General features: G+C 39.8%; 7 protein-coding genes and 1 long non-coding RNA gene across 13 annotated transcripts; 3 read left to right on the top strand and 5 right to left on the bottom strand.

Annotated features, from left to right (window-relative positions):
- Positions 1–8,963: 8,963 nt before the first annotated feature.
- bri3bp (bri3 binding protein) lies at positions 8,964–14,071 on the top strand. The gene is made up of 3 exons (XM_034090470.1): positions 8,964–9,288; positions 10,408–10,510; positions 10,609–14,071. Exons 1-3 carry the CDS (start codon positions 9,112–9,114, stop codon positions 11,028–11,030), a joined length of 702 nt encoding a protein of 233 aa, XP_033946361.1. The 5' UTR covers positions 8,964–9,111; the 3' UTR covers positions 11,031–14,071.
- Positions 14,072–14,476: 405 nt separating this feature from the next.
- On the bottom strand, positions 14,477–24,353 carry wdr31 (WD repeat domain 31). 5 transcript variants are annotated; one of them, XM_034090473.1, is made up of 11 exons: positions 24,266–24,353; positions 20,692–20,763; positions 19,213–19,279; positions 18,642–18,774; positions 18,146–18,220; positions 17,908–18,052; positions 17,464–17,564; positions 17,199–17,266; positions 16,548–16,689; positions 15,986–16,148; positions 14,477–15,899 (listed from the first exon to the last, which is right to left on the bottom strand). In XM_034090473.1, exons 3-11 carry the CDS (start codon positions 19,257–19,259, stop codon positions 15,697–15,699), a joined length of 1,077 nt encoding a protein of 358 aa, XP_033946364.1. In that variant the 5' UTR covers positions 19,260–19,279; positions 20,692–20,763; positions 24,266–24,353; the 3' UTR covers positions 14,477–15,696. The 5 variants fall into 5 exon arrangements, with proteins under 5 accessions (XP_033946364.1, XP_033946367.1, XP_033946363.1 ...); XM_034090476.2 differs by lacking the exon at positions 24,266–24,353 and adding an exon at positions 22,409–22,576; XM_034090472.2 differs by lacking the exons at positions 20,692–20,763; positions 24,266–24,353 and adding an exon at positions 19,903–20,223.
- On the top strand, positions 22,382–51,281 carry LOC117452051 (guanine nucleotide-binding protein G(q) subunit alpha). Its single transcript, XM_034090478.2, has 7 exons — positions 22,382–23,460; positions 37,009–37,193; positions 39,010–39,164; positions 39,493–39,621; positions 40,353–40,482; positions 41,278–41,431; positions 47,238–51,281. Exons 1-7 carry the CDS (start codon positions 23,325–23,327, stop codon positions 47,426–47,428), a joined length of 1,080 nt encoding a protein of 359 aa, XP_033946369.1. The 5' UTR covers positions 22,382–23,324; the 3' UTR covers positions 47,429–51,281.
- LOC139434423 (uncharacterized) lies at positions 25,885–31,232 on the bottom strand. Of its 2 annotated transcripts, none has more exons than XR_011643773.1 (3): positions 27,707–29,178; positions 27,261–27,352; positions 25,885–26,879 (listed from the first exon to the last, which is right to left on the bottom strand). It is a non-coding gene; the product is annotated as an uncharacterized lncRNA (long non-coding RNA). The 2 variants fall into 2 exon arrangements; XR_011643774.1 differs by lacking the exon at positions 27,707–29,178 and adding an exon at positions 30,187–31,232 and having other exon boundaries at positions 25,886–26,879.
- A 10,464-nt stretch (positions 51,282–61,745) lies between the features above and the next one.
- gna14a (guanine nucleotide binding protein (G protein), alpha 14a) lies at positions 61,746–72,112 on the top strand. The gene is made up of 7 exons (XM_034090777.1): positions 61,746–62,134; positions 68,060–68,244; positions 68,513–68,667; positions 69,598–69,726; positions 69,830–69,959; positions 70,062–70,215; positions 71,346–72,112. Exons 1-7 carry the CDS (start codon positions 62,014–62,016, stop codon positions 71,534–71,536), a joined length of 1,065 nt encoding a protein of 354 aa, XP_033946668.1. The 5' UTR covers positions 61,746–62,013; the 3' UTR covers positions 71,537–72,112.
- A 65-nt stretch (positions 72,113–72,177) lies between these two features.
- vps13a (vacuolar protein sorting 13 homolog A) lies at positions 72,178–115,846 on the bottom strand. The gene is made up of 75 exons (XM_034090776.2): positions 115,687–115,846; positions 114,943–114,986; positions 114,814–114,856; positions 114,635–114,730; positions 114,135–114,236; positions 113,815–113,924; positions 113,624–113,683; positions 113,424–113,483; positions 113,151–113,231; positions 112,668–112,725; positions 112,107–112,234; positions 111,783–111,889; positions 111,489–111,660; positions 110,561–110,623; positions 109,825–109,957; positions 109,559–109,653; positions 109,275–109,417; positions 108,646–108,847; positions 108,431–108,545; positions 107,294–107,430; positions 107,006–107,138; positions 106,656–106,773; positions 106,406–106,544; positions 105,690–105,801; positions 105,389–105,555; positions 105,086–105,242; positions 104,873–104,952; positions 104,673–104,732; positions 104,257–104,449; positions 104,021–104,137; positions 103,721–103,824; positions 102,848–103,015; positions 102,240–102,547; positions 101,933–102,080; positions 101,273–101,447; positions 100,486–100,610; positions 100,173–100,342; positions 99,286–99,542; positions 98,896–99,080; positions 98,660–98,803; positions 97,875–98,084; positions 95,406–95,549; positions 95,195–95,293; positions 94,956–95,105; positions 94,561–94,819; positions 93,523–93,683; positions 93,196–93,299; positions 92,782–93,094; positions 91,450–91,586; positions 90,847–91,141; positions 90,421–90,525; positions 90,148–90,294; positions 87,423–87,554; positions 87,125–87,258; positions 84,932–85,064; positions 84,208–84,265; positions 83,623–83,794; positions 83,254–83,407; positions 82,884–83,030; positions 82,639–82,720; positions 82,472–82,541; positions 82,148–82,262; positions 81,908–82,021; positions 81,538–81,683; positions 81,346–81,427; positions 81,070–81,183; positions 80,800–80,875; positions 80,119–80,282; positions 79,941–79,986; positions 79,622–79,745; positions 78,792–78,906; positions 74,351–74,436; positions 73,999–74,122; positions 73,788–73,862; positions 72,178–73,350 (listed from the first exon to the last, which is right to left on the bottom strand). The coding sequence occupies exons 1-75, from the start codon at positions 115,784–115,786 to the stop codon at positions 73,300–73,302; spliced, it is 9,747 nt and encodes a 3,248-aa protein (XP_033946667.1). The 5' UTR covers positions 115,787–115,846; the 3' UTR covers positions 72,178–73,299.
- A 1,242-nt stretch (positions 115,847–117,088) lies between these two features.
- On the bottom strand, positions 117,089–120,253 carry LOC117452931 (C2 calcium-dependent domain-containing protein 4C). The gene is made up of 2 exons (XM_034091751.2): positions 120,173–120,253; positions 117,089–120,052 (listed from the first exon to the last, which is right to left on the bottom strand). Exon 2 carries the CDS (start codon positions 119,994–119,996, stop codon positions 118,872–118,874), a length of 1,125 nt encoding a protein of 374 aa, XP_033947642.1. The 5' UTR covers positions 119,997–120,052; positions 120,173–120,253; the 3' UTR covers positions 117,089–118,871.
- Positions 120,254–130,040: 9,787 nt separating this feature from the next.
- On the bottom strand, positions 130,041–131,000 carry foxb2 (forkhead box B2). The gene has a single exon (XM_034092081.1). It carries the CDS (start codon positions 130,998–131,000, stop codon positions 130,041–130,043), a length of 960 nt encoding a protein of 319 aa, XP_033947972.1.
- Between the last annotated feature and the right edge of the window lie 7,963 nt (positions 131,001–138,963).

The following is a 138,963-nucleotide window of genomic DNA, read 5'->3' on the forward strand; positions in this document are numbered from 1 at the left end:
AGAATATGGGTTTTAAATAGGGGGTAGAAAATATTTTAAGCTTGCAAAATGATGAATTTGAAAAAAACTATAAAACATTGAATATGTTATTGAATGTGTAGAGTAGGTTTTAAAGTAGATAGTACCAAATCCAGAGTTATTCAGTTCACAATGCAATGTTATCTTTGTTCTTCTTTTCTTTTTTTCCCTTGTGGGACAAATACTGCTTCCCAGTTTATAAAATAACATCATCATCCATTATAATGTTGACACGGAATTCACACATTTGTTTAAGGAGACAGTGATCATCATATTTACACAGTAATCTCACGCATTGCACTGGTACAACTCCACCTGTTTGGCTTTTGATTGCAAGCGTACACGGGATAATGGTTTGTTAAAGTGATGTGCTCACCCGTTGCCCTTGCCATGTCACAATGCCTATTTAATGGTGAAATCCAACACACAGACTCATACTCAATGGGACACCAGCAGCCCCAGTCTGCTGATCTCTAGGAAGTAAAGGTGTTTGTCCTGTGTGACCCACTGTGGGTAATGATCCATATGGTCAGTGTATGTGTGAGTGGGAGTACATGTGAGTTGAGGTGTCAGGTCCTAATGATGATGGGTGTGAGGTGCAGCCATCACAGGGGGAACAAATGCAGCATGATGCACAAAAACAAGCATTCACAGAAGGCAAAGGGGTTAAAAGTCAGGATAATTCATAGTAAGTCAGAACAATTGGCAGACCAAATGCAAAAAAAAGGCATGTATAATGAAGCTTTAACCTATAAGAGAGGAGAGGCAGTAGTGCAAAATGTTCAAGGAAATAATGGACAAGAAGAGAGAAAGGCGTAGGTACAAGTCCTTGACAGACGGGATACGTTCACCTCTCTCCACAGAACAGCCAACATTTCAGACTTTGCATCACGCACTCCACCCCACTGACCCGAGAAATAAGGCATCACAAAGCGTAACCCTGCCAGCACACTCAAGTTCATATGCAGGTGAGTAACTCCCCTCCACTCAACCTGCTCCAAGTATCCACGTATTTTTGTATACATCTGTGGTTGCTGGTCTGACTAAATGTTATGCTCTACTGCCCTCTATGGGTGAATAGATAAACTGATGTGTTATTCTCAGACAGGAAAGGAGGGGTTGAATAATTTCCTCTTTTATCGACTCTACTTGAATAAATCCAAAGTACTTACCTTGAATCAGTTCTCTCTGTAAATCATTCTGCTTTATCATGACTCATTCTCCATCTGCAGTTTTTCAAATCTAAAGTATTTATCAAAGTGCAGTGAAGAAAGAGGACAAGCTATTTAACTGCCAAAGTAAATATTATGTCATCTCAAGCATTTATAATGCACCTGATACATGTCAAAACAACAGGTTTAATTGCCACTTGCGGTCATAGTGGCCACCACTCAACAAGTTACATTTCAAAAGGACTATCCCCTAAAGGGACAGATCTTGATATTGATCCCATTCCCCTAAAGCTCTTATCTGTTACACTTTTCATTTGTCTATCTTTAGCATGTATACAGTAGCACCACATGGACACAAACACCAGCCAACACAAACACATAGTGTACTCGCCTTCGTTTCCTCTAGCTTGGGCAACAGCTCATGGTAGCGAGGGATGTAATGCTCTGCTTTGACTTTCTTCTCCTTTTGAAGATTCACATTCTCATTGCAGGTTGATGTTTCTGAGACAGACACAGTAAATAATAATGTCTTTGAGTATAGAAGAGAGAGAGAGAGAGAGAGAGAGAGAGAGAGAGAGAGAGAGAGAGAGAGAGAGAGAGAGAGAGAGAGAGAGAGAGAGAGAGAGAGAGAGAGAGAGAGAGGTGTTGGATACAATCATAGAAAGAAAGAAATATGTCAGAGAAACGGTGGTGTACTGAGGTACTATATATTAAATATAAGGTGAAAAGAGCAGTGTGATGGGAAAGTAAATAGGAAGAGACAAACAACGCAAAGACAGACAGAGGGGGGATGGGTGAGTAGAGAAGTAGTAGAGGGGAAAGCATTTGTAGTCGTTTTACATTGATTGAAAATGTACATGGGTGGGTGAGCGTGTAAATGTCTGCCTACTACCGTATGTACAGTATCATTGCTCACAAGTACACTTTACCTGCTATTACTTATTGAATTCCTTTATGCATAGCTGAGTTTGGTGTGTGCCCACCAATGCATGAGAGCTGAATAAGGTCTCTGCTAGAAAGGCTATGAGAGAATGAAAAACATCATGCCCTGGCTGTAGGATCAGAGCACATTTCACTAAAATCGAGAGGCTTCTCTGTTCAGCAGAAATTTCTATAAATCTCAAGAGCATCTAACTAATCCTTGTTCAATATTTAATTTAGCACTCTTTATTTCTATTTTAAAAACGTGCATTGATGGTTATCCATCACACAATATCTTAGAATCACAGCCAATAATACATGCCAGTAAGACATGTAACACTTACTTCTCAGGGTAATTCTGTCCTGGTCCCTCGTTCACTCTTAACTTACCTCTCTTCCCTGTCATGTTGCTAAAGCGGACTCCTTTTTACTTATGTGCAGAAATCTTCACCGACCACCGACAAAGACAGAATAAAAGAGAGAAGAGAAGTGAGGGTGAAAGAATGAGAAAAAGAAGATGGCAGGAGGAGAGAGAGAGCAAGATGAAAAGAGGATAAATGGATGAACAAAGAAGAATGATCAGGATTGACTCATCCACATTTATCTGGTGTCTCTTCAAGCCAGAGCTCATGAAGCTGGGGTTGAATGAACTGTGAAGTTCAGACAAATGCCAGAGTATGTCAGAGATCTAGGAGAGACCCTCCGTCCTTTCTTATCTCTTTGAGTTTTACAGCCAGCTCTGCTCTGCCTCCGGCCTTTCAGATAGGTCCAGTCCATTCTGCAGCTTAACTACTGACAGAGGCTATGTCTGGAAATGAGCTGCTCATGGGTCACCAAATACACTTTATATACTATTTGTGAGATTTTCTCGAGTATATTTTGAAACGGTTGAAATATTTCTGCGAGTTATTCAATACCAGGACTTCAAAACATGTTCTCTTTAAATTACTGACACTGAAAGAAGTCTGCTGCCTTTCTCTCAAAAAGGAACCCACCTATACTTAAATGAAACAGATGTGGAAAAAAAAGCTTTGCTCACTGAATAAAAACATCAAAGTCTCCAACAAATGCTTCCCTTTCGTTTTTGACCCTTCTTGACCCAACTGTCTGTGTCTATTCTTTGAAGCCCGTTATGGGAGGATTGTCAAAATGTTTTGAACTCCATGTAGTGCCTGTCTCCCTATCTCAACTTCAACAGTTTTGAAGAAGGGAAATATAAAACACGGATGTTCAAAAGCCTGAAGTTAAAAGCAAAACATATCTGTTCTGCATGGCACGCTGGCATTGCAGCTTGCACGCATTGCCAATTACTTTCAAGGACAGCTTTTAAAAGCAAAACAAAAACAGAAATAGGGGATATAAACATGTATCCAGCTTTCATAAAATGGAATAGGAGGCTATTTTATATTCAAATGAGAACACGTTTTTGTCAGTATGGTCATGTGTGGGGCAGACACAGTAAAGTAAACACAAAAACCAAATGGGTGTGACTTTTATTGTGGTTCTATTGAGAGGACACCATTGCTAATGTGTCCGTTTATATCTCATATCCACATGCCATTTACTGATTCTGTGTAGAGAGACTAACCAATACTTACATTTTCAAAATTAACAATACACGAGTGAATATATTTTATAATAATTATGTTTATCCCTCCATTACAACTCAGAGACAAGCTGAATGTTTGCACAGAAGTATGAAGCTGTTCTGGTTGCTTATGGTGTCCCAACATCTGAATAAAATACGTTATATTCCTTTATTCTCTTATCCACCTGTACTCTAGATAATCAAATTGAAAGTCAACATAATACATTTTCCAGCGTGCATTTTAGTATTTACATATCATATTTGTATAGCTTTAAAATGTTAACTTTCTCTCCTTATTGATGCAAACCCCAGCCTCACAAAACTGTGATACTGTATAAAGGATTTAAAGTGGGCCGGCATGTTGTCTTCATATCAACTGAGAGCCCTCAACAAGTTAAGAACAGCAGAAACCTTGTGGTAGCTAAATTGATTTTATACAACAGATTCTGTGTTGGAACCATTGCTATGTTGTTTTTTTATTGGCCAAAAAGAAAGCGCTTCAATGATTATTCTTCAAAATGTCAATTTCTAAAACGTATTGGCCGCTCTGTCTCTTTTATACTAACACAGTCTGTGCTCCATGTTAACATCTGGCCAGCTGTGTTATGATAATCTAAGAAATCTTAAAATATGCAGTCTAAACTAAGAAATATTTCATGGTGATACTGTTTCTAAATCAGCCCAAGCGTTTTTGAGTGCATTGTCATGTCCGTCTTTAGCTATCATGAGCCTGTAAAAGCCAATAACTACACGCCATTTCAACATTTAAGTTTATTCTTCGTTCCAAGTCCTAAATAGATGGAGCAGAGTAATTGCACAGTCAATACAGACGTGAACCACAAGGTTAAGGTCAACCCATTAAGATCTTTTTGTTTTTCCTCAATAACAATCAAGACTCTCTTTTGATTTCTCTCGAATGTCTTATCATTCAGAGGTTGCCCTGGCTATACTTTGAAGTTGTATACTCAGACAACTACTTAATTCTGTCTCCCCACACTTTTGAACTCAGTCGGAGCATGGGGTGGGGGAAGTGTTTTGGTTTAAAGAAATGAGTGTGTCAGATGGAGAGACGGAGGGAAGAACACAGGCAGAGTGGGGCTGAACTTTCAAAGGGAGAGCAGCAGAAGAAAAAAAGAGCCGAGGATGGATGCACCGTTGATAGCCCTAAATCACAGTGTGCCTCTGTGCCTGCGCTGGTGTGTTGACACAACCTCTGCCAACACTCAAGGACACTGTTGACTTATTCTGGTCATTAACAGATGAAAAATTACTTAATTGAGAGCCAGACTAGCAGGCGTGTGCATTATTTTAAGTGAATATTGTATTATAGCTTAAAGAATAATTACTAATGGCTCTCTTTGTTGGCATGTAAAATTGATGAGAATTGGTGCACTGTTGCTTTTTTAAAGTAGAGCTGCATTCATTAGCTATGGAAATGGGTTTTGGGCCAATTGAATGGGTGGGTTGGGGGTTCAGCGGTGCATTAGATCTGACTAGCACTAATGGACCATACCTCATGGGCAGAGTAAGTACACTCAGAGACACACATTCGTACAGTCTAATGAAAGCACACAAATGAACACTTCATGTTCTCTGATGGATTTACAGTACATTCAAACTTCAACATGAGCCTGCATGTGTGGGAGTGTGTGTGTGAATGTGTATCTGTCCTTACCAGCAGTGGATTGTAGTAGGCGGGCCCTGGGGTTGTGTCCCTGGAAGGAGGCGGCTGCTTGAGGAGTGGACCCAGGGCGTCCTTCTCATAGCCATAGGCCTGGCCCGGGGAAAGAATGGATGAGATATCTGACTGATGGAGACTTTTAGCCCGCATCCACTGCACACACAGAAAAGGCAAGAAAAAAGACAGAGAGAGTGGGGAGAGAATTCAGGGTTTGTGATGGAAAGGATGCCCAGGCTTACAAAGTAGCTTAGCACTGCCTGGGGCTAATAAAGTGTGAGACTCAGGGCGGGACAGAGAGAGAGAAGGAGCTAAAGTGGGCAGAATATAAAGGAACAAAAGAGGGAAAAGTGAAGGGAGGAAAAAAGAAAGCGAGACAGAAGTGCAGGTGCAGGAACATTATGCTGAGGGACTGACGATGAAGGCCATCTCAGTCAAAATGCCTGAAAACTATTCAAACTTTCTACATAAAATAGTGAGCAAAGTTTAAGGGGCTTAAAAATAACAGCGGTTAAATGGACAAACTACTGTCTTTAGTATGACTTTAGTCTGATTGTCTCACAGAATGAAGTTGGAATTTCCCACTGTTATTGCTAATAAAGATAATAGACAAAAAGTCCTAATAAATCGAAAATACGTCTTTGATTCACTGTTAAGGTTGCACAAAACATACACGTCTGATCATCCTTTTTTTTACATTTCTATGTTCAACACAGTTAAAATCAAGTTACAGTTGTAGTCCTTATATTTTCCATCATGTTCCTAAACTTCCCATATTCCCTTATATGTATGCATATGCATACTGTATAAAAGCCAACCTACTGTAGATGAAACACCTATTAAGCTGGAGGGAGAAAATCTATATTAAATAATTTCATGCAAACTGACATCTTATGACTTTGCCCTCATTTACTTTGCCCACATGCTTATCATATTCCTGCCAAGCTTCTCAGACTGTCCTGCTTTAGCCGTCACAGCCCTGAGCACGCTTCCTGGAACGGGAAAGACAATGTCGGGCCTGGAACCTTCGATACTACCTCCTCAAAATGCTTGGAGCAGTTCTGAAGACTGCGGCCACCATGGATGTTTAGCTAAAGAGATATTGAATCAACCAAGAGACAAGCACTTATTCACTCAAAGTGAATAAGGAAGCAATCAGGAAAGATTTCATTAACAGTCCTCAACACATTCTCCCTCTTGCTTACATCCAGTAGTATAAGCTCAATCTCTTGCCTGACTTGAATGATAATTATTCCATATTTAGTAAATACATTCAGTCTCACCTGACTCATCAGATGCACTCAGGTCTGGCTTAATTCTATGAAAATGCATGTCTTCCACCTTGAATACCCTAACAGGTGAAAGGGCATACTATCCTGGTCCTGGTGTCCTCTCACTGGACCTACTGAATATTGACTTTCTCTTGGTCAAGGTCAGGAATGGAGCAAAGCCATCTGGAATAAAGACATGTGCAACTTGTTGATTGATGCACTCACTATATAAGATTATACATTGTATTATACGTTTGTATTTGTTTTGTATTGGTTATTATTGCTGACTTTTTAACTAACCACAGACACTCATTAATGGAGTACTGGCAGTGCACAGCAGCATTTCAATTGTATGTACAGCTATAGTTTAGCCAGCTAACATTACATTTATTTTAATTATGTGTATTTTGGGCTTTATTTTATTCAGAAGAACAAAAAAAAAAGAAGAAGAAGGTCGTATTTTTAAATTGAACCAATAAACCAACATGCCCAAAACGTATTTGCAGTATCACCTTGATGTTATTGTTATAATGCCGGTATAACCCCTGAACATTTAACTATGAATGGTATTGCCTTTATTAATATTATTGGTTATGCTTGCATGTTATCCATAAATAAACCAAGAATTTCACCAACAGCGATGCTTTACAGGCTGTTTTATTTAGCTCCATGAATATTTTAATGGTTAGTTCTGGGAAGGTGCCACATAAGACCGTTGAAAAATATACTTCATTTTGAATGGTCCATAACCATGATTCTCGTATGTGTGTATTCTCTCATCATTTGTGCATACTGACTCCACTGTTAATAAAATGTTTTTAAAAAATATTAATGTATTACAAGCAACACTGCTTGCTTGCAAAAACAAAGGGTTGCTGCACTTCTGTAATGCTTGTCCCCACTTCTTTAACCGCTGTTCTTTTTAAGCCCCTTACACTTTGCTCACTATTTTATGTAGAAAGTTTGAATAGTTTTCAGGCATTTTGACTGAGATGGCCTTCATTGCCAGTCCCTCAGCATATGTTGTTCCTGCACCTGCACTTCTGTCTCGCTTTCTTTTTTCCTCCCTTCACTTTTCCCTCTTTTCATTATGTGCAGCCTTGACCTACTTCATCCTGCACCATTACTGCCTTGCAATGTAGTTATGATATGGATAATGAGAACTCAGGGGAAAGCTTTCCAAGTAACGAGTCCATCTCTGGAACAGCAGTGAACTGCATCTTAAATTCAATTTCCTGTCACGTCTCATGAGCTGGAGGATCACTCTGCATACTGGCCTATGATTTGACAAATGTTGTTAATATAGAGGGACAGTTAGTTGAAACAATAATAATATCATCAACACAAATATTCCTCTAATGATTGGAGTAACTGTAACAAAAAAAAACATCTCACATGTGCAAAACATTACAATGATTGGTATCACGATTAATCAGGCATTTATATGCTGAAAGTGATATCAGACTTTCCTGATAACATAATTATTATCTTCTAACTTACTATAAGTCTTCACTCACATCAATACCAAGTCTGTAAGAAAAACTGCACAACTGAATGTTTTACAACAGAATCAAATATTGGCCATATCTGTCCCTAAAGATCTAAGTGCACACCAAGTTAAACCAAGCAATGCAATGTTACTTGTCCCAATACAACACGCTGAAAAACAACAATTCAATTAGTTCATTTTAAAATTATATCATGGGCTGTACCATGAATACTTGCTCTCCTTTGGAACTATTCATATATTGATATTGAAAGTGGATAGCCTTGCTTAGGCCTACAATCTGACAAAATAAGGTATTTTTGTAGAGAGCAGAGAATGTTTTCGTTTTTAACTCATCCGTTAACTATCGAAAGATGGCAATTAAGACTCATAGCCTAGTTAATTAAACTGTTGGTAAGTATTGTAATTGTTTAGCTGTAGACAAAGATATAAGGAGACTGAAAAATACAAAAACGCCCAAGCAGGATGGAGTTGAAATGACGTAAAAGAAAACCTTGGTGTGGCAGAAACAATGCGTTAGACTCATCCACCGCTGGAGGGCAGCAACACGCTGCACATTAATCTATTATGTCTCAAAATCGCATGAGTAGAACGATGCCTTTAATGTTAATCGGAACAATTGAAATCAGGGAAACTTGACACTTAAATGTGTGTAAGTCACTCTAAACAGTGTTGATTCGCATTAATCGTTAACACCGCTGTCCTATTTGTATACATACACACCATGTATTTTGTAAGTAACCAATTCAATTTCTCACGTGAAAAGCCCATGAACGCAGGCCGGAGGAGGAATAAACGAGGCATCATTGAACGCAACACGGGTTGTAACCACCATCACAGTCAGTGGCTCATCATCCCCCACCAAGGTGTTTAGGCAGTTACACCCATTCTCACCTTGCGTTTATTTTAACCTTTTTGATACATATTTCTGCTTGACATCTCGGGGGTTCGGCAGCATGAAGGGAATCCGGGTTTTCGCGCTTATCTTGGTGCTTTCCGTGTCTCTGCTTTGCACAGCCGAAGCGGCCAGGAGCAGGACCAGCAACCAGAACAGCTTCCGACGGGCAGCGAACGTCATCTACCAGACCCTCAGCAGTGTGTTCGGAGAAGACAACATCAGAGGGTTATACAAGGTCAGTGTGGGACAGTCATGGTCTGGAAAATTGTGTCTTGAAGAAGCTAGCAGACAGGCGGGTTTTGTGGTCTGGCAAACAGGAAACAAGCGCGCCTGGGCCTGAACTACTATTGCACGGATGCCATTTTGAAAAATGTGCCATTATTCCATGTTTTATCCACTATGGAAGGTGTCCCTTGATGTAGTGCTGCCGTGTACAACGGGCTTTAGTTGTGTTTAAATGCAGCTACAGTTCAATACTATAGTTTGTTGTTTTGCCAATATTCTCATTCATTGTTCTGAGCTCATCTGCAAGTGCATAATGTCACCAAACAGATGGCATGTAGTAGCCTCGTTGGTTCAGGTCGTAGCTGTTTCTTTATATCGACTTCATCTTCAAACTATACCATAGCAGCTCTTGCTAAGGAAACAGATTAGCTTCTGTGCTCTCATTGGCTTAGCTGCACTTCCTGTATTTTGAAATATAGTGTTATTTCCTTATACATCCATGGTTATTTCCCGTATGTAGGTGCCAAACCAAAAGTGACATAAGTGAGACTAAATACTTAGTTATTCACTGTTCAAATCATATTGAGCATAAGTCCACATTTAGATCATGTGACTATATGAACTTGTACATTTCAATGAAAGCCATGTTTCTCAGTTTGTCTGCTTTACAGGTAGCAGCATGCAAACTAAGAAGGACTGATTACATTAGAAACAGTGGGGATCATTTGCATACACCACACCAGACTTATGATGTTTTAACTGATGATGTTGATTGGTAATCAGTTTTTTTATATATAGCCACAAAAGCAATTTATAGTCAGATACTGATGCTAAATGGCGTGATGTTCTACATATGTTGTGTTAAAAATACTTTAATTTAAATGTAAAGTTAGCCCTGTGTCGTCAATGCTAAGAACTTTTGTCTGACGTGCTACTGCAATGTTACATTATTACCCTGCAGTTCTCTTGTTGTATATTTTGACAACCCTCCTTTTCTTTTGCAGAACTGTAGGACTTTTCCATTTCAACGTTTTTACTTCTCTGTATAAACAGTGGATCTTAAACTAAGAATGCAATGCTACATTCCAACAGTCTTACCCTTTTTTCTGCATTTCTTTTGTATCTGTAGTTTTTCTCAAAAACCACGGAGAGGTTTGTCCATGGAGTGGACTCTTTTCTTGACACCATCTGGAAGATCTGGTCAGATTTGCTGGATGTGATGGGCATTGACTGTAAGTTTTAAATGTATTATTACATTTCTAACATAGAAAGATGGGTGCAGAGTGAGGTACACTTTTGTAACATATACTTCTCTTTCTCCCCTATGTAGCCTCTAACCTGAGCCACTACTTCAGCCCCACATCCCTCACCAACACTCCGGCCCGCGCCCTGCTCCTGGTGGCAGCTGTTCTTGTGGCCTACTGGGTCCTCTCCATATTCCTGGGGGTTTTCTTTTACCTTCTACACGGTGTGTTCGGCCGCTTCTTCTGGTTGGCACGTGTCTTGCTCTTCGCCCTGTCCTGCCTGTACATCCTGCAGAAGTTTGAGGGTGACCCTGAGCGTGCGGTGCTGCCTCTTTGCTTCATCATGGCTATGTACTTCATGACGGGGCCTGTGGGAGCGTACTGGCGCCGGGGAGGAGGGGCAGGTTCACTGGAAGAGAAAATCGACCACCTGGACACTCAGATCAGGCTGCTGAACATCAGGCTGAGCCGCGTCATAGACGGCCTGGAACGCACCGTGGATCAGTAGGTAGCAGCGAGCAGGAAGGGGAGGGAGGGGATATTTTACAAGCTGCTGCAGTTGACGTCCGTGTGTTTCCTGTACACATCTGCAGCTACGCAACTACTGGGTATTTATAACTCTATTGTAAGATGGGGGACTAAACTAGATAACAGTATTTTATCTGCTTTAGTTGATTTTAGTCACAGAATACCTTCAAATCCTCAGAGGTTTGGACAGTTGACTTGGAGCTTACGCAAATCAACCAAACAACTATTTTTGCTTTTATGATTGTCTCAATGATTGAAAGGTTTTTGCTTAATTCAAGAGGAAGATATATGACAATATAAAATGTTTTCTATATGCTGGTCTAATACACCTCAGCTACTTTAAGAAACGCCCACTATCGGGTTTGGATTTTTGGTATTTGGATAAGCGTTGTCAATGCTTTTCCTAGATCAGGAATCATATCTTATGTATATTTATTTGTTTGTTTCTATCCTTGTGAATAACCTGGGGTTTAAGATTCTTACACAGGTGTCCACAAGCATTTCCCCCTTTTTAAAACTATCGAAGCAGCGAAGGGTTTGGCGGTATGATGCGAGGGACCGATACAAACATTGTATTTCTAAAATGTTAAAAATCTCAAGACTTTAGATAGTTGTTTATAGTAAGATTTATTTAATTCTCCATCCGATAAAAACATGTAGATCTAGTTGGAAGTCACCATCCCATAGTGGCAATAGTTTGAAGTCAGGACCTCTTTTCCATTGTGCATTTGTAAATGTGAAAAGGAGCATGAGCAAACACATCTGGGTGACCTACTTGAATGTGTGTGCAAATGCATTTGTGTATGTGTTTGTACAATATGTGTGTGTGTTTCAAGCTTGTGAAATGGAAAAGCACTGTCACCAGCAGAAAACAGACAGGCAGCAATATCTCAGGGACTCAACCAACACATATAGAATTGGAAAAGAGATATCAAGTGTATTAAAATCACGTCTTGGTCTATTTGAGTCAATGCTTTTTAAGATATGATTTAAAATCTGTTTCAGTAAGTTACAAAACATATTGATAAATCTGGTGTGCAGTCTGTGTTCTTGCTTAATGTTGAAATTGCAAAGATTGGTTCATGTATGATGTCAAGACCAAACCCAGCTTTTTTTATACTATCATGGACTTGTGGCAGGGATTTTAAGTGCAGCTAGTGGTAAATCGCCTGTTTCAAATGTGGGGAAACATTGGTAAGATTAAAGTTTGAATCAAATTATCAAGACAAAATCATTTGGAAAAAAATCTACTTTTGAGTCAAATTTCTTTTAGTGTGAAATTCTCAACCTGGTTAAAAAATACATTAGTTTTGATCCTGTGGCAAACATGCATTGTACAACTCAATTTGACTCTGCATTAGAAATGATACATATGAAGCTGTACATTATTTAAATTGTTTCACGTTAGTATGTAATGAATGATCTTACCGGTAACTTAATGAAAGATTTACGACCAGCTGACTGATGCTTACAGTACATCATTGTACTAAAACTGCTCTCTACACAGGTGTTTAGTACTGTAGCTTACTCTAGCTCGTTAGGCTTGTATGTCTTTCTTACTTCTGCCAATATATTTTTAAGTATTTCTCATCATGTGCCGTCCTAAAAGACTGGGATGCTATGCTTCTCTTTGTTTTATATCTTCATCTTTTCATCTACCCTTGGCAGAGCCTTTTGATATTTCAATTCTTAGAATCTGAACTTTGTAAATGCATGTTTTATACAAAAGTAACCCTAATACTGTGCACATTTTGGGGACTTTCTTTTCGCTTTTCAGGTTGTTTTTTTTAAGGAAGATTGACTAGCAAAGGACACATGTCATACACAGACACCTAGCGCTGTGGTTATGTCTCAGCACATTCAGATAATTACCAATGTGTAGACCTATTGCCTATCATCCTGTCTTGAAATGAAGTCTGCAAAATGCAACAAAAAAGTGTGTATCAAATTATTGAAAATCTCACCTCGAGCAACCAGTTCCATCATTGCAGTAACTCCCCCCAACCCCCGCTAGCCCATATAGCCAGAGTAATCTAGGATTTCTTGCATGCTGATTTAGTACTTGTTACATTGTTGTTGACTGCTTAGGTAGAGGACCATTCCAAAATGTGATTTGTGATGAGTTTAATAGAAGTTAATTATATTAGGGATATGTATTTATGAGTCTTATTTGTTCAACTTTTGCACTGATGCTGTACTGTATAGACCAAATTATCAAACATATGTGGTCTGTATTTTATAAGACCTAACTGGACAGCAATCCACTGAATTAATCGCCAACATGTTGGGAAATCTTAAAAAGGATTAATTTGCAGAGGCACAGCTTATGTTACAGCCTGGTAGGTTTTACTGATGACAACACGTGTTATTTATAAAGGTGGCTAGTAATAATCATGTATGATATTAAAGGATGGTATTCACCTAGTTTTTAAAACGATCATGGCCCTAAAGTTAGGATGTTGAGTGGTTCGTATTGGGTGTTGTCTTTTAGACACTGAAAACTGAAGGATGTTGACTCAAATGAGTTGTCTGGCAACAAAAACATGTTAGTTTGTGAGACAAAAACCAGCTTAAACACAGAAAAATACATTGCAACTACTGTAGCTGCACGCCTGCTCATGTACCACTTTACATTTTCACGTGGCGTTGAAAGATGCCAGTGGATCTTTCTGTTGACATCTCTCAATTATGTATTAAATACTGCGTCCAGATGATATGTATTCTCTGATGAAACTGCCTGATGAATGGCTAGTAATTATGTTATGTTATTGTACTGTATCCTACTTTTAGCTATGATTCCATGTGGCCTGTTTTAAATTGCTGTGCCAATTATGTATATTTTTGTTGATTTCAATGCAATTTATGTATGTTTTTTTTTTATTTCATCAATATGTTTGAATCTGGCAAGCACCGAACTGTTCTGCTTGCTGTTGTCTGTGCGACTGTCTTGGCTAAATGGTTCTTTTTTTGTCCGTGAAAATGAGGTCCAGATTTGAATAAATTACACCACAGTATGACAAAGTCGGCTTTATGATTCATTAATACTTTCATCCAGATGTGAACATTTGTGTTCATGATAATCAATCTTTTTTAAAAGGTTCAAATGTATCACCATTCACTCTAGTATAGCGAAGTCATAGAAATATTTTCAAACAACAAAAGTGTGCTTTGAGATGAACAGCCCATTCGATTTCAGACAGTATTCATCAATAATTAACCCATTAGATCTTTTCTCACAGTAGGCCAAAGTACATACTATTGATTTCATTGGGATGCATCTCTCTCAGGGTGGAGTAATGTACATGTTACTCTGAGCGAGACGGATCAACCAATCATAATGACAAGTTCGTAAGAGGCATATTTAATATAAGTCTTTGTTAAAGTTAAAGTTCTCAGTTGATGCAAGGAGTGACAACCAAGATGTACTCATCAGACATACAATTATTTATTAAATTGCTTCATGATAGTGTATCAAACACAGACAGATCAAATTAACTGGTGTTGAGAGTGACAGACACCTAAACAGAACATGCTCACAAAAGGAATGACCTTTGGTTTCTCACTGCTTGTAATGATCACTGTTTTTTAGAAAAATTATTAGCCTGGATCTCCACAAACAAAAAAGGAAAATTATAAGTATCTATATTACATTTGCACTTCAAATGCAAGTGTTTAAACTTGTACTCATCTTCTGACAATAATCAGTAAAGGTAGGAATGTAATGTCCAAATTACTTAAGGCTGCTAATATTAACATTAGCATTTGCTGGCTGAACAATAGCAAGTCTGGATTGCTCATTATTACAAAGTAGTTCAACATCTGTCATTAATGTCACAGTTGAGACACTATATTAAAAGCAGAATGACTGGTACCATGTTTAATGTTAACAGGTTGCAGAGAAGCTTGCTTTTGTATTTGCAATATATTTGATTCCCATTTATTCATTAAAACAATACTTAGCTATAAAGCGGATTACTAAAAAATATAACAATCTGTAAACAAACCTAATTTCTTAACAGTCTTGTGTTGTAGGGAGACATTTGGTCTATTAGGTTAATGCTATGGTATAACTAAATAGTTATCAACATACATATGTCCCACATTATTCTGTTATGGAGATAATTATAACTTTTAACACAGTGATTGACTAACAAGACTGCTAGTCTGATTGCACATACTAAAGAAGTAATACCTGACCAAATAGTTGTTTTTTTGGCTCTTTTTCTTTATGGATTGCTTCCACTTTTTCACACCATTACTTCTGCATCAAGATATCCTCCAGACATATTCAGCACCACCAATAAAATCCGTATAACCTGTCCATGAAGCATCTTGTCAGATCCACCTTGCTAAAGAAGGGTATAAACTGAGAGTAATCCCCCATCTTTCAGATTGCGTAGAAGAAGGCAGCAATCCCAGCATGGCCTCCAGGGGGCTTTGCTGGACAAAAGGTGCATATACGACATCATCATCATCATCATCATCATGTACTCCTCTACTCAATGGCCTCCTCTGTCAATCTTCACTCAGTCTTGTAAAGCAAAACATGCCTACAGAAAAATATGTCAAATTGTAAAAAAAAGAGAACGGCCATATTGTCCATATCCAGTGATACCGCTCACTTTGCACAGGTTAGGGTTGAGCTTTCAGAAGCGCGCCACAACTTTCACGTCCAGTTCACCGGCTCCCCCTGAACTTGCCCCAGAATCCTGATCCATGCTTAATCCGTTGCCCAGCTGGATGTGATGGAGGCCGTTGTTGAAGCTGGCACACAGCAGATTGGAAGAGTCGGTGGGAGCGAGACAAACCAGTGGACCAGCGCCATCCAGATGCAACGTCCCTAAACACACTGAGCAGAGAACGGAGGCACAGTGTCAGAGCCCATGTGTGCTTGTTTGTATATCAATGTCGTGTCCATGCATAAGTAGATGTTACCTGCTGTGTTTTGATCCCAGACCTTGACAGAGCTGTCATGTGAGGATGTTGCTACCTGAGGTGAGCCCCCAGGAGGTGTAGGCAGGAACATACAGCAGGCGGTGGTCTGGAGGTGACCCCTGTACTCCACCACCTTACAGCCGGGCTGGCGCAGGTCCCAGAGCTAATAACACAGACACAACTCCACTGAGAACAAAGGACTGTCAGCAGTTTTAAAAAACGATCTAAATAAGACAGTAGATTCATTGGAGATTGTCAACTTTCAACTTAGAATTGTATTGGGGTGAAGAATTATTTGAAATAGGTTATTTTTTCTATTGCTAACACACCAAAAAAAGCAATAATACACAATTATTGAAACAGCTACTGGAGAGAGCCAAGACGTTATCCCAAAAGAAATGCAGTGGAATGACCTGAAGAGGAGGAAAAATGGTCCAAAATTAATCATACCTGAAAATTGTGCAGGTATGATCTGGTGCTACCGAAGCGCTTGAATGCGGTTATTATACTGCAGAAGGAGGTTTTACCAGTTATTAAATCCAAAGGTTCACACTGGTCTCACCGTGGCTTCACAGCCCTGCCCTCCGAAGCCGTTGCTGCTGGACACCAAGTAGTGTCCATTTGGAGACACGTCACAGTGGGTCTGGATGTATTGCTTGGCAGGAAAAGTGTTGGTCACCTGCCATGCACGGCTATCCCACACTCTGTGCACACACAAAAACAAACACAATATTTGTTTGCATCATAACTTATTGAATTAATACAGAGACAAAATTCAATCAAATAATGCCAATTGCAAGGTGATGAAGTGGACCTCATGTCAAGTATATACTGCTTAAATACATTGCAGGCTCTATCCAACTCATTGAATGAGAAAGAGAATGTGTGTCTATTGTGGCACGATCTGATGATAACTGTATTTATAAAAAGAGAAAACACGTCTTCTATTTACATCTGTATAATTATGACATCTTAGTATTACAGTTTACAATGCCTAGCGTCTCCTCACAAACAGTGGTCTTCATGAGGTGATGTCAGGGGTTTAAGGAGGTTAAGTGTAAGACAGTTATACAAGTAGATATTGTGACCTTTTAGTGAATAATTGTAGTGTATTACATCACCATTTGCAAACAAAGTGGATTTCTAATGAATGATCTTCCCATGCAGCAGATGGCATATTTTCTTCTACAGTAATATAGTTGTCTTTCTGTACCTTATGATCTTATCCTCAGAGGTCTGGACTACAGAGGAGCTGCCTGGTACCCAGCAAACATGAGTCACCTGGCCAGAGGAGAGAGGACAATGGAAAAGTGTAAAGCCTGCAGGGCATGAAGTCAGGAGGAACAGTCAGATTGAATAGCTTTTTGATTTGATTCTTCTTCTGTCATGTTCAGGTACACACCTCAGGGGATCCAGCGTGCTTGAAACAATTCATAGTACATGGTTATGTACACAAAAGCACATACTGTTTTTCTCACCAGGTTTCTAGAAACGTTCTGTCTCTGTTCACATTTTGCAGATTCTATATCCCACAGGCACATCCAGTTGTCACGAGAACCAGTACACAGCTTTCTCCCTTCTACAAACCAATAAAAAACACAAATCAATTTGATCAGTGCAGATCAGGAAAGGAAGACGAGAGTTACTAAGTTACAATCTACATCAACATCGGACCAAAATATCATCACTTCCATCATTTTATTCAATTATACATTTCTGTAAAAGTTACATAATAAGCATATGCTCTTTTGAGTTATGGTGAAAGTGTTTTATGAGCTCACAGGCACTTAAACTTTGACCATCAGTTACTCCTTAAGACCAAATTTGAAGAAATGTCTTTGAAACTTTACTCAGATATCGCATTTACGAGTATAAGGCAGACCAAGGGACAGACGAAAGCACGTGCGTGTGTGTGTTCGTACCAGGACTGATAGCTAGTCCATTGACCACCAACTCATGCCCACAAAATTCCTGGATAGGTTCGTCCCCCTGGTTTAGGTCCCACATCAGGACAGTCTTGTCCCGTGAGGCACTAAAGATCCATGTGCTGCCTGGATAACACACCACCTGGCAGATAGAGGGAGGCAGAGTCAAGATGTGTCACAGTTCTGAACAGCGTCACACCTTTATCAGCTTGTGCACACATAGTATTGACGTTACCTTGGTAACCTCTCGGTTGTGACCCTGAAAGGTCTGACACATCCGGCCTTGCTTCCAGTCATACACCACCACAGCCTACAGGAGCAGACACACAGACATATTGGCACACAAGAATCACATGATTTTCCACATCATGTTAAATGGCTACATTTAAGAGAGTTTCTATCCAAAGTACGTCACAAGTTTCACAATGTCATATACGACTTTGAGCCACACCAAATACAAAAGCTTGCTGGCCTGACCATCAGGAGCCATTTGTGCTTCAACATGGAGTAGGACGGGATAACACTGACAACCTTGTGATCCATGACACTGATTACCATCTTAATACAAATGTGAACGGTGCATTTCCTGTTGTTTTAGGAATCAGTCATTATAATTATCATTAAACTGGTACACTGGTTTATTTATTACCCTGAAGTCTGAATAAAGACATCACCAACTTTGTATTATTTGGGTACATTGTTTGTATTATCTAGTACATAGAATAATGTACCTGGTCACTTCCACCGGAAACACAGAGCTCTGGGCTCAGATTGGTGACGGTGTTGGTGGACCCTTTATGGGCAGGTTCATACTGCACCACCTTGCTGTCAAAGGTAGTTTCTGACTTCTCCACCTGAGTTGTCCTGCACATAAAACACCAATAGAATAAGGGAATCACAAATGTTTTATAATTATATATATATATTCAGCCACAATTCTTAGCTTGTGGTATCTCTATCATAATCATTAGGTTCCTTTACAACCTGCACTGCTAAAACCCATCTGCTTAAGAAGAATTATTGAGATGATTGCAATGACCACATTTGTTAATGACATGTCCCACGTAAACACATACGTATAATGTAATACACTTTGTGCACTAGTATCCTCTTGATATAGCACATTATAAAACGTAGCTTCTTGGTAATCATACCCACTACCAAAAAGATGAGTAAACTTTACAGACAGCAACATATTTCCAAAGAATGTATGTAGGTATGTACAGAAACTCTGGTTCTAATTAGTATGTAGTATACAGTACAATTACACATAACCTTTTTATAATAGTTCACATGTCTCACCTGTAGATCTCCGACCTCTTGCGAAACTTGCTCTGTAGTTTGCCCATGTCTGCTAGGAACCTACACACTGATCCACAGAAAGAAATACTATCAAAGTAGAACAAACATCATGATTTAACCTTAGCTGGACTAAAGAAAGTGGTGATGATTTGGGGCAATGGATCAAACCACACAGAAACATCAAGATCAAACTTCAAGTGTACCATTGCTATGGCTAAAATCATATAGTATTTAAGTTCGAAACTTCAATGCTTAGACAAGGGCATTGCTTGCTTCACATGCACTGTAGGCCAATCAATTATGTTAAACGACTTAAGACTCAAGCACATAAATCACACACCCAAATGTAGAAAGAAACAGCCTCTTTCTGAGAATTGTATTGCATAAAAGTGAGACGAACCAAACAACTTTCTTTCACAGAAAGACACGCACAGCTAAGCTAAGCTCCTTCTTCGTTATCCTGGCATACTCCTCAAACAATCGACAGGAAGGAGAGGGCTCAAATCCTATTAGAGCCGCATCATTACTGTCACAAGGAATTAGTCGCTCGAAAACACCTGCTGTAAACTGTGCTGGCAAACATTACGTCACAACTACGATTTTCACCGTAATTACTTATGGTGAAATTGTTAATGGCTCGTCATTGTAACGTCCCAAAATCCTGCAGATGAGTTACTTAAGATTTCTTACCTGGCAGGTGTGGTCGCTGTGTGTTGCTGAGGCTGTGTGGCTAGCTCGCTAGCATGCTAACTAATCTTTATCATGTCATGCCAAGACAGATTAAAGTACTAGCAGCAACCGAACGTGTCTATGCAAACGTTAGCATGGTTTAAAGTGGTTGTCGCAACAACCCAGAAGCATGTACCATAGACTGCCATGACAGTAAGTTGACCTAACACCGTGGGAAAGTACAGTCTTTTAACTACAACAGACCCATCCCTCTCTCCGTAGCGACCGTGGAGCAGCGACGCTTTGCTCGTATCTAGGCAAGGGCTTGATCACGTGACACGGGGCAGGAAGTCACCGAAAACGGTCCCTTACAAAATAAAAGTCTGATTTACCTTGCAATACATGTGCACATTTTTGCTGGCCATGTTTCCCAGGTGAAATAACTCATGTGCACACCACACTATTTATAATTACTCTTTGTACATCCGTTGGTACTTTCACATAGCATTGTCTCCAATAATATAAATTAAACACATTCACAAATGAGAACCAGTGAGTACAAAATACAATTTGTTTTCAAAAACAGTATGACCCATTTCAAAGTTCATGCAATCATCAGTTGCAACAACTAGGGAGGGACACATGAGGCTCAACCAACAAAATGTGACATTTAAAATGTGCAGGGTTTTATGGTTGATGACAAATAAACTGGGATGATACCATTTTCAGCTAACATAATACATTAGTTTAACTGGAATCTTTACTTTTACCAAGATTATGACAGTACACGACAGATTAAATGTTACTGACCTGTGGCTGGTTTTCCCTCTACAGAGCTTGTTGGTTGACTTTCATTACCGGCAGGTCGAATGACTCCCCAAACTAGAAATATGGGACAAATTAGGCAGGTCCCAGGACAGCTAACATTAATTGCGCACAAATTGTTTTCTTCATGTAACATTTTCATGTACTTCATTCTGGCTCAGATCTATCTATCTAATAAAAGCTATTGAAGACAATTGCTTGCAATTCACTATTAAGGGTCTCTGGCTTGATGATGCTTTACCTTATCCTTACCCATATACTGTCACCCTGACTTATCGTATGACATTGTACATTTCCTCTGTGGGACAAATAAAGGTATTCTGATTCTGCTCTGACTTGCAAAGATGTATGTCACACACTAATGAAAGCACTGAGAGTATGCAGTAGTAATGTTTATCGTTGTGGTGCAGTTCCGAACAATCTTGAACTTTGCCCTGCAAATGGCCATCTGTATATTAGACTTAGCAAAGCAGTGCTTAAATGATTTGAAATTGATGCAGCATTACATAAGGAACACAGCATGTGACAGATCTGTCACAAAACAAAGCTGGCAAAACAAAGCTGGCACGTTTTCAGGCAGGCCTCAAAAATAAAAAGCTTTTAAACCAAAACTGGCCTGAAAAGAAGGTCAACACTCACTAGCCGTGGTTCTGGACATTAATATGACCGGGATCCAAAGTACAAATTAAGTATGTTACTTGGGACCCAGACTTATTACTGTTTTGATTAGTTTGGCACTGAGAAGTCCCCTCAAAGCCCAGGAGCCACTTAAAGCTCCCAAACTAAACAACTCACATAATAGTGTTGTGTCTTATAACATGATTGACTGACAATGAGTGGATAATGATATCCAATTATTGAGTTGTGGAAAAGGCAGAAGTAAAAAGGACACTGATTTACTGATAACACCAATGGCTCAGGCTGGCAACAGAGGAGATGATCATAATGGAACAACTGTGGATATGTGATATGGCCTCCAACATCCATCTATCCATTCATCCACTTATAATTTCATCAATTATGTGTGGGCCTTTTGTTAGAATAATGTGACTAACAACTGTAACAACTGTAACTGTGTTATTATCCAGTTGGTTAAAGGCATAATGCACAGAGGATATAATTATCTTATTTTATTGTTTTATGACTATAGGCCTACTTACATATGTATTTATAAGGTACATTAGGTATCTCTCCTGCACAATGTTCAAGCGTTTCTTTTCCGTCTGTCTTTATGTTCATGAAATTGTAAGATATAAAGGTTGGAAAGGATGTAATGAGCATTAAAGCAACTGCTCTGCAATAAAAAGCCAATTTACTAAATGTAGCCATAAACTGATTTTATTGAGATAAATACTTTTTATTTTGAGGCTATCTTCATAAAGTCAATCCAAAACAATAATAACACACAAATAGATTAAGGAATATTTACAGGCTTGCATACAGGTGTATTTGTAATTGTCACCACGATGCTATTTTAACTCCACTAAGTGTTAACCTCGCAATGGGAAACAGTTGAATTTGTTGTACAAATTAATCGTCCTATTTAAGAACATCTACAGTCCATATGGGGACTGTGACGACTCCACTAAGTCAGCACAACAACTGAGTTGTGTCCACTATTACACCCACGCCCATAGAGAAAAGGGTTCAGCTTCTCCACTCATACACATGTTCTCTTCCACGGATTGGGGTGTATAAATACTTGTGTGGCGTTTGTTTGACGTGACACTCCCCCCTTGTCGATATGAGGCCGACGTCACCCTGCCAGCAGAGGAGTGGATGGCCTCTGTAATAAAAACACATGAAGAGAATTGAGGAAAAGGGGAAGATTGGCCGGGGGAAAGGCAACAACACGGCGGTTTTCGCTTTCTTCACCATTCTGATGAGCCATGGACGTGAACGCCTCTTAAAACAGACGGGGATATATGCTGGTCGCGGCATCGACAGTTCCGGCTGAAATGCCATGTTATGTGTGGCTTTCATGGTTTTTTTGAGCAGACAGCGAGAGATAACTGTACTGTATCCCAGCCTAGCGGATTGGAGTGAAAGTCCGCCATATTCTGCTTTACCACGCCCGGGAGTCGAGCCGTTGGGAAATTAAACGGACAGCTTTATTCATGTATTTTCCCCGTTGCTTTCACCCACGGACGATTACTTGAACACATTGGTTTTGTTGATTAAAAATAACAACATTGAAGACGGCAGGGCACGGATGGCAATGCTTAACGAGATCACACCGAGCAGTATTGAGGATGTGTCTTAAAATGATCTGTTGATCATATTGAGAAGGAAAAGCCGATTACACCAATTAAGATTGAACAGATATTCAACCCAAACTGCTTTGGACACTATTTTGAAGCTCACGGGAAGCCCAGAAAGCGAACCGAAACGGGGTGTCAATAATTTTTAAACTATAACAATTTCCTTTCCACCACAATCTGTGCGCTTTTCGGGCTCATTATAAGGGCGTCCACGCGTTATTCACCACACGCAGGCCTGTATAAGGACGTTATTTGGGGATCACAGGCCTCTGCTTTTTACATTTTTTACCCCGACGCATTTGAAATCTGAATGAACCAGTAAGAGGGAAAAGTGCGTGTTTGAAAAAAGGAGAGAGAATGACACTGGAATCCATCATGGCGTGTTGCCTCAGCGAGGAGGGGAAGGAAGCCAGGCGGATCAACGACGAGATCGAGAGGCAGCTCCGCCGGGACAAGAGGGACGCACGCCGGGAGCTGAAACTGTTGCTTCTCGGTAAGCTCGGAGGGGATAAACAAGGGGAGGGAGAGGAGTGGGGAGAGAGATGCAAAGCCCAAATTCCTCTCACCAAAATACCTCTGTCTGGTAGGGGGTGGGCCGTGGGGGTCTAATAATGGGTCTTCCCACCTGAGTGAAGTTGGGTGTTGAAATACCTCGGTGTTGTGAGTCGAGTGCACAGATTGGCAGTTCAGCAGAGGGAGGAGATGCTGCCCAGCCAGGCCTGTAGGGTTCTCAGCGTAAAACCAGCTGATTTGAATAACTGTGGCCGGATAGGAAACAAATGTGTCTACCATGGGCCTCACACTCTTACCTCTCAATGCATTCACTTGCCTGACAGCCACCTGTGTAGCCAGGCCTCCAGGGCCCCTCCAGGTGGTGTGCCTGCAAGTGTGTCAAACATGGCAGGGCCAAAGTCTAGCATTTTATTGGGAGTAATCAAGGCAGTGTTGCAGCTTAACACCTAACCCTGGCAGTGATTGTATCACAGGTGCAAGTGTACGGAGCAAGGTCGACATCTTATAAATATAACAAGAGGCTTGTGTGATGGTATGCTCATGCACCCACCTTCTTATACATGATGCATTTGAATGAATCTCAAATTAATTGAATCACCATTCAAAATCATGCAACTGTAGCAGAGACACACAAGTTTGAAAAGTCTTGGTGTGCCATAAACGTCTTATCTTATGTTAACCATGCATTTCTACAGTGTAGACTTGTGATATGGGGCGGCTGTTAATCATGCCGAGAAGTATTAGTGATATTGGAGACAGTTGAGGAAAACAAGTCATCTACTCACCATCCAGTTTTAAATTAGATTTGCAACGAAAAGCCCATTAGTTGTGATGACTGTGGTTGTTGAGAGCGGTGCGAGAAACCTCTCTTCCTGTTCCTCCTATTCCCTCTGAAAATGCATGGAGGAGAAGTGGAACAGGCTAGCATTTAACCTCACATTACCCAGGCTACTTTCTGAAGAAGACGTGCAAGGCTTTTGCCTCGTTAGGCATGTTTTAGCATCGGTTTGCCCTCCTGTTAGTATGCAACAATAAAATGAATCCCTCTTAACAGGGTTTGAAGGAGCTGCTGACTGCCAACTCCCTATATAGACAAATAATTGAGTTGTTGTTTTCACCTAATCTCCTTAAATTCCCAGTAATTCGTCTATTACGCAAACAGCCAATGACCTCAACCAAAAAGTATGAAAGTTTGAGGATGAAACTATAGTTCTCATAAGACATATGTTTTGTATTCAATGACAAATCATTATTCTCCTGATACAAAACATTTGATGGCTCAGACCAAATTAATAAGGATTCTTAATCAGTATGTATTTTTTATATATTTTTTGGATGTTAAAGTTGCTTATATTTCAGCTTATTCCAATACATTTTGAATATTGAGCAGAGTAAATGGTTTCCAGTAATGATGAACCGTATGCGTGATGTCACACCAACGCTCATGTCTGAGCTCTTAAAACAATTATGACCACTGTAGTGGCAATTTCTTATGTTACCTTATATGCTAAAACCAAATGCTTATAAAAGCATTGTCTAACACTACTGTACCATTTCTTCATATGTGCTGTTTTCTCTGCATACTCTAATGAGGGTTATTATTTTCAAGCGCTTCAAGGCCACAGAGCTGATTTGGCAGACTATGTTGAAACTACTCCTCTTCACACTAAGTTTGAACTTCCATATTCTGATAACCGTTATTAGGGATGAACGATATTGGTTTTTTGAAACCGATACCGATACCGATAACTTCCTGCTTCTCAAGACCGATAACGATAACCGATAATAAAAATAAAAATTACGCCACTAATTATTTTAACGCGATTAACGCATGTGTATTTTTTTTCCTCGGCCGCCCCGTAGCTTCAGAGCGCATCAAGTTTAAAATACCATCTACAAGCTGATGCTGACAGCCCCGCTCCTGCCGCCCGCTTGTGGCAGACCACACTTCCACGCTCACCGGCAGGCACCGACTGGCCATCTGGAGGACCGGGAGGGTGTGTGTACGTGTGGTCCGAGCGAGCAAGAGAGAGGAGAGGTGTCTGCCTGCAGACCTCCACTCTCAGGACAGTTTCGGTGCAGACCTCCACTCTCAGGACACCTCCACCATAGATATATATAAACACTAGATGACTCACCCGCGCTGCTGGCCAATGGAGACCGACATTGCCACTTGGCCGCCATCTTGCTACAGGCAGTGCTCTCATTCATAACATTATGGTTTACTATTTAAATAACCATAGCTTGTTCAATTTTCAAACGGTTTGGTTTTTTATAAACATCAAAGATGTAGTTATGATACTGCATACTTATAATCATGGACTTTCATATGAAAATAACATTAATCAGATAAAGCAATAGCTACACACACACAAGGTATTTATATTAAATATTTGCCGGTGTATATATTTCCATTTATTTTATTATATTGTTAATATTTTAAATAAATTATAAAATTAAAATACATTTATATTTTATATATAAAAATCGTTCTCATGTTACCACTCTGTAAGCCAAGAGTTGTTAATTTAGCAATGCCTTAGCTTTAAGAACAGGGACACAACTAATGGCAATAGCATATGTTGGTATATTATTTAGATATTCACACCTTTATCAGAAGAACCAAACCAACATAAAATGTGCTCAGACAAACCAGTTCTGTCTAATTTATCACAATTATTTTTGACATGAGATCTTCATATCATCCTAGTTTTGTATTTAGTTTCTAGATTTGTAAACAAATCCAGAACCTTTGAAATATGTTATTGAAAAAAGACCAAGAATAATATAAACTGTACCATGTGTCCTTTTGTGTCCTTCTGTAGTCCATTTGTGGTTTGTCTTGTCTCACCCCGGCTGATATATCACAAAATCCACTGTTTAAATTGTTCCCTATATTGCCCCTATGCAATATAGGGAACAATTTAAACATAAACTATCCTATGTGTTATGAAAGGCGGCCCCCCAAAATAAATGTATTATTATTATTAAGAAGAACAACTTGGTGTGGTGTGGAGGGGATGTAGGAAGCAGGAGCAGGTGGGGAGAGATGGGACTTCAAGGTTATTTGTTTTAAATGTGTCTTGGAGATAAGGACCAGATGCACACAATAAAATACAGTATAACACAAAACCAAAAAGACACACGGTGACACATGGCACACCAACAATCAATCATCGTCCAGCCTCAGCTTTGGTATTCTTTCACAACCATGTTATGGGTTTATTAGACTGAGCAAACATAAACATATGTGGGGAACATAGTGCTGCGTCTCCTGTCCGGTCAAATTCCTCACTCCTGAAGTGCTCACTGCATAGCAGTGTCCTGTCACAGGAAACAAAACCGTCCCTTCTTAGGGCGAGTTCCCACTGCCTCCTCCTCTCTTTGGTTTTGGGAAACCTTAAAAACATGAGAAAGGTAGCTAGATATATAAATTATTGTCAATATGTTCCTCCCTTCTTTCCTTTAACATTAAGGGTAGGACAAAAATACACACCGAAATTATCATATTTTTGGTATGTATTCATTTATGTATAGCCTACTTTAAGAATAAGACAACCACACTAAGAGTAATAAAAAAGGTGTCCAATAGAAACATTAAATAATTGTGTAAAGAAATGTTAGCAACATATTCTAAAGAGGCTGGGTCAACAACAATCTTGCAATACTATTATCTCACATAGCCCCACTGATCCTGTGTAGCAAGACTTGTAATGTACATACATCCACTAAGTAATTAACGATTATCCTAATTTTAGTCATAATATTGTCATATCTTACACGTGAAAGGTGATCCCACGGGTTCTTGTTTCTAGACTGCGGTGATTAGAGCATCCGTAGGCTGCACAAAAGTCCGGCATAGTCAGGTACTTCTGTAAACACAAAGCCAGCAAATTCCTGTATCATAATGCAAGATGTTTTTAACAAGCCAAACCACTTGGAAGAAATCATGTGTAACTTAAGTTGTGTTGAAAAGAAAGAGCAGTTCTGCCTCTCCCACTGGTGTAAAGTTGCTGGGTCAACTTTGTAATACTAGGTCTCACTGACAGCCTCTTGTTATTAGCACGCTAATAAATACAACCACATACACAAAGAAAAGCTGCAATTTCAACATTTCCAAGCATCCTGTATCATAGCCATGCTAATCATGTTTATAATAAACCAAACCGTTTGTAAATCAGTCAAGATTTCAGTGAGTTAAGAGTATTTTTGTGCAGATCACTCACCTTACAACAGCTACCATAACGCGAATCAGAGTAACTGTTGACTGTAGCAAGATGGCGGCCGGTCAGCTACGCTGGAAAATCTCCCATGAGCCATCTAGTGTTTATATATATCTATGACCTCCACTGTCAGTACAGGAAGTGCACGCTAAGAATTCCAAAATAAAATCACCACTATCAGTACAGTGCCAGTTTCCAAACAGGAATGCACGCAAATACAAAATAAAATTGGATCGTGACGGATCGTGACACTTATTATATACATATGTATATATATATATATATATACACGGACACCTTGTAGTTACTATCAGTACAGCCGCAGCGCCACTTTCCGAACAGGAAATGCACGCAAATACAAAATAAAATCGTTCTGACACTTATTATATACATAAAGTATATATAGATATATATAAAAATAGGGACACCTTGTATTGTTTACTCTCAGTACAGCACCACTTTCCGAACAGGAAATGCACGCTAATACAACATAAAATAGCACTGACACTTATTATCTCTATATATATATATATATATCAGGGTTTCCGTTAGCCGGTAATTACCGGTTTTTAGCTGGTAAAATTTATAAAAAACCGGTAAATTCAAAACCTGACGGTCAAAATGTCTGGTAATAATTAGGGAGGCTCCGATCGATCGGCCGCCGGTCATTATCGGCCGATATTCACTCTTAATAGTTTGATCGGTGCTCTCTATAAAGGCCGATCAGGAGAGCTGGATCTGATCCATATGGACATGAACGAGAGTGAAGTATAACCGGACGCGAGAGAGAGATCAGATCAGCTGCTGAGTCTGACCGAGACACGCAGCTCTGCAGGATCACCTGAAGCCCCGCCCTCTGTTTAGCGAGCTGCATGAGAAACTGACGGGCTGTCAGGAGAGAGAGAGGGAGGGAGAGGATCCGTTTCTCCCGTGTTATTATTCAAAGTTGATGTAAACTTCTGAATAATGTACGTTATCTACTACAAGTAGTTTGTTTGAATGTAATAATTATGTTGTTTGTTGTTTGTGGAATAATTTATTGAAAAATGAATCTGAATTTTTCGATCTGTTACGATTATAAACTGAAGCAATATAAAAATGAGCCCGTGAACTGAGTTTTAAACTGAAGCATATCTGCTCATAGTCCGGTAATTACCTGCTAACGGAAACTCTGCTACACAACTATTATTATTATTGAAATATGACCGGTAAGTTTCTAATTAGTCCGGTAAAATCAATTCTGCCCGGACATTTGACCGGCGAGAAAAAATCCTAGCGGAAACCCTGATATATATATATATACGGACACCTTGTAGTTACTATCAGTACAGCCGCAGCGCCACTTTCCGAACAGGAAATGCACGCAAATACAAAATAAAATCGTTCTGACACTTATTATATACATAAAGTATATATAGATATATATAAAAATAGGGACACCTTGTATTGTTTACTCTCAGTACAGCACCACTTTCCGAACAGGAAATGCACGCTAATACAACATAAAATAGCACTGACACTTATTATCTCTCTCTATATATATATATATATAGATATATTTATTTATATATATAAATATATATATATATATATAGATATATTTATTTATATATATAAATACGACATCTTGTATTTTAGTTACACCCGCTAGACAACAGTGGAAGGTTCGAGAAACAACCGTGTTTGCCGGGTGCACCGCGGCGGAGCTGGGGAGGTTCCAGCTGGGAACCTCCACCCCGCTGCGTGACCCGTGGGAGGCCTGGACGGTGCGTCTTGGTCACGATTCATATCGGCTGGCGCGGAGGCTCTCCGACAGTGGGTCGCGTTTGCCATTCGATCAGTGAGAGCAGAGGAGAAAAATGCAACACAAATGGTCAAAATCCGTTAATATATGGATGAGTGTGGGGAGGGGCTGGACACAGGCCGTGGGGGGACACCCGAGACCGGGCAATGTCCCCGGTAGTGCACGGTGGTCGGACTCATTACCTCCGTAATGAGTCTCCATTGTGATTTAAAAACTTCCATCAAACGAGTCCTTCGGTGGGCGGGGAAAAAACGCGTCAGAATCGTCACTTCCTGTACTGACAGTGGAGGTGTCCTGAGAGTGGAGGTCTGCACCGGAACTGTCTGCAGGCAGGCTCCCATGAGAGAGAGACCTTACGTGCATTGTTGTTGTTAGCATCTGGTGCTAGCTAGCTGCGCTAACGGATATAAGGAGCTGTTTAAATGAAAACAGAGGAGCGCTCTATCCACACAACTGCGCCGAGCACTTGACTTTATGCAGGAAGCAGACTGCGGGACATTGTACGAAAAGTCAGCACACTCAGCAACATGATTGCAGCGTCCAGGCAGCTCCGGTTCGAGCATATGCCTTGAGTTGCACATAGCTCCAACGCGCGCGCGCGCGCGCGCACACACACACACACACACACACACACACACACACAGTATTGTATTATTGTCTTAGTACGCTTTTAACACACCATCGTAGCGATGGCGATGTTTCAGGTGACTGATCAGGTTCGAAGTATTAGGGAGCGCTGGATTTGTGAAGAACTCCCCTCTTCCTAAACCACTAACACCACAGTACTGGCAAAACGGGAGGAGCCGAGTGAAAAACAAGCGCCCCTCATCCCAATCCTACGGAGCCCTGGAGGGTTCACAGAGAGAAAAATAAATAAAGCGTGCGCACGAGTTACTAAAGCGTGGCCTCGTTTTGTGTGTGTGTGGGCATTTGTTTATGATAGTATCGTTCGTTCCGGTGCACTCCGGCAGGACTATAGCACATCGAGATTAAGATTAAACGAATTTCTTTCACTTACACATATAACTATGGAGAACCAGATTTGTGTAAATTACTGTTCGTGGTAATTTGAAAACAAATGCCGGGGGTGTCGGACACACACAAACACACCGAACACGCACACACACACACACACACACACACACACACACACACACACACACACACACAGCATGCGCCCCGGTGACAGGACATATCCTTCATAAAACGAGGGGGAATACTCTTGTAGTTCGGTGTGTGTGGTTAAACGTAGCAGCCTCGATCTCTATCCAGCGGTTCTAATGAAGGGCAACGCAGTGAAGTAAACAGTAAAAGGCACCGCTCTTTGCAGCTGGTGCTGCTCTTCTCAGATTCTGCTAAATTACACATTACTGCCTTCGGTGCCCTGTACGACGAAGCCAGTTCAACAGACCCTGGATATGTTTGATTTACCCGGCTTAACTAACCCTAACAAACGCGATGTCGCTAAGCGGTCCTACGAAGCTGGTTATTAACTCAGCAAATCAACCAGGGTTTCTCTGTCCGGTTGAGAGTGCGTTCACGTGAAAGGGACGGGGTTACCAACATTTGACCAATCACAAACATGGAGACGCATGCTGACAGCGCAGCGTCATACTTCATGAATGAATAGTGTAAATAGCAAATCCTGCTTCGTAGTACAGGCCACTGGTGCCACAGAGATTTCATAAAGTGAAGGATGTTTTCCTTCTATAAAACAGCTGTGGGCAGCAGCATATTCTGTGAGTCACGGACAGGAATCCCTCAATTTAAATAAAACGAGGCCATGCTTTATTAACTCGTGCGCACGCTTTAGTAACTCGTGCGCACAAGTTACTAAAGCGTGCGCACGAGTTACTAAAGCGTGGCCACGTTTTATTTATTTTTCTCTCAATGAACCCTCCAGGGCTCCGTACAATCCACCCACACCGCAGTAGTTTTTCTTTTTTTTTACCCAAAAAATATATTGTATATTATCGGGGCTATTAATACTGTTATCGGTTTATCGGGATGACGTCATAATTCCTAATATCGGACCGATAATTATCGTGCATCCCTAACCGTTATACTTTCTATAGCTCAAGGACACAGGTGTCTAATAGCGATATGAGACATCCGTGTGAAAGCTGATTTCTGAGGCGTTCCACCATGCTACACAAAACTTTGTCTGCCCGCCCTATCTTGTATATAAGCTCTGCTATTCTGTGACTATTGCGCACACTCCTGCAGACTATCCTATACTCTGTGAGACCTGTACCTTTTTGAAGCTTCAAATAAATAACCAACAAGACAACGCTGCTTGCTTTCACCAGTTTATTATTGATTACTCTCATTGTACATCTTTACAGTATTGACGAGTTTAAAATATCCACGACACCACCCCTCCCAGTAGTTAACCAGAATAAATTATGCTTGCTCTTTATGGCTCCATTAACCCATATGCTGTATTGTGGGTTTTCAAACTCACTAATTGCTTAAAGCCTCCTGGGATCCAGCACAAATCTCTCCGGTCAATTTCAGAAGTTTTCAATTTCTTAACTTTTTAAACATTACAAGCCTGTTATCCAGCCTCCCTGTGCACCAATATCTATTGAGGCATTGTATAATAGTAATGGAGTTGTATTGAAACTGTCACTTGTCACTCAGTTAAGTTGTCAAAACTAGTGACTGAGTGGAAGAGTTGCTGAAGCAAGAAAAGAGAGTGTTTAATAGTGTAGAGCTTTCCAAGAGAAACACCTGTTCATGAGTCAGAGCAAGTGTTTTTTCCACCTGTTAATGCTCAAGGCTTCATGTAAATCAACAAGGCTAACAACTTTTCCACACAATGCACACTTAAAAAGTGAGAAAAATAACGTAACTCAGTGGTACCAAAACTGCCGAACAAAACCAAAATCGTTGTCTGGAATGAGTTGAACCGACCTTTTTCACAGCGGACATCATTACTTAAGGCCAGCAAGAATAAAGTTATCCAGAATTATCCAGTAAATGCTGAATAAAAAAGAAGCTTTCAAAAGCATGCATGACAACAAAAGTTATTGAACCACTGCCACAGAACATTTGAGTAAACCAAACGCACTTCCAGCAAAACTGTTCCTGAACAGCAGCCAGAGCAGTAACCGAAATATGGGCACACCTCCAAACAAAGTTTCAATTTGTCAGATTAAAGTGCTGCATATAACATCAAGAGCCAGATAAGACCTTTAATACATTTGTGTCAGAGAAATGAGACTGCTGTTGGGACAGATCCTCCCACATTTAGAATTTTCTTTAGGACAAATGTCTGCACAAGTGAACTCACTTATTTTCCAATTGAGGCTACACTGGAGGCGGAGCGGACAATGCTTAGAGGGCACTTGACTAGTTGTTGAGATAAAGAAGAGCACTTCTTCTTTACTTTACAAACCATCGGAAATGTACCGGCGATATGGACATTCAGCTTGACCTTGTTTGTTATGGTGAAAATGATAAATACCACTAGACTTAGACTGTTGTATTGTCTTGACACTTTTAGTAAAGTTACTCTTTTAAATGACATTTAAATGTAAACTGACGGGGAAGAAGGTAGAAAGGCTCCATTGCAGTAGCTGAGATTCCAAACCTTTGCAGTAATGGGAAGTTCAAGATGAATGGGGAAGAGAGTAAAGCAGCAGCATGAGAATGGTTACATAGTGTCTGGAGACTTTAAAGTCATAGGGCCATGTTTTTTATCTTTTTACACATAGCTGCTCACTGCAAGCATTTGGATGCTGACCATCCTCCATATGCTTTAAACTAGAGGGATATACTGTTTTCCAGGCTGCTATCTTTATTTAGTTGGTTTTGTATAAAAGGCATTTCTGTGGATGGCTACCAATCGAATCAGTGAATATTCTGGCATGTTTGTTGATGGATATTGAGTTAATAGCTGTTACAACTATAGTAATTGGAACTCCTTTCAGTGAGCTTATAGTGCGCAACACAATTTAAAGGATGCTCTGTCATCTAGAAAAAAGTCCAATGATCAACTGACCAATACCCTTGATCTCTCGACGTCCATGTCTGTGTAAGGGCTGTGTGTTTCATGAATACAATGTGTGTCATTAGAAAGGCTTTTCCTCACTTCAGCATGTTTACTGAACATACAACACACTGAACTGAAACTACTGAAAGAGAACATGCAGGGTGTAGAGTTTCCTAGGATGGCAGTGTAATTATTGGAGTTTTATCTGTCTAAGTGGATTGAGATATTGTTTCACGCTGCATTCCAACATGTATTGCAAACATGTGACTTCTATTTATTGAGCATTGAGGACTGAAACATCCGTTGAAAGTCAAAAGGGTTAAACATGAGACGTTTTTAGGCTTTTCTCCATCTGCTTAATTGATTTACCATGCTCAATTACAAAAGTGGCACAGCCCAGCTCCAATCCTCAAGAGACCATTGGATCTAGTTTATGATGCCTGTCCCCCTTAACACACTTACACAGAGAAAATCAAAGACAAGTAGGACGGCAGGGTTTGAAGTAAATCAGATTTGAATCATCAGAACAGTTTTTTTAATTAGGCTACCTCTTTATTCACAGAAAATGTAACTGTGTTCAACTTTCACAGCTGGATATCATTAAAAAAATCATTGCAGCATCACAAAATGTTTAATCTGCACTTTTAACTCTCACATTTTGCAAATCATCGGTCAAAAACTTTTGCGAAAGTGCAGATCTACCCAATCAATATCAGCTGCACTTATCGGCCCAATAAAAGCTGTGGGAACTTTATCAAGGCTTGGATTGAACAAAGTCCACCGCAACTTTTAACAAGCCTTTAACAAACACATGGTTGTAATTACGATAGGAAGCACTAAAGATGTCATATGATTCCTGAATGAATACAGCCAAGTTAACAGTGGAACGATACAAATTGCAATTAAAGAAAGCCAATTTTATGATATATTACGATTAAGTTTCACTATAGCGAAAAATATGTAATTGCAGTGGAGTTAGATACTTGCATAGTACCTGCATTCTCTCAGATTGTATTCATTATTCAATCAATTTGAATTGTATTACTGTGTTGATTTACATGAAATTGTCCTTCACTGAAAGAGCTCACATTATCATGAGAAGGCAACAACAAAATGTTTCTAGTAAGGCTCATGGTACACTCTACAGTATTTCTAATTCATGTCTGCCTTTTATTTTGCTGGTACTGGCTTAAGGCTGCCTGCCATTAACACTGAATTTATTTGACAACCACAGGAGTGAGTTTCTTTATGAAATTAAGCACCAGAATCACAAAGCAGAGTTGTTACATTTCACTTAATGAATGTTCCAAAAACCCCAAATTATGTTTATCTAACTGAGAGGGAAAAGGGCAAAATGGCTCACACCTATATCTACAAATGTGATGCCATGACTCAAATGTTACCATACAATAAGCTTATTAGTTCATAATAAGAACCAAGCAGTGTGTGACCCTTGTAAAATGCTATTAGAAGCAGGGTCCACAGTCCACTGATACATTCAAGGTGCTGTGGAAACTACAGCGTCAGGCTGCGAATGAACAGCAGCTCTAATGGAGAAAGCAAATTAATATGTTTGTTTACCAGTTTAAATTTGTGACAGTCAAGGTTGTGAAAATGTGGCGGCTCACATTCAAGTTTCAAATGTCCAGAATAACATAAATGCACCGCACACAGACACGGCTTTTTTATACTTGTACAGTATGTCTCCTTTCTCGGAATCTGAACATGTTCATGAGTCGTGGTATCAGACATCCTCCGTCAGATGCTAAGCCTTTATACGAAACTCAAACACGGGGGCACTGCATTTGTTTGAAAGGTGACTCAGCAGCCTCTAATGGCCAGCACACACTCAAACCCTGCATACTTGCTGTCTCTCAGGCTTCTTAGTGTCTCTCATTGGTGTAATAGAGAATAGCCATTAAAACCCAGAGGTGGAAATGTTTTAGAGAAATTGTTGTCCTCAATATTCTAAGGCTTTTAAATGATGTTTCTTATTCTAAATGCTGCACTGTTCTGCTTTGCCTGTTTAAAAAATAGAATGTGGCTATTTTTTATGGCTGACTCATTAACTGTTGTGATTCACACCATTTATGGTGGGGCAACAACTACTACTTGTCAGGAGGTTAATGTAATAGTTAGTTATAGTTGGAAATAGCGGGGGTGGAAAGCAGGCGGTGAAAGTGCACCAAATGATAACGCAACAGCATTAACATGTAGCAATTGAAAACCCAATTCAACATCAAAAAGTGGGAGCATGTATGAACTTTGCACAGGCTATACTTTGATATTTAAAAGCCCTATGCAACCAACTACACACAAAAAAGTTGTATGAGAATAAATATTCAGCTACATGCGTTTGTAATTAAGATTGTAGGGGTTTAGCGCTTGGCCCGGCCTCAGCATAAACACTAATGTCAGGCCTCTATAAAAGAGACAAAAAGAACACTGTTCTTCTGTAGGTTATTGTATTTTATCAAAAGTTTAGTCTTGAGTGTGGTTTGGTTAAGTGCTTGAGAGACTTATTTGGCAAAAAAATACTTTTATGTTATACAATTCAAGGCCTTACAATAGGGAGTTAAGGTAACGCTGGAATGCAGCACGCATCTGTTGGGCATTGACATGTCGAAACACACACTCAAAGGTGAGTGGTGAGATAGAAGTTGGACCTTTCAGCTGCTCTGCCAAGATTCTCAATGAACCAAAGAGAAATCACACCTCAGTTTTTCACACCCAAACAGTCCCTGTCACCACTGAGCAGGGAGAAGTTGTTCTTGGTCTCTCAGCAGACCAGGCCAACAGGCTGAGAGGAAAGGAACCAGCACATAATATTATGTGTGTCTGAGTGCATGGGTGACTGAGTATATACTGTATGTCTGTGTGCATGGGCTGTACATCTGTGTGTAATGTATACATGTGTGTGTATACATGTGTGTGTTTTCCCAGATAGGATGTTGTGTACAAAAGGGCATTATTTAACTTTTTACCTTAATAAAAACTCCATACATTCATATTGTATTTTTTAAATGTTTTTAGAAGATTGTATGACCTCAATTTAGCCAAATCTACATTTTGACTATGCTAGCACTACATTCAAACACTGCAGTAATGCATTTTGCAGTAGCTTGCTGTTAGTTCAACTACATTCATATGTGCATAGTCGTTCAAGTAGTTAATAACTTATTTTTGTGTTTTCATATACTCAAACTACCATTTTGGCCCAGGCTTATTTTAGTTTTTGGTTTATCTATGACCTGAAAATAAGTGTTCGCTTTTTGAAATTAACTCAATTGAGTTCAGTTCAAATATTTTGGTTGCACTTTGGTGGCAATCTTTTTGGATAAGATTGGTTTCATTTTGCATAACATGTAGTTTCAATTAATATTTCTAAGTACTTATATTTAAACACACAATTTTTCTCCCTTGATTAACTTTGCTGTCATACTTTTTCGAATGCTTTCAAAGTAGATTGACCAACACTTATAATAATTCTACTTTTTCTCTCAGGCACTGGGGAAAGTGGGAAGAGCACATTCATCAAACAGATGAGGATTATCCACGGCACCGGGTATTCTGATGAAGACAAAAGGAGTTTTACTAAACTGGTCTATCAGAACATATTCACATCCATGCAGTCCATGATCCGAGCCTCGGAGACGCTCAAGGTGCCCTACAAATACGAGCTCAACAAGGTAAATGAGATCCTCTCGCTCAGGCCATTTCAAATTCCTCAACTGAAATAACGATTGTTGTGACTACTGTAAATAATCGTTTGGGATAAAATACGCTACAAAGTGGCCCCAATGCCCTTGTATATTTTTAGAGTGCAGTCTATCTTATTTGGAACAGCCATGCATTATCGTTTCCTGTCCCTTTTGACACTTCCTGTGTCCTTACAGCACTCCAGCCCTTCATTGCACCCTTTGTGTATTTGTGTTGTACGTTTCAGTGCACTCAAATATATGAGGGCAGATATACACTCAAATACACATATGCAAATACACATTTGAGACCTTCCTTACACTACTCACCCAAAATTGATCTCACTTTTCCTTAAATATTCTGTCTGCAGGTCCTTTTATTTCCTACTTTTCACCTTTTTAATCATAGTTTTGGGAGCGGTTACAGTAACCAGTACTCACAGTTTAGTCCCTGTGAGAGTGACAGGAGAAAGTTGAGCATAGTCGTCATCAACTCTGCAACCTTCTTCATTTATTTATTTTATAAATCAGATCATTTGAGGTGACAGCTGACCACACTACTTCAGCTTCTCCCCGCCTGGCCACAGTCACAGTCACATCGCTCGTTGAAAGGTTTTGTAGGGATTTGATTACGAGGGGCTGATAAATAATTGAGTATATTTTAATGTGATATCCTGAAGTCAGATTATAATCTTAGGATGTTGGGAACAGGACACAGTCAAATTCTTTATTGATATTCACAGAAAAAGGGGGATAGAAATGTACTTTTCAAGGTGATACCAATATTGAATATATACTAATATTTGAAATTGCTGATATTATAACTGTGTGGGAATATTTTGGTGTGTTAGGGTTGATTTGCTCACACCTTCAGCACTGGGGCTTTTAAATGGCGCCGCATCTTGGATTCAACTCGAGTAGTCACTTTTTGCGTCTCTGGTGTAGCGGGGTCATTGTCCATGTGAGCTTTCGCTTCCCAACCGACATGCTTATGAAGAATGAAACTGAATGTGTGGTTTCAGCAAAAGTGTCTCACACATTTGTCTCAATATAAACCAAGCACATCCCTCAAATAATCAAATACATAAATAAAGTTTAGTACAGTTCAGTACTCAAAAAAAGTAAAAACATATGACAATGCCTGTAATACTTTATACCCAACATCCCTCTGCCTTCATAAACATGGGGCTAAAATGGGAAGTTTGATACCTCTGACAAAGGAATAGACTGACAATACTAAGGAAGTGAAAATGAAACCTGTTGATCGTGTTTACACTGGCTGTGTCCGTGTCCGTGTTACTGTCATGATTGTAGGCTTATCAAGCCCACCCATGAACGAAATATCTGTATATCCTGTTTTATATGAGATCTTAATGTTCACTTTATGATGATCTTTTATATTTATATTTGTTTATTGTTTGAATTAGTGCAGTATGCGAAATAGAAAGAATTTCAGGATTCATGCACATGTTGATCTACCGTCATGGGACACAGGAGAATTAAATGGGAATCTGGGGCGGAAACACGTTTCACTTAATTGCCCCGGTGGGATTTGGGCCTCAGATTTGAGATCTAGGCTGAGCCTGGGGGTGTAGAGTTATTCCAGGTTATGTGAGTGAGTGAGAAAATAAACCAGGGATAATTAGGACTACAAAACTTGATTGTTTTTGATAGGCACTGTTTTTAGACTATCAGAAAAGATTTAAGTTTTGGTAAATAAAGAATGACCTTTAGTTTGGTGTTGTTAAGTAAAGATGTGTGTCTCAGAAAGTCATGTCAGTTTTTGTCTTTGTTCTTTTTCCTCCAGGGCCATGCCAACCTTGTGAAAGAGGTGGATGTAGAAAAGATCAGCATGTTCGAGAATCCCTACATAGATGCAATCAAAAGCTTATGGAATGACCCAGGCATCCAGGAGTGCTACGATCGAAGGAGGGAATACCAACTCTCAGACTCCAGTAAATAGTGAGTATAGACCGAACAAACTGAGGCTAATAAAATATCTCACAGCAGACTTTTTGAAATAAGATAAATCTGAAATACAAAACTTCCCAGCAACCACTACAGTTATCAGGATCAATATCTAATTAGGTTTCACGTGCAAGAAATGTGCCTTGTTGGTGCATACATAAACAAATTAAGATAATTTAAAATTGAAAGATACAATTTAATATTGAAAAATATATACAGTATATTAAAAAATAAGTTACAAAAATGTGTACAAGAAACATATATTCTGGAGGGTTTCCGTGATGATAAATAAATGATTAATTTCCTTACTCTGTGACCATAGTTACCTGAACGCGTTGGACCGGATTGCGCTGCCGTCCTACCTCCCCACCCAGCAGGATGTGTTGAGGGTTCGAGTCCCAACCACGGGAATCATTGAATACCCGTTTGACCTGCAGAGTGTCATATTCAGGTCAGTCAGGAGATGTATTCAGAATCAGAAATAATATATGGCCCTTGTGTACAAAGCTTAACAACAACAACAACAACAACAACAACATATGTTTATCAGTACAACTGTTCAAGTTAGATTAATGCTTTCACTAATCCAAAAAATATAACATTCCCAAACTTTTACATTTAAAAGGAAAATAGCATTCTTTTTACCCAACTAAATATACCTGATTTAATTGTATTGACATAAACAAATTGATATATAAGCACAATAACGCTGTTTTATCTCTATTTTGAGATGTTTACATTTTATAATTGTTTACTTCTACCCTTTTAATTTCTCTTATGTGCAATGCCTTGTCTTTTATGCTGCTGCAACGCAAACATTTCCCAAATTGCGATCAATAAAGTACATCTTATCTTAATCTTATAAGCTCGTAAAATATCAATTACACCAATACAGCCAACTTAAAGCTTTGTAATAGCACCGGGCTGAGCTTTTGATTCTTCAGTATATATTACAGCAAATTCCCCACTTATGTAATATCAGAAGTAGTACTCGTACTCACAATGCTGATATTCTGCTTTGACTCACACCCTAGGATCAATAGTCATCACATTTGAATCACTTTTGTTTTGTTTGTTAGGCAAATATCTTTCCTTAAAATTGTGTTGGGAAGAGAATCAAACAGATTAGCAAGCATTTTGCTCATAGTGTTTTCTCTGTCCTGGGCGTTGCTGCCATGGCAGGATGGTGGATGTGGGAGGTCAGAGGTCGGAGAGGAGGAAGTGGATCCACTGCTTTGAGAACGTCACCTCCATCATGTTCCTGGTGGCACTCAGCGAGTACGACCAGGTGTTGGTGGAATCAGACAATGAGGTGAATAATGAAAACACACACACACACACATTTCACAATTTAAAATGTAAAACTCTGAGCTAAAATGTTTTGTTTTGGGGATCTTAATTTCACCTTTTCAAAAACATCTATTAAATCACTTTAGTATTGCATGTGATGTGGAAGTTGAGTTCCTCTGGTGATGAAAAGCTACTCCTTATTTAAAACAAGGGAAATCAGATTCTCCTCCGGCCTGGCTGCCCTCCACCTTTTTTCCCTTGGAAAGCATTTGTAAATGATCAGCCAGCTGTTTTGAATACCGCCTCGGGCCAAATCACCTTCTTAAGAGGATATAGCATGTGTGTCAGTTTGTGTATTAATGAGCAGCTGTGCGTTCATTATGTGAGTGTCTCTGTTTTTGCGCCCATGTGTTTTTCTCCCTTTGTTACTGCAAGCCCTGTAAAGTGATGAAAAAGAAGACATCAGCTGCATGTCCTCCTGCGTGTCTTAACATTAGTTTGTATAATATACTGGAGATATTCTTAATACTCGAATGTACCGGCAATTTGATATCCAAGGCTTGCTTTCAGAATGGTTGTTTAGTTCAATTAGACACAGAATTAAAGTGCAAGAGCGAAATTAAACTCTTAAAGGCACCTCAGCGTTCCTGCTCTCCCTCTGGTGCGGTGAACGATTATTAAAATCTGTCCTTAATGAGTATGAAAGACTGTTGTTTTAATTAAATAATTATCTCTCGCTCTCTCTCTCTCTATCTCTTTGTATTTTCTCCTCCCCTCTTTCTCTCTCCTTACACACACATCCACTCTCTCTCTGTAGAACCGGATGGAGGAGAGTAAAGCTCTGTTCAGGACAATAGTCACGTACCCCTGGTTCCAAAACTCCTCAGTCATTCTCTTCCTCAACAAGAAGGACCTTTTGGAGGAGAAGATCATGTACTCCCATCTGGTCGACTACTTCCCAGAGTATGACGGTGAGTGACAGCAGCATGGTGTCCACTCAGTCCAGCCCAAACCTATCAAACCTCTAAAACAAGCAGGAAGCTCCTCTTAGCTGCTAGTTTGCGCACTTGAACTAGAAAGATCTTGCTAATTAAAAATTCATATGATTCATAAAAACTAAATAGATAAATAAAAGTTGATTTCAGAAATGCACTGCTATTAAAACACCAATATTCACATTTACTGACATGTGTTACTCCATAGGGAGAATAAAAGCAATAATGCATGTGCAAAATATATACTAGTTATTAAGTTGTCCAATTGTGTCGATTCAGCGTGTGTAAAATACAATTTTTAAGAATCATATTTGACCATGCTGATGGTGTTTTTTCAAGTCTTGTCTTGTCAATGATTTTGTTTGTATACATTAGTATCGCCTAGTCAGTAATACTGCATTATGCTGGCAGAAATAACACCTAAAGACCACTATTAAGAGTGTTAGATTTTGAGGCTGCATGATGTATCGGTCAGCTTATCAGTATCTGTCAAGAATTGCTTGAAATGTCTCCTGACAGAATTCTTCCTGATATATTATGCAGTGTTTGATATATTAATGATATATTTGTTAATTAACAAGGTGCCCAAGTTTAATAATTCCTTCCTTACAGATAGACATTACATTTAATTTTGTACAGTATCACCCTATTTACAAAGGATCAAATTAAGTTAAACGTTATTTTTCTCTCAAAGGAACAATCAACTTCTAATCCCCATCAACATGGATGCACCAGGGTTCATTTTTTGTTAACAAAAAAGCAGTTTTTTTTAAATACATGTAAATACAAATGTAAATATCTACATCTCCAGAGTAGAAATGAGATGTTTGGATTGCAATGAAAAAAATTAAACTACTGGCTAAAAGTAAATTTTCAAACAATGTGTTACTATGTAGTTCCAACGCTTGCTTCACTTTAGATTGAAATGCACCAGCCTGCAAAATAATCATATTACATTACATTTCATTTAGCTGACGCTTTTATCCAAAGCGACTTACAATAAGTGCATTCGACCAAGAAGACTTGAAGAAAACAGAATCATATAAGTACATTAGGTTTCGTAGAGCCAAACCATTCTAAGTGCTACTCAACTGGCTTTAGATAAGCCAGTCCTTTGTTAGTATATAAGTGCTTTTTATTTAGTTTTTTGTTTTGTTTTTTCATTTTATTGCTCAAAGTGGAGTCGAAAGAGATGAGTTTTCAGTCTGTGCCGGAAGATGTGTAAGCTTTCTGCTGTCCTGATGTCAATGGGGAGCTCATTCCACCATTTTGGAGCCAGGATAGTAAACCAACGTGTTTTTGCTGATGGGAACTTGGGTCCCCTTCGCAGCGAGGGTGCAGCAAGCCGTTTGGCCGATGCAGAGCGGAGTGCACGTGCTGGGGTGTATGGTTTAACCATGTCCTGGATGTAGGAAAGGCCAGAACCATTCACAGCATGGTACGCAAGTACCAGTGTCTTGAAGTGGATTCTAGCAGTTACTGGAAGCCAGTGAAGTGAGCAGAGGAGCGGTGTGGTGTGGGAGAATTTAGGAAGGTTGAAGACCAGACGAGCCGCTGCATTCTGGATGAGCTGCAGAGGTCGGATGGCACATGCAGGTAGACCAGCCAGGAGGGAGTTGCAGTAGTCTAGGCATGAGATGACGAGAACCTGGACCAGAAGCTGCGTCGTTTTCTGGGTCAGGAGGGGACGTATCCTCCTGATGTTGTAAAGAGTGTATCTGCAGTAGGGGTGCATACCGTTTCCCGGTATTACCGAAATAACTAAAAGTGAGGCGTAATATCCTTAAACTCGTGCCCAAACCGTCAGAATTACGATGTAAATTTCGCAGTGAAACTCCGCAAACGAATCACTTTAGAAAATCTAAAGTGTGGCTGCATATGACTGCCAGTCTGAATGGTGGGGTCTGTAACCACTGCAAGAAGTTTATTTCTGGGAGAGGTGGCAACACATCCAACCTCCAACCAATGCTGTCTCGTATGGCAACCAAGTACCTTTGTGTTCAGGGAAGCAGCGTGCCAAACGAGAGAGTGTTCAGTTCAGCAGGTGATATCCTACGCTGTGAAAGGGCCCGTTTGCATCCAGAGAGCAGATATGCTCATCTTCTTGAAGATGAATGCACAAAACTGAACTGTGGTGGGATTTGTTTTCTTTCATCAGGCAAATGTTGATTTGAATGATGCTATTTGTTTTATGTGCAATGCCGAGATCTCATGATCCTTTATGTGTTCTCTGGTCAGTCGAATCTCAGGTTGAATATTGATTATACTGGTGCTATTTTCTTTTTCCATTGACAAGATGTACTATGGTTGCCTGATGGTTGATATAAATGATATTGCAGAATCTGTTTTCTTCATAGATAACGTGTTTTTCATTGTTTGTTCAGTACTAAAAGGTCCAAGTTCCACAATTTAATTTAATATTCATTTGACATGTTAACTATAGGCGCATTCACACCGCAGTACTTTTCCCACAAAGGTCCATGAGAACTTAGTTAATCAGAACTCTTTAGTTCTCATGAACTAAGTACAGATCGCGTTCACACCGGAATAAGTTCCTGGGGAAGGATTAGGCAAATGAAGCCGCTGACGTCACTTCTTCTTCTTCTGCTTTGGGTTTACTGGCGGCCTGCAGTTGTTTGCGGCCTGCAAAACAACTTCACAGAATATACTGCCACCCGAAGTCCCCGGAGTTGGGGACTGGCTTCAGTAGAAGCTGCTGGGACTCCCAGCAGCTTCCACTGAAGCCTTCCGAGTAAATCGACAGAACGCCGACACCTCCTCATCTCCACCGCTCCCATGTTTTCTTTTGTGTTGCCATAACTTAGTCTCTCTGCGTTTGTGCGCTGGGCTAATGCTAATAATGCTAATGCGAGGATAATAAAATGGCGGCTTCACAACACTTTTTGTTTTACGGGGCGTGGTTTGCATTCCGCCCAGCCAATCAGACATAGGAACCTTTTTCTCCCACGAAAGTACCTGCTCTCTAGCAGGGACGGAAAAGGGGGTACAAAAGGTTCTGATAATTTTAGTTCCGGCTCTTTTTGGTGTGAACGCGACATTTCGGAACTATATCGGAACTAAAGTGGGAAAAGTACTGCGGTGTGAACGCGGCTATTATCATAAAGTGCTTCATGGGAGTAATTGCAGGATGATTACATTGTTCCCCTATGCAACATGAAAGTATCACGATATGTATCGGTTGAGTATCGGTTGAGTATCGGTATCGGTATCGTAAAAAAGTCAACAATATGCAACCCTAATCTGCAGCAGCGGGTTGTTGCAGCAATATTGGCAGTGAAGGACAGGTTGTTATCTAGGGTCACACCCAGATTCCTTGCAGTCTGAGTCGGGGAAACAACAGAGGGGCCGATGTTGATTGTTAGGTCAAGAGTGGGACACTCTTTTTCCGGAAGAAAAAGCAGTTCAGTCTTGTCAAGGTTGAGCTTGAGGTGGTGAGCAGACATCCACTGAGAGATGTCTGCTAGACAAGCAGAGATGCGTGCGACAACCTGGGTTTCAGAACGGGGAAAAGACTAAATTAATTGAGTGTCGTCAGTGTAGCAATGGTATGAAAAACCATGCGGGCTAATGACAGATCCGAGCGAGTTTGTGTACAGAGAGAAGCGGAGGGGACCGAGGAAAGAGCCCTGAGGGACCCCTGTAGATAATTGACAAGGGTCGGACTCGGACCCTCTCCAAGTTATCCTGTAGGTGTGGTCTTTGAGGTAGGAGGTGAGGAGGGAAAGTGCAGAGCCTGAAACTCCAAGTTCTTGGAGAGTGTGAAGGAGGATCTGATGGTTCGCCGTGTTGAATGCAGCAGACAGGTCCAGAAGGATGATGACAGAGGAGAGGGAGGCTGCTTTAGCAGTGTGCAGTTCCTCAGAGACAGCAAGGAGAGCAGTTCAAGTGTTTTAGACAGGAATGGGAGGAGAGAGACAGGCCTGTCGTTTTTAACATCGGACGGGTTGAGAGGGGGTCTCTTTAGGAGAGGGTTTACTCTTGCCTTCTTGAGACTGTTTGGAAAGTGACCAGAAGTTAGAGAAGTATTGATGAGATGGGTGAGAAACGGTAGAATATCAGGAGCGATAGTCTGAAGGAGGTTTGAGGGGATAGGGTCCAGAGGACAGGTGGTAGGGCGGGCAGAGGTAATAATAATAATAATAATAATAATATATAATATTTTTATAGCGCCTTTCAGGAAACCCAAGGTCGCTTTACAAGTCGGGTATGGGGGGGGAAGTAGTGGAAAAATAAACCTATTAAACTAACTAGTGGGGAAAGCCTTATTAAAAAGGTGCGTTTTGAGGGCTTTTTTGAAAATGTCCAGGGTTGGGGCGCTGCGGATTTCGGGGGGGAGAGAGTTCCAGAGGGTAAGAACCTCACTTGGAGAGAGCGGGGAAAAGGAGGTCAGTGTGTGGGTGAAAGGAGGGTCTGGTGACCCAGCGGTGAGTAAAGGTGAGTCGGAAAATGAAGAGCGAATATCATCAACCTTTTTTTCAAAGTAGTTAACAAAGTCGCTTGGAAGAAGGGAGGAGGGGGAAGGGGCTCTGGGGGGGTCAAGGAGGGTGGAGAAGATAGAGAAAGTGCTTTTTGCCTGAGAGATTGAAGAAGAGAAAGAGGAGAGGAGAGCCTGATAGGTTAGGAGGTCATCATGGTGTTTGGATTTCCACCGTTTCCGCTCTGCTGCCCGAAGGACGGTTCTATTAGCACGCAGTGCGTCATTTAGCCAGGGAGCAGGAGGGGACTGACGAGCCTGCCGAGATGTGAGAGGACAGAGAGAGTCCAGAGAGGATGAGAGAGTAGAGAGGAGAGTTTCTGCAGCAGAGTTTGGAGGCAGAAGTTGGAAAGAGTCAGATGAAGGGAGGGCTGAGAGCACCTGAGGTAAGAGTAGAGGGGGAGAGGGAACAAAGCTTACGGCGGACAGGTGCAGAATTAGAAGAGATTAGTTTGTTATGTTTGGAAAAGGGTAGAGAGAATGTTATGAAAAAGCGATCAGAGGTGTGAAGCGGGTTTACAGATTTACAGAGAGGTTAGAAGTAGTGCAGTTCCTTGAGAATATGAGATCAAGGACATTGCTAGCTTTATGAGTTGGTGGGGATGGAGACAGTGAGAAAGCAAAGGCGGTTAAAATAAATATTAATTCAGATATCTTCTCTGTCTGGAGGTTGAAGTCTCTGAGAAGTACAGCGGGAGGGCCAGTTTCAGGGATGTGTGAGAGGAGATTATCTAATTCCTCCAAGAAGTCCCCCAAGGCGCCTGGTGGACGGTAGAGAACAACAATGGTTACTTGTATAGGATGGGTTACTGTGACGGCATGGAATTCAAAGGAGGAAGGAGTGAAGTTAGGTAGCTCGAAGAGGGAAAAGCTCCATGTGGGAGAGAGCAGGAGACCAGTGCCACCTCCTCTGCCAGTGGGTCTGGGTGTATGGGAGAAGGAATATGCTGTGGAGAGAGCTGCTGGGGTGGATGTGTTGGATGGAGTAATCCAGGTCTCAGTGAGAGCAAGGAAATCCAGAGACTGCAGGGAAGCGTAGCCAGAAATGAAGTCAACCTTAGGAACAGCTGACTGGCAGTTCCACAGGCCACCTGTAACTAGATGTTGGATGTCAGTGGAGCATGTGGGATAGACGAGAGCAGGCTGGTTACAACGATTAGGAGATGCACGAACAGGAATGGAGAATATACACATGTCTTAGCATCCTAAGACATATCCTATCAGAACAATTTTTACCTTACCTTCTGTAGTGAAATGCATTCATGGAGCATGTCTTCACCTCTGCAGGTCCCGCGAGGGATGCCCAAGCAGGACGGGAGTTTATCCTCAAGATGTTTGTGGACCTGAATCCAGACGGCGATAAAATCATCTACTCACACTTCACCTGTGCCACGGACACAGAGAACATCCGCTTCGTCTTTGCCGCCGTCAAAGACACCATCCTGCAGCTCAACCTGAAGGAGTACAACCTGGTGTAGAGGGGAGGGGGCTGTCAGCGGGAGAACCCCCCACACACTGACTGAGGCAATCTGTGAAAACATAGATCATATACACACACAAAAGAAAATCTGAGAAATCGAATGGTTGCATAATAATAATAATTTATTTGCCATTTGTTGATCTCTTGGTCCTCAAGAGTTAGGAAAGTAAATGTTATTTTGCTATTTAAGGAGTTGATTAAATATATGGAGCAGGAGGAGGGCAATGCATTTAAAGTATAATGGTTTGCGGGGATATGCTGTTGAATGTTAACAGCAAGGATCCTCATTTCTAGGCTTTGCGCATTGTGAATTTTTGTTTTTCGATTTTTGGCCTAAAGAAAGAAACTACTTTGTGCATTCAAGGTTTGGCAATTTTTTTTTCTGTCAGTTTGATACATCAGAGCTGGAGCAAATGCAATGCGCTCCCTGCCTCCTGCCTTTTTATAGCCAAGAAGAAGAAAAAAGGTTTTTCATTCCTTTCCTTTCCAATGTAACTTTCCCATTGGTTCATTCAGAAGCTTCGTTCCGGCCGTTTACCTTAGATCTATAATTGACAGCTTTTATTTTCCTGCATAGGACTGATTGGCAAGTCTCTCAAGAAATTGGCATAAACTGTGATTTAAAAAAAATGCTATATTGATTTGGTATTGATAGACTCATATCGTTATTGTTTCTAATACATTGCATTGACTTTGGTACCATCCAATGAGTACATTAAAAGGGGAAATAGCCCAAGTCTTGACAGTGACAGGCTTTTAAAAAAAACTTCTGAGCACGCCTGTTCTACACAGATGGACGTGATTATTTATGTGACTACGTTGTTAAATGATTATGTTAAACTGTGCCACATTAACGCTTTTTATTACGGTGATCTGCATATTTATTGCCAATGCCAAAACTATTCAAGAACTAGACTCCACTTTGTGATGTTTACTACTCAGATGAAATGATTAGTGTTGAGGACGGGAACAGGAAGTGTTAATGAACGCAGACTTGTCCCTTATTGATCGATCGACTGATTCCTCCAATTAATATTCAACACAGTCAATAGTACAGCCCCCCCCTCACCCCTGCTCGAGCTGTCCAATCACAACCCACTGCAAACCCCTTCTCCTAGCATATATACCATCCTGTCACGCTTTAGCTTTGTCTTTATTACACTTATCACAACCCGGCTGTCCTGACTGTTGTAAGTCAATAGCAGTGAAGAATACATTTAGCTAATTTCTATGTAAAAGGGCACAGTGTTGATGATCAGTTTGTACCAAAGTAAGCCCTTCTTCTTTCTGATTTGCAATTATTTCATTCCCAAGCTACTTAAAGTATTTTTTGTAACAATTCCCTAGAAAGTAAGCCTGTAATTTACATGTATTGAGGCATAGTGCAATTATGAACGCTATAATCATTGTACATACATCTCTCTATATATATATATATATATATATATCGCAGCATCTTTGTTGGCTTTGTAATCATTACCTTTTTGGCAGATTGAATGTGCAGTATTGCAAATATGTATCTATGTAATTGTATTGTATGTCTAATGGCTAATTCATTTTTGGAAGAAAAAAATATGTTATTTACATGTTTGTTTTTGTTTCCTTTTTTTAAGAGGAGAATGTAAATGTTATGTTTTGCCAGTTTTTCAGCAAAGAAACATTGCTCAGCTTCATAACGGCATAAAGAGGAGTATTATTATCCAACAATACATTGATTGGTATGCCAGCACTTAAAGCAGCTGGTTATTTAATTTACTTTTATATGAAAAACTGCAGACTGAATCCAATCCACAGGGCTAATTTCAATAGTTTTTAACTGGCTTCAGGAACATAGCACTTGTCATATAGGTGTAATCACATCACCCATTGATTCTTCTTTATATTTAACTGTATGACACAGTGTCACCACAAGTATTTGTCAACTTTGAGATCTCTTAGTGTTTCGCACATCTTGTGATCCTTAACACTCCACCACCAACCACCTTTAGTGTGTTTTATTTAACAAGTAGTGCTAGAACAAGGTAGTCAGGTTAAATGTTGCTTTGTCTCAGATTTGGTATAAAATCTTAAAGATGTGATGTTATAATCTGATATGCCATCACCTTTAAACACATGGACCTACACCCTGATAGAAACGTAGTATGTCAGTCCCATTCACAGGTGCTTTTATATTTCTTCTTGATTACTACCATTTAATTAAAATGTACAGTATTATTTTAGACATTATTTATAAGATGACAACATAGGAGAAGATACAGATCATGTGTACATATTGCCTTATTAAATAAGCTGTGCCTCTGAAGTCCCATACAAAGTCTGTGTTTTTATGAGACGTGAAGCTAGTGTAGCTGATAAAGTCCTGTTGTGCAGCTGCAGGATTGTTTGGTTTTGGCTCGGTGGTCCCTCTTTGTTATTCTGTGCTGTAAGAAGCCCTGGGAACGGCTTTAAAAACGTAACTAATATGACATCATTACAGGAAACTAAAAGAACATCATGAGTGAATTGTGATCCGAACACACTTTCTATTGATTTCACAATGTTGTCAAATCAGATTCATATCTTGAAATCCATGTGCGTTGTAATGCCTTGTATACATGTGACTAGGATTAAACAACATTACATTGTGCCACAATTTCGAGTGTTTTCGGCCATATTTGGCTTTGGATTGGCATCTAACAGCCACTTTGGCAGGAAATGTGACCTCCCACATAGATCCCGTTTTCAGATATTTAAGCTTGCTGGTGAAATTTCATACCAGGATGATTGATTGTGGGTGGGCAACAACCACTTCAACAAGCTAATTTAATCTCCAATTCCCACTCAGTCGGCTTAAGGTAAATCTTACAGTAACTACTAACCAACAGCGTGGCCTAACAGGATAATGTAAGGGGGCGGACTCATCACATATTTCACTAAAAGCTTAAACTGTTAATGTGGTTCTGCTAATCGAAGGAAAGGTTTTGAAGCTTGACTGTTTCAACCTATCAGTGTCGATGATCACTTGTTGTAGAGTTGCAGTAATCAGTAACTTGTGTGCCTGGCTGCTGTTGTAAAGTGCTTATTTACACTGTCCCTGCTACTTCAAAGGAAAATCCTTGTTTAAACAATTCACACACTTTATTCAACCCGCTGAGCAGAAACCACCCGGACACATTTCTAGTGTTACATAAAGCAAAGGTGAAAATACCATCTTTTTACATCATAAGAAATAATATTGTACTAGCAAAAATGAAATTGATAATTGGATTTGTTTAATTATTTGAAGCACAAAGGGCTGTTTCGACGTGTCGAGAGTGACTTGTCAATGTTCACATCATTACTCTGAGGGAGCACATGTGAGTTGTATTTAAACAGGATTTTCCTTTTAAGAGAGTGCAGACTCCAGCTGGTGTTGACTTGCTGACACACATTGTTTTAAACCTTCGCTGCTGTTCACATTTCCTGCAGTATGTTTAAGAGCAGCGTACATATTGAGGACAGGGTTATGTAGAACTGCAGGGCTGAGTTTGGGAAAAATAACTTTCCATAAACTGCTCTTTTTCCCTCTGCTTTCATCCTGAAGATTTGAAATTCAATCACATGATTTTGAAGTATTGCTATAATTTTGATTTCCAATCATAAATGTGTAACATGTTTCCTGTATCCATAAACTGGCACTCTTTCAATATGTTTTATTTTAAGTGTTTTAGTGATACAGCTATCATATCTAAAATGCCTTTAAAACGATATCATTACTTCACTCCATAATGCCAGATGTCCTAAGTTAAGTTGTATTTGAACTTTAATTTGTATTACAAACCTCTGTCAAGCACTGAAAATGTAATTAAAGGGAAAACAGTTGTGGTACTTAATTTGCAGAATCATATCATCTATAAAGTTTAATACAATGTTTGCCCCTTAGAGTTAAATTGTCTTTCTTCCACTGGTTTTCGGAGGTAATTTGCACATTTGGAAATAGTCAAAAGCAGATAAGAATAACAACAAAATACTTAGAAAGATAGGTGAAGTTGCCTTGCAGGAACCTGTGTTTACTTCCTGGTTTGAAATACTTAACACCACCATAAGTAATGTTAGAAACTTTTGACTGTACATTTTTCAACAACTCCAAGAAGATTGATCACAATTCGTAAAATCTACTGCTTTTTAAATCCTCAAATATTTGATGTTTATATACTAAATGTTTCTCTCACAAAACACATTTTCATTAGTCAGATTCACTGAAAATTGGAAGTTCAAGTATCGGTTTGACAAGCGCATTGAAGGAAATACAGCAGCCCATAGACCCTTCCTAATGGACTCAATAGAAAAGTGAAATCTTTGTACTTTACTGTTCCCGCTGATATTAACATGTTCAGTCTTTCTGTTTTTGTAAATGTTCTTGTTGCAAAGCAATCATGATGATACAGAGTGGACTGGACTTCTCTAAAATATATGTATTGAGAACGTTGTTGCAAAAGAGGACACAAGTGTGGATAAACAGAGAGTACATTGCACAAAAAGGCCTAAAGACAGCTTGTAGTTATTTGGTATAACCTTATATTTGGTATTATAAGGTTATCTGCTCCAATACTCAACACCACAATTCATTTAAATAGTTTGAATTGTGAAACACACACACACACATTATATTCCTACATGATCAAACATTCACTTAACAAGTACATGTTAACCTGTATCTTATTTGTATTTTCATGAATTCATTTGAGTTTTGTTACATACTGTACGCATACTGTACATTACTGCTCTTGCTTTGACCCAAAACTGTGAATACTTCACTGTCGTCTCCCACAAGATTACATGTGTTGAAAATGCAAAGTTGCTCATACACAACTTGGGCTGGAGTCTTTCCTATCAAGGGCCATTTCAATTTTTGCAACATCCTTCGAGGGCAATACTAATGATTGAACTCATAACCTCTGTAATCCTTTTTCTCATGGTTAAATCGACTGATCTCGCACAAAATAGCATAATAACAGATTGACACATTCATTTAAAAAAACTTTTTTTGAATTCCTTAAAGACACCTACAGTACATTCACTTTCATTAAGCTTTCTGGATGATTCAAATATATTTATGTTATTATTAATTCATTCAGAAATGTTAACATTCAGTAAAAAATAAATTAAAAAAAGTTTATTTGGTTTTGTTAAAAATAAACAACATTGAAATCTGTCATTTATGTGCTAGCTTCTGTTTCCATAGGAACTACATCCGTTTGGTTAAATTCTTTAGGCATAAACAAAAGAGTTTTGATTGAATCATTTATCCTATGCGTTGTGTGGAGTGAAATAAGATGCTTTTGCTGATGGAAGGATTGAAGTATCCTGAGGTACACAGTTTAAAGAAAAACAGCCCCTTCGTGCAAAGACAAAAAGCAGATTTTGTGACAGTGTTTATTTAATTTTTAAATGAATCATGGCTCGGATACAGAAGAGAAGAAGCCTTTACACTTATTCTGCAAAGTAAACATGACGGAAACCAAAAGTGATATGATCAAGCTGAGGATTTGGAAGTGAATAACCTTTATTTTAAGTTTACATTGAAAAAAACAGAGTTATGATTGCAACATTACATTACGTTTCATTTAGCTGATGCTTTTTTTTTTAACTCGCAACCTTCCGATCTTCACCCCACCTCACTATCCATTAGACCACCACTATCCCCAACATCTTTATTTTAACGTAAAAAATAAGTAAAACATGTTCTTTGTTCTCATGGTGATGTCATCATTATGATGCCATCATGATTTTGTCATTCAATTACATTTAGAATGCTGTTTGCTCTCATCTTTTGAACAGAATGATGTAATCGTGATGTCACATTCCATTTTCAAAAATCTTGCAAATGTGATTAACATTCAGAAGATTTAGGAATCCACTTTGACTCAACTCAGAGAGCATTTGCAACATTTTACAGCAAAAATGAGTCAACAAATCCAGGTGAAAAAGGATGACATACTGTCCAGCGGTTCTGCAAACTACCTAATTTTGGATTTTATTGGAGAAGGTAGTTTTGGCAAAGTTGCAAAATGTCGCAACATAAAATCATCCAAGACTATAGCCATTAAGATTCACAAAGACATAAAACATTATGTTACTGAAGTTAGAATGTTAGAAAAGGTCAGGAAACTTGACCCAGAGAAGAACAACTTGGTAAGATTTATTGAACAATTCATATTCACAGACTCTCCTTGCCTTGCATTTGAAAAGCTGGACAAGAACATTTTCAACTTTATTGTACAGAGAGACAAGCCATTATCGCTTAATGAGATCCGCCCCATCTCACAGCAGCTACTTGTTGCATTTGAGGCCCTGAAGAGCATTGGCATCATTCATTCAGACCTTAAATTAGACAACATCATGCTTGTGGACCAACGGATTCAGCCTTTAAGGATTAAATTGATCGACTTTGGCTTGTCCATCCCAGCTTCCGAAGCAAAAGTAGGAACTAGAATGCAAGCTGGTCCGTACCGATCACCAGAGGTTTACTTGGGCCTCCCCATTTCTGAGGCCATCGACATGTGGTCACTGGGATGTGTTTTAGGAGAAATGTATCTTGGTAACAGGCTCTTCTGTGGAATAACGTCATACCAAGTGATGAAAGCCATTTGCCGTCTGATCGGTCAGCCAGGAGACCACCTGCTAAATGCTGGGAAGAAGAGCTCAGAGTGTTTCAAAATGGTAAACAAATTCAACCATACAAGATGGAGACTGAAGACGCCACGGGAGTACAAGAAGTCAAGCGATGTCTCGAGCACAATTATAAAGAGACCTTTTGACAAGCTCAAAAGTTTGGATGCAGCAGTAGAAAAGCACTCAAAGAAAAATGACAAAGTTGAGTATGAGGACAGGATGGCATTTTTACAACTGCTTAAACAGTTACTTGACTTGGATGGTAACTCGCGAATCACGCCCGAGCAAGCCCTGACTCACAGCTTTGTAACAATGGGTCACCTGAAAGAGGACCTGGGCTGCAGCTCTTATTTACCAGAAACTGTTTCAATGATGAACATCTGCACCCAGAACCATTCTGATGCATCAGATGTTCCTGTCAATAATTTCATGAAGTCAACTGACGCGATTGAAGAAGTCTCAGAAACTGAAAGCTCCAGTAATGCAGACACACAGCCGAATGTTTTCTGTCAAGATCCTCTAATCACACCCAAGACTTTGATTGCCGACAATTCAAATCTAGAGAAGTCAGAGGACCTGGGCTGCAGCTCTTTTTTAAAAGAAGCTAGTAGGTTGATGAATATTTGCACCCTGGATCATTCAGAGGCATCAGATGTTCCTCTCAATAAAACTGACATGAAGTCAACTGATGCGAGTGGCGTAGTCTCCAAAACTGGAAATGCCAGTAATGCAGACGCACGGCCAATTTCAACTAATTCCAACGATGGTGCTGCAGCTGCAATCATACCTACTAATCAGGGCGATGACGACACAACGTGGGCATGTTTACCAAAGAAGCTCAAATGTTTTCAGCGAGTGAAAAGGGGAGTCGTATAACCCTTATCAGACGTTTTTAAGAAAGAAGCTCCTCTTTGACTTGCTCTATCAAAATAAGTCGTAGAAATGTGTCCACAGACATTCATTTTCTCCCTGCCCCGACGTATGGGTTTCCTCCAGATGTTCTGGTTTCCCCACATCAAATAAATAATTATTAAAATAAATGCAAAAAGATATACAGGTTATGTAGAGCCACCCAACTACAGAACGCGTACAGTCCAGCTCAACTTCTCATGGGGAGAAGGCTTCGCATGATGGTGCCAACATCACCGACCTGGCTGGATCCTGCTCTCAGATAGGAACAGACCTTCCAGCTATAGATGCAGAATAATCCTCTAAGGTCTGTTGAATCAATGGCAGTCTACCCATTGATTCTAAAAAGGGGAGATGTGGTGTTGAGTAAAGGAATAATGTGCAGCACGGCGGTCATTATGGGGGAAAAAACCACAGACAGGGTGAACACGGAGCCCGATATATATATATATATATATATATATATAATAAGGTTCAGATAGGAACAGACCTTCCAGCTATAGAGGCAGAATAATCCTCTAAGGTTTGTTGAATCAATGGCAGTCCACCCATTGATTCTAAAAAGGGGAGATGTGGTGTCACGTAAATGATAATGTGCACAACTTGACTCCCAATATTAATTGAAATTATTTTAATGACTTAAAAACGATCGTATTTCTTCCGCTAAGAAAAAAAGGAACTCTGTTCCACGGCGCACCAACGGCTGGAACTGCGACAACAACAACTTAAGGCAGCACTGTCCAAGTCTGTTCACAGTTTCTGATCCACTAACAAGTCCTTAAACACTCCAGAGCCCATACCGTGTTCCTGTTAGTGTTGACTTCCTGTCAGCCTTCTTCAGTTAATTTAACTGACGTCCAGCGCTCCGTCTTGTAACCTATTTTCCTTTCTCTCCCTTGATCCTCCTTAGCAACAGTCCTTACAGTCCTTGATAGCGGTCTCTACTACTGTATTAACATCCTCTCACATGTTCTGAATTGACCAATCAGAATCGAGTCAACACCTAAGCCGTGTAATAACTGATATATATATATAATAAGGTGCAGATAGGAACAGACCTTCCAGCTATAGATGCAGAATAATCCTCTAAGGTCTGTTGAATCAATGGCAGTCTACCCATTGATTCTAAAAAGGGGAGATGTGGTGTTATGTCAGGGATAAATGAAAAAAAAATGTATACAGGTTATGGAGAGTCACCCAACTACAGAACGGGTACAGTCCAGCTCAAGTTCTCATGGGGAGAAGGCTTTGCACGATGGTGCCAACATTACCGACCTTGCTGGATCCTGCTCTTCCCAACAGTGAAGCTGTACTGTAGCTCTGCATCATAGAGGGACCAATGAGAAATCAGACCAACTCACCGTCATCTCACCCCCATGGACTCCTCATCAGAAGATGGGCTCAAGAGCAGAGTGCTGCAGGAAATACTAGGTTGTCTTATACAATTGACGTTACAATTTAGATTGTTTATTAGGAGAGAAAAGTGTTGTTCATCAGAAGGAAAATCGTTTACAGTTCCATGTGAGCCATTAGCATGGTGTATTGACACAGACATATCCTAAGGTTACATAATGGCTCATAAAGGTCAAATGTTATTTGATTATCTCAGGTTCAGATAGGAACAGACCTTCCAGCTATAGAGGCAGAATAATCCTCTAAGGTCGGATGAATCAATGGCAGTCTACCCATTGATTCTAAATAGGGGAGATGAGTAAGGGATAATGTGCACGCCTTGACCCTTGATCCTCCTTAGCAACGGCCATTACAGTCCTTGACAGCAGTCTGTTAACAACCTGGCACATGTTCTGAATTGACCAATCAGAATCGAGTATACAACTAAGCCGTGTAATAACTATATACGGTTCAGATAGGAACAGACCTTCCAGCTATAGATGCAGAATAATCCTCTAAGGTCTGTTGAATCAATGGCAGTCTACCCATTGATTCTAAAAAGGGGAGATGTGGTGTTGAGTAAAGGAATAATGTGCAGCACGGCGGTCATTATGGGGGAAAAAACCACCGACAGGGTGATCACGGAGCCCGATATATATATATAATAAGGTTCAGATAGGAACAGACCTTCCAGCTATAGAGGCAGAATAATCCTCTAAGGTCTGTTGAATCAATGGCAGTCCACCCATTGATTCTAAAAAGGGGAGATGTGGTGTCACGTAAATGATAATGTGCACGACTTGACTCCCAATATTAATTGAAATTATTTTAATCACTTAAAAACGATCGTATTTCTTCCGCTAAGAAAAAAAGAACTCTGTTCCACGGCGCACCAACGGCTGGAACTGCGACAACAACAACTTAAGGCAGCACTGTCCAAGTCTGTTCACAGTTTCTGATCCACTAACAAGTCCTTAAACACTCCAGAGCCCATACCGTGTTCCTGTTAGTGTTGACTTCCTGTCAGCCTTCTTCAGTTCATTTAACTGACGTCCAGCGCTCCGTCTTGTAACCTATTTTCCTTTCTCTCCCTTGATCCTCCTTAGCAACGGTCCTTACAGTCCTTGATAGCGGTCTCTACTACTGTATTAACAACCTGTCACATGTTCTGAATTGACCAATCAGAATCGAGTCAACAACTAAGCCGTGTAATAACTGATATATATATAATAAGGTGCAGATAGGAACAGACTTTTGAGCTATAGAGGCAGAATAATCCTCTAAGGTCTGTTGAATCAATGGCAGTCTACCCATTGATTCTAAAAAGGGGAGATGTGGTGTTACGTCAGGGATAAATGGAAAAAAAATTATACAGGTTATGGAGAGCCACCCAACTACAGAACGGGTACAGTCCAGCTCAAGTTCTCATGGGGAGAAGGCTTTGCACGATGGTGCCAACATTACCGACCTTGCTGGATCCTGCTCTTCCCAACAGTGAAGCTGTACTGTAGCTCTGCATCATAGAGGGACCAATGGGAAATCAGACCAACTCACCGTCATCTCACCCCCATGGACTCCTCATCAGAAGATGGGTTCAAGAGCAGAGTGCTGCAGGAAATACTAGGTTGTCTTATACAATTGAAGTTACAATTTAGAGAGTTTATTAGGAGAGAAAAGTGTTGTTCATCAGAAGGAAAATCGTTTACAGTTCCATGTGAGCCATTAGCATGGTGTATCGACACAGACATATCCTAAGGTTACATAATAGCTCATAAAGGTCAAATGTTATTTGATTATCTCAGGTTCAGATAGGAACAGACCTTCCAGCTATAGAGGCAGAATAATCCTCTAAGGTCGGATGAATCAATGGCAGTCTACCCATTGATTCTAAATAGGGGAGATGAGTAAGCGATAATGTGCACGACTTGACCCTTGATCTTCCTTAGCAACGGCCATTACAGTCCTTGACAGCAGTCTGTTAACAACCTGGCACATGTTCTGAATTGACCAATCAGAATCGAGTATACAACTAAGCCGTGTAATAACTATATACGGTTCAGTTAGGAACAGACCTTCCAGCTATAGATGCAGAATAATCCTCTAAGGTCTGTTGAATCAATGGCAGTCTACCCATTGATTCTAAAAAGGGGAGATGTGGTGTTGAGTAAAGGAATAATGTGCAGCACGGCGGTCATTATGGGGGAAAAAACCACCGACAGGGTGATCACGGAGCCCGATATATATATATATATATAATAAGGTTCAGATAGGAACAGACCTTCCAGCTATAGAGGCAGAATAATCCTCTAAGGTTTGTTGAATCAATGGCAGTCCACCCATTGATTCTAAAAAGGGGAGATGTGGTGTCACGTAAATGATAATGTGCACGACTTGACTCCCAATATTAATTGAAATTATTTTAATGACTTAAAAACGATCGTATTTCTTCCGCTAAGAAAAAAAGAACTCTGTTCCACGGCGCACCAACGGCTGGAACTGCGACAACAACAACTTAAGGCAGCACTGTCCAAGTCTGTTCACAGTTTCTGATCCACTAACAAGTCCTTAAACACTCCAGAGCCCATACCGTGTTCCTGTTAGTGTTGACTTCCTGTCAGCCTTCTTCAGTTCATTTAACTGACGTCCAGCGCTCCGTCTTGTAACCTATTTTCCTTTCTCTCCCTTGATCCTCCTTCGCAACAGTCCTTACAGTCCTTGATAGCGGTCTCTACTACTGTATTAACAACCTGTCACATGTTCTGAATTGACCAATCAGAATCGAGTCAACAACTAAACCGTGTAATAACTGATATATATATATAATAAGGTGCAGATAGGAACAGACCTTCGAGCTATAGAGGCAGAATAATCCTCTAAGGTCTGTTGAATCAATGGCAGTCTACCCATTGATTCTAAAAAGGGGAGATGAGTAAGGGATCATGTGCACGACTTGACCCTTGATCCTCCTTAGCAACGGCCATTACAGTCCTTGACAGCAGTCTGTTAACAACCTGGCACATGTTCTGAATTGACCAATCAGTATCGAGTATACAACTAAGCCGTGTAATAACTATATACATAATAAGGTTCAGATAGGAACAGACCTTCCAGCTATAGATGCAGAATAATCCTCTAAGGTCTGTTGAATCAATGGCAGTCTACCCATTGATTCTAAAAAGGGGAGATGTGGTCTCCCTGTGCTACCTCAATGCCATGAGGTTCATTTACATTGAATTTCAGGATGACAAACCTCCCGTCTCTCTCAGGGATGCTCTCTCCCCCTCCTTAATAGGCTTATTGCATTACGCCAAACCATAACTGGAAAAATGCAGTTATTAACTGATCTGCTCAATTAAACAAGGAGAAAAACAGACATAAGGTGAGCACAGGTGTTTGGGTTACGTAAATGATAATGTGCACAACTTGACTCACAATATTAATTGAAATTATTTTAATGACTTAAAAATTATCTTATTTCTTCTATAGAACTAAGCCGTGTAATAACTTATAATATATATATATAATAAGGTTCAGATAGGAACAGACCTTCTAGCTATAGAGACAGAATAATCCTCTAAGGTCTGTTGAATCAATTGCAGTCTACCAACGACTTGACTCCCAATATTAATTGAAATTATTTCATGGAGTTATCTCCCTTGATCCTCCTTAGCAACGGTCATTATAGTCCTTGACAGTGTATGTACTACTGTATTAACAACCTCTCACATGTTCTGAATTGACCAATCAGAATCGAGTATACAACTAAGCCGTGTAATAAATTATATATATTGTTCAGATAGAACAGACCTTCCAGCTATAGAGGCAGAATAATCCTAAAAGGTCTGTTGAATCAATAGCAGTCAACCCATTGCTTCCAAAAAGGGTTGTGGTGTAATTGTGTGTGTTACTGTGAAATAGCCAATAGTATTAAGCCCTATGGGCGCGGTGCAGTGTCGTCATCCAGGTACGACATGCTAGCATGGTAGCTCTGTGATATTTTCAACGTGCCCAACCAAATAAAGACTCACATAAAATATACAGTTGAATTTGTGTGTATTATTGGATAACACAACATGAATCATTCTTTTCAGACGAAGTTTCCATGTTTTGAAACATTTCTCCCAGCAAATTGATCAGAAGTCGAAAATGCACTCATTTACCCAGAAAAACTCACTACACGGGGTGGAAATCCTACAGCATACCCCTGCCCTAAATGTTTTGATGTTAATCTTTCACTGTAAGCCCAATGACATACTGACATGGGCTTTAAGGTTTCTTTGTTATAATGCTACTCTGTTCAATACAAATGCAAACATTTAAATGTAAATACATAAAAAATGTTTACTGGGAATTATGTAAGGCAAGGCAAGGCAAGTTTATTTATATAGCACTTTTCGACGCAGGGTAATTCAAAGTGCTTTACAAAAAAAAAAAATGAAAGACATTAAGCATTAAAAAATAAAAGCTATGTAGATATTAAGAATTCCTGCAAAGTCTTTCATAAATCAAGCCCTTTAAAAGTGTACTTGTTTCCTTCTATAGGTACAATGAACAGAGGTTACATTGGAATCATTTGTTACACCCAAAGTTACGAAAGGAAAATATTGTCTGAAGGCTGAAGATGGCTGACTTTGAATGTGACCATTAAAAAGAACCACTCTAAATTGATTTTCAGAGGCCGGTAACAGCTCAGCTCAATCATATTTAAAAACAGTTTGGTATTATTTCAAGAGCAACAATGCCATTTGGCTTCTTTTTTTTAAAAGCAAGTAACATGTAAAAGTCTGGCATTGATGAATTTAAAATTCCCATAGGTCGCCAGAAGTGTTGGGCCTCCCTATTTCTGAGGCAATAGACATGTGGTCACTGAGATGTGTAAGGATACATTTATTTGGGTTATGACTCAAACACTCATTCATTCATGCACTAACAGTTGTTTTTTCTGACCCCTGGTGGCCATGACAGGATGCACTGAAGCAGGATACTTCACTTCCCCGTTCCCCGTAGCGTGTTTCACGTCCTTAACCCGTCCCCTTTTCATACAAATTACATTTGCAAACAAATCTATTTAAAGCTGGATAACATGTCATCAGCACTAGTTTTACTATATGTTATTAGTTCGTTTTCTTGGCTTTTTTATTTTATTTATTTTGCAGCTTTCTTTGATCTAATCGTACCCCGTAGCCTACCTCTACCCAAAAGTCTACCAAAGTTTGAATATCATGTCAGCGTCATCTCTGTGCGGTACATACATCACAGTGTGCCTGCTCTGGATGTTAACTTCCCATGTTATCCCTTTCTATTTGCAGCCAGCCACGCCCTTCTGAGCAGGCTGGATAAAGTTCAACAAGTGTCCTCCTGCTTTAGACCAACCGCAGCACCTTTCCAACGAGGGTCAGCGCGTTGTATTCTTATATCTGGACGTTTTATTTTAAGAAGGATTCTTTGTTAATAAACGCGGATTCTTCAATTTATAGAAAAAATTCTATAGCATAATTTTTGTAATTCATAAAGGGACATTTTAAAGATGCTCTGCGTGTTTCCCCACTGATCTTGTGAAGCCAAAGGGAGAAGACACCTCCACAGCCTTCAGGATTTTCACGTCGACAGCAGAGGGCTTATTGGAGAGGCAGCAGGTCAGTGTGAACGATGGCTGGATGCTGTGTGTCTGGGGAGGACAAAGAGAACCAGAGGATCAACGAGGAGATCGAGAAGCAGCTACGCAGAGACAAGAAGGACTCTCGCAGGGAGCTGAAGCTGCTGCTGTTAGGTGAGAAACTCTGAGCAGGGATCACACCTGGAGGGGATAACAATGCCTATGATTGTCTATAATACCTCTCACACAAACTAGCTGGCCCTTAACCCAAAGTTAGTACAATTCTGGGGTAAATAATAGACCGGAAAATGTGCTCCTAAAAGGGGAAACTCCATCCTCATCTCTACTGTGCCACATTTCCGGCCAACATGTCATTCAATAATATTTCAAAGTTGAGCTAAAAAATGTATTTCCTGATCACTCCTGGATATGCAATTATCATGACAGGTGGAGCAGCACCCAATGTCCATTAAACTGAATTTAAATGATAATATAATGCAGGAATAAACAGCCACTTTATATACGGGGCATTTATTCTCTATATGTTGAGGCTCTTGATGGCTTGAATATGTGTGACTGCCATCAAGGATCTAATTCATGGGGATGCACAACTTTTAAATCTAACTTGTCTCTACATTTCCTTTCTCCTCATTGCTCTTTCTGGTCTCCGGATGGGGTGTAGTGCGCTCCGGCTTCCCACCGAGCAGCTGCGCGCCATAGCCGTGCCATTCATTGATTTTACGCACTGTGGAGAGTTTTCAACCTTGATTCGTCGAGTCTACCGAAATCATTTAATACCTATCTGCCTAAGAAATACTGAAAACAGTCACACGCAAAGCAAGATTTGACAATTTAAAAATGATATTGTGTTTTTGGACGATAGCTCGATTCTAGCTTACATTTCTATAAAAACCGTCGGAGTATTTGTTCCTTGGTGGAGTGGATCAGTGTGGGCGTTTTCTCTCCTAATATTGGCATTTACTCTAACCTTTTTTTTTTATTAGGAAAAAATATAGTAAAGGACAATTGTTAGGGGGAAATATGAATGTGATGTCCAGGTATCAATTATCAGTACAGCTGATGAGTGTGGGACAGTGTGAGTAACCCAACTGCCCTTATAGTGTCATGAAAGTGATGTTTGAACATTATGGGAGCCTTTATGGAGATGGTAATAATCTAAAGCTTCGGATGCTCGTAAAAGTGTTTCATTTTTGTCACACACATCACTTCCTGGTATGAGTTCACTGACTACAGAAGGTCTGATGTTGGTTGAGAAATGGCTTAAAGCTTGAGCCCCATGTTTGTTCTTTCAGTGCTATATCATTTAACTGCATGTCTTTGGGGACAGTTGACGGAGCAGGGGGTTTTGACCTGGCATCGCACAGCATCCATGCCTCCAACAGTGCTCTGACACCACCTATAGTGGGGCAAACAATTATTTAGTCAGCCACCAATTGTGCAAGTTCTCCCACTTAAAAATATGAGAGGCCTGTAATTTTCATCCTAGGTATACCTCAACTATGAGAGACAACATGAGAATAAAAAATTCCAGAAAATCACATTGTCTGATTTTTAAAGAATTTATTTGCAAATTATGGTGGAAAATAAGTATTTGGTCAATAACAAAAGTTCATCTCAATACTTTGTTATATACCCTTTGTTGGCAATGACAGAGGTCAAACGTTTTCTGTAAGTCTTCACAAGGTTTTCACACACTCTTGCTGGTATTTTGGCCATTCCTCCATGCAGATCTCCTCTAGAGCAGTGATGTTTTGGGGCTGTCGCTGGGCAACACGGACTTTCAACTCCTTCCAAAGATTTTCCATGGGGTTGAGATTTGGAGACTGGCTAGGCCACTCCAGGACCTTGAAATGCTTCTTACGAAGCCACTCATTCGTTGCCCGGGCGGTGTGTTTGGGATCATTGTCATGCTGAAAGACCCAGCCACGTTTCATCTTCAATGCCCTTGCTGATGGAAGGAGGTTGTCACTCAAAATCTCACGATACATGGCCCCATTCATTCTTTCCTTTACACGGATCAGTCGTCCTGGTCCCTTTGCAGAAAAACAGCCCCAAAGCATGATGTTTCCACCCCCATGTTTCACAGTAGGTATGGTGTTCTTTGGATGCAACTCAGCATTCTTTCTCCTCCAAACACGTCTAGTTGAGTTTTTACCAAAAAGTTCTATTTTGGTTTCATCTGACCATATGACATTCTCCCAATCCTCTTCTGGATCATCTAAATGCTCTCTAGCAAACTTCAGACGGGCCTGGACATGTACTGGCTTAAGCAGGGGGACACGTCTGGCAGTGCAGGATTTGAGTCCCTGGCGGCGTAGTGTGTTACTGATGGTAGCCTTTGTTACTTTGGACCCAGCTCTCTGCAGGTCATTGACTAGGTCCCCCCGTGTGGTTCTGGGATCTTTGCTCACCGTTCTTGTGATCATTTTGACCCCACGGGGTGTGATCTTGCGTGGAGCCCCAGATCGAGGGAGATTATCAGTGGTCTTGTATGTCTTCCATTTTCTAATAATTGCTCCCACAGTTGATTTCTTCACACCAAGCTGCTTACCTATTGCAGATTCAGTCTTCCCAGCCTGGTGCAGGTCTACAATTGTGTTTCTGGTGTCCTTTGACAGCTCTTTGGTCTTGGCCATAGTGGAGTTTGGAGTGTGACTGTTTGAGGTTGTGGACAGGTGTCTTTTATACTGATAACGAGTTCAAACAGGTGCCATTAATACAGTTAACAAGTGGAGAACAGAGGAGGCTCTTAAAGAAGAAGTTACAGGTCTGTGAGAGCCAGAAATCTTGTTTGTTTGTAGGTGACCAAATACTTATTTTACCGAGGAATTTACCAATTAATTCATTACAAATCCTACAATGTGATTTCCTGGATTCTTTCCCCCCATTCTGTCTCTCATAGTTGAAGTGTACCTAGGATGAAAATTACAGGCCTCTCATCTTTTTAAGTGGGAGAACTTGCACAATTGGTGGCTGACTAAATACTTTTTTGCCCCACTGTATATCCCAGCAGCAGTGTGGGAGAACCATATGGGCCCTCGGTCAGTGGTGTGTTAGAAAGCCATAACTAGCTGCTGCGGGTGCGCCTCATGCAAAAGTCATGCAAATCCAGCCCAGAGAAGGACGTGAGCCGTACAGCAGGTTTGCCTCCACTGCTCTCTTAGAAAGGGCTCCATTGAATGTATTATAAATCTGATTGAACTTGCTTTGAAAATGAATCTTTACTAAAAGTAAATGACTGACAAATCCTTAACGTCTGAAAAAGAGGCAGGCCTTAGCATCAGGAAGATTCTGGTTCACTGCTGCCAATGATGACACAGATACTTAAAAGAGTTGCTGCGGGGAAATCTGAAACATGTGTGTGTAGTGAGAGCACACAGAAACAAGTCAACAGGCTCGTGAAATTATGAACAGGGGCTTAGCTGTCTGGTGATCAGGAACAACTGTATCATGTGTCCAGAAACTCAGTCATCAAAGCTCAGCATTCAGTATCACTTTTGATTTTCGACATGCTAACTCACTATGTAGAACCTGAACTGATGTGCAGCCATGGTTAGCAACAATACTGTCGAAAATATGTAGCCTAATATGTGTTTCTTTGTATGTAACATTTAGATGTTCAATGAAAATAGATACACATAGTATCAAGTAATCTGTATTATTCAACTTCTGAAAGTAATTAAACAATAACATTTATTTACCTGGACTCAGGGCTCTCAGTGGGGGTCATTAGATGGTCACACTCGGTTCCCCGGAGAGGATGAGTGGGAGTGAAGCAGAATGAAAGATCAACACAAACACATTCTGCCTCTTCTGTCCGTTCGGTAATCTGACATAAAAGCATGTAGGACACGTCAACAAAACTCTATACATACAGTATTGGTTATTTGGTTACAGACTAACAACCATGCAGTCATGTGCATTTTAATTAGTTTAGTATTGATATCAACTGACACAAAATACACTTTTGCTTTGGCTCCCGTTTTACACAAGTAAAAAAAGAAAATCCAGGACTTTTTCTAGGGACAGGAATGTCATAATTATCATTCTCTCAAATGATGGCAACACATTTGTAAAAACATCTTATTTGCTGTAAGTCTTTATTGTGATTGAGAAAAAATGTACTGAAACGAGAGAAAGATTAAATGGAATATAAACGTATACTATAGCTGTAAGATATAAATAATATAGACCATGCTAAACAAGTACATTGACAAAATGTATATGCCTGGCATATAACAGGGACGGTTTTGTGTGATGAAATTCAGTTTGTTGTAGTTTAGTGAATTATTTTGTACCATTCATTTCCTTCAATCCTCCCCTGCCATGTTAGTTTAACTTTAAAAAAAAAGTGATCTGGCAGAGCGTGGCAGGTTATAGTAGTTCTTATCTCGACAACATTAACACCACATTCATTCACAGTCAGCGCGTCATGACGAGGAAGTTTGTGTAGGTGTGAGATTGTGTTTATGTTTAATTGTGTTCGTGTGTCATGTCTACTGACAGTGACTCTCTTTTTCTCTGTGTATGTGTGTGTGTGTGTGTGTGTGTGTGTGTGTGTGTGTGTGTGTGTGTGTGTGTGTGTGTGTGGTCAGCATTCTTCCAACTGTAAATCACCACAGTGCACCACTTTTGACATATACAAACACATTTACATGCAGACGTACACAGAGATACAAATGTAGGCAAATTAACACGCACAGTATTCATGAACATTAACATCCATGTGACCTACTCAAGCCAACAAAATAGAGCATAATGTGTTTTACTTACACATAGTACCACACAGTATCTTTCTCACTGAGTCTTTCCAAACTAAGATGTCCCTGATCAAAGACTAGACATACGATATATGTTTTATATTCATTCAATTTGATTGCTTGTGTCCACTGAGGTAGAACTATTTACTGATAATATTAGTTTAGAAATGTGTGCTCAAAACTTGTATACTTGTTGCTGCACACTTTTTGTATGACTTCTGTATGTGTTTTACAGCATAAGGAAGTTGATAAATCAACTGTAAATCAACAAATAAGTAAATAATATTGACATAGCGAGGAATACTGGAGACCATGTAAGTCATTCTGTTTTGATACTATAACATGGCATCTGCTGAGTCTGATCTGAGCCATTGAAATAACTACATACAATTCTACATTAATGTCTCAGAAGAATAACTAATTAACCTCACATGACTCCTTCTAGGGACTTTAACACCAGGAGGCACAGATGTTAAAAAAAGTGAGGCCTCTCATTTAAAGCTGATTCTCTTAAAACAAGTCGGATACAGGAGATGATCATTTGCCTCCTTCTCAGAGTTGACCTATCTGTCTTGCTCTAACCCCCCTCATTTTCAAGAAACTTGACTTGTAAACAAGATGCATTCAAATATAGACATTTGTCTAAGCCTTGTTTGCCAAGATGGAAAAACTCAAGTATTCGTGATGTCATGCAAAACAGCCAAGAAACTAGAACACTGCTGGCACCACTCAATGTAGCTCTAACACACTTCACACACACACACACACACACACACACACACACACACACACACACACACACACACACACACACACACACACACACACACACACACACACACACACACACACACACACACACACACACACACACACACACACACACACACACACACACACACACACACACACACACACACACACACACACACACACACACACACACACACACACACACACACACACACACACACACACACACACACACACACACACACACACACACACACACACACACACACACACACACACACACACACACACACACTGACAGAATGTTGGTGTGTGTTATAAACTAAGACAGTTAATACATAATGAGTCAGTGCATTTATAATTTATTTCATCATAACTAAAGAGCAGTGTGCATTTCCATTAAAGTGTGTGGAAACGCACACTGCTCTGTTGCTCCATGGCATGTTGGAATAAATATAAAACATACATTTTTGTTCAACTTGATTTTTTAGTAACAAGCTACGAAGAAACAGACAGATGAGTGTTGAAAGATATGACAGGATTTAATCTTCATTGTATCCGACAGGCACTGGAGAGAGTGGGAAGAGTACCTTTATCAAACAGATGAGGATTATCCATGGAGGAGGATACACAGATGAGGACAAGAGGAGCTACGCCAAACTGGTCTTCCAGAACATCCTCACCTCCATCCAGACCATGACCCGAGCCATGGAGGCGCTTGGGATACATTTAGCTGATCCCAATAATCAGGTACTGCTGACAGACTAAAACTGGCTCTTCAACTTTTGAAATCAGTGAGAATTTATTATTAACGTCAAAGTCTGGGGTTGATTTTAGATTCATTTTTTGGCCAAATTGACATGGATTTTCTTTTGTTTAAATGTGTTTAGCACCTTTTAATGATGTGGGAAAATACAGGTATATTCTGACAGACAGTTTAAGAAAAATAATGTTCTTTTTCAACATTTGAGCCGTTTACCGTCTTTTAGTAAAATCCCCTCTGTCTTTGTGTCTATAGAGCCATGCCAACCTAGTCCTTGAGGTGGAGATGGACAAGCTGGAGGAGTTTGATCAAGACCTTGCAGCGGCCGTCAGATGTCTGTGGGACGATGGCGGGATACAGAAATGCTATGACCGGCGCAGGGAGTACCAGCTGTCCGATTCCACCAAATAGTGAGAATTAGACAAACAGGTGTAACGTGTTGCTCAATATTATCAGAGATTCCAGCTCTGCCAAATATTCACCAGTTATTCAGAAGGTTGACAAAATAGTGGGTAATGCTTCATCTCCACAGAATAAGCTCCACAAATAGGTCGATTTAACCCCTCTATGGGAGAGTTGCATTTATTATGATTCAAGTATTTGAGTGTTTTTTGTATTATTATAGGCAGAGCTGTACTGTATCTACCTTAAGACACTGAGGTTAGGTAATTGCTGTTATTTCCTGTACAAATCAATTTGTTATCAACCTGCAGGAAATGTACCTTCAATTCATAACACTCATTCACACTTGGATATTGTTTATGCTATTAATGCATACAGTACATCGATTTAGAATATTGCCATTTGACTACATTAAGACCAACACAAATAAGTAAAGAAAAAAAGGATTGTGTATTTCTTCACGTATTCCTTGAAGGCTTTGGGCATTTAGATCTTAATATTGGTATTTATCTGTACCTTGCTCTTTTCTATCTGACTATAATACAGGAGGTGTCCCTTCGGAGCACAAACAGATGTACCTGCTCATAATGGAACACAAATTAACATAACAAATAATTCAGACATTTTAGATAAAAAGGCATAAGAAAAGTAACTGTTTTTGGCTTCTGGATGCTATTTTTAACTATGTACTGTACTGTAATTGCACTGTGAACTAAAATACTACATCGTTGTACTTCTCTCTTAAAGCAAAACTCTTTTTCTATGGTTTCCACTTTCCCTAACTCTGACTTTGCAATTTACTCGTACAATCCTACCACTTGATGTGAGGTTTTTCTCATGCCCCTTTTACCTGTTTTAATAGTCACAAAATCCCCTTCATGTCAGGTATTATCCATATTTCATCCTCTCCTTGATCTCATTCTCTTCTAATTTTTCAGCTATCTCACGGACCTGGATCGGATTTCTCAACCCTCTTATCTGCCTGACCTGCAGGATATCCTCAGAGTCCGAGTGCCCACCACGGGTATCATTGAATACCCCTTTGACATGGAGAATGTCATCTTCAGGTGAGATATAACACTCCATAAAAACAGGTAACGGCTAAACATGATGCATTGGAACAATAAGCATTAAAGGCGTTGCGTACCTTATCTGTTGTTGTTATGGCAGGATGGTGGATGTGGGAGGTCAGAGGTCAGAGAGGAGGAAGTGGATCCACTGCTTTGAGAACGTCACCTCCATCATCTTCCTGGTGGCGCTCAGCGAGTACGACCAGGTCCTGGCTGAGTGCGACAACGAGGTGAGAATTCAGCTCAGTGATTGGCAGATCAAGTTCCAGACTTTAAACATTTTAAATGTGTGGTCCTTTTTCTTTCTTTCTATGCTGCAATGGTCATCTCAGAACCGTATGGAGGAGAGCAAGGCCCTGTTCAAAACCATCATAACTTACCCCTGGTTCCAGCGCTCCTCCGTCATACTTTTCCTCAACAAGACGGACATCCTCAAGGAGAAAATCTTGCACTCTCACATAGGCGACTACTTCCCGGAATTCACAGGTGAGTTTTTTGCCACTTTATTGGCACACGTAGCTGAAATTAATGCAGTCTAATACAAAAGTACTATGCTGAGTATGATTACTATTATTTGTCCGATTATATCATGTATTCTCTCCATGTATATCAATGAGGGAAGGCTACACAACCCATCTGTATGATGAAGCACAACAGCACCAAAAATTACATCCTACAAAATTACATGTTGAATAAAAAAAAATGTTAAACAAAAACTGAACATTGTAACCTTCATAAAGATAGATCTGCATTTTTATTTTAGACTGGTAGTTTCAGTTGGGTGTACCTTTACCTTTATTAAACACTTAACCCTCCTGTTGTGTTCGTTTTCCCCCCCTTACTTTGCGTTTGCGGTCAAATTTGACATGTCCTGTTTTAACTGCTAGTAGCCTACATTAACGCAAAAACCATCATCACCACATTTCATTTAACACCCTTTCAAACTGTAAATATTGTATCAGACTCATCAGACTACATGAACAACTGCAGTAAATATACAAAGAATAGACAATGAACATGTAGGCTATTGCGTGTGCCAGGTGTGATCCATGTGGGGGGATGGGCACATAAGAGTGGAAAATGTATCAAATTGTTCTGTGTGTGTGTGTGTCAAGTGTAATTTACATGGGGGGATGGGCACATAAGGGGGGAAAACACATATAGTGTATGTGTGTGTGTGTGAGTGTTTGTGTGTGTGTTTTATCAGATCCGGATGGTTACTAATTCCTTTTCTTTATGGCGGTCATTTTTGACCGGGAACAAAGTTACAAAGTTGACTAAATCATCCAAAATGCAATGCAAGTGGTGATCAGCAATTTTATATGTTCAAATGTCTACTGTGAAGGATATCATAAAGCCTTAATGCAATCGAATGTAAAACAAAAAAGTTATGATTGATGAAAGTAGTAAATCGGTCAGATTTGACCCGAACACAACAGGAGGGTAGGCTACACACCCTGTGCACAGAGAAAAATCTGAAGACCAGCATCCATTTAATGTTGGTCTCTTGTTTTGTTACATATTTTAGATTAGGTTTGTCTATTTATTTTTAAATCTTAAACAAATAGTCGACTTTTCTGAAAACATAATGAAATATTACCGACCTTGAATTACAGGACCTAAGCAGGATCAATCAGCAGCTCAAGATTTCATCCTGAAAATGTACCAAGAACAAAACCCGGACAAGGACAAGGCGCTGTACCCTCACTTCACCTGCGCCACGGACACAGAGAACATCCGCTTCGTCTTCGTCGCCGTCAAAGACACCATCCTCAGACACAACCTGAAGGAGTTCAATTTGGTGTAGAGCAGCAGGACGACACATGATAGAAGAAGTGAATTACCTTAAAACAAAACTTCACAGTCAATTGTCTTGGCTTTCTTAACAGTTAGATACACTGATCGATGTATGGTTCTTTAATCCAAAGGTTTAAAAATAATCTTTTGTGCCTGTTCAAATCCAGCCTAAGAGAATATGAACATTTAACAGACATACCTAAACTAATGTCTCGGTAGCTTATTGTTTGAAATGCATCGTTTGTTTTCTTGTGTAGCCTACTGTAGTTTCAATTGGAGCCTTTATAGAAATGTGTTGTACTAAGTTTATATATGAAAATGAGTGTGAATTCATATCTTTGACCTATTGTGTGGGCTACTTATTTAATTAGTTTTTATATATTTTCAGTAAAGAGATCCAAGTAAATAATTTATGCTCACGCAATCGCTGAGTCCCTTTAGTCCTAAAGTCTTTGATTTAATATGATGTGGAATTTTTTTTTTGTTTTAACACTGAGCCACATGTGTCGGCTGTTGCTCAAACGTGCCTTATTTACTCAGGACAGTCACACAAACAATGAGTTTGTTTAGATGTAAATAATCCAAGTTGTGCTTTGGAGGACTTTGCATTTGAAACAAATGCAAATGGAAATGCAAATGCAAATGCAAATGGAGCATTTGAAACACATTTTATTTTTTTTGGAACATATGGGGGAAAAATGGAACCACTGCAGTGAACACTTGATGCTCAAAATAACACACATTAATGGCAAAATAAATATTAAGTCTGTTAATATTTAGTCGAACTAAATTGCGATACAATCCAAAGCAATCCTTTAAAATATACACCAGAGTAAACATAAGCTGTTAATAATTAGCATTCATTTCTTTTAAATATACTTTTCTCTGCATAATTCATCAACATAGTTGGCATTGCATATGTGTGGTATAAAAACATAAAAATCACAAAAGTACAATCTGTAACGCCATAATACAGACTAGTGTGTGAGGATGAGTATATAAAGATACCATATGCGATTAATATACAGCAGATTGATACACAAGAATATAAAAATAGCATGCGGCTCTCAATCATACACTGAGCAGTCTTCATCTTGTATAAAAAACTAGGAAAATGGAGAGTGTTAGAGTAAAATAAAACAGTAGTTTGAGCACAATTTGAATTATATGTGTTACAGAGCCAATCTCAAATTTATATTAGTTTCCCTTATATATAATCCAGTAAAAAAACAAAACAGCATACAACATTAAATGTGCTACAACTGTGGTTCATTTGGCTTCAATGTCATTTAGGCTGTTTCCTACCATGTACAAGACATCTTTAATGTTTAATACAACTGAGAGCTAAGGAAATGACTGACTGAATGCGTTTGATTGAGAATGGCAAACTATGAAAATCTTCCAAATTTCAACAGCTATTCAGGCCCAAGCAGATAAGCTGTATTTTGAAATGTGCGACAGTTTTAATAAAATAAATCATTAAATATCAGCTGAGCATAATGAGTGTATTCAGAGCGAAGACAGTGGAGTGAGTTCAGAGCTTCTGTGGTAAATAAATGTACGTCAGCCGTCTATATAGCACTTTTGTAAGCATGCACACATACACACTATCACGCAGTCACTCGTCCCGACACACACCAACATACAGCCTTGTGTAATTGGACTCAAACAGGGAGGTAAACAACATGAGCATGCGGTGAAGAACAAAGGCACTGACACACACAGACTTTGTGTGTTCTTTTTTCTTTATCATTTCTCGCTCTTCTTCGTTGGTCAGTATTTATGCAAACTTTCTCTTGCATCGTCCAATCTGGCCAGAACCCACTGAAAATCAAGAAACCAAAGTTGGGAATACATTTTGTTCAATCCTTTACTGTGACTTCAGGCTGATGGATATATATATATATATATATCTATATATCTATATATATATATATATATATATATATTGGGGGAACATTTAAGAGTGGCCTTTTATTGTGGCCAGCCTAAGGCACACCTGTGCAATAATCATGCTGTCTAATCAGCATCTTGATATGCCACACCTGTGAGGTGGGATGGATTATCTCGGCAAAGGAGAAGTGCTCACTATCACAGATTTTTTCAGATTTGTGAACAATATTTGAGAGAAATGGTTATTTTGTGTATATAGAAAATGTTTTAGATCTTTGAGTTCATCTCATGAAAAATGGGAGCAAAAACAAAAGTGTTGCATTTATATTTTTGTTCAGTAGGCATTATAGTATGAGTTGTCAACTTACAGTAGCGATCTCAGGAGTTTTGAAGTTTATGATCTTCCCAAACTCCTTAGCGTGGAAGACAGACTTCACTCTCTCCTGAAGTGCACAAGACAACACATTTAGTGCTATAATAATTGTTTAAAACTAGCTATGAATGAGTATAAACAAAGGTTTCCTATGGAGGAGCATCAAGCTTCTGATTTGGATTTCAATATCGTGTTTGTTTTTGTACCTTGGCCTCAATGCGAAGTCGGCGGTCCTCAACAATCATCGGATCCTTGGTGAACTCTTCAAACAGATACTGCCACTCACAAGTCAGCTGGCCAAATGTGCCTTTGGTCACAAAAAATATTCCCCTGGAAAAGAAAGCACATAAAAAAGGGTTAGACAAAGCAACGTATATCACACATCGAGGTTTACACTGTATCAAAACATGCTGTGACGATGATCTGGGATTTAATGATTTCACATATTCACAGGTGTTTGTGAAAATGAGAGGAAAATAAAACGTTATCTTAGAACAACCTGATATGAGAAAGCAGCCGGAAATTCTTCTTCTCACCAGGATGCAGAAACACACTCACCTCTTGGTGATCATGAAGAAGTCTGAATCATTGACCTTGGCATGAGCAAAGTATCTGTACTTGGCAAAACGTCCATTCTCAATTTTCTGGAGAAAAAGAGAAAAAAGTGAGAATGTATATTAGCAAACAGCAAGACCAAAGAACAACTGAATCTGAATTATACTGAAACATAGATTCCAATATATCTGTGCTCAGTGAAAATGTATACAAGTGTGTTCCAAACAACTGCATACTGTAAATAAGCATGAGCTACTCTGGTCCTCTGCTGAATGAATGAAAATGTTGAGGGGTGACGAGGAAAAATGGGATGAAACAAAGACAATGGCAGGTAGAAGTTGTAATGTGAACATTTTATTGAGAACAAGAGGGCAATGAAAGACAGAATGATAAAACAAACATAAAGAAATAAGGACAAAGACAAATTAAAACAAAAATGATAATGAAAAGTGTTGGACAATGACTACATCTCTGAACATAAGAGGGTTTGTTTTGTAGCTTGTGAGAAAATGATGAATGAAAAGAATGGGTTTTAAATGATAAAGGATAGACACTCAAATATGAAGAAATCTCACATCAATTTAATAAACAACTAAATACATAAAACACATTCTTAAATTACTGAGAGGCTCTTCATTGGTTAATTTACTTGAATCAAACTTGTACTACACTAATGCTACACTACAGCTATCTTCTAGCTAGTCTTCCTCATCACCAGCTCTACACCATTCCCAGTAGGCCAGACTCCGCTGTGGACACGACGAGAGAGAAGAGTGAAGGTCAGAGAACAAGTTTCTACTCGCAGCTACACACAGACAGCTGTCACAGCAGATTAAAGACAGAACACCACTCAGACCAAGGTGTGCATTTGTCTCTCTTCTATCAAATAGTTATTCTGTTGTAAATATCATCTATTTTATTATTTAGTCTAAATACCAAATGTTTGCTTCTTTCCAACTGCTTTGCTGTAAAGACTTTCCCACCCAAAATATATCAGTATAAAACTATAAAAACTATTTGAGCCTATCTACAACAGAAGCATCCAGTAAGCATAAAACCTGTTTCTAGCACATAAACACACTAACTATCAAGCTTAACAAACCTAGGCTAGGTCTAAAGATGGTGATACAGATGGGCGACAAATTAAAGGGAAAAACCTGTATGAATGATTGGGGTCAATGGTCACTGAATGATGTGAATCAAACACTATGTCTCTCAGGCTGCGGCCCCACGAGGACGAATTCGGTCGTTTGCGTTACTGTTTAGTGTCATATAGACCGTTCGGCCACACGAGGACGACCGAATACGGCACTAAACGACTGAGGAAACGACAACGGGTCCCAAGGTGGATAGAAATGCATACGCCACTCTCTGGGGGGTCAAACGGCTCCGTGTGTGCGCCCTATACGGACATTTTCAGACCACTGATAGTGATTGCGCAATAGCCCCGCCTCTCCCCACCTCTTCTGCTCACCTCCGCTTACCCCGCGCCAGTGCTGAAGTGTTTCGCCACCAACAACAACAACAATGGCGGATCGCAGAGTTGCCATCGTGCTCCGGACGCTATTGACCATGCTACAGTTGTTTGTGCAACATCTACAGCAATAATGATGAGGCAATAGCCCCGCCTCTCCCCACCTCTGCTGCTCACCCCCACGTCAAAGTAAACTGCACCCTGAATTCAGATTATTTATCTTTCTCTCGCGAGTGAAGTCTAATCTGACAGGACGGAGACACGCAGCTCTGCTCACCTGCAGCTCCTCCCGCTGCAGCAAAACACACACTTCAAGTCAGATCATCGCCCTTAGCTATTTTAATTACCTCTCAAACTAAACTAGTTATAAATATGTTTATTTTTACAGTCGGCCGGGTCACTGATTACTGTATGAGCTGCTGCATGAGACAGACACTGACGCTGTCCGAAGAGAAGGAGGAAAAAGAGAGGCTCCGTGTATTTTATCATTATATTATATAGAGTCGTTATTCATTTGTTTTAAAGCTCAATAAATAACAAAGAAGACCTTTGACCGGCACTTTTATAATTTTGTTCGGAAGATTTCAACTTTAATACACGCTGACTGGCGAAAAACTCTGCCGGGTTCCCTCGGCCCCCACCGCGGAGAATAAACAGAAGGGCAACCATGACAACCATGCTTCTTCGCTGCTTTTGTGGAGGAAGTTACAGCGCCACGTAGAGGCTCCTGCATATGTACTGCAGCTTCTCCAGCGGTTGGAGCTAAACGGAGCGGTCTCGTGTGGACAGACACTATCCGGATAATTATTGCATGTGGACCGAAGCCGTTTGCGATTGCGTTTGCGTTAATCCTATGCGTTTAGCCGTTTTCGTCCTCGTGGGGCCGCAGCCTCATAGACCTCTACCAAACTGAAGTCTTGGACTCTCCACTACCATCATCCAACATACCAACATAAATGTTGTGGAGGCTAGCTGTGACCCTAAACTTCACCAAGGCTCTTTCATTTGTCACCTTTCTGTAAAGCTATAAGGCAAACAGTGTAGCTCTGACCTGAAACTCATATTCACAAACTTCTACCCACTCCATCCAGCTCGACCACTACATGATGTCAGCACAAAAGAAGTAAGCCACAATTTAAATATAGCTTAATGGAGCAGAACTGAAACCCCTCAAAGCTTCACTAAAATGTCCAAACATGAGACCCTTTGTACGGAAACAGCAGCTCCCAACCACATTCAGCTGTTCAGTGCTGTCAACAATATGGTTAGCCAGATGGCTGCTTCAGGTACTTTGTTTAAACCTTGAGGACAGCAAGGGCATCCAAATGAAGCATCATTTGCCAAACAAAATAAGTCTAATGTCAAAACACTAACAACAACAACAATAATAATAATATGGAGAAGGAACAGGTAGATACACTGCACAGAGGCTTTGCTGCAGTAAAATACAAAACATATTTCAGTAAATCTTGGCCTTGGAACTGAAATAGTTATGAAATGTCTCTATTGTTGCTCATGCTTATTTACTTTGGTTGAAAATGTGTAATTTGACCTTCTTAAAAACACATAACAGAGGCACAAAGGTGAATGAATCAATGATAACTGAGCTATATTAGGATATATGAGCTACATTAAGTTTAAAGATCTTACACAAAAAGGATCATGGTTAACAAAATCAATCAATCAATCTCTGTGCCTTCCTTAACGCTCACACCCACAACTCCACTAGCAGACCTAGGCATTTTCTGTGTGTGAGTGCAACGCATTTATGATGTAGTTCCCTGTCATTGATTACATTTACAAAATTCCGTTGTATTAAAATGATTGTCACAGAGCTTTTCCTAATCTTAATGAAATACAAATATTAGCTCCATGTTATTTGCCTAGGGGCCTATACTACGAAGCTGGTTCAACCTAACCTGGATATGTTTGAGTTAGCCGGTTGGCCTAATCCAAAACATACGCGCTCTCGCTAAACTGTACTAGGACGCGGGTTATCAAGTGGATCGCTCAAGCCAGCCGTGTCCTATCTAGTTAGGTGCGCGTTCACATGAAAGGGGTGGTATTTGGAGCATTCGACCAATCACAAGCATGGAGAAGCGCACTGACAGCGCAGCGTCATACTTCCTGAATGAAAAGTGAACTTTAATATTAGTCAAAAATGAAGAAGTTAAACTTTAAACATCCATGACTTAAACACTTTATCCAGGATAAAAGCCACATAGCTGCACCTGCAAGGTGAATACAGCTGGAAAAAGTAAAAGTGTTTGAATGCGTACATTAACAGGTTTATGATATCACTGCCCCGTCTAAAACACGATCTGACTTCAATTACATTTGTCTCGAGTGTTTCGTCAACTTATGTGTTGCTTAAAATAATACTTCTGCATACAGTATGTGACACTGTGAGTGTTGCACGGCCAGATACGGCTCAGCTGACTCAGATAAGGAGATATGATACATTATGAAGTGATATGCCGCGGACTGTACTTAATGTTACTCTGATCCGGTTACTTATGTTGTGGCCGATATTTAAGTAAGCTTTCTTAAGGCTAATGTTATAATAGTCAGATTGCTCTGAAGATGGGAGGTGATATTCTATTCATGTTCACGTTCACACAGTCGGTGATTTTTGCCGGCCGTCTTTCCTGCAACGGCAGCTTTTCTGTATTTCCTTTCTCCTGTAATATGACTTGATCGCTTTAAAAACTCCGCACACTGAGCTCTGATTGGTCAGCAGGCAGTGCTTTCACTGAGTTGAGCTCTTAGCCTGCAACCTAGCCTGGTCCCGACCAGGTTAGCTGCGTGCTTAGCATATATTACCATGGAGATCTAGCCTGCTAAAAAGAGAACCAGCTTCGGATGACCGGAAAGCCGGAGTTTCCCCTGAATTTAGCCGGCTAAGCGAAAATCCTGCTTCGCAGTATACCCCCCTGGTCTGACTGAGGACAGGATGAGGTTGTGTCTTACCTGGAGCATCTGGCTGCCGAGTCCCTCCCTCTCCTTATATGGGCGTATGACTCCATCCTCGTGAATGAAACGCGGCGGTCGCAAAGAGGCGATATCTTGTGAAGTCTCTGCTGCCCTGAAAAAGAAAAACAACTGTCTTATGAACTCTTATAAATCCTGGATATATATATATATACTACATAACTGCAAACACACACAATGGCTATGGCAAACATTTAGATGTGCACACACACCTAAAGAGCTCCTGCCATGGCCCAATGAGCAGCTGTAATGAAGCTGTTTTTGTTTGTACAACTACTGAGCATGGTTTATTTCTGGAAACAGGCATGGCTCAAATAATGATCTTCTTACATGTTTTGGTGTTAAACTCTTTTGTGAGTTTAGCACAGATCCACATGTCCAATGTACGTGCAAATATGCAAACATACACTGGTGTTGTAAAAACATGAACACTGTAGCACATTTGAATACATACACACAGTAATGAACTAGGGCTGCACTATACCAGGAACAATTGCGATAACTTTGTTGATTATTGCTACAACGATCTAAAATGCGATAAAAACATGTACAAATTATAAAATGTACTCAGTTGTGCCTATCTGCAGCTTTCAGTCAACTGCTTGAAAACAAAATAATGCGTGTTGAATAAAACAATTAAAAGGAAATACATTTTTAACATTACCTTATTGAACATTGAACTGAACACAAATGTTAGGCATACTTTATTTTCTTAAACATACCCAAAATACGCAGTGGAATAAGACAATTTATCTTCTTATCGTGCAAGTTGACATGTTGATCACCTTAAAAAAACATGTTCAACATACCTCTTGATCCCTTGGAAAGTACTGCTGGCCATGTCAATAATGCCTCCGGTAGGTCTGGCTACAGCACCAACCAGACCTTTCCCAACACCCTTGAAAAAGCCGGCTGCGCCCTCCTTCTGTGCTCCTGAAAAATAACGCATCATCAGATATCATCAAGTTCATGGAAACTGATATAAAGATCTCCTGACATAAACACAGCTCGTACACTGTTCCAGTAAAAGTACAAAATCCACAACAACAATATTTAGATATATGTCATTTCAGCCAATAAGTCGTCATATCAGCAGGCGCCGAATGACCTCGGTTCAACTCAACATACCTTTGATAGGTTTGGTGACAATGCCCGTGATGCCACTGACAAAACCCTGAAGGGGGAAACAAAACACAATTACCAAGTAGCAGCAGATCATTCATTACTTTACATTTTCTAACATCAAAAGGTATATACAAGTAACATGTAATATTTCTGGTTCATTAACACAAGTTTGAGTACGTACAGACACTAATCCCTTTCCTCCCCTGGCCAGCCCCTCTCTCAGGCCACTGGGTTGTTTGTTCATAGCTTCTCGTCTTTTCTGCTGGTACTCCTCGTCCATCGTTATGGCAGCGACACCCTTCGCCATGGCTCCAGTGATCCTGGAGGCGGCACCTGCTATTCCCCCTGGAAGGCACATAATAGTGTTTATAGTTATTATTTCTTTCACACGTCTATTTTTTCTTGAACATCTCTTGTGGGAGATATCGTTACTATTTTCTTCTTTCACTGTCCCTTCATCTTCTGTTCATATGGCAAGGGAATTTAATTTAAATAGCACATTTCTGATTGCACAACAGGTCAACGTTCAAGAGTGCTGCAGGAATGAGACGTGAAACCTGGCTAACCCATCCCAAAGTAGCACAAACACATACAATAATTAATCATCAGCCTGAGAAAAAAAGAAACATGTTAAGCTAACTTTTGAATGTAAACAGTAGTGAGAGATCATACATCTCATATTCGTTCGAATAACAAAAGTACCGGTACAAAATGTGTAATTTGCCTACACAAAAAACATTGAATAATTCCTGACAAAAGGAGGAATAACGTGTTTAAATATCCCTTTATTTACCACAGATATCCATTTCAGATTTCTGCTAAAGCGATCAAAATACTTTTTTTATAAGCGCGCCATACTTACCTACAGCTCCTCCCACCAGAGCCTTCACCCCCAGAGCCATTCCTTCAACAAACTCCTCAGGCCCCTGGATGGCTCCCTGAAGAACCCCAGATAACAGTTATACATGAAGAAGACTTAAAGACAATATCTCTGCTGCTTACAATCTCCAGAGTCATATATTCAAAGTTAGAGTATTGTGTATATGTTCCCCTTAAATAATAAGAATTCAAAGTAAGCTTTTGGTTTTGAATGCCTCAACATTGATAGCCTATTTTAGCATTACATTCCTACCTGATACGGCTCATAGAAGAAGGCTTCCACGCCCTCCGACAGTCCTCTGATCAGCCCGAAAGGATTTCCAAGTACATCCAGGCCCAGCACCAGCACATACATCTGTTTAATAGCCTGAAATAAGCAAAGATAAAAACTGGTAAGCTCAATGGTAGCCAGGATCTGGTCTTTATTCATGTTATTCAATAAAACCTTGAGGAACTTACAAATAAATTCAATCTGAAAACATTTTATAATCTTGGCTTTTGTCCTTGTGCATGTGTGAATGTGTGTTACCTGCTTGGAATAATGCCTGATGACCTCCCATTGTAGCTGCTGGGTGGTACAAAACCGGAAGGTCAACTCAAAGAAGGCCAGCCTGAAATCAAATATTAAGGACTCTTTCAGCAACAAATCACACAAAAACAAAACACTGCTCCTGCGTGTCATTTATGTGTATTCTTATTTGGGCCTTCAAATGATTCTTACTTGAAGACGACGTCCTGCACATCTGTGAGCGTGGCACCGATACTCTTCAGCAGCAGGTTCAGGGACTGGACAGGGATGAGTTCCTTGTCTCTCTTCTCCTTCATGCCGTCTTCCCCTCCCGTACTCAGAGATAAACTCAAGTGCAGCTGCAACAAAAAGAACAAAACATGACTAAGCGTGGCTGTTTATGGAGGTTAAGTCACAACAGAAACACGTTATGTAGTTGGGTCTTTGTTGCAGTCTTGTAGATTTTGATGCAGTTATATTCATGTTTGATAAGGATTTATTTCATTTGACTTTTCCATCACTTGTGGTGGAACAGTGGTGTTTTTGCATTTCCTAACTATACTGTAGTATACAATTTACAAACCTTGATGGGGGAGATGTGGAAGTACTCGTAGAGGCTGATGGGAGAGGTGTCAGCAGCAGAGACATGGTTCAGTTCTGTCTTTATGTACTCTATGTCCTTCTCGAACAGTTCCACCTAGTGGAATAAAACAAGCATTATTATACTGGCATAGACAACAAAAGTCAGAATGTATGACTCTTTAGATGTAACTTGTGTGTCCCAGATTCTAGACAAAAGACTCTTTATATGAGAGTATCTGACCTCCTGTTGTGAGCTCATGATGCTGGCGTTCTCAGGAGTGAACAGGTCCAGGATGGCGTACAGGAAGCCCAGATCGAGCTTCAGGTCCATCTCTTGGATCAACACCTTGAAGTACCTGAGGTGGACAAACATTTCCATCACAGCTTTGAAGTTGAATGAAAGAAAACAGTTATTCCAGGAAAAGATTGAAAAGAAAATAGTATTCAGATCAATGAAATGTTAGAGAGTAAGGAGTAAGACTGAGCACAGAAACGGTATAAAGGCCAGTGGAAAGACACTTGAGGAGCTGGGAGAAGTCAGAAAATCATTCAAAGTAAAAATTACTTGATGCGTGAGATATCAGAGTGCCCTGCTGTTCTGGTAACAATGCTGATGTCAGTTAGAGGTTTGGGTTCTGTAATAAAAATAAAAATAAAATAATGTTACAAATTGAAACACTGCATACAAACGGCACATAATGCTAAACATGACGTACAAGAGGAATAGCAGACCTGCATCCATGGTGATAGACTTTGGCAGTTTCACAGGGTAAAACACATACGGGAAGATGGCTCCGGGCAGCTGGTTCTGGATCTGCAGGAGGAAAGGATGCATACTTAAAGCTAATAAATAATAATCCAAATATATTGATGAACAAATGCTGAGGAAGGCATTTGGATGACTTGTACGTCTGTAATTGGGACATATACATATATACTTGATATTAAGAGTATATTTTGATTATATGTGGCTGTACCTGAATGCGGTGGATCTGGACACGGTAGGCACTTTGTCGTGGAGAGACGCTGTACTCCACCTTCACTGCAGGCAGGAAGTGCCTCCTGAGAGGAGCATCACACGGCTGGAACATCTGCATATCCTGGCCATTGGGAGTAAAGGACACCTGGAGGAGATTTACATTTGTGTTAAATTATTGAACAAGAAGGCCAGCGACAAAGCATTATTTTCAATAATCAACCACCTGCAGCTACAACTTTTAAAATTACATTTTATGAGTATATACACTCTACCTAAGTCACATGAAATGGACAACTTTAGTCACTTTATCATTCCCTGGACCCGGGTTCAAATAAGAGAAGCTTAATAAACAGTATTTAGTCTCCAACCTGGAAGTTGTTATCCAGGTCAGCGATGGCGAGGTCTACGGGGCCAGACTCCGTGTACTCTTTGAATCTGCTCTCCAGCATCTCAGCTTCTTTAGCGCTCATAGACTTCCACCGATTCTTCTTCTTAGGCTTTAACTCCCACACCACATCAGAGCTGAGGCAACAAAGAAGAAAGCAGAGTGTAAGGTCATTAGGAAATGCAAAGCAAGTTGGTTTTAAATAGCACATTTAAGCCACAAGGCGATTCAAAGTGCTTTGAAACAACCATCAAAACTAAATGGAAAGGAAACACGGCACAAAAGGGCATTCAAATACAACTTCACACAGGCATTAAAAAGCCAAAACTCAGACATGTGCATGTTGCTGTACCTTGTGATCCCAATGAAGGAGATCTCCTGGCCGCTGCTGTTGTTGACCAGAGACACGCCCACGTTCTGCAGCGACAGGATGATTTCCTGTTCGGCCATCTGAGCCTTTTCGCTCTCACAGAGCAGCTTGTAGATGCGTAGCTCCTCAGTGAAGAGCACAACTCGCTGGAGACCTTTGGATCAACAATAAACACTTATCACACCACAAGATAAAGCAAACCAAGACAGAAATGTTGGTAGCTGTGTCTACATGCTCTTATTATCTTTAAAATAATGCATTGAAATATGCTTTGTTACTTTGTACTGATGTACCAATTACATGCATAACGATTAAGCTATTTAATCAAAAAGCTTTATAAACTGTCAAACAAGCTCTTGTAAGCTGGGTATGATAACTTTTAATATTCTTATCTATTTATTTTAGCCTTTTGAAGTTTGCTTTTGAAGTGTTGTGATAATCAGAAATACCAGGAGAGGGCAGCGTAATCAAAAGGAACTAGAGTTGTAGAGATGAGCTGTCCAGAAATGCAGCTTTTCTGGCAGAATCCATTTAAGGGATCTGTGTTTTAAACTATTTGTACTTTACCTTCATAGAAGGACACCACAAATAGTTTCCCCTCATTGTTCATGTCCACCAGCAGGTCCTAAAGATGGAAGAGCAGACAAACACGCGTTGTTTAAAAGTAACATCATTTTGTTAAGCACAACAAAGACTGTGCCCCAGTTTATTATGACATTGGAAATCGTATTTACAAAATGTATTATCAACTAACAACTCTTTGTTTTACACGTCTCAGTATTATCACCCAACATACACATTTTGACATTTAGTCAATTTAGCAATGGCATGCACCGACAGTATTATGCTGGCATCACCTACAACTATGTGGAACTACGATACTTAAGATGTTAATTAAAATGGCAAAGATAACCTACAACATTGGCAATAAACCTCAGTAAACTATACAACCAAAATAAGGATAGAGCTATTAACTAGATATTAGGACTGTATTTCAAAGTAGTACATGCTTTAATCAACATCACAGGATCCTTTCATTTGTTTTCTAAAATGTTCTATATAAATACTTGAGCTTATAAAAGTAATGAGTGTGAGCACTACAAGGTCTATGTCTAAGGTAACACATTTTGCTTTAATGCTGAAACAAAACAGCTAACCGCTGCGATGGCTGTGAGAAACACCTTTACTTATGATAAGATAAAGGTTCAATGAAGATGTCTGCTATAAATAAAAGGTATACATACTGTATTATTCCTCAACCACAAACAGTCTTATGTCTCAGGCACAGTACCTCCTCACTCTTCAGCTTCCCACTGTAAGTACCGCACTTCCAGCAGAGCTCTCGGGACCCGGTGGGTTCGGTCCAGGTGTAATGCACCGCTCTCCCAGCCTCCAGCCCCTCGTGCTCTGCCTCCTTCTGAGAGCTGCACACACCCAGACACGCACATACCGTATACGTCAATAACATTACTGATAACAACTCAAATTAGGAAATAATATTCCACACATTTGAGAAGATAGAAATGAAGATATGCAAGACTACAGCACAGTAAACCAGAGGACAATATAACAGAGCCCAGCCACCAAGAATATACCGACATTACAAAGTACCTCCCCGACAGAATACACTCCCATCAACAGACAGAAACATGACAGCATGACGGAAAGACGGCCAAACACCGAAAGAGCCCCCAATACCTTGGCTGGAGAGATAGAGTTTATATATGCATGATCACTCTGATCTCGATTCGGACGAGACAAAGCAGACATTAGACAATGGAAAAAGCCAAAGAGTCAGCAACAGAACTACTGGAAGAAGCAGGAGGTGTGATTCCACCGGCGGAATCCCGTCCAGACGGCAGCATTCAAAACTACGAGTAGGGATGATTTAACGCTTAGATCAAAGAAACATAGTAATACATGAGAATGCGTTTTGATGTCTAACCTGCTCCATTAACTCTGGCCCAATGGTCTATCAGTGTGCATTTCTAGCGTCAATAGAAAGGTGTGTATTTAAGCGACGCTGAGTGTTTTTAAATGCCATTTTATAATAGGTTTCTGATACACTATTTCTTAATGCTCTTAATGTCTTTCATTTTGGTAAAGCACTTTGAATTGCCTTGTGCTGAAAGGTGCTATATAAATAAACTTGCCTTGCTTCTTAAATAAATAATGTTGGAAACATTGTGAAAAAATGAATTCCAGTTTTCGAACAAAGTTTAATCCCTGTGTAAATAGTTGTGTTATAAAATATTTAGATTAAATTATAGTCTAATGATGACAGCAACATTATTTCTGATGATGATAACATGTTGGACAAGGCCTGGATGTATCTGTCATTGGTAAAGGTGAGGAGCAGATTACACAGACAAACCAGAACCAACGCTGTATTCTTCGTCCACATATCTTTACCTGCACTCTTGATCTGAACACACTTTGCACTCAACTGTTGAACTCAAATTAAAATGACTAGCACTTTTGTAATGTTATACCAAATCATATTGAGGGGCTGCATCAACTGTGTGTCTTTGTTTGTGCCCTCTTTCATGCCCCATTAATTGTTTATGGATCTTTGGAGTTGTGTTTTCATTTCATATGTAGTTTTACCACATAGTGACAGCCTCCTTCCTTCCCCATTTGCTCAAGAGAGCTCTTATACTAGCTATCTGAGGCTGTTCTTTTCCCCCTATTTTTAATCATGTGTATTCTTCTGAGTTCAAAGTGTGTCAGAAGAGTTTTTCCTTTTCCATATTTTTCTACCTGTCCTCCTCCTCTGAGAAGGAGAGGTCGAGTAGCGTGTCAGCCACCCAATGGGAATCTGTCCGAGCGCTGCGTGACCCCCAACACAAAAACACAAATGGCTATCAGCAACACGCTGTTAGTTATCATAGACTTAGCTGTTTAAAACTGCTGCAACAAGAGAAAAGAGCATCATTAAACACATGTGCAAAGTACATAACAATGAAATGTAGATGTTGAACATGAATAAATCCCACTTTGTTAAAACTTTGACCTGCTGATCACAAAGTGAGTTATATGAAAACACAAAGGCAGAATCATTGTCACGGCAAACATCCTACTTTGGGTTTTGAGAGATTTTCAGTTTACACTTCATTGTGCACTTCACACTTAGGATGAGTGTGATGCATCCACAAGATGATTCAAGTTGGAGCACTATGAAAGCACATTTATAGACAACACTTATACCAACAAAGTACTGAAATATAAGAAAGCAGTAGGAAAAGTCTTACAATAAATGTTCTACATCCAAACAGTCCTAACCTACTGTACATTTTGTATTTCTGTGGTATTTTAAGAGCCCAGTGATCCCATGATGAACCGTGGTCACAAGCTTCATCCATCCTGATTATAATATCTAACTTCTCAACCTTTTTGCAAATATATCCCACACTTACTGCTGAAACAAAACTGCACGGTATAAAATGTTACGCTTATTTCCCTGCCTTTTCTCCTATTGTCTCACCTCTGATAAAACTGCAGTGTCTGGTCCTTTGTGTTGTTGATGATGAGGAAAGGGGCTGCGCCATCGTGATACTCAGAGAAGCGGATCGTGGCCGAGTGCTCGGACAAGTTCACATTTACAGTGATCCCACCCACCTGCAGGAAAGAAAATCATAATTGGCATACTAGAATAACTTAGCTAAGGTATTTTCAAAATGCTCTTTAAGAAGAAAATAAGTTAGTTGTGTGTGTGTGTGTGTGTGTGTGTGTGTGTGTGTGTGTGTGTGTGTGTGTGTGTGTGTGTGTGTGTGTGTGTTTACAGAGTTGTCCAGATGCAGAAGTAGGCAGTTTTCTGGTCGTGTGAAGTCAATCGTCCGAGGAGGCAACAAACAGCCTTCCACTTTGATCTTCAGCCGCTTGGTGTCGTTCTCAGGCCAAAAGGGAATGGCTGACTAAATACGGAATAAAACAAAAATATTGAATAACATGTATAGTGTGGGCTTCACCTGAAATGGATACACAGTAATCATTCAGTTTAAAAAAAACCTAACCTTTACATCTGTAATCATTGATGTAGTTTACTAATCTAGACCTTTGATATCAAACTAAAACATGTTTAAAGAGCCTGTGACACCATCTCAACAACTGTTGTGCAATGAAATATTGGGCTACTAGTAATCTCGAACCGTCAGTTTAAAAAAGAAAAAGCGATACCGTTTCGTTAAATATCAATAATTTCGAACATCGCGGGGAAATTCCTTCACTCATTTTGAAGTTTTGGGGGAAGCCGGAAGTGACGTCAATGCGGGAACGCTTCGAGAGCCAAACACGGACAAAGTGTGTTGTGTCATGCGTAGAAATGGTGAATTACTGAGTTTAGGCACGTTAATAACGTTTTAATGAAGTTGACTACAGTATATTCATATTTGTCAGTGCTTTCATGTCAATTCGGCGACATAAATATACATGATCGTGGTGAAGATGATGATTACATTAGGATTACAAATCGGGAGTGAGAGCTGCTGAATTTCCTCCCATCGGATGTGATATAAAAACAAATCGATTATTTTTGTGGTTATAAACTCAAGTGGATGAAACTACATGTATTAGTGCTTTCATGTCAATTCGGCGAACATATGATACATTAAAGGATGAGTGAGGATGATGATTAAAAATCGTTTGTTTGAGCCGGTCTGCATTTACTGATGAGAAAACAAACCGATGCTTTTTGTAGTTGTAGTACACCAACAACGTGGATTAAACGTGTGGTTTTTTACCACAATGTTGGGGAAATTAATGGATAAAATGCACGGATTATTATTATTATTCCCACTCCGATCGGGACACTAGGTCCACCGTTTCCCCGCAGCGAGGCTCCCCCCGTTGACAGTTTACGTGGGCTGGGTGCAGTGGCGGACTGTGGATGCAGTGGCGGACTGGCCATCGGGACGAATCCCGATGGGCCGGTACCGAAGTGGGCCGGTCGGATAAGTAACTAGCACATCCCCCATAGGCGGCGCGTGAGGCTCAGGTTTGAGAAGGCTAAATAACTTATTTTACCTGACGCTGCCCGCCTCCGGCGTCTATAGAAAAGAGATCCACTCAGTGTGCGGAGTTTAAATCTCTCAAGTCATATTACAGGATAAAGGAAATACAGTTTAAACTGCCGTATGCAGAGAAGACGCCGACGTGTCGCACTTATCATTCATATTACATCATCAATCAGATCATCGATCAGATAATATCATAATATATCATATATTTCCTTATCCGAGTCAGCTTCTCCAGCCTCATCTGGCCGTGCAACACTCACAGTGACACAGACTCGATGCAGAAGTATTATTTAACACATTATGTTGACGAAACACTCGAGACAAATGTAATTAAAGTCAGATCCACTCGTGTCTTAGACGTGAACGCGCTCTCAGCTGGAGAGAGAAACCCTGGCTTGATTTACCGAGTTGATAACCAGCGTCGTAGGACCGCTTAGCGAGATCTCGTTTGTTAGTTTGTTGTTGTTAGTTTGTTTGTTACTCAAACATATCCAGGGTCTGTTGAACTGGCTTCGTAGTACAGGGCACAGGTGGCTAGCAGCGCTAATGTCAAAGACACAGACATTATACATTATATTTGTATTTTACATCCCCCGCTCCCCCCGTTGACAGCTCGGTACCGAAGTGGGCCGGTCGAGAGTCCCGGGATGATTTTTAGTCCCAGTCCACCACTGGCTACATGACCATATGATCGCCCATATTGACGCACCTCATTCTTAAACTTAGAAGATACAACATAAACCGATCCTTCAGCCTCATATGAGCTCTCAGACACGTTCAACATTAACCTGTCATCGCTGTCTGAGCTTGCTGCTGTGTGCGCCGTCGTGCGTTTACATCTGACTGTATATATATATAAAGGTTTACATGCAGATGCTGGGATCCTGGACGGTGCAGCTGGAGCGCTGTGCCCGCAATGACGTCACCCATAATTTGGCGGGACTTGAAGAATCCGCGAGAAGATCCAGAAAATTGTCAACATTGAAGGCAGATTAATGGTTATCAAATTACAAATATCCAAAATCAGTTCAGTAACGGTTTTCAAGGGGACAATATGTACTCAAATTGATGGGTTTGGATGATGGGGGAAAACCGTGTCACAGGCTCTTTAAGAGAGGCATTCATCTATAGACAGGAGAGTACAGTAGATAGAGGAAAGAGGTTGGTTTTCCACAGGCACAACAAAAGAATAATATACGAGTTACAAACATATAGTGCAGTAACAACAAACTGTAAGCAAAATATAAAAACACATATAGGCTAAATATAAATAAAGGGAGGGTAAATAAATGTAAAAGAAAAGTAAATTGCAATAAGTAAAAGCAGTTTTATGATCCCTGAGGATATTAACATGGGTTTAAATGTACTGGACATTAGTCAGTTAAGCTAAAGTGTTTCATTGTGTAAATAGAATTTAAGTAGCATTATTCACAAGATAACAAAGCATGTGCAGGGAAACACAGACGCAAACAATGATGGGTTTGGCTTTGACCTGTAGGGGTTTAGCTTCGGTCCAGTTGCCCTGCCGCTCTTCACAAATGAACACGCTGTGCTTGGTTCTGTTGACCAGCATGTAAAATGGCACGAAGGTCACGATGCGGGTCAGACTGAAACTGCTTGCGTCAATCTTCACACCAACCTGAGGTCACACAGAGGTCACACAAATACACAGATGACACTCATGTACATTTCCAATAAGAGTTACAGACCAAAGTCATTTCAAATTCTAATAAATCTGACTCTTACTGTATGTGGGAAATCTTACCAAGTAGTCTTTGTATCGGCCTTTGCATTTCACATCTCCATAGCTACCAACTGTATCCAGGGAGAAATCATCGGAGAGGTCACTGTCTGATATCATGAGACGGACCTGAGGGATGAACATAATGACCACATTATTATGTACCAATACTCACTCTCAACTAAAATTAAAGTGTATATGCAGTTTTTTTCAAACATGGACAACCTGCTCAAAATAAGCAGCAGACTTTTTCCCTGCGAGCATAGTTAAGTATGCCTTTTGATATTTGTTTCTGAGAGATATTACATTCATTACTATCATTTTCACCATTACAATGCATAATACAAATCATTGTAGTTATTGTTTTTCCCTACAAAAAGATCTCAAGATATCACATCAACTATTTGCTTTTATAATGCTATAAAATGTTTAATATATGAACCCCTTTACCTTATTGTTTTTCAGGAAGTAGCGAGGCTTGAAGGAGAAGAGCAGGGGCATGTCGTAGTCCAGCGGGTGTTTCCGGTGGATGTCGTCGGCCTTGTACTGCAGCAACCTGCCTGTCTTGTTCACCATCCAATATGGAGAGTGGATAGCCACCACCGTTTGTCCCTGGTTATATTCAACATGCACTGCTATGTCCAACTCAGGTCTCTTCCTCTCCGTATCCTCACCATCCTCTTCGTCATACTCTCGTAGAGACTGGAACACGATGAAGGTAATCTCCTCCTGGTCACTGTGGAGACTAAATCACAGGATAATGTGTTTAAAAGCACTTTGAACTGCCTTGTGTTGAAAGGTGCTATATAAATAAACTTGCCTTGCCTTGCTTTGCCTTGCCTTGCCTAACCCGAGGGGAAATTATGCTGCAGAAATCTAGACGTTATTGACTTGTCTTTTATACTTTGTATGTTAATAGATAAGGTAACCTGTGTTGTGGACTTTAAATCATACTACTCTGGGAGCTACAGTATGGCCTTTCCATGAACATAATCACATTTCAAAAATAACGATGGGAAAAAACTTCAACAATGAATGACATCAAAGTCCAACCTGTACTCAGAAGACCAGTCCTGATCCAAGTAGTTCAGTAGGCACAGATCGAGACTTGATTGGTTGATGACCGCAGTGTGAAGCTGGGCAGAGTGGCCCTGGTTCAGAGTGGCCTCAGGGGCAGAGACACCACTGTCCTGTTGAGCAGGTAGAAAACAACACTGAGTTAAACAGTGAATCTGAGGTAACGGACTTTAGTAAGATCATTGGCCAAAAAGCTCAGCATTCATTCTGTTTTGAGTCTGTAAACAACACATGATGGTAGGTAGACAAATCTGAAGATAAATATGAACTATATATATATATATATATATTTGAATCATGTGTAGCCTTTGTATTACATTTGCAAATGTTGCTTTCAAAGTGTGGACACATTACTACCATTCATTGATGAAAGCATTGCCTGTTTTCAGACTTTTAGGGTTTTCTAACTGCCATGCATCAATGCAATTGCAAGCAGTTTATAAGCAGGGCTGCACATAACTGGTGCGCAGGTGCGCATGCGCACCCCCCGCCAAAAAAGGAGCACCGGATCATTTGAAAAAAAAGGCGCATTTGCGCACCAACAGAGAGAGAGAAAAAAAAAAAGAGAAAAAAGAGAGATATTTGCGAGTTGCATAAGAACTGGTAAGATAGCAGGGTTTCCCACACAGACTTTACTTGGGCCGCCCAGGTATATTAACGGCCGCCAAAGTATAATTCACAAGTAATTTAGGTTTAATTGTTTTAATCCATCCGCGAGCACGACGGCATCTGCGATCCCTCGCTCTACCCCTCGCTATGGCGTGAAGGGTCTGCTTTATGCGCTCCGGCGAACAGTTCATGAGCGTGCTCACTAGCGCACCCCCCGCCCATAAAGTCAAGTACCCCTCAAAAGGTCCGGTTTATTTCATTTTAAGGATGCGCACCAAGCAACATCTCCAGGTGCTCCTTTGAGAACCAGGGCAAAAAAGTTATGGGCACCCCTGTTTATAAGGACGTTGGTGCATTCATTGATGCTTAATGTATTGCCAAGTTTGAAATGGAATGCAGAGTTACTCAGTTGTCAAGCATATACTGTACAGAGTATATTGGACAATAATTGATGTGTGCAGCGTTCAGCTATATGATGAGGAAAATAGAAGTCAGGGCTCGATATCAGCAGATACTTAATATAAAATGACCCGGCCTTGGATCGGACATCCAACATTTGTATACTATACTTGCATTAATACCAATATATAAAATCTGTATAGTTTGTAAAATGTTGGACTGTGCTAAAACATACAAGCCATATAGTCCTTTTCCATCTCCAATGGCCCACTGGAGAGGTCACTACCAGACACATCATACCTTCAGTTTGTAAGAGATGGGGTAAGGCAGCAGGTTGCGCAGCAGGATGGAAGGCCACAGATGAAGCACAAAGGGAACATCGAAGTTCTCCCCAACACCTCCAGTGTGTTTGAATGTCACAGCGTCTCTCGATGGCACCATGTTGACCATCAGAACACCACCCTGATCTCCACGCCGGCGGCAGGTCTGCTGCAGGCGTGTGTCGGGCTGATGAGCGTGGAAGTCTTCGTAGCTGAAACCCTCTGAGCACTCGTACTGCTCCTCCTGATCATCAGTGTCCTCCTCTGTTATTGGCCGAAGGCTCAGCTCAGACCTGAGAGGCAGCAGAGAGTAGATGTGGGTGAGGGAGTGTGTACTACGATAGTGAGAGTGGGATAAGGAGAGACAGAGGGAAAGAGAAGTGTTTGCTCTCACCTATACGAGTCCAAAGGCACACAGAACTCTTCAGTAGGGAGAGCTTTACCCAGACATGTTGATCCCTCAAAAACGTTGAATGAGATTGAGAAATGATTGATGATCTGCGTAAAGAGGAGAGAAACAATTAGGCTTTGGAGATGTATGTTCTTGTATTTCAATTGAAATCCTATGCTATTTTAATACATAAAGTTCAACCTCGGCTGAGACTGCTGCTTATAATCAGTTATTTTCAATGATGAAGTTAACAGGGAAGTTATTACAGATGAGATAAACATAATGAGTATAAAACTGAGGGGAATATGTATACGTTCATCAGTGTAGTACCTGGAATGGAGAGCGGATCTTGACGTACTTGCTGCCCTCTACAGTGTAAATCTGACAGACCAGGAAACGAGTGACTCCTGAGTCTGTGTGCATCACACTGTACATCCCCCGGCCCACCTTGATCAGGGGGATCACGCTGGCTGAGGTGTGACCCATTGGAGCTGGAGAGGGCAGAGGAAATAAGAGCAGTTCATCAGTGCTTACCTTTTAAAGTATTATTTTGACATTTTTTAATATTATGATTTTCAAATATAAAAACAGAAATTAAGTAAGTCATCATTTAAAAATGAAAAGACCACTTATAAGATAAAGAATATACTGAAAGGTCACTCAAGTCCTCTTCTTGGTTATAAATGAATTAGGCATACTTTTTACACCTCTCTCTAGTCTTGGTTATAGAAAAAGAAAAAAGAAAGAGAAATGTTTTACAAATATGTTTGACAGGTCTTTAAAAGTCAAAGATTGTAAGAGTTATAGATTTATTAGATTTGAATAAAATATAAAATATAATCTATAAACTATAATTACTATAAGTGACACTGGACCCTGACCTGGACCCCAATCTGAGAAATACTGTTTAGTCTGTGTATACTTTAAAGAGTACTCCCCTGCTGATGTTCAGGTGTATATCAGTATGTAGTTTGTAGTGTCTCTACTTTAAAGAGTTCTCTCCTGCTGATGTTCAGGTGTTTATCAGTATGTAGGGTCTCTACTTTAAAGAGTCCTCTCCTGCTGATGTTCAGGTGTATATCAGTTTGTAGTGTCTCTACTTTAAAGAGTCCTCTCCTGCTGATGTTCAGGTGTATATCAGTATGTAGTGTCTCTACTTTAAAGAGTCCCTCTCCTAATGATGTTCAGGTGTATATCAGTATGTAGTGTCTCTACTTTAAAGAGTCCTCTCCTGCTGATGTGCAGTTGTATATCAGTATGTAGAACTAAAGACTATTGGCAATAATGTTTAACTGGTGATATCGCAACAAATAATGATTGACTTTAAAATATGTGTTACGGTATGATTCCATAAACGGGTTAACTTACTGGGCTGTATGTAGTACTCTTTTCCACTCAAGGAAATCATGGCTGAGAATTGGTCTGCGTCTGTTGTGGTGAAATAGTCCAACCCGAGGGTTTGCCCATCCTCCAGCTCAACTGTGCGGTTGGTGCCCTGCTGGCCGATGGGACAAAACATCTCACTGTGGCGGACGGACACTGGCAGGCCGAGGCGGTTCTTCACTATGAAGGGAGCCTCATCCTTCTGGAAGGAGTCAGCTGTCTGTTTGGCAGCCTCTGCAAATGCCTGGGGGGGGGGGGGGAGAGGGGGAGAGAGAGAGAGAGAGAGAGAGAGAGAGAGAAAGAGAGAGAGACAAGAACACATTATAGAGGACAGCCTATCCTTTGACTTCCTGTTAAAATGTTAACATCCCTTCTCTTACCATGCCCAAGTTACTCAACATGGCCAGCCCACATTTGGAGAGGGTGATGTTGAGCTGGTCTTTACTGCTGATGACAATGACAGTCTTATAGTCTGGGACATAAAAATCCACCTCATCTGAACCTATGTAGTTCACTGGCTTCTTCTTCATCTGGTTATAGGAAAGAGAAACATGTTAAACACTGTGCGCATGTTTGAATATTCACATATTGGGTTTGTTTGTGTACAGTATATCAGTACCTTCAGTTCAAGAGTCCATGATCTAAAACCATCCTTCTCATCTTCTAAGGGCTCCAGCAGCGGTTCCCATACTCCCAGCACCTCGTTGTAATAGTGAACCTATTAACCAAAGACAGAAAACAACAGCATATTTTACAGTTATCTTTTACTTTTAGAATTATGATAAGGTCTTGGGATAAGGTTAAAGAAATATAGTGTCCGTGTGGTTTACCTCCAGGTTGAGCATGCTGTGTAAGTTAATAAGTGTGGACCAGTTTGTGACGTCTCCATGGAAGGAGGACTTGATCAGGAGCATGGGGATCGTGCGGTGTCCCACTCCAGCCTCCAGAGTCAGACAGATCGATTTGATGGTCACCTGCAGGGATAGCCATGAAATGACATAACCTGTTATAATGCATCAAACTCTTATTCAGTGTACAGATTCAAATACCACTGATCAAGAGTTTTTGGTATGACTGTGATCACAAACGATGTACTCTATTGATCCCAAATTGGGAAATGTTTGCGTTGCAGCAGCATAAAAAACAAGGCATTGCACATAAGTAGAAATGAAAAGAGTAGAAATAAACAATTGGTAATAAATAAAAACTGCAAAACAAATATCATAGCATACAACTATAAGCAGGGTTCATACACTTTTTCACCAATGATTTTCAATGACTTTTCCATGACTTCTCAATGACCTTTACCTCATTTTCCATGACCAAAAAAAAATTCCCACTGAAAATGGTTTATTTGAACACGGAACAGGAAAATAAGGTCTGCATATGAAACATGTTGTGCCTATCTAAAACACATAAAATAGTAGGCTTACTAGCTTCTACACGCTAAAGCAACTGTAGTCAGGGAGGCTGGTATGAAAAAGGTGGCAAGGACCCGACCCCTGACCCCCTGAAAGCAGCAGTGTCAATAATAACAGAAACGCCAAAGAGTCACATCTAATAGAAATATATAAAAGCATTTATTTTAATTGTGCAGCAGTCAGTTTATAATTCTGGCAGCACTGTTGAGCATTTTGAAAATGTATTGTCATGCCTGTGCAAGGCTTAGTCTTTCTATCTGTATAGCCACTGGTGTAAAGTAACTAAGTTCATAAACTCAACAAGTACTATACGTGGGTACACTTTTGAGATACTTGTACTTTATTTAAGTATTTCAATGTTTTGCTACTTTGTACTTCTACTCCTCTACAGTTCAGAGGTACATGGTGTACTTCTACTCCTCTACAGTTCAGAAGTACATGGTGTACTTCTACTCCACTACAGTTCAGAGGTACATGGTGTACTTCTACTCCACTACAGTTCAGAGGTACATGGTGTACTTCTACTCCTCTACAGTTCAGAGGTACATGGTGTACTTCTACTCCACTACAGTTCAGAGGTACATGGTGTACTTCTACTCCTCTACAGTTCAGAGGTACATGGTGTACTTCTACTCCACTACAGTTCAGAGGTACATGGTGTACTTCTACTCCTCTACAGTTCAGAGGTACATGGTGTACTTCTACTCCACTACAGTTCAGAGGTACATGGTGTACTTTTCCTCCACTACATGTATTTAATACATTTAGTTACTCTACAGATGTGGATGAATTATGTGAAATCTAATCAAGTGTTGAATCAGACTTTAGTTCCACCTGGAGTAAATCCACCAGCTACCCTGCAGTCTACAAAGTACTTCAGACTAGCTGCACCTTCACCAGCTTTGAGAACACTTTCATGATCAATCATTATAAAACATATCATATATATTATTCTGAAATGGACCAATCTGCACAACGACTACTTTTACTGTTTTTCACTATATTTTGATGAGAATACTTTTCTACTTTTACTTGAGTAACATTTTGAATGCAGGACTTTTACTGTAACAGAGTATTCCTACACTCTGGTACTTCTACTTTTACTCAAGTACAAGACCTGAGTACTTCTACTTTTACTCAAGTACAAGACCTGAGTACTTCTACTTTTACTCAAGTACAACATCTGAGTACTATACTTTTATTAAGTACAAGATCTGAGTACTTCCACTTCTACTAAAGTACAAGATCTGAGTACTTCTACTAAAGCACAAGATCTGAGTAGTTCTACTCGAGTACAAGATCTGAGTACTTCTACTTATCTGAGTACTTCTACTTTAACTCAAGTAAAAGATCTGAGTACTTCTACTTTTACTCTAGCACAATATCTATATTTATACCACCTCCGTTTATAGCCTATGAAAAAAACTATTAGAAAACGAAGGCTAAAGCTAACGTTAGCAGATAGTGAAAATGTATGCTAGCTAGCTAGCTCAACGATTCCTTAATGATATTGTGACAGAAAAACATTTCAGTTCACATCACGCTCTGCCGCTCTGCTCTGAACACCTGAACGGCCCGTTGTAACAGCTGTTCACCAGCGGCTCAGTCTGTGCCACAGTGACTCCGCACAGTTAACGAACGCACCGTAGATAATGTAGCTGACCGTCATACCGGAGCAGCAGAGTTCAGCCGACAGGCAGGAAGAAAACTTTAGTTACATTTCCATGACTTTTCCAAAACTTTGGGATAAACATCGTTTTCCATAACTTTTCCAGGGCCTGGAATTTGCATTTTGAATTTCCATGACTTTTCCAGGTTTTAAATGACCGTACGAACCCTGTATAAGGTATTATCATTTACGTCAATGCAGCCATATACCTGTAATGACTCTCCAGTTGGTATCAGTGGGGCCAGTGACTTTGTGTCTTCATCCCCCTCTTCTTCTAGGAACCACAGTTTAAGCTCCTTCCAGCCCCGTTTCTCCCACAGGTCCACAGGGACCGGACTGGCCAGCTCCTCGGGGGTCTCCGCTGTGGGAGTCAGCGCAGACTGGATGGTCATCACTGTGTTGATGATGATCGGAGATACCTGGGCAGAGATTCAGATAGCAGACACATCATGTTTTATACCGAGTACATAGTTCAAAGCTACGTTTCTAATCATACAAAATGTCAACTTTCTTTTTCTCAATCTTTTCTTTGACTTGATGCCACAATTGACATCTCTGTTGGCTGATACAAACGTATCGTGCCTAAACTGCATCAATTATGAGAAAATATGCCAATTTTAAAACTCTATGCTACTCCTTAAACAATACTGTCTGGAGATGGTACTATAACTTGAAAGGGAAACTTGAATGATGTTATGATGTTGTAGCCAGACATACTGGTTGACTTTCTGCGTTTTTTGATAAAAATGAATGCATACAAGGTCGTTAAAAAGGGAAACAAATTGATCTCCTGTTAAGGTAGGGATCTATTCACTTTTACTTCTGTCAGTTAATATGTAAGAAAAAGCAATTCATTTCCTAATAAGTAATTTATTATCAACAACGTCTAGACGGAAACGTACTGAAAAAACCTCTTTAAAAAGTATAATTTAAAACAACAGACCTTTCACAAATATAATTCCGAAAGGGGTAGCCTAACTAATAAAAGAATTACCTTTAATGTTAGAGCATTGATGGAGACCTCCATAGCCTGAGGGGAGGTTAGGGATTGAGAACTCTGGAAGAAAACCTGACACGGCTGCAGCACTGTGGTTACGTTGTTTTTCCTCTTCTCTCTCAAGAATGGACACGCCACCACCTACAGTAACAACCATAACATTTATATTGCATACGAGAGCACTTAAGACTTAGCCTGCATTTTGCGGCTTACATAAACATGTTCATACAAACCTTGAGTTCCTTGATAACAGCAGTCATCTGTGATCCCTCTGCACTACTCTTCATCACTAGTTCGCACTGCGTGGTCATCACCAGAGCCGGAGCGTCGGCGCGCGTCAGGTCAGCCACAAACACAATCTCCGGGTTGCGCACCATAACATTTATCTCTGTCTTTGAAACCACAGCTGGAGCGACAGCTGACAGCGGCAGAGAGTATCATGGAGTACACATCAGTTCAAGTTGGGTAAAAGTAAGTCAGATTATTTGAATTCTTATTTAAAAAAAGGTTATTATTTCATCCACATGCTCACCACTTTGCTGTATCTGATACATTGCAGATAGCGTAATGATGCTGAATAAAAAACAACTTAAACTTAATTAAAACTGATATGGTAAACTCACTGGACTCTTTAGATGTTGTAGAGGAGTTTATATTCTTTCTCTCTCCCGGTCCAGTACTGGTCTTGGGTTGTGGCGCCTGAGCAAACCCTTGCTGGGTGGCATTGAGAAAGATGTCTGCCACGATGTGAAGGAACTCCATGCTGGCACACAGGTACACGTCCTGCACCAGCGTGTCCAGAGTGGTGCCTTCACGGCCCTGACGATAGTTCACCTCCACCATCATGTTCTGTTCTGCACCAGGACGCATTGCAATCATCCTAGAGAAAACAAAGTACGAGAGGAATAAACAAAGTTACATTTCATTTGACCTAAATTATATCTTTGGCATGGCATTCATGTGTTACAGGCTCAGACGTCTTATGTTTTTCTATATTCAGTATACAAGTTTTCTTCATAAGATCACACAAACCATCCCGGGGCCGACAACTATAAAATCTCATCAATCAAACGAGCATATTATATTATATTATATTGTCTTCATTATAATTATTACAATTATTGTGAAATGTTAACTAAATATTTCACAGGCATGATGACATATACCATAATAATAATAATACATTTTATTTATCTAGCGCTTTATCTGGTGACTAAAGACACTTTACAGAGGTAAAGGAAATAAGATAAAAAGTCAAATGAAATTGAGCAATACAATTGCATTTTCTTCTCCATTTAGCAGAAGGACACAACATGAATCACTCATGAAAGGTCAGTCAGAAATGGTGAGTTGTTGTGAGTGTTTTGAAGGTGGGCAGGTCAGTGCAGTCTCAGAATTCCAGAGGAAGGTGGCTGCGATGGTAAAGGCTCTGTCTCAATGTAAACAATTTGTTATCTATACTGATAGACTGTATGTGTGTGTTTTTTTTGTGTTGTGTGTTTCCCAGTACCTCGGGGTGACCATTTTGATTCTGGTTCTCTTGTCATCTAGAAGGCAGGCAGCCAGTCGTACTGAGGCCTTCATGGAGCTGTCGGAGAACATGTGGACGGAGGTGGAGATGGTGCCCAGAGTAAACTCTGCCAACTTCAGCTGCTCATCATGTGAATCTAGCGTTAGTAACTAGATAGTGACATAAACATTTGGTTAGAACAAGTTTGCTATGCAGGTTTTGTAAAATTAGGTCAAACAAGCCTCATTTCATACATCACTTGGTGTGTATACATGTGTGTGTGCATGCAAGTGTGTGTTTGTGTATGCATTACCGTATTCCCATTAGGGCTATACAAGACAAGTGTCATTGAGTCGAACTTGAAGTCTAGTTTCAGTGTGCTCTTCAGCTTGCTGTTTTTTCTGGGCTCCACAACAGCAGCCGTCACCACTGTGTTGCCTATAGAAATGACACGGCACAAATAACAAACATTCTTAAAAAGAGGTCGATTCGTTTTTAGATATTTTTTTCAAGGGCACATTATATTTTCAGTTTTAGTTTTATATATTTTTTTGGGTTTCTACTATAATATGTTTGGATTCTCTAATGTAAAAACAACCAACACATTATTTCTCTCATGCTTTCTGTCTGAATAATCACTCTAACTCTGTTTTAGCACCCGTCTCTTTAAGCCTCAGAAAAGTCCAGTCTGATTGGCCCGCAAGAAAAATAAGGTGAACCTTTGCAAAGGAAGGTGTCAAGATGTAAGTGGAGATTATTTTTATTATAAAGAGCTTGTATCTGACAGAGGAAAGGAAGAGAAATATGTTGTTTTTTTTACCCAGGCTGCCCACATTTCTTTTTCAAAATGTATGTACACAAGCACTGAAGCTGTGAGATTTTCATTATATGTCCCCTTTAAAAGTATAAAAAACATTTTGAATGTCATTAACTTTTCTAGGATTGTTTTGTGTAAGGCTCACCTTAACCCTTTAAACTCTGAGCTAAAATGTTCATTTAGAGGACTGACATGTAATTATCTGCCCATAGAGCATTTTTATCAAATGTTCAAATGTTTTAAATGACTAAATACATTGTGATGCTGAACTAAGACTGCTTACTGCTGGCTGGTCCGGTGGTTCCAGAGCCCATGGACTCTTTGTTGGATACGGTGTCAGAGGATAGATCAGTGGAGGGAGAAGGAAGAGCTGGAGGTGGAACAGCATCAGACTTCTCGGTCAGGTTTTCACTCAGAGTCTTCAGGACCACCGTCATGTCATCCTGGCTGAGGATCAGCTGGAGGGGACATACAGAGAATTGATTCATATTTCGATCTTCACCATTTCTCTAACTGGACAAACTTAAAGGGATTATCACTAACACAATTATAATTTAACAGTCTAACAGTTTATTATGTAGTCATTCATCAAACTTCAAACCAAAACAATGGAATAACATAAACAAGCAAAAAATCATATATTTCACAATATTGCAATCCACAATAACATAGTCTGAATTGATAACAAGCTAAAACTGACCATAGATTTTCAGAAAATTGCTTATAAAAGATGAGGAAATACTCAGTACTTTCACAAAAGGTACACAATAGGCCTTACCATGAGGTTATTTAATTTAGACAATTTATTCTGATATATCTTTATTAACATATAAAATGACTACATATTTGGAAAGAAGACTTTGGACATATCACCCAACCCAAATGTAGTCGAAAGGAAAACTACATTTGCTATAAATCAGTAATTTCCCTCCCAAGTACTTACACTCATGGGTTTCAGATGAGCGGTGATCTCTATGTCCGGTATGCTGTGGTACCAGTTGGATGAAAGATTTCTTTGCACTTCCAAGTCCAAGCTGACTGGCATTAACAGCTGGGTCTCTCCCTGAAAACTTTCATCTTTATATGTGGTCCTGAAGACAGAAGACGGCAACATCACAAACAAAATGAGAAAAGTTATGGAAAATATATGTGATTATTGCATTCAGTGACATCATCTACTGCTTTGCTAAACAGCTTCTTTCGATAAGTTAACATAGAATCATATTTCTTAAAGATGGCCGTTCTCTGACCTGTACATCTTGAGGTCAGTCAGCCTCACGGTCATTATATCCACAACAGGCGGGATCGTGGCATCACTCTTAGAGGGCTGCTTGGCAAAGTGGTTCTTGACGGACAGCAGACCAAGGTCAGCTACAATGACATTGGAGGAAGAGGAGGACTGAGGCAGGAAGATGACGGGAGCGTTGAAGTGGACGTTCAGATTGATACGAGTGCTGCGCTCGGCCAGCTCCTTCACACCAGACGCTGCTTTCTCTGCAGCCTGGACTGTCACCTCAGTCAGCGCCTCTTTAGCCTCCTGGAAGTTATTGATGAATCCCTGGGAGGGAAAAAAGTATTAAAAAGGACAATATCTATCCATCCACAGTTTTAAATGAGTTAGTAAGTGTTATATTGTATATGTAGCTTTATGGCACCATATTGCATTTAAATTCATGGCACTTTCAAAATGTACAGTTCAAATGTTATCATTACCTTATACAATAACTGTAGAGACCCACATGCTTTCGAAGTATATATATCAATTTGCATGCAGGGCTGTATCAGCCTTTTCCCGCACAGATTAGAAAAGACCAACTGTTACAAGTGTAGGATTGTGACAGAGATATGCGATACTTACCAGTATGGAGGAGACAAACTTGTTGAGGAAGATGACCTGAATGCATCCCACAGTCAGCGTGACAGCAGTGTCAACATTAGACATGTCCAGATAGGCGTCTCCTTCTGTTGCGTCCGTATAGTTTACCATGCGGAAGGCAAACACTTCCTTATCTGCTATAGACACAGCCTGAGAAATGAATGAAAGGAAAGAAGAATTAAAGAGCTATAAGCAAACACATCTAAATTATATATAAGGAGAGAATTTATAGGGACGGATATTAGGTCAAAAGTTTAATAGAGCACACAGATTAAAGGCAAACAACGTAATAACACACTAATGTTTCGCCACCTGACCTTGGACCTAAAATCTGAAGTCTCTCTTTTGCTTTCAGGTGGGACCAACAATATTATGTCACTTGTTAGACATTTTTATCCAATAGATACATATAGTGAGTTCAAATCTTTAATTAAATACAGGCTACATAATGACGTTCAACTTCTTTGACATGTTCTTATGTTGCAACAAAACAAAACATTGGTTATTCTGAATTTGTTTAAAATACACATGGTGATTTGTTGAGAGTGTAAAAGTATGTGTGTAAGTGAATGCACGACAGAGACAGCCTTATTGGATTCTCCTGAAAAAACACAGTCATAAGCACAGACTATTATCTATTATTGCCCTTCTATGAGAGCACGAGACAAACCTGCAGTTCCTTATGAGGAGATTCAATCGCGTTTGAGCTCTTTCTCCATTACAGATCAGAATCACCTACTATTTCTTTACAGAGCCTCTCATGCATAGTGGTCAACATTTAGGAAATAAAGACTAATATAAATATAGACCAGATTTGTATTGGACAAAGAGACATAGGCCACTTGCTGATTGTACCTTCTTGTAAAGAGCATCTTTGTCACAGTCTAGGATCACAATGTTTTTCAGGTTGGCCAGAACCTCCATCCCCTTCTTCCTCATCAGAACCTCAGAAACCAGACCTGGGTGGTTGAGAAAGTAAGTCGGTAAGAAAGTGTTCATTTCTCAGTTAATGGTATGCTTCCATGAAATGCCAATTCAGAGAGAATAACTAAAAAGGCAACAATAACATAATCAATATCCACAAAAGTGTATTGGAGAAGGGCTGAATTTAATATCTTCAGGGTCAAGCAAGAGAGCTTCACAGCCATTTCATACCTTCAATACTAATCTCAGAAATCCTGGCTTTCTGTCCCCGAATGAAAACCTTCAGACAGCGGAGATCAGCTCTGATATGCCAGTTCACCACATCTGCAAACTTTGAAGGCTTTGTACCTTCAAGAGGAAGTGAGAAAGAAAAGGTGAGTATTTGAATATTGATGAAGACAACCACAGAAGAATGACGGCTGTGGAAAGTAACATTGAATTAAATTCTGAAAGGATTTATTAGGTACTTTTTTTCTTGGCTACAGTAGTTTCCTCCTTCTTCTCTCCCTCCTTCTCTGCCTCTTCTTCCTCAGGAATGATGGGGAGCTCCTCCTGCACTGCCTCTTTCTTGGTGGATGGAGGAAGGAGGTTGGTGAGGAAGTTCATGGTGTTGAGTAGAGCCTCTGTATGTAGATGAACATCCAGGGATGAGAAGGTCACCTGTATGGGAATGCAACGTCGACATTTTAATGGAGAAAAAACAATGGCTTCTTTTCTTTTTTGCATCAAATATTGCTTTTGTTGGCAACAGTCTAAACATATTTTGGTTTTAAATTATGTATTTTGCAACTTTTTCAAGCATAAAATACTGATGGTGAAACTTGGTGCAAGAAATGAATGTACTCCAATACAGTGGAAATCATGTATTTAACACTTCCTTCACCTTGATGAGCTGCTCTGTATTGTTGTGCTGAGACTTGAACTCAGGGCCATTCCTATCAGCCTAAAAAAAAAGAGGACACAATCCATAATGAGAAAGCCATTTACAACCATTTGGAAGACATGCATCCTAACTGACAATTTGTAAACTGTAGATAAATATATCTAAAAATAATCAATTTCAACAATGGTATAACAACTTACTTTAATGTACTCCAGGGTGAGCAGGTCAACCTCTGAGTTGTCCAGAGTGGTGATCAGCTGAACCTGCTGCTCTTCAGAATCTAAACAAAGAGGAAACAATTAACACATGACAAATACAAAGTGCAGCCAAGACTCATAACCCCCAAATTGAGTTATAAATAATGTCTCCTGAACTGTTTAAGGAGACACTCAGTCCTGAAAGCATCTACTGACCCATGTATTCAGGGCACTTGAGGCAGATTTCCCGTAGGTAGGTGTTAGAGGTCATGTCAAAGGTGCGTAGTTTCAGTTCAGTGCCCAGACCCTCTATGTCCAAGTGAAGCACCGCGACCTCCTGATCTCCAGAAAGACGACACAACTGAACAGAAAACTAGAAGAACAAAGAGGAGACAGAGGAGGAGAACATGCAGAGCGACAAAGAAAAAATAACAATTAGAAAGAAAGACAATTAGAGAATTTAAACAGCATGAAAGACAATGTTTTTTTGTAACTTTGTTTAACAAGACCTCTCTATACCTGACTGATTTCAAAGTTCAAGATGAGGTCAGTCATGTTCTTCTGAGCTTCTGAACTTTTACTTCTGTTAAACTTTGCGTAGTGCAGCGGCATCGGATTATCTGGGAAGAATGGTCGATCACCAACGGGAGAGCTGGGAGCATCGTAAAACAAATCTTCCTCTGAACCTGAGGGGCGACAAATCCAAAAACCCACACAATGACATATCTGCTATACTGAAATACACACACTCAAAAGAATGTAGTGCGACGATTACACGTGTCGCACAGCGAGGAGGAAATGGCTCAAGAATGCGTCTTACCCAACGAGGTGATGCTGATGGTTTCACATGACTCGAACATGAGAGAGGAGCGCTGGTCGGCTAAGTTCAGAGGTCTTCTGGGAGTGAGTTGTGGGGTGAACGACAGCTTCGGCTGAGGAGGAAAAAACACCAAAACATGAGACATACACATACTTCATTTTCTACAACTTGTTATTATTAGGTCATAACCATTACATCCTTCAAGAGTGTGGGACAGTGAACTTTCAAGATTAGATTAAAGAGGACAGTACCTGCCCCATAGAGGTGGTGTTCATCATCTAAACACATACTTTGATACGGAGCTCGGCACTGTGTGTCAAGCTTTTCTGTCCATGAATCTGTAATAAACACTGTGTTGTGTTTTTGTTAGGAGCCCATGTAAATAGGTAAGTTAAAGTTTGAAAGGGCTTAGAACATTATGATCGAAGTATATGATGGACACGACCATGCTGCATTATGTCTCAGATTTGATGCTAAATCTAATCATTTTCTTCCACTGGTGGATTTGTATAAATGATCAAAAGATCCCTCTTAATAATTTTGTCTCTGAAGATGGTCTCACTATAACGAAATAGCTATCATTGACACTTAACATGTGTACAATTGAGCTCAAAACATCATGTTTTCTGCCCAAAACCATAATTATTGTTAGGTAATTCATCTAATCAACACAAAATGTGAATAGAACCATTTAGGGATAATTGGACTGTTCTTACCTTGGAGGATGAAGCAGAGCCGTTTGCCGCAGGTATGCTCTCAGGCAGCGGGATACTGTCAACTAGCTCCAGAACATTTCGAAGTTTAACATCAGAGATACGAAGAGACAGCAGGTGGAGCTCGCCCGACATCTTAAACCTAGAACACAGATACAAACATCGGAACAAAAGATTTAGTGTGCTCAGAATCTTTAGCCCTACATCACAGAAAACGAAATAACAGGATGTTATGGAAAAACTTCAAACTGACTTTGCCATGCGGGAGTCTGTGACGACCATCGCCCTGCTGAAAACCACCGTCAGATCCACCGGCTCCAGAATGTGCAGCGGTGACTGTTTCTGCTTACGAGCCATTTTCCAGTCCCAATCTATACAAACACAGAACATGATTAGCATTTCCTTCTATTTCACAGAAAAATGTAAAACAGAGCATTCATACTTTTCCTATTCTCCTTTTATTTCCTCCATTCATATATGATCCCTCAATACTAAATGTCCTAAAATCATCCCTCTGTTTTCTAGGCTACAACAACCAACAAGGCTCCAAGAGTTAATCACCTACTACACATAATCATACACTAAAGTATCCATGAAAGGTACCTGGTTTGCTATAAAGGAACTGCAGGCTGCTAAGCTGTATGTCAAAGCTGTCGTATGCTCTGGACATAATGTCTTCAATGTTGCTGGTGCCCACTGACAGCTGAGGCAGATTCTTCTTGCTTTGACTGGACATCTGAAAAGACAACACAAGTGAAATGTTTAAACTTTTAGTACTCTAAACGTCTAAAGTCTTCAAATAAAATATTTTGGAAAAACACCAGAAGGCTCTTTTATACAGTTGTGTGTAGGTTGCACATTTAGCCCACTGTTACGTTTACACTCTCTGACCTGGAAATGTCCAAGATCCAAAAGTAGGATGTTTTGAGTGCCGTTGTAAAAGCCGGTCTGTGGAATGATGACATAGGAGGCCATCAGGTTCACCTTCAGGTCCAAAACTTTCTGTGTTTCGATCACATACATCAGACCTAAAAACAAAAGCAAGAAGTCGTTAACTTAATTGTAGCAAGAAAAAACAAAACAAGGGATCAGCTCGGTGATCAAATACAGAAGACTTTCATGACATAACAAGAATGATTTGTTATAAACAAATCTTGATAACATTCATTCTCAGCCTAATGTGTAAAATATGCTAGAGTATGTTTCTGCAACATACATTAAATATATTTAAAGTGGACCTATCATGCTATATTTGAAACATATATTGTAGGGCCATACCTATAAAAAACATGTCTGTGAAGTTTTTTTTTCAAAATACCAAACAGATCATGCATTTTAGCCATACCTCATTTCGCTCTATTTGCTCTTTTCCAGCCCTGTTTTTGCAAGGGCTGATTCTGCTTTTGTGGCAGACTACAGCGCCACTTACAGGCCTGGCATATGTACTACAGCGTCTCCAGCGCTTTCGAGCGGTCTCTCATTCCCCTGATAGGTGGAGAGTTGCCCATATAGGCGGAGCACCCCTTTTTTGACGTCAGAACAATTCAAATAATAATCAGCTCCGTTGCAGCCCCGTTTTTAGAGATTTGGGTATGGAGGAAAAGAGAGAGGGTTGTGTTTTCTGACACTTGGTGAGTTCCCTGACACACTGGGGACACATATTCATGTATAAAAGAAGTACAAAAGTGCATTTTGCATGATAGGTCCCCTTTAACCTAATTACTTATTCCCATTTCAACATTTCTAACAGTTGTACTGTTCAAAGGAAGGGTAGCTTTGCTTTGTGCATTTGTAATAGCAAAACAAGCTTAAAATCTCAGCAAACAATCTCAGGAAACAAGGAAGTAAACAGGAACACCACAATTCAACTGACTTAGAGGGCGAGGCCCGCAGGCTATGGATAAGCATATGGGAAAAGGAAAATGACCCAGTTAAAAGAGGGGCCGAGGAATGGACATATCTGCCCATCAGAGTTGAGACCAGGCTTGGGATCAGTTCCTGAGGTCTGTACATGTGTGTGCCACTGACCGGTGGATGTGCGGTCTCTAAACTGCTCCAGTTTCATGAGGGTTGCGTTGGTGAGCTCATCCAGCTGCAGGTCATCAGGGGGCAAGAAGAACGCTGACATGCTGTTTACCGTTATCTACAGAGACAAAACCCACCAGAAATATATAATATTTACAACTTTTCATGTTCTTTTATTATGTAATGCTGGTACATGCATGCCGACAGACACCACTCACAGCGTCATAGATTATTTCCAAGGGTTGTGATTCCACATGAAGCCGCTGGTTGGCGCTCTCATCCAGCGGGTTGGTCTCAAACAGGATGCAGAGCAGCGGGGTCCCGTCTCCTGTGGCGGCCTTCCTGGACGACAGGAGGGTCGGTGCAGGCCGGTTACTGGCCAGGCCGGTGACTTCAAACAAACTGAGCTGGGCTGTGATTCTGATGAAGAAAAAGATAATAAATGTCGATTTTACCAATATCAGGATCCTGAATATGAGATTTACTGTCAAGACTGAGAGCTTGGGAGCCAGTGGCCCATTGCATGTGAGAGGGCCCATCACCTCATTCTAACACAACGATTATTAGTTCCAGATAGATCTACACGACTGAATACATAATTATGAAAATGATATATTCAATTCCTGCCAATAAATCCCCACTCCCAATAAATCATACACATCGGCCCTTTAAATATATATATTTGTTTTTATTTGTGTTGAAACGGAAACAAAGGTGCTTGTGCTGAATGTTTTTTTACTCAAAATCAATTGAATATGGTGTGTTTTCAATGGAGCCTCTTTAAAACATTAAGTACAAATGCAATCAATGTTGGACCCCGCCCCCCACCCAAAAGAAAAGGACCCACTTGATGGCTTGCGCTCCAGGTCTCTGAGTGAGTGTGGACTTGAGCTCTCCCACAGTCAGCCTGATGATCTCATCTTTGTCCTTGTTGTCAGTGATGGACACAGACAGCCTCTCCATGTGGAAATCGACCTTCATGTCCTCAAACTATAAATAAACAACAACATAGTTCATAATTAAAGTATCTGATACAGTTTCTGCAATTTGATCTTTGTTTGTTGTGGGTTGGAGAGCCAGACTTTAGTGTATTATTCGTTGACTGGTGGGTGTCAGGTGGAAGAGACTCACATTCTTTGGCAGGTTGGGATTTGCAGCGGTGTCACTGTATCCGATGGCAGTGTAGAGTTTGGATTTCTCAGCGTAGGTTAACAGCTCATCAAAACCTTAAACGGAGAGAAAGGGCAAGAGGGAATACGTGGAATAGAAAGAATGTGAGGAGTAAGAAAAGCCAACAACATAGAGTGATTTTACAAAAATACACTGGAGCACTTTGCTTTGGTTCTGTTATTATTATCTTTTATAATGTCTTGCTGGTTTTTCTTTTAATGGGTTACCTCCAGTCTTGACCTCTTTTGTTTCTGATTCGGCCTCTCCTCCCAAATTCCACATCCAGCTCAACCAGCCCTGAGACTCCTCCTCCTCCATCTTAAGCCCTGGACGGAAGATTCGTAGACCTGCTTTGCTTGCCTGGGAAAGTAAAAAAAAGACAGTTGACAGCTTGAACATTTTTTAAATATAATATATTATTTATTTATTTTTCAAATGTTGGCAGTAGAAATTGCATTATGAGTCATATTAAATGTATCCAAGACAAAATATTATTTAACAAGCCGCCAATATTTATGTGCAGTATTTTGTATTTGAAATATTCTGTGGCAAAATTGCAGTCTATAGCAAAAATAGGCACAGTAAAGCTAAGACTATGTAAAACTCACAGGTGCATCTTGAGTGCATAATCCTTCAGCACTTCAGTCTAAACTTAGACCACAAGATGCCAGTGCCAATAACTGTCATCACTTCGGTCATATGATGGTTGAAACTTGCTTTCAAATAATTAATAGTACAGAGAATAATTGATATGTCTTTTGTAATCCATTAGCATGATTGGAAATGTATGTATTCATCACTGTTTTGCTGTATCTGTGGAAAGTAGAATATAGGGGGTATAACAGTTGAAAGGATATTAACAGTTTAGCATAATTTGTTAGCTACAGTCCTGCAGACATTACAATTTACGCTACAGATACTGTACAGAGTACAATACAGATCACAAGGTGAAACAGAGCTTACCTCCACCTCCGCCTGCTGTCTGGCCAACGTGATGTTAAAAATATCCAAGGCCTTCTCAGGCCCCTGAGAATAGATACAAGACACGCTCATTAGCTTTTAGCGGCTTCTTGCTACATCATGCAGGAATGCATTGATTCCTTATTGTTCATTATTAATCACATCAGGAGAAGATTATGCTTGCAGAGCAGAGCAGAGACAGAGGGAAATACATTTAGATTTAGAGATGTATCTCTCTGCAGTACATAACCTCAAATGCAATTCGATCAATCCCTCTAAAAGGGTTGAACACCAGATAAGTGGGTCATTATGGCTGGAACAATGCATCACTTGAATGATTTTGAGAAGGTAATTAACATATTATATTACATTTACCTTTCATACAGGCAATAAATGATGGTCACTGAAGCCAAGCAAGTATTGTCAATGTACACTTGGGCAGAAACTGTAGGTCTGAACTTGAATAGGAAGTATTTTCCCACAAGAAATACATTTAGAGAGCCACATAGGTTTATAATTCAAGGCCACACATATAATCAAGTTACAATTACATGTTCTTCCTACTTTGGCCTCTTTCCTCACCATTACCCATTTCAAATTTCTTAAATTTAAATAATACTTAGTGGCATGACAGATAAGGACTTTTTAAAGCATGAAAAAATACATTCAAAACAGACTACATAATATTGGTTTATGAAAAAAATGTAATAATTGTATCTTGCTGAAATCAATGCATCATGATGCATGAAAAGAGGTTGGATGAGGGAGAAACTACTTTCTATCTAGAACTTGGCAACATTGAAAGAAAAATACTCCTTAAATCGTATGAGGCTGTCAGTGCTTCAAATATGGGGATATTAAGAGATAAAAAAATAGAGAACTTGATATCTCCACCTCCTCCCCCTGTCAGATCTGTCCAGCTCTCTCTCACCTCGAGTGCCTTGAGCAGGTCCTCGCTGGGTTTCTTGCAGGTGATTTTGGTCTTGTACAGCTCTCTGTAACACTTGATCGTCTGCCGGTGAATGCGAATGTGCTGCCAGGACCACATCTGGAGACGAGGTTTTACATCCACCTCCAGGACGCTTGTGATCATGTACTTCCACCTGCAAGAAGGGAACATCGATGCATAAAGTCAACTTCACAAAAGACAATACTAAAGTTGTAAAATGTCACATGTCATTTGGCATTTAAAAACCAAAGTCAAATGTTAAAAGTGTTTTCTGACCATATGCAGGCATTTCTGTGAACCTGGACCTCGGGTCTGTACTTCCTGTACGGGAGATTGCGAGACATCAAATCCACTGAGCCCAGCAGCCCCAGGATGCTAATGTACTGGAAAGAGAGGAAGGTAGCTATTACACATGTGCAAAGAGTTCTGACAGATATGCAGTTATCATCACTGAACAGCTCTTTAACGATTGACCCCTTGACATTTTGAATTCATTTTATTTTCCTTAACTTCTCTCTATTTCTCTTCCTTTCTCTCCCCTTTTTTAAAACAGGCTTTGCCTTTTACATAGACAAGTTTATACACTACACACAAACTTACCTGGGGTCTGTTGAGTTCAATGGCCACCTCACTGAGATGGACCATCAGGTCCACTTTAGGAGAGGAAAAGTCCACATCTGACCTGGGATTCATCCGCAGTTTAGCGGCCGCTGAGATAGGACGAAAAACTGTGGAGCAGCAACATCAAAATGATTATTAGAAGCAAACTGTTAACATTAACGATATTCTTATAAACTTTACATTTGTACAGTGATTTATGGACCTGTATTTTAGTGGGATATACATTTTAAAATACTTTTTCAATTGCAAAGTTCTCCCTTCAAAAATGCAAAAGCTTGTGCCAGCAATAGAAACTCAAAAGTGCTGAAATCTGTTCAAATATGTTGCTGTTGATGGTGTGATTCACACATTGTTGGTGGCCCAGTGTAAGCGCTGGCCATTACATCCCAAGAGCCACTTCACATTTGACAAGAAAACTACTGATGTATGTGTGTGTAGTAAAATGCGGCTTCATTAGGAGGGCTATACAACATTTTCAAAGTGTGCATATTAAATAACAGTATAAAAATTGAAAACATTTAGATTCAGTTAGATACTCACTGAAGTCATGGCTGATTGAAAGAGAGTTCTGTGCGTCGATGCTGCTCTGCAGACATTGCTACAAAAAGACAAAGGTAAAGGAACTTAATTTACATTTCATATGTTATCATTACTCATATTCTTAAATCTCATTGAATCTCTATGTGTTAATGCCTTAACAACATCCAGAATTAAATCATCACTACAAAACAATAATTACCATTGGCCGTATTCTACGGAGAGTCTTTGTGCATTAGATGAAAGGTTTACTTAATCTGCATCAAGCTCAGAAGCATTTGCAGAAGTCTTTTGACATTCCTACCAAGAACATTTAAAAGCAAAGGATTTAAGAAAAAAAAAGGCTACATTGAATCTTCCCTGCTGCTTGAAAGTGACGACTGGCCCGTTAAGAGTGTTATTTATGCTGAATAAAACAGACTATGGCTTGACTAAAGCCAGGCTTGCGTAGACAATGTACAACACAGCGTTAATTGTGATACTCACCAAGGCTTCCTCTGCATTGTGATTGGAGAAGAGTAAAGAGTCGACATTCCAGTAGGCAAACAAGTTGTCTAGTTGAACCAACTGAGAAGAAGGTAAACAAAAGCCAATTAGAGTAGTTGAATGCTTACCATGAGAAACATATCTGACAGTGTACAATGATTTCAAAGGTTTGGACCCAAAAGTGGGGTTATTAGTAAATATGATCAGTTTCTAATTGCATAAATGTTTTGGGTACAGATATAGCTCATCTGATTATGTGGTTGAATTTCTCACCTTGAAGAAAAGTCGGGAATTCTCATCCAAAAGTCTGGGATTCCATTTCTCATCACATGTCTGGAGGAGTCAAACAAACGGTGTTAAAATTGTATTATATAATGTTTAAGTTTGAACTAAGAATTCACGACTAGCAACGCCTTAATTATTGAATGTTATTAGGATACAATCTAAAAGGAGGGACCTTAAAAAAACATTACCTGAAGACTGAGGTTTTTAAGTGACACTCCAAATGACAAGGGGCAGTTTGGATTGGTGACCTGTGGAAAAGAAAACCGTTGGGGGTTACATCTTTCTCTCTGCGCTTATCAATTACTGCTTACAAAAACAAATGTGAGCAACGCTGTACAGTCATACCCATAAGTGAGGTAACTCAGGGTTGAATACTCACATCATCTTCATAGCGCACATGGATGTTAGAGATCTTAACTTGCAGGTTTTTGATGACCTGAGTGACCAGCTTCTCCACAAAGGTGTCCTGTTTTTCAACATCTGGATTCTCTGTCCAACAGAAACAATGTTATCAATAACGAGTCCTGCAACGCACCTGAAGCTTAACTTTAGGAAACAGACCTCTGACCTCATGCACAATAATGATATAAAACCTTCTAACAATGCTTTTCAATACAACATGCCATCTCACCAGAAGTAGGTGTTAACTTCTATTTTTAGAACACACATTGACAACAAAAAACACACGCCAACACACACCTTGCTCAGCAGCTTTCTGCTTTGTCTCCTCTATCCGCTGTAGCTCCCTCTGACGAGCCTCCTGTAGCTGCTTCTCCTCCTTGTCTGCATCATACTTTATGCCTGGAAAGAATTGGGTGAATAGAAATGATTAACTATCTGCACATTGGAAACAATGAACTGTACAGAAGGTGGTGCTTGAGTTTCCTGTTTGTCCTGACATGTACTTTAGGGTCATGAATACGTTTTGAGACCCTCTTTGTCTGACTTCTGTTCTACAGTGCGTTGTGTCTGCTAGTCATAAGGGTCATTCAGGAGGGTTGACATTGATAAGACTGATATTTTAAATGCATTTAGAGGCAAAGATGTTTACTGTGTTTTCCTTTTGACATTGACATACAGCAGTTAATATCCTTTAGGAACTGTATTGGTCAACTGAAATGGTGGTAATAATCAGTATACACTATAATGTCAATGATGATGAATTCAATCTCATATTTGATGCATGCTATTCTTCTTACTTGCTGTGGGGACTATGAGTAGATAGACCCCATCCAGTGTTGCCTCTACAGACTGTGTGTACAGGTTCTTCCATGGGATCTTTAGCTCAAGCCGTCCTGTTAACAGAAACACAAAGTGAGAAAACCTTCTTCTCCTTAGAAAGGAATGTTTTAAATCGGGACGCCAATTACAATCTCACCTATATGACCGGCTCTCACTTTAAAAGGAATGTCAAGTTGACTCTGTAACAAAATAAACAGTTTACTAACGCACATAACACATAATGAATAAATAACAGACTAATTTTGCACATTTATTAGCAACTTACCAAGGCATTTTCCTTTATTTCAAGATTTCTAAGAACAGCATCACCTGTGATCAAATGAGTATTTGTTAACTGATTGTTACTATGTACATTCTGATGAACAAACAGATTAGTATTGAATTGTGGATCATATAAACACAGTCCGATCAACAGAGCGGTATTTGACCTTAGTATCGATTTAATTCAACGCTCAGAAAACGTAATATAAAAGCCTTGCATTGCAGGGTTTGGTAAAACGAGAGCATACACCGTGGTTAAACTAGTCTACTACAGTAGTTGCTACAAGTTTGTACATGTTTAGCTTTGGCTCGGAAAGCTCTCTTCTAATCCCCTCATTTGCGCGGACAGTGTGCAGAGCTGGGAGTATCAGACTCGATGGCTGAGCTTTTGAAACGGAGTATGTAAGAAACATTCAGTATGTTTCAGTATGAACCACAGTCTGAACCACAGACTGTCACCTGGCTCTGTGGAAGGGTGTGACCCCGAACTGCTTCTCTGAAACTACCACTAAGCAAATATCCTTGTCGTAGAAAACAAGGTACGTTATCAAAAAGGTAATTGTAGCATTCACAAATGAACACTGTTGACTGATATACCGGTACATAGTGGACAGTTAACAAATAAATACCCAGACTGACGCTGACAGCTGGAAGCCTCACACGAGTGGTGACTAACGTCTGTTAGCATTAGCTAGCTAGCTTGGCGAGCGAGCTAGTCCACGGAAATGACAAACACAAGTTAACTTACCTCCCCATATGGCAAGCTTTAGCTGTGAGCAGTCAAGGTTGACAACGTAGTCCCCTAAAAATCGGTTGAGGACATCAACCACCAAGCTTTCGAAGACCATGTTGGCGTTTCTCTCATCTACTTGTAACCATGTTTACATTCTGTCAGGCGTTTGCCCACTGCCCAGCCGCCAGATTAGGACGTCCCGATGTGGGCGGGACTTGACGTCATGCCGTACCTGCAATACGATTGGTTTCTAGAAAGATCACTCCCTTATGCAACTCTTGGAAAGAGGGGACACAAGGATAAGTAGGCAGTAGGCTAAGTGGCTTTATGTGGGATTTTATTCCACAGTTGCAGTCTTTAAATACATTTGTATTTGTTTATCCTTTGTTTATTTAGCCAGACAGTTCTCATTGACTCAAAAGGTGTCCTTCTCCAGGGTGTCCTGGTAAATAATGCAGCATAAGTAATCACATACAATTAACTTGTCATATTCAAATCAATCATCCAGTACAACACTTAAATAGCCCTTATTTAAATGATTCCGTCCTAAAAGTTGTAATAGCTGAATCCAGACTCATTTTGCTTTATTTTGCCGGAAGAGGCGGTTTGGCAGCCATGAATATAAGGCGGGGTTTATGAAAAACGCTAAAGGAATGCACGGTAGTAGGCTTGTTTGAGACAAGCAAGACCTGCGCAGTTGCGATCAACGTCTTGCTAGTGCGTTGCATGATGGTTAGTCATTTTGTCCGACTTGCTCTGGAGGCTCGCCCACATGAGACTTTGAAATCTCGCGGGACAAAGACGCCCGCAGCCTTGAGAGCGAGGCGAGGCGAGTTGGCGCAGTTGCTCTCCACGAGCTGCGGAAGCGAAATGCTTGATGGGAAACGGCTCGCTGGTATCTCGAGCTGAGCGCTCATTGGTGGTTTTCACCACCTGCTGCTGATGAAACTCTCCCATTGGCTGGCAAAAGTTTGTTGTTGTTTTGTGTCAGTTTTACGTCGCCACATCCATTCCCATTTTTCATCATTGTTCCACAATGTTTATCATCATGAAATTAATATCTATATATTTTATACTATACTGCTTACCGTTTTTATACTTTATATATCTTAGCATATTCATACACACTGTTCATACTGCTCACAGGCTGATATCTAGTGTATTCATACCCCACTGTTTATTCATCATTCAATTCATTCTATATGTTATTCTGTAGATTGTGTACATTACTTTCCACTTCACTGCTTGTTGCACCTGGTTAGAAGCTAAACTGCATTTCGTTGTCTCAGTGTCTGTAATATGTGCAATAACAATAAAGTTTCTCTTTAAGTTAAACCAAATCATTAAAATAAAATCTATTGTAATGTAATGATTTGGTTTAACCTTATTTATTGAATACATCATTTAAAATGGCAAGATTCAATCAAATTACATCCATGTTGTACACGTCATAAAGCTTAAAGTGGCAGCTAAAGAATTAACACAGCAGCAGGTCTGTTCAATTCATGCTCATGAAGCTTCATGTGTGCGGATCTGAAGGGACTGATCATTTGTAGCCTGTCCACCTATCAGTTTTGCAAACATTAAGAGGGAGGAGCATTTCTAATTATGGAACCCAGTCACTGGTGTGGTTCATCATCATGACTGAATTAACAAACCTATATAAAGCAATGGAGATCACCTTTGTCTACAGTGGGTAAAATGGAATTTCCGCCATTTCAAACCCAGCCAGTCAAGCCGACTCCGAGTCCGAGCTGTCCGACTTAAGACAAGCTTTTTGACACCTCCCCCGGCTGCGATCGGCTACTCTCGTCTACTTTCGAGGCGAGCCGCAATGTGTCTCAAACAAGCCTAGTATGTCTCCTATGCTGTAGGCCTATTCAGTTTTCTTAAAATTCTTACTTTGTGTGTAGCCTACTTATCCATGCCACTCTTTAAAAAAAAACGTACATCAGGACGTCCCGCGGTAAGCGTTACAAATGCACACTGCTGCAACACTGGGAAAGAGGCCTGAGGTAAATACACTTTAAGTAAATAAATCATGTATTTTTCTTTTATTTGGTCTTTATCCTTTATTAAGCCAAAAGGTCCTGTTGATATATAGCCTACATGGTGGGAGAAGTACTCAGATCTTGTACTTTTGTAAAAGTAGTAAGATACCAGAGTGAAGAAACACTCTGTTACAAGTAAAAGTCCCGCATTCAAAATGCTACTCAAGTATAACTACAAATGTATTAGCATCAAAAAGTACTTATTAGGCAAATTGGTCCATTTTGGAATAATATTTTTCAATAAGTTTTCATTATTATTGTTGATGCATTAAAGTGTTATCAAAGCTGGTAAAGTTCAGCTAGTTTTAATGACTTTGTATGCTGCAGGGTAGCTTGTGAATTTACTCCAGGTGTAACTAAAGTCTTGTGTAAGTGTTGTTTATATTTTACATTAATCATCCAAATATGCAAAGTAACTAAATATATCAAATAAATGTAGTGGAGTAAAAGGACACCATTTTAGAGTAGAAGTACGAAGTAGCATAACATGGAAATACTCAAGTAAGGTACAAGTATCTCAACATCGTACTTAAGTACAGTACTTCTGGTCCTGGTCAAGACGACAGCATAAACATTCACGTTAAAACTATTTCACATGTTAGAACCATAGCGGTACTTAGTGTAGAACACACAGAACACATAAAAGCAACACAAGCAAAATAGTAAAAGGAGATGGGCATACAGGACATACCAGTGATATCAATAACACATTCCACTAATGTCAAGCGTTGTGCAATACAGCAACATGTTTCCTTCAGGACAGTTTCTACAAGAACTTAAAAGTCTAATAATGATGTTAATTGTAAAACATTATGAACATTTTCTCTTGCTAGGGAGACAGGTGAAACCGGATATCTAAAACAAGGTACAGTAACCTCACATACACATGCTATATTTGACACTGCAGTTTGACTTACATGTATGGTTTAATACCAAAAATACATTATACAGTATACTGTATACACTTTTAAATACTCTCCATTGTGGTAGCCTTGCTATCTTGAAAATTATAACACGACAGCTGCGAAATGCTCATACAACCTTCACAAACTATTTTATTTGTAACGTCCCTCTCTTTAACCTCTTTCTTTGTACACTGTGTCATATTTATATCATGTGCTGTCCACTCTCCAAATGACACAACATGAGTTATTCATCTATGCGTTTTTTAAGAGGAAGTAACTCAGACATTGGTATTGTTACCGCTCCAATGACTGGTCCTCTCCTCATCGCACCAGCTGCAGTTTTACCCACTACTTTCAACCTGAGCTGCAGCTCCTGCAGATCCTCTCTTCTGAGCTCTGTAAAGAAAAAATCTTCTTTAAACACAGGGTTGCGGCAGTTCCTGATGGTGGCGCCCTCGTGTTGCTGAAGCTTCCCTGGGATCAGACACAAACTCACTGCACAGTTCAGGGTTCGTCGGTCACTATCATCCCATAGGCCTTCCACAGACTCCACACGCACTCTGACGGTGGAAAGGGATAAAAACGTGTTGGTGGAGAATGTGGTGTGCTCAGCATAGAGGTGCACTCTTCCTCTGCCCTGCAAAGTGAGGACGTGTTTGTGCTGAGGTCTTTCCTGGCACTGCAGGACATCCAGCGGGAAGAGAGCAGGTGGAGCTAAGGTGAGTGAGCTGCCCTCTAAGCTCGGAGGGCTGCTGTGTGATGTTGTTAAACTTAAACCCCCCCTCTTCAATCTCACTCTGGTCTCCCTGCTGGTAATCAGCGATGGGCAGAATTTTGCTCCTTTAAGATGGCCACTTCCTGTGCTTCCTGTCTCTGAGAGACTCTTGGATGAGAACAGAGGGAGAAACCGCAATAACGTTTTCTTTGGCAGGTTTGTCACTTTTGCCATTCTGGGTGGTGCAGTAGGACGGCTTCTATCAAACAAGTAAACAGGGCGCTTTGAGTGGAACAAAGACTCTTTTCTTCGAGTGTTGGGGCTCTCAAATATTCCAGTCAGACCATACCCTTCTGCAGAGAATGGCAACGGTTTCTTTATATTCCTCCAAGCCATTGATGCATCTATATTCTTCTTCCTCAGGTCCTCTGTCTTTACATATGAAGAGTGTGACAAGGTGCTGCTTCTCTTGCAAAGCCTAGGGGGCAGGCAGAACTCTGGGATTGTGTCTGGTGTGAGGATGTTGTTGTGCAGATTGTGAGAGAGACTGGCTTTAGAAGAGAGAAAGATGTCCTCCTCACTCGTCCCCATGTACCGGCTCAGCTCTAGAGGAATGCTCTCCATGCTCTCCCTTATCTTCTCAAAGACCCACATATTTATTTTCTGATTATTTTGTACGAAGTGACGTCCAATCCTTTTTCCTTTTGCAACTAGAATGAAACATATTATTTTGGTAAATCAACCAAACAGTGCACAAAACAGAACACATATTTCAGAACTAGAAAAAGTTAAAGTTTATTTTAAATGGTGAAATGACATTATCTCCTTACCTGCTGTGGTCTCGATGCGTCCACCTTTGAAGAAAGATCTGACTGTGACAATGACTTGACAACGATGGTTTTAAAGGTGAGGGTGAGGCTCTGCATCACTGGTTCGCTGCCTCTGCCTGCGTCAGAAAACAAGCCGCACGTACATACACACAACTACACACAGTGTATCAAGTCACTCAGTGTCAGCTAGAGACTGGGTGGGTGGATGGGAAATCAGAATCGGGTGCATTGATACGCATTTAGCCATGCTTCATGAACGTCGTGGCATCTTTCCCATTGATAGAATTTACGTCAACACTGAAATGCCTATTGTACTGAATAAACAGCACAAAAAAACCAAAGCAAATGTCGTGCTTACTTAAATTCCACTTTAACATGCAGCATTCACATTTAAAATACTATTTGAATATTGGCAAATTAAAACTTTGATACAATAACATTTTTATATCTGCAGTCCAAATGTAAGGACATCTTAAGTTTTAATATCAATAATACACCACTAAAAGATTAAATATTATGACATTATATGTTTCTTTCCTTTACTTATTTTTTTATTTAGCTTAAAACACATTGAAGTGTGCCTTGATGTTACCATGAAGCGGAAGTATAATCTGCTTTTAAAGAAGCTGACCTCGGTTCAAAGACAGGAGCGTGCAGGCCCACAGAGAGCACCCCCCACCTCAAAGGCCCATTGACCTTAAAACAGCTGGCCGTCCGGACACATAACTGACGTGGTTTATACCAGGCAACAAGTTATTGTAAACAAATCTTTCATATATTTTCAAATAATTCAGGGAACATGTGATTTTGTATTAATGAGACCAATACTATTTATAGTTAGTGTAACAAACACCTTTTTATTATTATTTGAACATGACAGATGTAAATATATCATATGTACATGCATACGTGGCTCCTTTACACCCAGCTGAAAGAAATGTGACCTTAAAACGTTTTTGTTTGTTACTTTCTGCTAAAATTGTAACTGTCTTTTATTGGCACTCGGGGAGAAATTGTCTTCCAAATTGAATTCAGAATCCATTAAATTGCATTAATCTTGTTTAATGTGGAAGTGCTGATAAATTACGATGATGTCTTTCTGTTCTTACCACATTCATTTCATCTAGATGATTTTGTTGTTTCAGTTATATTGCCTAAAATCCACTAATCCATAAAACAATTCTATCCAACAACATCTGTCATGTTGGTAAGACTTTTTCTAAACCTCACTATGTGAGTAATGGTTTATTTCATGTTATCTAAAGCTGGCATGTTATACTCCGACTGTACACAGCTGAGGCCAGGCTGCCGAACTTGAAGGCCATTTACACAATGTGAGTACTTCCACCACAAGAGGGCGTAAAAGGATTAGATTAACTGTCAGGCAACCTTCGACATCAGTGAGAAATAGTTATGAAATTGCATGTTGTATGTACATTATTAATATTATAGTTTCTATAAAGTTATTTAGAGAAATAAATATCTAAGTTTAAGTGAAATTGTTCCAAGTCCACATTTTCCTTGCTTCATTGAAATTATCCTTTCCTATTGTTCTAATTAAACTGTAATAGAAAAACAATATTCCTTCCTGAATGCTTGTTTGCATGCAGTGTGTGTGTGACATCGAAGTTATATTTTCATAAGGAGTCCAGGGCCCCCAGAGCACCACAGGGTCAGGAGGCTTTTCATGATAGTGAAGATCGACTTCATTACACCAATAAAAAACTAGAGTGCTCTCTGTAATGGAGAGATACATGATTGGGAGTCAGAGAAGGACCTTTGCCTTTAACCACTGTCACAGCTGCAATTAGCGCTAACAAGAGAACAGAGCGTTGTCGCCAACGCTTAACCGCTGTCAAGTGAATTACAGTGTTAGTGTTAAAACCTTTTTTGTTCTGGATCTCTGCATTTCAAATAAGACATTTGTTTGTTGTTAATTGTTTGTGTAAAAAAACGTGAACTAATCAACCAAAATGCTGTATAAGTCTTATTGAATGGTATTTTATTCTACTAACTCGTAGTGAAGATGTTGGTAGAATGATACTTGTTAACAACCAAGCCCTTGCACCCTTGCTTACATGCATAATTATTACATTCATTTAAACACATATTTACAGTCTTTGCCTGATATGCGTTATTTAGGGAGCAGGTCAACCGACTTTTGGCTGAGTTTAAGCAACAGTCTCATGAGAAATCTTAAGCAGTAAGGTCCTAAAATGAAACCACACTTCCCTCTGCATTTGCCTATACATGATAATGTATGTACAGGCTGTAACTTCATCCAACTAACCGCCCACCCAGAGCTACAAATGACTTTTAGCCTTCCTTGACAAAGGAAGCACAATGGAAACGTTGTCTCTATTTTCATGGAAGTTGACTCTTTCTTGGTTTGAAGAATTACTCCTAAGTGTCTGTGGTCATTCAGTTCTGAGTGGGTACAGGAAAGATCAGTAAACCAAGTTGTTGGTCATTCTATGAGGTTAATCTTCCTTTAAAGCATCTCTAGCTCCAATTTCAAACGTTCTTTGTATCCCACTTTTTTGTGAGTTTGCAATTGAAACTTTCCTAATGATTTGTCAAATATATTTTAGAAAGATAATTGGAAACACTGTACTCCTATATTATGAAACCAAACAAACATGCATTATTTAGGATGAACACAGTTTTAGTCAAGATTATGAAGTTTAATGTATTTCAATATATTAAAAGCCTCAGAAATGGGTATAATGAAAGCCTATATATATATATATATAATACACTCTTGTTAAGTGAGCTTAAACAAGAAAAAGAACATGCCTCATATGTCACATGCAAAATTAAATATGACTTTAACATGCATCACGTGAAATGTAAACCTAGTTACTCTTATATATAATTGTATGTATTTGAAGTGTTTTAGATTGCTTAAATGTTTGGTCAAAAACATATAAAGCACAGTTTATATTCCCTTCTTCACACATAGTCTTAGTGTGTCACTATGTATACGTTCATGTAACCACATTGATCCAAAGTAGTTTTAGGAAGCCAAACCTTTGTTATATAGTTCTCCCTGTAAGACTGCCAATTATTATGTTTTGACATTGTGAAATGAGAATTAAAATTCAAGTACAAACTCTGAACAGTGGAAAAGCTGATGGCACACTTTGTTAATTTCCATTTAACTTAAATCACTGTTATTTAGCAGCCACATGAGGCTTTGGGCAAAGCACTTAACCTCTGATGAAATTGCTAAAGTTTTTTGGCCAGATAACTTCTTTGTCTGAACTCCAAAAGAGAAAGTGAGAAAGCAGGGAAGTCTGAAAGGAGAAATATTGGGAAGGAGGCCAGAATAGCTGAACCATTGACCTGTTTTGACTTAATAGTCAAATGTAAAAAAGGCTAATAAAGTGTAATAATTTGGGCCTATAAAGTTAGATGGCAGATTAAAGATGATATGAGAAGACCTTACTTCGAGGACAGTGCAGAGACAATTCACTTCAGCCAGAGGCGGCTGATAAAATTTGACCCAAGATCAGTGAATCATCGTCGAATTATTAAGGAGAAAGGGGGAGCAGACTGGCTGAAAAGATAGGGTACAGGAAGGTAAGGGGAGAGGGGAAACCAAACAGAAGGACAGGGAAGACGCAGAAGATGCCGATTAGGGAGTGAGAAAAACAGAGCGGGGAAAAATGAATGTTTTGAGTTATAATCAGAAAACGAGAATTTGGTACATAATGGAGAAAATACAGAGAGGAAGAGTTACAGCAATGTGCAGTAGTCCAAAGTGACCTGTCGTTAGGACTTGCTCCGCTGACATCTTCTCTCTGTCTCCAGGCCTGATGCCAATATGTTAATCTCCCTGATAACCCCTCATCCCACTATTAAAGACCACAGCACTGATTATGGCAAAGTGACCATTACGAAGATAAGAGCAGATGTAGCCGTATGCCAGCTGCCTGCTAACACTGAATCATATATTTACAGTTAAAAGTTGTCACATGTACCACGACAATACAACATACCAATAAAGCCCCCTTCCTATTGGCCAAAAAACACCATTAACACTCACTGATATCTGGCTTTTTTCTTTAAAGTTTACTTCCAGCATTCCTTAGTACAGTTGTCATATATGTCCAACTCCAGCAAGTGATGGAAACGGATAGGTAAATGGGCTCGCTGATTTTGGTACATTGGATGAAAATTCTCTTAAAAATGTTTTTTTACAGAAACAATAGTAATATAGTTTTAAGAAAACCTAATTTAACCTCGACAGAAACAAAGTAATACTCATCCAAACCATCTTTCAACTGTTACAACAATTACTAACTCTGGTTTGAGATTGAAAAGAGAGACGTAACAGTTTTCTACTGCTCACTAACCCTGATTTCCTATATTTAAAAAAAAACCTGCATGCGCACATTTTGGGAGGAAGAGCCTCTCCCTCATATAGCCAGGTGTCCTGAGCAAAATGCTTAATCCCCAACGGCTCCAGTAAATCTGCTCAGCAACCATCAGATCATAACAGCAAGTATGACACTAAAATAATGAGTTTAAATACAATTTATATTTTAAGATTGGTGTTTAATTCATGCAATATTCACATGGTTGATGACAATCCAAAATGGAATCCAGTGGCATACCGTTTTTGGGGTGTGTAAAGTTACATTTTGAGTATAACTTTCACTAACTGCTCATAATCTCTGGTGTTGTTATAAGTAAAAAGCTCTAATTAGCTTTAGTATTTAGTGCGGCACACTACAGGTCTTTAAATTAACTTAATTAAACTGGATGAAAGTGAAGGTATGAATGCAAAAGTCAAATTATTTGTGTTATGGAATATCAATTGCAGACACATTAGCAAATTGGTTAACAAAGATTACAATTTCAAAATACAGAGCCATTCAAGATAATAACCTTATGATAATTTCAAGACAGAATAATAGGATAATTAATAGCACATTAATTGTCCTTGCGTAACACTTTTGCTAATGGTTTACTAAAATGCATAATGACTTACTTAGCACAATTTCTCCATTATGTTTTATGTATTTCTATCAACAAGCTGATTACATATAGTGAAACAAGTCTATAAATATTGCATTGGCACACATCAATAAGATAATTGCAGCAGCAGGTGAAACACAATGAAATAATGGATCTACATATTGATTATTTAAACTAAAACGATATATAAACTAAGGCCATAGACAAACTTCTTTTCCACATGAATATGGTCATCAAACAACAACATTTTCACCACACACAATAACTCCATAACAACGGGACATCTGATAGAAGATTATATTTGAAGAGACTCATAAATCCTCTCTTTATTTTAGTTATTTGCATCCCATAATGGGAGATCTTAGTTCAAATAACTTACTTGAATCTTACTTTATTAGGAATATAGTTTGTAATTTATTTTAGAAATGTTTAGAAACACTAAAATATAAGTGTTTGTATGGTAAAAATGTGAGTTCCTACATTAAAAAGGGAAAGTAGAAGAAAAGATCAATTATGAGTTTGAACTAGTGTCATTACATACAAATACAATGAGATATCCAGTCCATACAAATGTGAATAGCTGGACTGGGAGGAATTTCAACCCCTTTTCATGTTATATTTATCATCACATTGTTATCAATTAAATACAAATAAATTTGCATTTGGTCATTTGTCTCTCTCTAGTTTCTGTCTGTCTTTTTGCCTCTTTTAAGTTCCTCGTGTACAAATCTTGTCAGACTGCATTAGGAGGTCAACAGTCATCTTGTAATCTGAGACAAAAGAGAAACCTCTTAAGAATATTGCAGTTTCATTAGTTTTGAAAGAGGTTATCAAGAGCTAATGACCTTGTATAGCCGTACATCTCTCTCTCTCACAATGTCCGTTCATCCTTTCCTTTTCTTTCTTCTTTTCTTTGTCACCCTCTTTACTTTACTGTCTCTGCTTATTTTACCTCCTTTTAGAAATGTGAGGAAGCCTGAGCCCATTTGAAGTAGTGAGAGTTATTTTCTAATTTGCTTCCGTCGCTCTATTCAGATTTTTCTGATGAAACAATTGTATGCGTTTAAACTTTTAATATTAAGGGCTTTATGAAGTTCATTTGGCAGATGTCTGATCTCTGATAAAACTGTTAAACAAAGTTAGAAGTTGCTGCAATGCAGTTTATTGCCTCCAGTAATGGTTGAAATGGCTCCACTGAACAAGGAATCCTACAGCAATTATAGGTTTAAAGAAATTAGAACACACTTCTGTTTTCTAATGTTGCCAATATATTAAATAAAAGATTGCTCTCTGGAACAAAGAATAATATTTAAGGTTGCTCATGTTCATGTGTGTGAATGTGTGCAGTGTGCTTGATTTAGTGAGCGGATCAGATCAATGAATTAAGCTGCTCATTATGATGGCCTGCTCTTGCTGGTCATTAAGAAAAACGCATGTAGAATTTGCCACCCTGGCCCCTATGAAGTGTGGGTAATTACCACTAATGTATCATCGCCTATTCAAGAACATAACGTTTCGTTTCGGAGGGCGACAGTGAAACACCTCTGACCTAAATGTTTCAATTATTCATAAGACTCCTATTATTCATTTTAAAGTTATATTCCACATGATTAACAGTTTCCATATTAATATCCCATACAGTGTTGTAAGTTCTAACAGTTCATATAGAATAATATTATATTTGTATTGAAACATCATCATATCACTGTCAGCCTTTATAACTGACGCCTCATAGAAGACACATTTTAAACTATTTTTCATTAGTCATCAATGTTCTTCACTATAAGTTTGTAGTTATTGTATATTGTATGCCTGCTTTGGTAACCAAACTAGTTTTGTAAATGTTTTTAAAAAGCCTTCGCTTCTGATTTTTTGGGTGCATTAGAATGTACTGTAAAAGCTAATATCGTGTTGATGTAAGGGTTCCAAAAAAGTGCTGATCTACATTAACATCCTAATATATTTAGAGGATAGTCACATGCGGGTGATTGAAAAGTGGTGTTCAATATTGTCTAAGAAGTCTGTGTGATTTTATATTAAATCTTTATATTTTTTAAAGTAGATAACCAGTAGCGATATTAATTTTGGAGTAAGACACGACACTGAACAATGCTCGGTAGTTTTGATTATTTTTTCTATTTACTGTAATTCATCTAAAATAATTTACATGAGTTTGACGTGACATTTAGTTTCTAATTCAAATTCATATCTACAAAAACGTCTTGCGCATCCAATTTACAGATGTGAAGTGAAGCTTTATTGAGCTGGCCTATTTCCACTCAGTTTAGATTGTTTTGATCCTTTAATAAGAAATAACAGTAACTGATGATTACATTTAAATCAGATTTGTGTGTGCATGCCTGTTCATGGTACAAATCACTTCCAAATGCAGCTGTTTTCAATAATAGTTATGTTTAATCCAAATGTTTTAAGAACACATGCTCCCGAAATCTGTATATTGTATACAACACACAAATCCAGACACAGGGTGGGATTTAACTTTTACATATACAGTCTATGGATTTAACACGATAATATTTGTCCTTAAAAAATAAGAGCATCTACACTTATATCTAATTTTCCTGAAAGTAATTTAACATATGCTGTTAAATGCTTTGACATAACCAACACAGTGTACCCTTATTCAAATAAAACTGCACATATACCTCCTATTAGCCTGTGCATAAACACATGTGCCCATTAGGAGACCTCATGTGATATTTTGATTCCAGAGGCATCTTACTACGGTGTTGTGAGGACAGAGGATCATGGAGGGTAATAATGGCTGCATTATTACTCCTCTTATTGTGTCTTAATTAGTGGCATATAATTACACACTAATGCAGTGAGGGCTATTAAAGACATAGAGGCCTGCTGATTGGGGAATTAAAGCAACGTGCACACACACGCACACCCACCCACACACACACACACACACACACACACACACACACACACACACACACACTTTTTACAACCACTTTTGTCATGAAGCAAAAAAAAGAAGTTCCTTTTAACTAGGAATCACAGGCACCCTGTAGTGAAAGTGTGTGCGAAAATGTGTGTATGTAGATAAAAGAAAGTGATAGATTTGAAGAGATAACCTAGAGATCTTGCCGCAATAGAGGAAAAGAGAAAATTAGGAAGAAAACTGGATGATTAAGATGAGAGAAGAAGATGTGTGTAATCACTATGTATCCTGCTTGTTAGCAATGAGGCAAACATAGGTTAATAATAATATTAATTCCTCACTCCCACGCCTCTCCTCCACTGGTGCATATCAATTATGTGTTCAGACGCTGATGTGACAATAGTGTCGGCTTTGGGAGCCTTTGGGATGCTAAACAGGGGACATGAGGTTTAATTAAGTAATTTTTAGAGGGCTGGACCTGGTGCTTTGTGCTGGCTAGAGGAGAAGCTTCAAAGCTACTTTTAAACAGAGCAAACAAAAGAGAAAAACTTGATCCGATAACCCTGCCTGCTTTTGAAGTTATCAAGCCGCTCATATGCATTTTATGAAGATCATCACGGATTAGCCCAAATGCTAATTCAAGATGTGATTTGTGTCAAGGTGTCGCTGTCATTATGTGGATACTTAATGACTTGTGGAAGACGAGAGCTTGACTTTAGTCTCAATATTTATTTGAGTAATGTATGTCTCAGGTACTTTCTTTATCTTGAATTTGTCGAATCACATTTCATGTTAAAATGATGAACATTTCCTTCATCCTCTTGCTAAATTGTTTAATATATAATGTATATTTCCTCCAACTCATAGTTAGATGTTCAAAAGAGAAACTTTGTTATAGTAAATTCAAAGTCTTAAAAGCTCAAGGGACTTTCATGTTGTTTTGAAAATGAAAAATTACTCCCAGACTTCCCTCTTACCATTACAACTGTATGACCGCTTTGCTGTTGCAGCCTAAACGTTTACATTTAAATAATAAGTGGTCCTAATTAAATGGTTGTTGTATTTAAAAACTCCTGGTATGAATTAAGGTAAACTTGTAAAGTCATCAAATATGAATTTCTGAGAGCAACTGGCTGTGCTGTTATTGTTTAATGTTGTAGACTGTAAAATGATCACAACTAAGTATACATATACAATAATTAATAAGTGTGTGTTTTAAAATAAAATCTATAACATACTTAACTCTGCAAATTGTTATTGAGTGCACTTGAAATTGTGTGGTTTCTTTGACATCACATTATCTCACCACAATGTATAAAAGAAAGCCCCCGTTTAATGAAATACATCTATGTGTGACTGACTTCAATTACGTCCGTGAAAAGTGATCCCCGAAAAACGTGTGGACACTTAATCCAAGTATTTAAATAATTACAACAACAAAAAAGATTTGTTTTTAAGTTCTTTATGAATATTCTCAGATAAATATTGTTATAATACAATCATTACATTTTCAATTTACTATTAAATAACACACAAAATAAGTGCAACAGGCCTTTAAAAAAACAAAACATGAAGAGCTATTTGTCTTCAACCGATCGGCATGCCAGATTAAAATAGAATCAATAGAATAAGAGCAAACGATATATAAACAGAGTTGTTGGCTTGCATTGTAAATCATTTTAGATTGTTGTCTCCTAAATCAAAGACTTCTTTGGGTTCAGCGTATTTTTTCTGATTGTATTTATCAGTGCCACATTACAGTATGTGGTAAATGCCCTCACAAACTGTGCAAATAAATTATGATTTCAATCAACATGGGTCTAATGAAAAATGCATTTCACAGCACAATGTTACTTAGTTTTTACAACTCTCCCACAGCTGCACCACTGATAGGTCTATTCTGTCTTACTTTATGCAATAACAATGTCCTTCTTGTTTGCGTTACTTTTCAAAAATGACCCGCAAGTTACCCGGTTAGGACAGCAGGAGAGCCGGGTGAATCGGGTGTCCTTTCCCTTCAAGCAGGTCGCTTTTCTCCATCAGTGAGACCGCTGAGCAAAGCTGGGAAGGGCCACTCTGAAGCCCCGTCAAACTGGGAATGGGTCCCAGGGATGGGGTGGGTTTTATTGGCAGAGGTATGGCGGGAAGGGTTTGCCCGTTGGCATTGTGGTACAGGCCCTTCGCTGACACACTGAAGGGTGCATACTCAGATGATGCGGGGACGTGCACGCCACCCATGGACTCCGACAGCATCCCGACATGCGGCCACATGGAGTTGACCACGCTGCTGAGCTGAGGGGGCACCGGGTACCCCAGGTGATGCATGACAGAGGTGAGGGGGAGCCCGCTGGCCATCACACCCTTGTAGTCCCTTCCTATAATGTTCTCGATGGCGAATGGATGTTTAAACCCGCCGGACTGTGCGCACGTAATGCCCCCATAACCCTGAAAGTGGGGGATTCGACCCACGGTGCTTGCCGGGCCGGCTGGGTGCTCATGATGGCCGGATGATGTGCCGAGCTTGCTTCCCGGGTGGTGGTGGTGATGGTGAAAGTAATGCATCATCGGGGAGCTCTTGCAGGCCATTTGCTCAGCCCGAAGCACCTTGAAGCGCTTTCGTCTCCTCAGGAAGCTGCCGTTCTCAAACATGTCACCGCACTCCGGGTGTAGAGCCCAGAAGCTGCCTTTCCCGGGCTGATCGGGCCGCCGAGGGATCTTGATAAAGCAGTCGTTAAAGGACAGGTTGTGTCGCAGGGAATTCTGCCATCGTTGAGTATTCTCTCGATAATAAGGAAACCGGTCCATGATGAACTTATAAATGTCACTCAGTGGCAGCATCTTTTCGGATGAGTTTTGGATAGCCATCGCTGTCAGTGATATGTAGGAGTATGGAGGCTTCTGGTCGCTGTAAGAGTTCTTCCCAGGACGAGGCATGACTGGATACTGTTTTCTATAAGTTTAAATTGTTAAATAAAACAGCCTTTAAGATATATTTGAAGTGCTATATTTTAAGTAGCTAATTTTACAGTTTTAATTTCAGTCTCCATCTGACGAATCTGATCCAAAATGCTGTGCCATCTGATAAGAAGCTGTTAAATTGTTGTTATTTCTATACAGTAGCCTCGAGGCCCGCTGCTGTCAATTATGATCCGTGAGAGTCTCCTGCATCCTAGGAAAGTTTCTTATAAAGACTATCTTTCAATTTATGCTTTTGTCGTCGTGCGTACAAGTCAGTCTCTGTGCGTAAAAGTTAAGAGGTCCTCTCAGTTTCCTCCCGTTTTCTCTTCTCTTGAAGGATGTGAGGGGCCAGTTTGCTCCGCTGCCAGTGTGCGGTGTGTGCTCCTCTCCTCGTGTGCGATGCTCGCACTCGCCAAACGCCGTTTTTGTAAGACCCCCGCAGGTCGCTTGCTCTATTATCTGTTATCCAGACACTTAGGGGACACGTCAGGGGAGAGCAGAGAGGGGTGTGTGTGTGTGTGTGTGTGTGTGTGTGTGTGTGTGTGTGTGTGTGTGTGTGTGTGTGTGTGTGTGTGTGTGTGTGTGTGTGTGTGTGTGTGTGTGTGCGTGCGTGCGTGTGTGCGTGTGCGCGCGCGTGTGCGCGTGTGTTATGAGAGCGATGAATACAAATGAGGTGTAGTGGGTGGTTCATTTAAGACGCGTTTGCTTCTAATCTCCTGTTTGCCAATCAACGAGTCCTGCGTATCACTGTGACAGAGAGTAACTGATTTTAACCTAAATTTGTTTAAAGGGACGACACAATATCTTTCAGCATGTTGCTTAATCTATAGCTACAAGCCTGCACCTGACCTTTGAACTCTGTCTACAAAACCTCTCAATTCAATTTTCAATTTGAATGGGATCTGCATGTTATGATGAGAGCTATGTGCTTTGCTTAGATTGCTGTGTCATAAACATTTGAGAAAGTATATTGTCAATTAATAACGTCAAGATATCTTGTGTTGAGATATGATTGACATAATGTGGCTTTTAATTGCCAATTTAGCATAAAATATGGTACTTGAGGAAATACTTAAAGAAGTGAATATATAAATACAACTTCTTTGTTAAATGTGCTCGAATGCACTTTCAGACTTTGCAAACAATAAATCACGTCTTCCTTTGCGCACAATCATCAGTGCGCTACTCCTCTGCTCTGAATTACACAAGCGCACACACACACACACACACACACACACACACACACACACACACACACACACACACACACACACACACACACACACACACACACACACACACACACACACACACACACACACACACACACACACACACACACACACACACACACACACACACACACACACACACACACACACACACACACACACACACACACACACAGACAGAGAGAGGGAGGGAGGGGCTGTTGTTGATTAATTGCTGAGAGGGGAGTCCAGCGGCTGTCTGTCTGTTCAAACAGTCTCCGGTGAATCCTACAAGGATGTAAACAAACTTCCTCCCCTGCTCTGAATTCTGTTCAGCGGAGAACAACAAAAGCTGCTCCCCTTCCAGTATATTTTCTTCTCGAGCCAGGTGTCATGACTGGGTCCTTGACGGCTCCTGTCTTCCCTGGTGCCCCGGTGGGGCCCCGAATACATTACAATAATTAAGCCTTTCGTGATTTAGCCTCCTAGGAGAGAAGTCCAACAATGTAATTAAGGGCAAGCTTGCTGTTATAGGTATGAATATTCAAAATTGTGTCAATTAATTAGCCGGTGTATCTCTCCCGTTATGCCCCAGTCCTTCAAGCCCATCAAAAGGTCAACTGTGTCGACGGAGAGCATATTTTAAAGAGATCATGTAATTATGATGAAAAGCTCTTTTTATTGCCACTTTGCCTGACAAAGAGTGAACATATATTCATAGCTAAATAAAGATAGTCGTTGTTCTGCTTGTGTTTTTCTTTGCATAATTGTTTTCCTGGCGCCTGAAAAATTAGTTTTGAAACTCTGAAGCCCTCAGAGGCCAACGCGGGTAAAAGCATCCTCTTTAAACGCCCGGGAAAGATCAATATTAAATCTGTTTTCACAAAGGGGGCTGTTAAATAGACACTGTGGCTGATCTGCATAACAAAATTAATTAGGTAGTCTATGGCAGTCTTCGCCTGCACCCAACTCCTGGACAAATAACTAGTTGTAAAGCACACCTTCTGGGCATACGGAACATATGCTGGAATTATCCTTAATTGACTAATTACATAAATTACTCATTAAGTTTACAGCACATCAATTATAAAAGATGTATCAATTAATTTTGCATAAATTACAAGCGGCATGCTGCACTAAGAGGGCGGCGGAGGGAATGAGGGTCGCCAGGAGGGGGTCTAATGCAAGGTGGAGCGTTTATATGTGTGTGTGCGTGTGTGAGTGCGTGTGAGTGACGGTCGTCTGTTTGTTTCCTGTCTCTAATAATTATTTGTTCAGCTTAAGGGCAAAGATATTGTTTCTCTGTCTCCCATTCGCAAAGGGAAAGTGTGGGGGTAATGGCAATTATACTAATAATAATAATCTTAAAGACCTCTCTCCAAGTCATAAGGGGCTCATCGTCGCGGAGAGAGCAATTAAAATCAATTAGCGAGGCCTATTGTTTTCAATGGAAAATTAAACCAGTTTAGGACTGTGTTGCAGATGCTGTAAGCCTTACTCGTGTAATGGGAAATTATTTAGAGGAAAAATACAACAGTTTCCCCATAAAAGAGCGAGCAAAATGGGCACTAATGGATCAAAGCTGCTGCGTGTCTGCCTGTTGCCTTCAAGAGTTATCTCAGTCAGTAAAGGTAAAACTATCATTATACATCGCAGTGACTTACTTAGTATTCTGCAAATGAAGCTTTCAGTCATGTATTTGGCAACCTCTCTGGCCTCAAACTTCTACAACAACAACAAAACTGTCACTAGAAGAAAAAAAATAATTATTAACCAGAAAAATGTTTCATGTTCCTTTCTTTTGAACAACCCCAAGTAACAATTTTACATTGCACACAAGCGTCAGCATTATATTAAAAATAAATATTTGAATGTACAACATCATTTTTGTCTGCTAGTAACATATTGTAAACAGTTACAGGGTGGGCAAAATAAGAGAACAATGCAATGAAATCGATATCAATACACCCACCATAAGTATTTTTTTTTTTGCTTTAATTTTGACTTTGCTAGAGTGTTCATAAAGCTCTAAACTATTGTTTAGAGACTGTAGTCTGTGGTTCTGTTGCATTGGACTGCTCTGAATTGTTCAATATTCCTTTAACTTCGTTTTTGTCCCTGTTCTTCAAACACTGAGTGTCTGTATTTTCATACTGAGGAAGCTGGCTTTCACACAGCACAGCACAGATGTGCATAGAATCATTTCAGCTGATTTGAACCCTTTTCGTATCTAGTTCTTTACTGGACGGGCAAAATAGCGATCCCTAAGTATGAGCTGTAGTTTTTACCATCTGCAGTTGACAATAAAATGTACATTTTGAAAAGCATGTGCACCATCCTTTCCTTTTGGTGATGTAAAAAATACATTGGAGAAGGAATTTTGACATTACCCATTTTGGTAATATATTTTTGCTGGTTTTGTAGTAATTTTGGCCAGAGCACTCTCTCTCACACACGCATAACCACACACACCCAAAACCAAACAACACGCTACTTTACTAGAATGGATCCAATTACATGAAAGTAAAAGGAGAGAGTGTATACTTTCTCTGACTGTACAAAGTATTTCAATACAAACCTTGAACAATTCACCAAAATTCGTTTTTCAGAGACTTAGACTTTGAGAAACACGTTTTCCCTTCCACATATTTCCTCACTAACTTGTGTATGTATCTTTTAAATTGCTTGTGTTCCCACTGAAGACGTAGCTTGTTAGAAGGATGTGGAACAAGTATCCGTACCTGAACTTATACTGAGGGATCCCTCTCTCATATCCATCTCTAAATTATTTGTATACTGAGGCCCTTTTATCTTATCTCAGCCACAAGGGTAAACGTAAAGCAGATTTACTCGTGTGGATATCCCAAATTGTGTTAAAGTCGATGGAGCTGTGAGGTTTCTTCCACCTCCCTTTTGCTTTCATAAACTGTCAGGGTATTTTTATTAAAGGAGTATCCACTTGACTAAAATAGTCCTGATAATACAGCAATAGACTGAACTCCAAAGGGAACCTTGACATCTTTTCTCTATCCTTTATTTACAGCAACCTTACAATAGGATGGGAATTAGTACAGAAAATCACTTCTCAAAGGAAAACCTTAAACCTTGGTTCCTTATACCTAAATCTTTGGGTGTTTTACTGGAACTATTGACGATGAACATTTTATTTCTAGGTGTGATAACTGATTTGTCGTGTACTTTTCCCTTTTGCCATCTGCAGTCAGTTACACACTAGATATACACTAAACATACATGCACAACACTAGATATATTATGATAACCAAAAGCTCACCTTTCTGCCAAATGCTTTGACCGATTGTGTGAGGGTTTTATTTGGAAGATTTAGCCGGAAATCATTTTTATGGCTTGCTCTGTTCTAAGAGTACAAAGACCATTTGGCTCACCACATTGGAAGTGCACTAACTCCATTACTGCCAGACCAGAGCATCACTGCCTTTCCCACAAATAGGAAATCACAGCATCTGTTGAGATGCAATGTGAATGAATGTTGTTCTCACCTAAAAGCAATTGACAGTAAAAATGAAAAAAGCAAACACACACACACACAAACAAACAAACAAACACACTCACACACACACAAGGTTACTGCTGACTTTTCATTTCTAGACATGCTTGACAAGATATCAATCAGTCATAATTGTATCGTTTTTCCAACGTCAAACAAGTGAATCAGATGACGGTACTGTACATCATTATATGATGAATAGCTGATATAAATGTATCAATTGAAACTCCTTGAACCAGCATGACTGTGTGAGATGCAGCATTTAGAAACCAACAGTATGCATTCATCATACAATCATGATACTGCAAGGTAAGGCTGATGTTTCAAGAGAAACATATTCAATATGCACAAGACTAGAGACAAAATCACTTGTAATAGTGATGCAATGTTCGTAATAATAGAGATAAGCATTTTCACTGCTGAATCAGAGTATCGTACTGAATCAGAGGAGTACGTTTTAATAATTTAACTAAACAATTCAGACAAAAACTTGATATGCTTTAAGTATTATTAGTATTATGTGTGAACATATTGTAATGTGTTTAGTTTTTAAATGGTTAGCAGTCACTAGTTTCATATCCACTACGTAAATTACAGCTCAGTTCAAAAACTTGCATGATTTCCTTTTTCTAGTCGAGGCCTACATTTCCCACCCAAGTAGAAAGTATATAACTGTATTTGGTGTCCCAGACCCCCAGGTGCCCCTAAAGCTCCAGGTTTAGAGCGTTTCAGTGCGTAACTGTGGTCCCATGTTACAGTTTTTCTCAATTGCTAAACCCACTATTTATAATCAAAATTAATTTCTTCAAAACAAGAACATAGCCATCTAAACAGAAACACACTTGCCATAACTCTGAATATCTTTTATATGACCAAAACTGAAAATACTGGTCACAAAAAAGAATAAGTCGATCGAAACAGAACAAATTGTCCTCTAATGAGACAAATATGTTTTCATAACTGACACTAATAACTAATAACTAATAACACATTCTACCATAACAATATACATTTCTTGCAAAGTGCTCTAAGGCACTCAAAACTAAAAATACCCCTTCCAGAACCAGATACCTTCTCCAAAAACAAACATTTGTCAGCTCATTAGAAGACTATTTGAACAGTCATTACTAAGTGGCACACTAAATACTGACTACAATCATCAATACACAAACCTCAAGCTATCGATATTGGAAACTGAACGGAAAACTGATAAGTTGAGAGAAACAAACTTACATATAGGAAAAACAGTATGTTACTGTAACTATGTCATTGTTTTTATTGTCTCATTTTCAGAAGAGCACCGTAACAGAAACAAAAGATGAATAGCAATACACTGGAAAAAAAGTAACATGGGTAAATGATGTAAATCAGCAGTAAAGCAGAGAATGAGATCTATATAGCTTTACTGATCTGCTCGTTGGCCTCTGTCTGGCCACATAGCCTCATCTACGTCACAGCGTATGTCTTCCCTTGCAAGGCAGCGTGGGAAATATCTCCCTGCGTGTCGACACCACCCTTGACAGGATTCCACAGAGATGTCCCGACAACCAGCATTCATTGCGTCCAAAAGGGGCATTCTGTCATGAGGATGATGGTCATAAACCTTCCATCTCCAGGCAGAGAAGAACTCCTCAATGGGGTTTAGAAATGGGGAGTATGGAGGGAGGCCATGTGTGGATGAGCCTCAAACCATGTGTGGATGAGCCTCAAACCATGCCCTCACGTCACGAGAGTGGTGGAATGCCACATTGTCCCATATGATCACGTGAACCGACCTCACTTGATCCCTCTCTTCTGGTGGCACAAGTCGGTCATACAGGACATCCAGGAAGGCAAGGACACGTTGCGTGTTATATGCTCCCATTACAGGGATGTGAGCAAGGACGCCTTGTGTCGAGATAGCCGCACACCATGTTATGTTTCCTCCCCTTTGACCTGGAACAAAGACTGTTGCTCTTTGCCCAATAAGGTTCCTCCCACGTCTGCTCACTTTGGAGAGGTTGAAGCCTGCTTCATCCACATATACAAAAACATGTGGTAATGCATTGCCTTCCAGCTCCATCATTCGCTAAAGAAAATGAAACAAACAGAGGACCGTTTTACATTACTGTAAGCAGTCCGACATACTAAAAATATAGGCAAGCCATCACTGTGATTGAGGTCCTTACCTGTACATACCGGTGCCTTAACTCCTTCACACGGTCAGAGTTGCGTTCAAAAGGAACCTTATAGATCTGTTTCATTCTGAGGTGGTGCCTCTTTAACACCCGGTCAATGGTTGCAACACTTATAGATGGAATGTTACTGAAGACATCCTGGTCTGCAATTATTCTGGCCTGAATCTCCCTTAAGCGGATTTCATTGTTGGCCACAACCATATCAACAATGGCAGACTCTTGTTCTGGAGTAAAGGCCTTTCCTCTGCCACCAGAGCGGGGTGCTCTTTCAGTTCTATCAATAAATATTTGAGAATGTTATGTACTGTATGTTACATGCCGTAGTGTGTGTGTGGTTGTGTGTGTGTGTGTTTTCCTCTCTCTCCCTCTGATTTGTCCCCAGGTGCAGCCTCTCCCCAGGTGATCCTAATTGACAATCAGGGCTTCCATATAGGACCGGAGGAGGACGGCAGTGAGGCCCCTTCTTTCTCTCCTTCTCGTCTGGCTGCATGTGTGCAGCCTGTCTCTGTGTGCGACCCAGCATAGTTGTGTGTTGTTTATTGTACGTTTGTTTTGTAATTAGGCTGGTGAGCCGCCTTACTTATTGACGGATTAAAACCTCACTTAAACTCCTTCAGCATTCAGTTTCCTCTCCTTTTTCTCTCGTCCGGCTATCTTGTGTGTTGCTACTTCCCTTGGTACCCCTAGCTCTACAAGGGAACGTAACATGGGGGCTCGTCCAATCTTTGAGACAAAGAGTGAGTATTTGGTTGTTGGTTAGTGTTGATATTGTGTGTGGTGGTGAGCAGTAGTGTATATAAGTGTAGGATTGGCTGTGAAATTATTTACTGTTGAACAGCTTCCTCAGTTTAGACAGGGGAGTGACTAGCTGGACTGAATCAGTCCTTCCTTCAGGCACTCATTTTTTATTTTGCCTTTTTTATTTTCGGGGTAATCCTGGGTGGGGATTTATTCCCTGTTGGGGGCAGGCGATTCAGGGTTTCGGCCACTGATGTTTGCCTTTTTAAAGTCGCCTCGAGCCCGGC

The sequence above is a fragment of the Pseudochaenichthys georgianus genome, chromosome 9, assembly GCF_902827115.2.
Source record: "Pseudochaenichthys georgianus chromosome 9, fPseGeo1.2, whole genome shotgun sequence".
Classification (NCBI taxonomy): Eukaryota; Metazoa; Chordata; class Actinopteri; order Perciformes; family Channichthyidae; genus Pseudochaenichthys; species Pseudochaenichthys georgianus.

Coding starts and splice junctions, on each gene's coding strand:
- bri3bp (XM_034090470.1), top strand. CDS start 9,112: ATGAAGGGAATCCGGGTTTTCGCGCTTATCTTGGTGCTTTCCGTGTCT. Junction 9,289..10,407: donor ACATCAGAGGGTTATACAAG/GTCAGTGTGGGA, acceptor TTGTATCTGTAG/TTTTTCTCAAAAACCACGGA. Junction 10,511..10,608: donor GGATGTGATGGGCATTGACT/GTAAGTTTTAAA, acceptor TCCCCTATGTAG/CCTCTAACCTGAGCCACTAC.
- wdr31 (XM_034090473.1), bottom strand. CDS start 19,259: ATGGGCAAACTACAGAGCAAGTTTCGCAAGAGGTCGGAGATCTACAG. Junction 16,690..17,198: donor TCTGAGGATAAGATCATAAG/GTACAGAAAGAC, acceptor GTGTGTGCACAG/AGTGTGGGATAGCCGTGCAT. Junction 16,149..16,547: donor GGCAGGGCTGTGAAGCCACG/GTGAGACCAGTG, acceptor CTGTGTTATTAG/CTCTGGGACCTGCGCCAGCC.
- LOC117452051 (XM_034090478.2), top strand. CDS start 23,325: ATGACACTGGAATCCATCATGGCGTGTTGCCTCAGCGAGGAGGGGAAG. Junction 39,622..40,352: donor CTGCAGAGTGTCATATTCAG/GTCAGTCAGGAG, acceptor CTGCCATGGCAG/GATGGTGGATGTGGGAGGTC. Junction 41,432..47,237: donor CTACTTCCCAGAGTATGACG/GTGAGTGACAGC, acceptor TCACCTCTGCAG/GTCCCGCGAGGGATGCCCAA.
- gna14a (XM_034090777.1), top strand. CDS start 62,014: ATGGCTGGATGCTGTGTGTCTGGGGAGGACAAAGAGAACCAGAGGATC. Junction 62,135..68,059: donor GCTGAAGCTGCTGCTGTTAG/GTGAGAAACTCT, acceptor TGTATCCGACAG/GCACTGGAGAGAGTGGGAAG. Junction 68,668..69,597: donor CTGTCCGATTCCACCAAATA/GTGAGAATTAGA, acceptor CTAATTTTTCAG/CTATCTCACGGACCTGGATC.
- vps13a (XM_034090776.2), bottom strand. CDS start 115,786: ATGGTCTTCGAAAGCTTGGTGGTTGATGTCCTCAACCGATTTTTAGGG. Junction 112,235..112,667: donor TTCAATCAGCCATGACTTCA/GTGAGTATCTAA, acceptor GCTGCTCCACAG/TTTTTCGTCCTATCTCAGCG. Junction 78,907..79,621: donor ACTTTCCAAGGGATCAAGAG/GTATGTTGAACA, acceptor TTTCTTTTTCAG/GGCAGCAGAGACTTCACAAG.
- LOC117452931 (XM_034091751.2), bottom strand. CDS start 119,996: ATGTGGGTCTTTGAGAAGATAAGGGAGAGCATGGAGAGCATTCCTCTA.
- foxb2 (XM_034092081.1), bottom strand. CDS start 131,000: ATGCCTCGTCCTGGGAAGAACTCTTACAGCGACCAGAAGCCTCCATAC.